This window comes from Lynx rufus, unplaced genomic scaffold (genome assembly GCF_022079265.1).
Source record: "Lynx rufus isolate CCGP_SWC_20201006 ecotype Redwood Valley unplaced genomic scaffold, mLynRuf1.p SCAF_5, whole genome shotgun sequence".
NCBI lineage: Eukaryota > Metazoa > Chordata > Mammalia > Carnivora > Felidae > Lynx > Lynx rufus.
The window spans coordinates 65,304,216-65,448,394 of NW_025814867.1; the positions used below are offsets into that span (position 1 = coordinate 65,304,216).

At 37.5% G+C, this 144,179-nt stretch overlaps 1 protein-coding gene and 2 pseudogenes across 2 annotated transcripts; 2 read left to right on the forward strand and 1 right to left on the reverse strand.

Annotated features, from left to right (window-relative positions):
• The first annotated feature begins 24,316 nt into the window (after positions 1-24,316).
• Positions 24,317-88,385, forward strand: ECT2 (epithelial cell transforming 2). Of its 2 annotated transcripts, XM_047099296.1 has the most exons (25): positions 24,317-24,354; positions 28,037-28,188; positions 29,543-29,622; positions 29,727-29,819; positions 31,848-32,030; positions 34,195-34,284; positions 35,133-35,240; positions 36,181-36,254; positions 38,460-38,590; positions 38,739-38,854; positions 39,997-40,059; positions 41,417-41,639; positions 46,248-46,384; positions 50,465-50,584; positions 55,002-55,070; positions 56,891-57,001; positions 57,913-58,009; positions 59,601-59,682; positions 65,442-65,520; positions 65,685-65,804; positions 69,173-69,311; positions 70,609-70,763; positions 82,597-82,704; positions 83,687-83,833; positions 87,086-88,385. In XM_047099296.1, exons 2-25 carry the CDS (start codon positions 28,059-28,061, stop codon positions 87,173-87,175), a joined length of 2,745 nt encoding a protein of 914 aa, XP_046955252.1. In that variant the 5' UTR covers positions 24,317-24,354; positions 28,037-28,058; the 3' UTR covers positions 87,176-88,385. The 2 variants fall into 2 exon arrangements, with proteins under 2 accessions (XP_046955252.1, XP_046955251.1); XM_047099295.1 differs by lacking the exon at positions 29,727-29,819.
• Positions 75,353-77,463, reverse strand: LOC124526493 (phosphatidylinositol N-acetylglucosaminyltransferase subunit P-like; annotated as a pseudogene).
• A 50,665-nt stretch (positions 88,386-139,050) lies between the features above and the next one.
• LOC124526002 (spermine synthase-like) lies at positions 139,051-140,388 on the forward strand (annotated as a pseudogene).
• The last annotated feature ends 3,791 nt before the right edge of the window (positions 140,389-144,179 follow it).

Here is a 144,179-nt window from a genome sequence, read left to right on the forward strand (position 1 = left end):
CCAGAAGGATCCCAAACTGAAACCGGGAATAGTTTCAATGGGATGAGTCTCTGTGTGGGTGCAAAGTACGTGGGCCATTCTGACTCAAAATGGAGAGACTGAGAAAGGGAATAAAAATCCACTGTCTTCCCGAGCCAGACTTGCAATGGATACGTGGTGAAAAAGGATAATAAATTCCCGTAGCTCAATGACAAGCCAGTAGTATATCTAGCATCCAAGTCTTGATTTCCAAATCTCATTCTCCAGTGAAAAGAACCACGACTCTGCTGGCTCTTTGGAGAAAAGGGTGATTCCAAGGCTGGGGCAGGTAAAATAGAAGATGAATCTGTTGTGCTGGAAGATAAGGAAGTGCTCAAAAATTATGGAATTGGTCAAAAGGACACAAGGGACAGCCTGAAGGATCTCCCAATAGCTGGGTAATTTTAGCATCAAAATAAATAATTAATGGATTGTAAATAAATGAATAAAATCCAGGAGTCTATACTAATATAAATGAATAAGTGGGGAAATGCCACCTGAAAAAATTCTTCCAGTGGGTCAATAGTAACAGAAAAAGCATTTGAATCCCGATTTCCAGTGTGGGAGAGGGTGGATATAGAATGGGGCAAAGAACTTCACCAGCAGAATTCAACTGGAAATCCAGAAGGAAACCTTTGGGAAGAACTGTTTAAGGAGCTGGTAAGAGCACAACTTTATCCAATCTTATTGAAACTTAAACATCCTTAAAACATCTGGTACATACAATTTTACATCTTAATATAGTCTTTTAAATTTAATCTGATCCAAAGAAGTGAAATAGTCATAAATTTGGGACTGATAATGAGATTATTAGGAGAAAATTGGTTTCTTGTTCAAAGTTGGAAGAAAACATTTATATAAGGGGAACACTTCAGTAGTGTTTCAAGCATTCGAGTTTGAGATAAAGGTTTTGTATCTTTTTTTTTTTTTTTCTGTAGTTACTGGTTAAGCAAATAGCTCTAAGCAGAAAGAGACATATATGTTTGTGGGTGAATGTATGTGTATAAGGTTAGAAACCAAATCTTTATGGGTGATTAGAAATAATCCCAGAGATATGGACCGAACTGACTACTGAATTACTATAATTTACTTTCAGGTAATCTGCAAAATAATTCAAAGTTTTACCTCTCAGACTTTAATGTTTTCTTCCTGGATTTTGATTGTGTTCATAAAATCATAGTTCTTAGAGCCGATGACAAACCACAACAACCCTCCCTCCCCGCACATCTGACTCATCCTTCCATTTTCAGCAGTAGTAACAAGCTCAGTTTTATAGATGAAACTCTCCAGGCCTGGAGCAGCTTGCTCATAGTCCTCTGGTTTGTAAGTGATGGAACCGACGTTTCTTTCTCCTGCCTCCTAGTGCAGTACAGCTTTCCTGAAGCAATACACTAAGACATAGAAACCAAGAAGGAACAAAGAAACCACTATAAGTCTCAGTGCTTCGTCTGTAAATCTCAGGGTTTTAAAAAATGAGACCACTTTGGGATAAACTTAAACATCTTCATTACTTGTATCCATTACTTCGTACATTTCAACAAATATACCTGGCCTACCCTGGGAAGTAAAGAAGTGGGGCAGGGCAGTAAGTTCTCTGCTCTTTTTGATTTTACACACTCAGTGGTGACAGTGGTGGTCTGGGGAATGTAAGTTAGGTACAGAGATATGCTCTGCAATAAGATACAAGTTGGGGTCTTGGACCAGAGGTAGTTATTGCTTAAAATCAGGCACATTCTGTTTTCTAAAAACTCTTGTGCTCCCCAGTAACTGAATGTTATTTTGGTGTCCTTGGTGGATCTACCTACCAGAAAAGGTGTGGCCTATGCAGGTGACTGGGCACAGTTGTTGGTCCTGGGGTGAATTTGATGGAAAGTTGTGAACTGGTGGTAATCAGGGTACCAGGCTGTGAATTTGAATATCATCTTCAAATAAATTCCAAACTCCTTTCCAGACCTATCAACCTGGGCTGGTCTGCCTCCGCCTACCTCTGTAACTCACCTCTAGGCCTCCCTACCTGTCTTCTATGCTGCAGCAGCTGGGGCTCTTTCCTATCAGATATACGAGGCTTTCTGCCTTGGGGTCTTTATGCATGTCATTACATGCTGTTTCCTCTGCCTGGCATTCTGCCTCCTACTTTCTCCTAGTTGGCTCACTCTTATTATTGGGATATGTACTTAATGGCACTTCCTCAGAGTGACAGTATTTTATAAAATTTAGCATGTAATTGGGCCCCGAAGCTTGTAAGTACCTTCTGTAACTGCTAATTAGAGTCTTATCTTTCTCACAAAGCTAATTTAAATGACCTTCCTCTGAGTAAAGATGGAAATGAGTTATGTTGTTGAGTATTTGCATCCTGAAGGAACCTGTTTTAAAGTAATTTTCAATATATCTGAAAATACTAAAATGATTTTCTTTTTTTTTCTTTTTTTTAATCTTTATTTATTTTGAGAGAGAGAGACAGAGTGTGAACAGAGGAGGGGCAGAGAGAGAGGGAGACCCAGAATCTGAGGCAGGCTCCAGGCCCTGAGCTGTCAGCACAGAGCCCGACACGGGACTCGAACTCACAAACCGTGAGATCATGACCTGAGCCGAGGTTGGATGCTTAACCAACTGAGCCACCCAGGTGCCCTTAAAATATTTTCTTATTTCAGAATCTTGTTTCAGAAAGACTATTGAATATTTACCTGCTTACAAGCCAATCTTTTGGGAGAGTTCTGGTTAAGTGTCTTTTCTCCATTTTCCATTTTTTTCAGATTTTCAGATGGAATCAAACAAGTATGGCTACCATATTTAAGGTTTATATTCCTATAATCCCTGAGAAAGTGATTTCGTAATTCTTGGTATAAAATGGCTCCTTCCATTTCATGTGTGCATCCAAGAACCAGATGTCTTGTATGTATGAAACTACGTATCAAGGAATTGATAATATGAAAACTTATATAATATGACAATATGTTATAATTACCTTATCATCTTTGGACATAGATGTCATTTATTTTCTAAAGTCTGCAGATATTTACCAATGACTTACTCAGTATTGAACGTTGTATCATGTTGGGGATGGCACATAATAGGACAGAAAATACATAGTAAACAGGAAAGTTAAAGAAAACTTGCTAAGTGCTATAGTAGAGGTGTAGAAAGAGTAGACTTCAAAGGCTTCAAAGCAGACAGACGTGGGGAGAAAGGCATATGCTAGCATTCTGTGTAATCTTAGGTCTGGAGAATGTTCTAGGTACACTTGAGAAGAATGTGTATTCTGCTGTTGTTGGATGGAATGTTCTGTACACTAACATGTCTGTTAGTGACATTGGTCTAAAGCATGGTTCAAATCCAATGTTTTCTTATTGATTTTCTGTCTCGATGATCTATCCATTGTTGAAAGTGGGGTATTGAAGTCCCCTGCTATTACTGTATTGTCTATTTCTCCCTTCAAATCTGTTGGTATTTGCTTAATACATTTGAGTGCTCTGATGTTGGGTCCATATATATTTAGGATTATTACACCTTCTAAATGAATTGATCCCTTTATCATTAGGTATTAATATTACATTAGCACTGTTTTAGGGTTTTTTCCCCTGAAGTTTGTTACTCAGTTATGAAAATTTGATATACATAGTAAAAAATGATATGGCAGACTTTTGGTGCATTTGTTTAAATAGTTTAAATATGTATTATTTTAACATATATCAATATAAAAATCCATTGATAAAAATAAGTACATTTTAACAATGTTCATGTTCATGAAGCAGAAAATATAGCTACTAAAGAGATACATGGGAAAATGTTTAACCTTACAAAGAGTCAAGCAATGTAAAATAATTTTCAGTGTCCTGTTTTTCCTCCAAAAAATTATGAAGAGAGAGTAGATCATAGATGGAAGAGATGTTATAAAAGGTAGGTAAATACGCAGTATCCAGCATCCTTTTATAAATGATGCCATGATATGAATCCTTATAAAAAAAAAATTCCTTAATAAAGATTACTTTAAAAATTATATGCATAAAAATAAATATTTAAAAATAAGTTTTTCCTACATATCAAAACAAGTAAATACTGTATCTAAATGTAAATAGAACACTTAGCTTTTACAATAATTTAGGGGCACCTAGGTGGCTCAGTCAGTTAAACGTCTGACTTCGGCTCAGGTAATGATCTCACGGTTAGTGAGTTCAAGCCCCACTTAGGGCTCTGTGCTGACAGCTCGGAGCCTGAAGCCTGCTTCGGATTCTGTGTCTCCTTCTCTCTCTCATGCTCTCTCTCTCTTTCTCAAAGAATAAATAAACATTAAAAAATTTTAAAATAATTAAAAAAAAATTTTTTTTTCAACGTTTATTTATTTTTGGGACAGAGAGAGACAGAGCATGAACGGGGGAGGGGCAGAGAGAGAGGGAGACACAGAATCGGAAACAGGCTCCAGGCTCTGAGCCATCAGCCCAGAGCCCGACGCGGGGCTCGAACTCACGGACCGTGAGATCGTGACCTGGCTGAAGTCGGACGCTTAACCGACTGCGCCACCCAGGCGCCCCTAAAATAATTTTAAAAAGCAGGATACTGCCACAAACAACTGCTTAGCTTATAATAAATAAATATGTATTCTGACAATAATTATGTTTTAAAAAATGCAAAAAGCTTAAATACAACAACTGGAGGTAAATACACCCAAACCTCAGATGTATTTTTGTTTATGTAGAACTATGAATAATTCTATTTTCTTTTTATTACTTTGAGTTTTTCAATTTTCTTCATTCATTACTGTATAATAATGTTTTAAAAATAACTTAGAAACAGGAGGTCACAAATGCCTAAGAAAATTGGTACTGGAGGGGCGCCTGGGTGGCGCAGTCGGTTAAGCGTCCGACTTCAGCCAGGTCACGATCTCGCGGTCCGTGAGTTCGAGCCCCGCGTCAGGCTCTGGGCTGATGGCTCAGAGCCTGGAGCCTGTTTCCGATTCTGTGTCTCCCTCTCTCTCTGCCCCTCCCCCGTTCATGCTCTGTCTCTCTCTGTCCCAAAAATAAATAAACGTTGAAAAAAAAATTAAAAAAAAAAAGAAAATTGGTACTGGACCCATCTTATACCAGATAAACCTGAACTTTTATTGAAAATTACATCTATTAACATTTATTTACCTAATTTAAAAATTGTGTTTATGGGGCGCCTGGGTGGCGCAGTCGGTTAAGCGTCCGACTTCAGCCAGGTCACGATCTCGCGGTCTGTGAGTTCGAGCCCCGCGTCAGGCTCTGGGCTGATGGCTCGGAGCCTGGAGCCTGTTTCCGATTCTGTGTCTCCCTCTCTCTCTGCCCCTCACCCGTTCATGCTCTGTCTCTCTCTGTCCCAAAAATAAATAAAAAATGTTGAAAAAAAAAATTGTGTTTATAAAACGTCCTCTATGTTTATCTCAAACTGCCTGTCCTAACAAAGACATTTGAGTGTAGATTCTTGACTCAGCTGACTCAGCTGTATCATAGGCTGCTCATATGACCTTGGGAAAGTTCCCCATCATTCTTGACTCTTAGTTTCTTCATCTGTAGAAGAATGATTTGGATCCAGGATCTCTAAGATTCCTTCTAGTTCCAAGAGCTGCCAGTTATATGAGAATGCAAATAAATACAAGCTAAACATATTACAAAAGGCACTTTAAATAAGGCTCTAAAAATGTACTCTTACGAGAAAAATGCAAAAGCTCCCATGAGAAAGTAATTTGTGTGTGAAAAAAAAGCAAGGAATGCTTAAAATATATTATTAGCTCATTAAGTGATCATGATCAAATCACAGAAATGTGTATTTGGCAAGAAATTCTATTCATGGGAAAAAAAAACCATAGAGCATAATTAAACTCTTCTAGATTCATTGGCCTAAAGTTATTTTTCCTTTGGTAAAATAAATCATTCAGTTTTTGCAATATTCATGACTAACTCATTACAAATTTATAAATGTATATATATATATGTATATATATACACACACATTGATATGTATACATATATACCGTTTATTGTATATGATGGCCTATTTCTATTAAATGAAAATCCATTGATTTTAGAAATTATTTGATATCATCTACTTCATAATAGCTTCATATCACTAGTTTTTTAAAATTATTATTTGGGGTGCCTGGGTGACTCAGTCGGTTAAATGCCTAAACCTTGATTTCAGCTTAGGTCATGATCTCACAGTTCATGGAAATCAAGCCTCACATCAGGTTCTGCACTGACAGTGGGGAGTCTGCTTGCAATCTCTCTGCCTCTCTCTGCTTAAGCCCCTACCCTGCTTATGCCACCCATGTGTGCACACATGTGCGCGTGCTATCTCTCTCTTTCAAAATAAATAAACTTAAAAAATATCTTTTATGCTTTTCTAGTTTTGTTGTTATAATATTTTATCCTTTTCAGCCTTTCCAAGTCCATGTGTCTTGTTCTTCTCAAGGCCTGAAATAGGTTGATAGGAGCTGAGGCATTTCTCCAATTAAATTTTGTTGTGAGGGCTCTTGGCATTCTGAAAGAAGACCCATTTCCTACACATTATTTGCTGAGTACAACACCTTCTGATTTTGTAGGCTAAGCTTTCATTTTAGTCAGGTTATAGATTGTCATAACTGCTAGAATTTGTGGCAAAGTGAAGAAACTTGTAGCAAAGTAAAGAAACTCAACACTAAAGCTATCTGAAGGCCAAACTCCCTGCCATACTACAGAATTAATTACTGCTTGGGGTTTAGTACTTTTCTGTCCAGGTCACTCAGTGATAAAATGAAGACAGCAATGTCCCTTATTTCACCTTGTTCAGTCACTAGGACTACTGTTGTACTACTGTCTACATTCTGGAAATTGTAGAATTTTCATTGATAGAAGCTCTTTCATTTGTGTGGATTTTTCACTTAATTCATACAACTCTATGAAAGTGGTGGAATGAACATTATTTTTTATGCAACCTTATAGATGTGAAAACTAAGGCTCAAATAAGGTAAGTGATTTGCTTAACATCACAGAGTAAGCAGCATCAGGACTTAAGTCCAATGTTCTAGTAATGAATCCTATTTTCTAAAAACATCATCATCCCCTATATCGCTTCTTGAAGTGATGTTGAGGAAGAAGGGAGGAAATTATTAATCTGAATGGTAAAGTAATTGTTTCATTTTTATTTTTCCAATCAATAAGCATATGCTGTCTTTTTTTTTTTTTTTCTGTAAGTGTCCTCTCCTTAGGATAGAGTGAGTAATTCCTCTATTCTTTCACCAATCAAAAATAATGTTTTCAAAGTATTTAAAATTTTCTTAGGTTTTCAACCCTTCAAACCAGAAACACAGTTATGATGTTTAGTAGATGGATATTTAGACATTGTGCATCGTGTGCAAGACAGGAATGAGGATAGGGAAATATTCTGGTTATCTCAAGAATTATATCTACCCCAACTAAAATTAAAGTCAGACTCTTTATTGGAAGTATCTATCTTAGAAATGCTAAGGTTGCAGATTGTAACAACCTTAGGAAATAATGATAATTTTGTTCTAATGTTTATTTATTTTTGAGAGAGAGAGAGAGAGAGAGAGAGAGAGAGAGAGAGACAGAGCCCAAGCAGGGAAGGAGCAGAGAGAGAGGGAGACACAGAATCCAATGCAGGTTCCAGGCTCTGAGCTGTTAGCACAGAGCCCGACGCGGGGCTCGAACCCACGAACTGTGAGATCATGACCTGAGCCAAAGTCGTACGCTTAACCGACTGAGCCACCCAGGCACCCCAGGAAATAATGATATAATGTATTCTATTTTTTTAGAGCTCAGTTTCTCTGTATAAAATATGAAACATAATTTTCTAGTGTGGTTGGTTATTATATTATTGTCATTCTCAGGTATGACTTTTGTTTGGTTTCATATATTTTTTCATTTATTTATTTAAGCAGTATTTACTAACTTTGTATTACTATGCTAGATTCTGGAATATAAAGGCAAAAATAAAAAGAACTTACAGTGTGGTTTGGGAGGTATGGTCTAGTGATTAAAAAAACATCATTCCTCCCTTGATATTAAAATTCATAATACATAAGCTTAGTTCTCCCATGTCTTTGTTTCAGTTTTTAGATAAAGGATTTTGGGGTCTTTGTTGATGCCTTACCAGCCACTACATTCAAAGGATATTTACTCATTAAATCAAAAGTATGCCAAATATGGATATATATTATACATACATTCATTTACAAGCTGGTGACTAAAGAGATTTTGTAAACACTTAAAATATCCCATTGCTATTAACCAGTTTTCATTAGCACAATGCTTTTTACAAATGTTTTAAGGATTGGAAATATTTAACTTTGGAAAAGTACTAAATTTAGCTTGTTCTCTATGTTCAAAAGTCCTACTTACATATAGTGTATGACTGTAAAGCAGTAATATTGATTTCACAAGCCACCTTCATGTATTCAGCAATAACAAATAAAAACCTCATAAACTTCAAGGTGTAATGTATTAATAACACTAACCTGCAATTTGGTCAAGTCCAACAAAAATATACTGAATGGATACCATATTGCATACATTATGCTAGAGGGCAGTGGAGGGGGATGGCAGGTAGGGATGGTAAGATTACAAAGATGTGACTTTCCTGCCTTTTAGAGAGGGCCTCTCAAAATAATACACTATGAGCAGCAAAACACAAAAATAATACTGTACACGCACCACTGCACAGCGTGATTTGAGTCAAGTACTGCAGGAACACAGAGGTGGGACCACTTCGTCAGAGGTTAGGTGGAAGAAGGCTCACAGGAGCAGTAATATTTGTTTGCTTTGAACCTTAAGAAGCAAAAAGGATTTGGAGCACTTGGCTGGCTCATTCGGTAGAGCATGCCTCTCTTGATCTCAGGGTGGTGAGTTCAAGCCCCACATCGGATGTAGAGCTTACTTTAAAAAATAAATAAATAAAAATAAAAGGAGAATTATCTGACTTTGCATATGCCTTATAGTGAATATGTTTGGGGCGTATGAACAGAACATCATTCCAAAGAAAACCTGCATGAGCATTACCGTGAACACTTGGTATATTATGAACTCCCAGAACCTTTTAAACACTTGATAAATGCTGGTAATTTCCCACATTGTGAGTTCTGCATCTGCAAGCCGGAGGCTATGTATGTCACTATCCTAGTCCCTCTCGTATCTCAGACACCCAGGATGTGCCATAGATTCCGCCATTAGCAGCCCTCGTGGAATGCCTTGGACTCAAAAGAGCATCGTGAGGAAGGAAGTGTGGTGTAGAGTCTGGCCGTGAGGCGCGGAGCTCGCAGTGGCATCAGGGGTGAAGGTTGCTGGTATATCCGTACCTGTTCCCAGAGCACTGGAGACAGCCTGGTGGACGTTCTGGGTATTGCTGCAAGCAGCTTTAGCCTCTGAGAATGATTGGCCTTTTTTTGTTAAAACTAGCTGGAGTGAGCTGGTTCTGTTGTTTGTAACTGAAAGTCCTAATATAATCGTTTATAGAGTCAATTCACAATTATGGTGATTTTTAATATTTTGTAAACCCACCTCATTAATATATATGAATTCCTGTAGCCAGCGAAGGCAGAGGCTAGCCAGTGGTGGCACATCTATTGGATACACCGGAATTATAACTCAGATTTATTCTCCCCCTCTTCACCCCTTACCCTGTTCTGCCTATCCACAGGTCCATACCACTGCATTTCCAGATTTAATGAATGCACAAAATAAAAATATATACTGAACCCAATATGTATTATTTGCCCATGTTTTCCAGGGAGACAAAATAAATACAATATTGAGGCATCTTTAAGAACTTGTGGAATTGCAGAATGGAATGGTAAAAGGCAGCTAGGGGTATGAGAAAGAGCATTTACATCTGGTCCTAGTTCAGTTGTAGACCGACCATGTGATCTTTGGCCTTTTTGGCCTAGTTTTCTCCTCTGTAAATGGTAGGATTGTGCCAGTAATAACAGCTATTATTTATTGAGCACATGCTTTGATAGTCACTGATTCAAGAGAGATAAATTACTACCTCAGGCTAAGAGAGAAGATTGAGAGGTTAAATAACTTACCAAAAGTCACACAGTTAGGCAATGACAGAGCTGGACTGACGCAGACATACTGTTACTGAAGCTTTACGTCTTAACCTTCATTAGGTGATTTCTTGTGTTTCTTTCAGCTATAACTCTCTAAATCAACTTGTATTCTCTTGTAATCTACATAAACCTGCAAGGAAGGTGGGAGCTGACTTTCACAAACAACACTACACATTTTAATTATTAAGCAGCCTAAGGCAGTGCTACGTTTCTTGGTAGACTTAATATCGTGCTAACTCCCATTCAGGCTGGTGCAGAAAGAGAAAGAGCCATGAGGTTTGGCTGCTGTGGGAGGAAATCCATGATTATTGATAAACGTGTGTTTGGAATGGCACAATGACAAGGCAGAGCCCCTGGGGTGGGGCCTACCCCAGCAGCGAGGGACCAGTAAGCACAGTGGTTGCAAACTGCAGCAGCTTGGGAACAGAATGGAAATCCTTGATGGTTATAGAAGAGCAAAAACAGAGCTGGCAACTGTAGCATTGTCACTGACATCATGGCCATCATCATCATCATCACTGGGAACACCTATTGAGTGTTTCTATGTAGCAGGCAGTGTTCTAAGTATTTAAAATATATTATTTCATTTAATCTTTTTTCGGTTAATATATTTCCACTTTTACCAAGGGTAAATGTATATATTTATTATAGCAGTCTCATACAATATAAAGTTTTATCACCGCTTTTATAAGTTCATATAGGGTAAATACCTTCTCTTCTCTTTGAAAACAGCTTCTCAAACTGTCTGTGAAAGACCAGGAGTTTTTTCAATCCTTCCCAATGACCATTTTTGCTAAATTATTCTGAGCATGCACTTGATGTCACAGCACTGTTCAATTGCTGTTAAACTTTGTATATGTTTATAAACTGGTTCTAATCTACAGATCACACTTTGAGTAGCACTGTTTTAAAACACCTCAAATGATTGCACCGCATGAAGAAAAACCAATTGGATAGCCAATCCTGTTGGGGATATAAGATAGCACTGTTCAACGCCAGTCACTCCATTCAGGGGCTCTACCAATTTTACTGCCTTGAGAAATAAGGCAAGCTCTACTGTAAATGTACTAAACCTTGTAGAAAATCAACTCCCTGTAGCATGTTACCTGTTATAAAAATTTGCGCTTCGAACTTTATATTATCTTCCTACATCTAATCAGTCACCAGCAAGCCTTCAAGTTTTGTTTACCTTGCCTGTCACATTAGTCTTCTTTTTTATTGCCAGCATCCTTCATCATGACTGTAAAATCATGATTCCTAGATTATTAGAAAGGAATCATAGTCCCCTTGCCACCGTTATCTGATTTCTTTTCTTTTTCTCATTTAGAAAAATGAAGTGAGCAGAGACTGATTTTCAGGTGTCTGTTAGCTCTAATATTCCATGATTTATCCCCTACTGTTCTTACTGATTTTGACTCTTCTTTGCCCAAAATACCTTATCCTAGATTTCACATTAGAGTCTTTCCACAGAAAGTAAATATGAAAAGGAAGTATAGCCTGGAGATCAGTAACTAAGATTTGAAGGGTAGAGCTAGGCTCAATGTGCTGACAATCCAGAATCTGTAACCTAGGCAAGCTTGCATGGATGGTTTTGGTTGTTTTATTTGGTACTATACCCCTCAAGGTAATTAATATTTCTGTAACCTTAGGAAAGCAACCCCTAAGAGGAATGAGGAATGATAATAAGACTAGTATAGAAATAATGAAAAGCATAAATTTAAATTCAGAGTATTAATACTTTTCTAACTACTTGAAGTATAAAAGTAGTAAGTTTTGTAATCAATATAATTTATATTTAGTTTGATAAATGTGTATGTAATATTTAAGAAGATCTGATGTATTAGACTTGTGATTTTTAATTATGACATTTCTATTATATGTTTCAGTGTTTCATTAAGTAAATAATCAATGTTTAATTTAATTTGCTTTGTTTTAGTATCTCATGACCCAGGTTTTACAAAGTTGGTTTTACTAAAGAATCCCTTCCTTTTGATAATCTTGTGATAATCAAACACAATTGATTTTTCTTTAGGGACCTAAGATAGTAAGATAGTAAATATATTCATTACAATTCTAACAGATAATGAAATAGACTAATAGACTAGAAACTCAAGCTCTTTTTTTATTTTTGTTTTTGAGATTTGCACTATTGTAAAATTTATGGATAGCTGATTTATTTAATTTCTCATTTAAAAATTTCAGATAAATATATGAATTGTGTTTCCTACCTTAAGGTACTCTAAGAGATTCCAGGAAATGGGTCTTTTAATTTATGTTTCTTATTTTCATAGCATGGAAACATATTTGTTCTATCTGGTATGGGGGAGAGTTGGTAAAAGACCTTGAGTGTTCATGGGAAAGTGCTTGGATGTATGCTATTGATAACTAATAGAGAGTCAAGGATTTGATAAGGAGAATGGCATAATTAGGGCTATTTTGTTTCCCCAACTTTTAAATTATAAAAGTAAACCATGTTCACAGTTTTAAAAATCAAGCAATATAGAAGTGCTGTCTGGAGATATCTGCTGTATGTTAACATAACGACTTTTAATTTCATATTGGTGTTCCCAAGAGCAGTGATTTAATGCATATACATTCCTTGGTCAGTCACATTAATGCAAAAAGAAAAGAAAACAAATGAACAATATTTTAATTAGGAAAATAAAACAAGGTAATTTTAAAATATTGATAAACATCTCAACTCGTTATTATACTCTACATACCAGCTCCATTTAATTTTCAAAAAGAGAAGCAGGCAAAATGTTAATGAAAAATTAAAGCAAATTATGCTTAATGAAGGAGAAAATAGTCTAATATTTTAATAGCCTCTATAAAATAAATTCAACTGTGTGTGAAAGAGAAGGTAAAAATAATGAGAGATAAAGCATTGGGCTTTTTTATCACATCTGTGACAATATCAAGCATCACAACTTTCATGTTAGTGTACATTAGGGAAACATTTTTCTACTTTATACACATTACCATGAAATTACCTATCTACCATGGATGGTTAGGATGTCGTATGGCCTTGTGAACTCCAGTTGTATGAAGAGGAAAGTAGTGGGCTGGAATGCGGATTGTTGAGATAGACCTCACTGAACTCTGAGCTCTATGAGGGCAAAGACTGCATCAGCTTGTTCATAGTTTTATCCCCAGGGTCCAGCACAGTGCCTGGTGTATAATAAGTACTCATAAATATTTGTCAGATAAATAATAATAGTAATAGCTAGCATTTAGCGAATGCTTTCAATGCACTGTTCTCCACACTAATACTATTTTATGCAATCCTCACAAATGCTCGCAAATGACATCTATTAAGTGCAGGAATTGACAACTTATGGGACATGAGCTCAAAGGCACTGGAATCTAAGAGAAGTTTCTAGTTCACTTACTATAGGGCAAAGGTTAAGAACTTTAGGAATCATACAATTCCCTGAATTTTAAGTTTCCTCTGATTTACCTTTGTTGTCCAAAATAGAGAATTTCTTTGCCTGTCTGTGCTCTCTGGTCCTTAGCATCTCACACAGTTTACTTGGTCTCATATGCTTGCTGCAACTTCAGTAGCCTAGTCATCACGGATTTAAGACTTATCTTTGGTTTTCAGCAATTTGACTATGATATGTAAGACTTACTTTGTATTTATCCTAAGTTGGGTTTGCGGATCTTCTGGAAGTAGAAACTTTTCTTGTGGCAAAAGCTATCCATGTCTTTTGACAAATTTGAGAAATTTGGGGCCATTGTTTCTTAACAATGGGACTCCAATTACATGTGATATTTTCCCACAGGTTCTTGAAGCTCTCATTTTTTTTTTTTTTTTTTTAGCCAACCTTTTTCTCTCTTGGTGTTACTATTGCATAATTTCTATTAATCTATTTTCAAGTTAATGGACTCTTTCCTCTATCACCTATATTCTACTGTTAAGTCCATCCAGTTAATTTTGGATTTTAACTATTGTATTTCCCATTCTGGAAAAATTTTGAAAACAGATTCCATTTTGTTCTTTTTAAAAGTATGTTTATTGAGGTATTGTGCAGTAAAATTCATGAGTTTTGACAAAGGTATACATTTGTGTAGCTATTACCACACTCAAGACGTGAATACTTTACCATCCCCAAAAGGTTTTTTGTGGCTCTGTAGTAAACCTATCTCCTTACCCTCAGCCTCTCAATCACTAATCTGTTTTTGGCCTTATCTTTATCTTTTTCAGAATCCATATAAATGGAATCATAACAACATTTAGCTTTTTGTTTCTGGTTTATTTCACTTAACGTAATTCTTCTAGGAATCATCCTTTTGGTTGCACGGAAATTGCTGAGTACATCCCAAACGTGGGATGTGATGTATCGCTCTCTGTTGATGCATTCACTAATGATATACGTTTGAGTTTTTTCCACTTTTTAGCAATTGTGAATAAAATTTCCTCGAGCATTCTTATATATGGGAATGGGATTACTGGATCTTAAGCAATTGTGTGTTTAATTGCAAGAAACACCCACACTAGCGGGGCGCCTGGGTGGCGCAGTCGGTTAAGCGTCAGACTTCAGCCAGGTCACGATCTCGCGGTCCGTGAGTTCGAGCCCCGCGTCAGGCTCTGGGCTGATGGCTCAGAGCCTGGAGCCTGTTTCCGATTCTGTGTCTCCCTCTCTCTCTGCCCCTCCCCCGTTCATGCTCTGTCTCTCTCTGTCCCAAAAAAAATAAAACGTTGAAAAAAAAAAATTAAAAAAAAAAAAGAAACACCCACACTAGCAATGTATGAGAGGTCCTATTTTCTACATCTTCACCAGACTTGATACTATCTCTGTTTAAACACTTTTTAAAAATTTTGTTTATTTTATTTTTATTTTTTGAGAGGGAAAGAGAGAGAGAGAGAGAGAGAGAGAGCGTGCACACACGCAAGTGAGAGAAGGGTAGAGGGGCGGGCAGCGGTGGGGGAGAGAATCTCAAGCAGGCTCCACGCTTAGCACAGAGACCTATCTGGGGCTCAATCTCACCACCGTGAGATCTTGACCTGAGCCAAAATCAAGAGTCAGATGCTTAACTGACTGAGCCACCCAGGCGCCCCAAGAGTTTTCATATTCTAATAGCCATAAAGTTGTGAAACTTATCCCATGTCAGCCCAAGCTTTTACTCCTCTACAGAATCTTTTGATCACTGCTTTTTTCCACTGTTCAGAACATTTTTTTGCACTTTCCTCAATATGTATAGTTGTTATTTGCAAAAGAATTGGTTATTTAACAGTTTATTCAGATATAGGAGAAGCAGAAATCCTATTCTCATGTTTTTTTTTAAAGTTGGAATCATGATCCAAATTAAATCCGTATATTATGCTTGGTTATATGTCTCTTAAGTCAGATCTATTGATTACCCCTTTGTTGCTCATTTTCTTCTTGCTGTTTATTTGTTGGAGAAACCAGGTTTTGTTGCAGAGTGTCTGCAAGTCCAGATCTTGCTGATTGTATCCTTATGGTGTAATTGATCATTTCTCTGGTTCCTGTATTTACTTAAAAAATCAGATTTGGAGATTAATTAGATTCAGATTAAAAAACAATTACCTTTTTTACAAGATAACTTCAAAAATGGGTGTGAATTTCTATTAGGAGTAAATCTCAACTTCTTGTTCTATAAGTTAAGGGTCTGATCCTTCAAATTCAGTGGTCAGTGGTTTTCAGATTTTGTGTTCTAGAAAAAACTTAAATTTCTGCAGAGTCTTTATGAAGTCAAGTCAGGATCTCTCTTCCCCTATTTCAATTCAGCTTGGCTCTTATCTGTTTTATATATGGGAGTTCATTGTGATGTTTCATTTGAAGAAATATTCAAAAAGTTTGAAAACCTGGGGGGCTCAATTGGTTAAGCTTTCTGACTCTTGATTTTGGCTCAGGTCATAATCTCATGGTCGTGGGATTAAGCCCTGCATTGGGCTCCGCACTGATCATGGACCTTGTTTGGGATTCTCTTTCTGCCTCTCTCTCTCTCTCTCTCTCTCTCTGCTCCTCCCCCACTCACATTCATTCTCAAATAAATAAAGATTTTTTTAAAAACTTGAAAACTTAACTATAGAGAACAAACTGATGATTACCAGACAGGAGGTGGGGGGGGGAGGGTGGGAAAATGGGTGATGGGGATTAAGGAGGGAACTTGTTTTGATGAGCACTGGGGGTTATATGGAAGTGTTGAACCACTCATTGTACAACTGAAACTAATATTACACTGTATGTTAACTAACTGGAATTTAAATAAAAACTTTTTTAAAAGAAACTTTAAAACAATTGATAAATGACTAAATTTTCATTATAACATGTAGTATTTAAAATTTCTTAGATCTTTCCCTTCTTCCTCCTTTTCATTTTTCATTCCCCATTTCTTCTTTTGCTTATTCTTTCTTTGAAAAAAATGTGAGTACCTATAATGTGGCAGGTAGTGACCTGGTCACTGGAAATATGTCAGGGAACAAAACAGACAAAATGCTCTGCCTTCATGGAGCTCACATTCTAGTATGGAGAGACAGAGGATAAACAATGACTGAACTGCAGGTAATAATGGTATTGATGTGGAAATGTTTGGGTTTAGAGCCAACAGCCAAGAAAGAATTCTTGAGATGACTTCAGTGCAAAAAGGTGGTTCTATTAAAGCACAGGGATGGGACCCCTAGGCAGAAAGAGCTACACTGGGGTTCTGATAGGTGACTGATTATATACTTTCAAGTTAGGAGGAGGTTAGGGACAGAGCAAGTCTCCAAAATATTTTGGAGGTAAGGTTTCCAGGATCTGAGGGGGCTAGCTATGATTAGGAAAAGTCATTTATTACTGTTTAGTAAAAACTCAGTCATGAGATCTTTCAGATGTATATCAGTGGGCCAAATGCTTGGAGGATGATTGCTAATGTATATCTTGAGGGGTAGAGATAAAGGAAGTTTCCAAAGGAATTCTTATGTGTTAAGGTAGACTTACAGGATCCCGGAGGTCAGGATAATGTTAAGCTAAGATTGCTTTTTGCCCTTAGCAAAGTGTCATCGTTGAGGCAGTTGAGTTCCTAGAGGAGTGTCATTCTGCCTGTCTCAAGGACTTGCCAATGAGCTGTAAGTTGTAAGGAAATTCAATTTTTTCTTTTGCCTTTGTTTCCCAGATCAGGTATGAAATGAAAAAAAAAAAAAAAGTGAGGCAAAGGGGGACCTGGGGTGGCTGTGAAGGGGAGAGGAGTAGGTGATGAGTGGGAAGCTATTAAAGTTTTTTGAGCACAGTGACAAGAGCTGACTTCTGTTTTCACAGGAATGCATTAGTTGCTTTACTGAGAATAGACAGCGAATGTTTAAGGGTGAAAATGGGGAGGTGAGTTGGGGGGGCTACTGCAATAGTTCAGGTAAGGGAAGATGTTAGCCTAGAAAAGGGTAATGGGGGAGGGGAGAACAGGTCTGTTCTCGATATGTTTTGAAGGTAGAGCTGACAAGATTTGGATTTGTAAAAGTAACACATCTTGTCATTCTTGGTCACAAGCAATAGAAACTAACTATCTTAAAGGATAAAAAGATTTATTTTTTTGCACAATTAATGTGAGGATCAACCTTGGGAAACGGGCAGGAGCTAGTGAAGAGTAGTAGGTGGTAGAAATACTAGCAAAGATTATTGCATCCACAGACTCTGGTTTGCACATTGCTGTTGGCTACTGGAATGCGTATGATCTTCACTTCTTTCCATATCTTTAGCACATGCTAAAAAACAAAGTCCTATAAAGATAGCATCTGATTGGCAGAGATTTACTCAAGGGAAGACTGCAACCCCATTCTTATCTGTGGTAACAGAGAAGCATTACCTCTCATTAAACCATATTCCATGAGGGATTCCTCAAAAGGGATATTGGAGTATTATTAGGAATGAAGGGTTAAATGTTCAACAGCCAGGAAAACAACAATTGTCCACTAAAACACACTCAGGATAAAATATTTGAGAAGTACCAAAAAAAAAAAAAATGGAGGGGTGCTTGGGTGGCTCAGTAAGTTAAGCGTCCGACTTCGACTCAGATCATGATCTCGTGGTTTATGATTTCGAGCCCCGCGTCGGGCTCTGTGCTGACAGCTCAGAGCCTGGAGCCTGCTTCAGATTCTGTGTTTCCCTTTCTCTCTGCACCTCCACCATTTGCACTGTCTCTCTCTCAAAAAGTAAATAAAACATAAAAAAAAAATGGAAAGGAGAGGGAGAAATAATCTCAAATGCTACTGGCCAGATACAGACACTAAAAACATTTATTGCATTTCTTCATAATTCTTTTCTACATATAGGATTTATATATAGTTGCATTATGCACTTAAATATCACTTGCAACCCTATTTCAGGTTTTAAAAAATGTTCCCAATGCACTATTATTATTTCTTACACGTAATTTTTCTCTCATTATTAAACCCACAGTTAATCTGCTTATTGCAAATGGGCATATAATTGAGGTCAAGTCTTCACTATTTTTTTGATGACCTGTGTTCTATTTTCATTTCACCTTAACAATCCCATTTTTTTCCATTCATTTGAACAGCAGCAACAAAAATATTGCTAAGTACGATCAAGGTATTCATATTGTTGTCATAGGAAATACTAGTCTACAAGATAAAGCTGCTGTCAAAACTTAACTGGCAGACAGTATTACTTTAGGATACCTCAGATATTTACAAGTTAGTTGATAGTGTGGAAGAGGTAATTTATGAGTGTCAGTGCATAATAAATGAAAGTGCAGGTTGTAGGAAAACTGAATTTTTGATATGGATAATTGCCTATGTGCATAAACTGTCAAATCTTAACTAAATCAATTCAGTACCATTAACTCTCTCCCACTCATAGCTGGGACCAGCTGTGGTGCAAAAATCATTCAATTCTTGGGTAATTTACTCGAATGTCAAAGATGTAAATTATTTTATCCTTGATGTAAATGTATTAATTTTGGAAACATGCCACTTAGTTTTTCCTGAAAAACTGTCATTAAAAATAGGTTAGATGAAAGTAAAAGTAATACAAACTTTCTTTAGTGTCTTTGGAAAAAACATAACTGATATTATAATACAATGAGCTCATCCATTAATTCATTTACTTGTTATTTCAACAAATATTTAATTGAATGCCTTCCAGGTGTTAGGCACTGTGGTTAATATGGTTCTGATAGTGTGGCTAGTTAGGAAAGACCTTCCAAGGAGTGGTAAAGTGAGCAAATGCTAAAGGATCAGTCAAAGTTGCCTTCTCTAGGTGAAAGGAATACAGATCAGAGGGATTGGTAGAGAGAAGAGCAGGTGCAAAAACTCTTGAGAAGGAAGGCAGGTATAGAACTCAAAGAAAGTGCACATGGTGTAAGATGAAGCTGGAAATGTAAGTAGAGGTCAGTGCTTGCAGGCCTAGTAGGATAGAAGTGTTTTAAGGAGGTGCTCTGATGAGTCTGGATTCAGATAATGTCACCCTGAATGCAGGCAGGAGAATGGATTAAAAGAAGGCAATATGTATTCTTAGAGATCAATTACACCTTTTTCCTGCAACAACTTTAGAGAAGGTACTATATGCCAGGAACTGTTGCTAGGTGCTGAAGATACATAGGTGAAGAAGACCAACAAGGCTCTTATGGAACTGAAAGTATCTTAGGGATAGTGGTACTTTTATAAGTATGATATAAAATATAGATATTAATATTTTAATAAAAAGACAGAGTAGATTAATGAAAATAAAACTTTTGATCTTGATTTTGCCACTAACTAGTTATCTGACCTTGGTAAAGGAATAAAACCTCCAAGATGCTGGCATTGGTAAAAGTCATCTGTAAAATGAAGAATGAGACTAACAAGCTGAAATTTTTTTCTACATCTAGAATTTCACTAATCAAATTACATAATTTGAAATAATGGCCTCATCATATTTGGAAACCTCTTGCTCCATCAAGCAAAGCTAAGTCTCTTTGTCCAAGTGAAACTTTATGTGCTAAATTTGTATAGTCTTGCAAATCTATGTTAAGTGATTTATAATCTAATGATTCATATGAATAAAGCTACAATTCAAATCCTAATTGCTGGCTATTGAGGTATGTAAAATAGCTTCTTCTGGCTCCCAGTGATTATAATTTCTAAAGCTTCTTTTATTGGCAGAGATGATGGGTTAAGAGATGCTGCATTATAACAAACTTGGAAATATGACATTTCCATTGGAAAATGTTATTAATTCCAGGGAAGGACAGAATTCCAAGGCTATTCATTAAAATTTTTGAAATCAAATCTTAAGAGATAAGTACTTAGAGAGACTGAATCTTTGTATCTCCTGTGGCATTAAATATACTATGTACTTCAAAAACACTTTGAGGAAGGGCACCTGGGTGGGTCAGTTGGTTAAGTGTCCAACTCTTGATTTTGGCCCAGGTCATGATCTCATGATTTGTGAGATGGAGTCCCGTGTAGGGCTTTGTATGACAGCACAGAGCCTGCTTGGGATTCTCTCTCTCGTGCACTCTCTCTCTCTCTCTCTTTCTCTCTCTCCCTCTGCCTCTCTCCTGCTTGTGTGTACACACTTGCACTTGTGTTCTCTCTCTTAAAAATGCTTTGGGGAGGTAAGGATGGTGATAGAAGGAGAAAACAATTTCATGAAATCTATGTGACATCCTAATGTTAATAGTTACAGTAAAATATTTAATCCTATGATGAAATGTTTAAATTTACTATAAAATAGTATTACTGATTGATGATGTAACATCTCACATTTTATTTATTTTTTATTTGAGAGAGAGAGCAGGGGAGAGGGGCAGTGGGAGAGAAACTTAAGCAGGCTCTATGCTCAGCACAGAGCCCAACGCAGGGCTCGATCCCATGACCTTGGGTTTATGACCTGAGCTGAAATCAAGAGTTGGAGCTCAACTAACTGAGTCACCCAGGCGCCCCAACATTTCACACTTTAAAATAAAATCTAGAAGTTGTAATATATTTCATTACAACTTTAGGTAATAAAATCAAAGTCCAGTACAACAAACATTGCCCATTTGTTGCAACAGATTTAATAATTTTCCAGATATACTAGCTCTTATTAGGGAGGGTATGGGGTGGAGAAAGATATCCCATAGCTCAAAAGTAACTTTCCTAACTCCCCATTCTCTCTGCTCTGAAGAAGCTGAAAGATGGAGATGGAGGGGAAGGGGATGGAGGAAAGAGGAAATATGAAGAAGAGGGAATTAACTAGAAGGAGGAACAAGTGTGAGATGGGAGTCAAGAGAGTCCAGAGTGTCACCCAGCTTGGAGATGGAGGTGGGAAAGCTGATCTTCCAAAGGAGAACTCTCAGTAGTTCTATCTTTCACATTTCATTTTCTCCATCTCCATAATTTTTACCCCCCCCACTCTAGAAACTATTTTATTGCTTGAGGGAAAATGTCAACACACTTCAATATATTAAGTACTTAAATTCAGTTAAATTCCTTCAGTATTTTGTATCTTAAAACCTGTTCATTCAGTATCTTGGGAGTTGTGGATGACACATAAGAATTAATGGTTTATTCTTTCAAGCTACTCCTCATTTTCATTTATCTATCTACCCCATACAAACAGAGGTTGATATATAATTATAATAACTATTTCCAGTGAAGGGGCCTAGAGAGAGAGGCAAACATTTAACACAAAGAATCTTACCTAGGACCTGCCTTGGAAGGGGACAAAGTCCTGGCCAAGGGCAATAGCAAGAGAGCCATGTCTTCCAGACAAGAGGAGACAGCTTGAGCACAGCAGGACAGCAGGGTTTCTTTAAAGGAGAAAAGGAAGACTAGATTTGGTGTAGAAGAAAGATTGTCCTCCTTCTGCTAGAAAAGAAAGCACTGGAGGTCTTGGCTGCTTCAAGCTTGGAGCTTCGTTGGGGAGGGGTTAGTTTGTGGCTAGGGTAGCGTGGGGCAAAGGGAAGCATAGGTGCCATTGCTGTGGTGGTCAGGGGTGAGAAGGCAGTGTAATGAACATCAGTCCCATCAGGCAATTACAGGGCTTAGCTGACACAAGAGCAGTGGTAAAAGTCATAGTAATATTAACAGCTAACATGTATTAGATGTTTACCATATACCAGCATGTTTTTAAAAATTTTTTTATTAAATTTTTTTTTTTTTACTGTTTGTTTTTGAGAGACAGAGACAGCATGAGCAGGAGAAGGGTAGAGAAAGGGAGACATAGAATCTGAAGCAGGCTCCAGGCTCTAAGCTGTCAGCACAGAGCCTGACGCAGGGCTCAAACTCACAGACTGTGAGATTATGACCTGAGCCAAAGTTGGACGCCCAACCGACTAAGCCACCCAGGCACCCCCAGAATATGTTTTAATTACATATATTAATATATATTAAACATACAGAATATGTTTCAATATATATTAACTCTCACAACAGTACTATGAAGTACTATTAAACCCTTTTATAGAAGGTAAAACTGAGGCACAGAGAAGTTAAATAACTTGCTTGAGGCTATACGGATAGGAAATGTAAAAGGAGGTCACATGGTTATGAAATGGAAGAAGACTATTGCCTGTTCGTTAGTCAAACTGCCATATATCCTAAAAGCAATCAAGTATAGCTTTTGCTAGGCTAGCATACATTTCATGTGCTGATACCACATAGTTAGTCATTAGATTTGTGTGTAAAACTAGTTTAACATAGACCAGTGCACAGAGGAAATAGGCTGCTTCCTTCGCTGGCTTAATATATTTCAGTGATGAGAATTTTTGGAATGCTGGGCACACCCCGGTTTCAGTATGCAAAAGCACATTCCAAAGTGAAATTTCAATTACTATTTTTTTTTTCCGTTTGCCTTGACAGTTATCACAGCATTGTAATGAAGGGCAGACTGCAAATATTCTTCATTTATAAAGGAGGAAATCAATGATTACCAGATTGTGTCACTTTTTAGATTACATTATGAAATTTTCAGGTGTTCTAAGTTGGCCTGACAAAATCAGGAAAACTTGTAAATTCTCACCTGTGTGTGAGGTTCGGAAGTATTCCATTCCAAAATACAAGTTTTCCTTCTCTTACTGGAATTTAAGATTTGGGCAAAGGATTCCCCTCCTTTCCTTAAATCAGAGATTAGGTGGGAACCCTGGGTGGGGGATAATTTTTTTTAAAGAGATAATATTATAGGGTATTATATTTAGAAGTTGAAGAAAATAAAAGATTGTTTTTACAATAGCAGGACAAATGATAAAATCTTGGCTAGACTTCACAGGAAAGAAAAGATCTCACCGTGAGGGGAGGAGGCAGCAGGAAGCTGCTCACTCTGGCTCCAGGGAATCTCCCTAAGTATTTTTACATTTGTTCAAATACAAGCTTATGTTTAAAAAAAAAAAAAAAAGTCCGAGAAACACTAAGAATTTATTCCAGTCACCCGTTAAATTTGCCAGACCAGAGAAGTGCCTACATACATCAGAATTTATTTATTTATTTATGCTTAAAAAAAAACCTTTAATGTTTATTTATTATTTTGAGAGACACAGACTGTGAGCAGGGTAGGGGCAGAGAGAGGGAGGGAGACACGAAATCCAAAACGGGCTCAAGCCAGTTGTGGGGCTTGAACTCACGGAGCACCAGAGCCAAACTCTGATGCTTAACTGACTGAGCCACCCAGGCGCCCATACATCAGAATTTAAATAACTGGCTGCTGATTTGAAGTCTACCTGGAGAGTCCCCGAATTCCTAAGTCCTGGCTCTGTCACTCCAACAGAACTACCAAAGTGAAAACACTTTTCGCCAACTTTAAATAACATTCCTAAAGCAGAAAGCATACAGGCAGGAAAATCAGCTCCAGGCAACCCGTAGGGGCACAGATTTAAAGGATTTAGTGACACTTAGTAATAAAGTTGGCAGGGGAGAAGAATCCACTCAAACTTGACTCAGGAAATGGGATGTTTACTGAGTAAACAAGCGGTGGCCACAGACACACCTGCCACTCCCAGAGAAGCCCAAGAGCTACCACTTGCACCTTCCGGCCACATCCGGGCACTTCTCTTACAACCCGCCCCCCCCCCCCCCCCGTTCGGACGTCTGAGCCGTTGGGTTTATTTGAAACACACGCAGAACCAATCAATCGGCGTCTGAGGCTAGGTGGGCGGGGAGCAGCGGCCAATCACCGCCCCTCTGGAGACCCCAGCCTATGGGATGGAGGTTGACATCACGCGCCAATCGGCATGGCTTTTAGAGAAAGCGGCTCACTTTTTGAATTGTTTGTTGCTGACACCGGCGAGGAATGGCGGTAACAGTGAGGGGAATCGGTGCTTGAAAAGGTGGACTTTCAAGGCGATTTTTGAGAGTGGTGAGGACCTTGTGGGTGTGGGTAGGGGAAGTGGGAGTGGGCCAACCTTCCCGGAGCAGTGGACCCCTTCTCTAGTCCGACTGCCCCGCCCCGATGACCGCGAATTCCGGAGCATCCCTGCCCAGGCTTCCTGGCTCTGGAAACCCCCCCACCGCACTCCCGACAGCTGGGCCGTGACGCGCAGTGGGATCCCGAAGTCCCCCAGGTTGCTGGGCATCTTCACCTGCTCACCTGGTTAGATATTTCTTCCGGAAGAATGTCTGGGTGAAGGGAGGGAGTTGGGAAGAGTGCTCTCGACTAGCCGCATTGTCCTCTGCGGCTCTGGCGGCCGGCAGCTGCAGTCTTTGTGGGCTTATCTCAGAGTGTTTAGTGGTTTCACTCTAAGATTCTTCTTGGTGTCTTCTCTGTAGGAAGCTTAGTTTTTAGTTTTTAAAACGCCAGCTTATTCCGGCCTCTCCCCAACCCCTCCGCGTGCGCCTTCCTCCCCGGTACAGATTTGTTTGGCTTGGTGGTTAAAAGTGCAGCCTCTGGAATCAGCCGGGGTTTGAATCCCTGTTTTAATGACTTGGGTGGTTACTTAACCTCTCTTTTCTAGGCTTCTTTATGAGATGGAGACAATAATAGTACCTGCCTCTTAGGATTGTTTCAAAGATTAGATAAATACAAGTAAAAGACTTAGAACAATATCTGCCACATATTAAACATTAAATCGATATTAACCAAAATTTTTATGTTAACACTAATGTTATTATTGTCAGTAATAACAACCATCATACCCACTATTGTATTTAGCTCCTCTGAAAGATGATTGCTTTAAAAAAAAAAAAAGTTAAAGGAAACCTAAAGTGAGTATTTAAGTGACAGGTTTTCTGTTTGGGATGAAAAGAGGCATGTTTTGCTGTTATTTAGTCAAAAACTGCTTGAGTATGTTCTTGGAATGAGAAATAAGCTTAGTATAGTTTATGAACACTGATCCTCTTGTCTTTATTTAAAAAGTTTACAGGGTGCCCTGGGTGGCTCAATCCATTAAGTGTCTGACCTCAGTTCAGGTTATGATCTTGTAGTTTGTGAGTTCGAGTCCCCAGCCCTGTGTTGGGCTCTGTGCTGACAGTTAAGAGCCTGGAGCCTGCTTAGGATTCCGTGTCTCCCTCTTTCTCTCCCTCTCCCGTTCGTACTCTAATCTCTCTCTCTCAAAAATAAATAAACATTAAAAAAATTTTTTTTAAAAAGCTTGCAGAATACATGAATATGAAAATGTAATTAGTGCATTTCCATTTGTAATCAGAGTGTTGGATATTGTCATCAACTTTCCATGCAGCTCTTTTTTTCCCTAAAATTTGAAGCTATTTCAGCAATAAATTGATCACATATAGTATTATCAGAGACAATTTTAATTTTTAATTACCTATTTTGATGATATTTAAACAGGCAAAGGAGAGGAGTGCCTGGGTGGCTTAGTTGGTTGAGCCTCCCACTCTTTTTTTTTAAGTTTATTTACTTATGGGTGAGAGAGAGGGAGAGAGAGCACAAGCTGGGGAGGGGCAGAGATTGAGAGGGAGACACAGAATCTAAAGCAGGCTCTGAGTTGTCAGTGCAGAGCCTCACCGAGGGGCTTGAGCTCACCAACACTGAGATCATGACCTGAACCAAAGTCAGACACTTAGGTGTCCCAAGCCTCCCATTCTTGATGTTGGCTCAGATCATGATCCCAGGGTCATGGGATCGAGCCCTGTGTCCAGCTCCATGGTGAGTGTGGAGCCTGCTTGACTATTAAGAATCTCCCTCCTCCATTCTTTAAAGTATATTAGTTCATCTCTCAACTTTTAAGTTTCTTTTAAGAGAACTTTGAATGAAAGCCTTTTCTTTTTCACTGGTAACAATTACATGTAAGAGACTTAACCAACAAAAAAAAATAAGGGCTGGATAGAATATGTTGTTGATTCTAAATAAAGACTCTTATTAGCAACTATTGGAACATTCCTTTGGAGATCCTTAGAATAATGATTGATACAGATGTATGGGAAGACAATAAAAAATGTCTACATTGTGAATATTAGGAAGGTTAGCAATTGTTGCTCATTTTAAGATGTCATCTATTAAGTTTTCATGACAACTAAATTTGATTTTCTTTCACCGATTTGAAAACTGAGTGCAGAGTTAGATGGGAACCTGAGTCGCCTGGCTTTGAAGTGCTCACCTAACAATGATGCTGAGGTCTGTGGTTATCGTTAGTGTGCATATCTTCACTTCCGGATGTATCACCATCCAGAAATGATGCTAATGATACCGTACTGTTTCTCCACAGCATATAGTTTACTTAAACTATTACTTTGATAAAAACCAGGTGGATGATATTTGTATATTTTATTAATCTAAAAAAAGTAGGGAAGTATAAAATAGATCAGACATGTACCTCCAGATAAAGATAGGACCTTCTCTCTATATTTGTCCAATATTCTGGAAATTAACTTAAATATAATAATAAACTTACATAACAACCTTTGATTTGAATTGATGAAAATTCACTTAACTTTTCTTTATTCCCTGCTTGCCTAACTTTTCAACTCTTAAGTCCTGGAAGTCTAAAAAAAAAAGATTTTCTTTCATTGTCTACAGTCATAGTGACACTAATCCCTGCATAATTATCTTGTTAAATCTTTTAAAGGAGAGATAACTGTAAAGTAATAAGAAAATACAGTTAAGCGGGCAATCCACTTATACATGAGATATACAGAGAAATCCACAGAGAATGAGTCAAGAGCAGTGGGTTGGGGGTTGAAAGATGTGCTAGGTGGAGAATTGAGCACTATTAAATGTAAGTGGGTGTGGAGTAAATTGTGACCTGTGTTTAAAAAATGTTGAGAAATACACTGTGGCTGGAGCATACAGTATATGTGGAATGTGGGAATTGAACAGGAGATGAGGTTGAATAGGTAGGCTAGGACCAATTTTAAACCTGATGGTGAATTTGGACTTGGCCTTCTCAGGAGGAGTGCCCATGGAAGTTCTTAAGCAGGGAGGTGATATGGTCACTTTTGTTTTTAGGACTATACCCCAGGAAACCATGTGGAGAGTGACCTGAAGAAACCAATGATAAAGTTGTTTGGGGCTGTTGTATTTGACCATTGTGGCATTGAGCACAGAGAAGAGGGACCGGGTCTCAGCTCTTTTTTTCCTACAATTTGATGCTGCTCTGGCAATAAAATGATAATAAGAGATACTTCCTATGAGGTTCCAGAGTACTTGAGATGGGATTGATAGGGATTTGGGGGAGGACAAAGAACGTAGAGGAAAGAGTAAGGATAGATCTAGTTTTTGACTGGGATTATTTGAGAGATGGTAATAATATAATGAACATAGGAAGAGGAATAGGTTGGTTGAGGGCAAAGGTGTGGGGGAGGGAGACAGAATATTTATGAGTACCTTCTGAATTTTCATTATATGTTTTGAGTACTTTTCATACATTGTTATTTTTACTATATTCCTATGAGTCATGCATTAGTATCTTTATTTTACAGAAGAGGAAACTGAGGCTCAGAGAACTTCAATGACTTTTCTTTGGTTCAGTATTAAGAAAAATGAGTAATGCTACTTTTTATAGATTCTAGATATAAAAGTAGAGCCTCTAATGCTTGTTTTTACCCAATGATCATGTATTTTTATTCAAACTCTATTTTTTCAGTCATCGTAGAAGAGTACAAACAATGGCTGACAGTAGTGTATTAACATCCACTATTGAAAGGACAAGCTTGGCAGACTCCTCTATTTTTGATTCTAAAGTTACTGAAATTTCCAAGGAAAATGTACTTATTGGATCTGCTTCATATGTTGAAGGTAAACCTGTTAATCAGCTTTAAAACACCAAATCACTATTTTAATCCTAAGCTTACTAACTAGGGACTTAGGATTTAAATGTAATACTAACTGTTAAGGTAAAGTACAGGTATTCAGTAAATATTTGTTGACAGAATCTCTTTATACTGTGTAGATTTTTTTGTTTTTATTTTAATTCCATGTTAGTTAACATACAGTGTTAATATTATTTTAAGGTATACAATATAGTAATTCAGCACTTCCATACATTACCCTCTGCTCATAACCTATTTAACCCATCCCTCCCACCCCCTCCCCTTGGGTAACCATCAGTTTATTCTCTATAATTAAGAGTGTCTTGCTTTGTCTATTGTCTCTCTCTTATTTTTTCCTTCTGCTTGTTTGTTTTGTTTCTTAAATTCCACATGTGAGTGAAATCATATGGTATTTGTCTTTCTCTGACTTATTTCTCTAAGCATAATACTCTAGCTCCATCCATATTATTGCAAATGGGAAGACTTCATTCTTTTTTTTATGGCTGAATAATATTCTATTGTATTTATATATACCATATCTTTATTCATTCATCAATTGGTGGATACTTGGCTTCCATAATTTGGCTATTGTAGATAATCCTGCTATACATATAGGGGTGCATGTATCACTTTGAATTAGTGTTCTTGCATTCTTTGGGTAAATACCTAGTAGTGTGATTGCTGTATCACGAGGTAGGTCTATTTTTAACTTTTGAGGAACCTCCATACTGTTTTTCAGAGTGGCTGCGCCAGTTTGCATTCCCACCAGCAGTGCACAGGGTTTCTTTTTCTCCACATCCTCACCAACACTGTTGTTTCTTGTTTTGTCGACTTTAGCCATTTATATATACGGTGTAGATTTTTGGTTATTGTTTGGATTAATGCTTCCCAGCTTTGAAGGAGAAAGCATCTTATTGTTCAATATTGCTTTTTTCTGTATGGGAGGGCAATGTAGCTGCAATACTGTTAGCTAGAATTTATTCAGTTATGACCGGTCAGGTGAAGAGCCACTTCTTCACTTAACCGCTTTATAAATGGGTCTGTCCTGAAGCAGCATCCACTGTTGAAGAGGACGGCTGTGCAAGATAGTGAATGCTTTTTTTTGATTAGGAGGGGTGCTGATGTTTGTATCTACTACAGTGTGTTTTCTCTTTCTCTAAAGTGATAGATGGCCAAATTTGTAAAAATAAACTAGGAATTAAGTCATTTTGATTTGAGAGAATATTATGATCTCCTCAAAGATGGAAAACATGCCAGATATAGCCAAAAAGAGATTAAGGAACTGCTAATTTTGATGTTGTTACCTGATAAACATATTTAAACATTTTTGATTTTAATAGAAGAAATGCCTCAAATTGAAACGAGAATGATATTGGTTCAAGAAGCTGGAAAACAAGAAGAACTTATACAAGCTTTAAAGGTATGGAGTTTTAGCTTTTTTTAAAAAAAGGTAATTTTTCTTCCATCAGCGTTTAAATAATTTTATAGTTTTCTTAATCTTATACTTAAGTCTCTTTTCCACAGACTATTAAAATAATGGAAGTCCCTGTTATAAAGATAAGAGAAAGTTGTCCTGGAAAATCGGATGAAAAATTAATAAAAAGTGTTGTTAATATGGTAGGTCAAGCATTTCATTGCATGTGGCATGCTGCACTACTCTTGATTGTGTTCTTATATTCCACTTAATGGTGATTGGACCTAAATTAGGCACAAGGTATATTTTGTGCACTTCAAAGCTAGAGGAATAGAAACTTTTACATTTATTTTTAAAATTTGGATATTTCTGAAACCCCAAACTATAGTATGTTTCATAAGTAGCAAAATCCTTACTACTTTGTTCTTGTTAAATTTAAAAGTCACATCATATGTATCTACAAAGATCTGATGTTTTTCTTTCTTTAAACCCTTTGGCTTTTTTTTTTTTTCCATTAATTTTATGTTTACTCAAAATTCTTGCTTTATTTCCAAATTATAAATCATAATAAATGACAGTCATCAGGGAATTTGTCCCAGCATATGAAATATATCTAATTCTGTATTAGCAGTTATATTAGTTTGTGAGGGCTGTGGTAACAAAATACTGAGACTGGGTGGTTTAAGCCACAGAAATGAAATGTATTTTCTCAAAGTTCTGGAGGCTAGAAGTCTAAGATCAAGATGTTGGCATCTTGATCTCTCTTGAGATCTCTTTCCTTGGCTTGCAGATGGCTGCTGCTTTTTTACTGTGTCTTTCTTTACATGGCCTTTCTGTGCATGCACATCCCTGATACCTCCTGTGTGTCCAAGTTTCCTCTTCTTAAAGTACACCAATTAGACTGGATTAGAGCCCACCTACGTGATCTCATTTAATCTTAATTACCTCTTAAAAGGCCCTATCCAAATATAGTCTCATTTTGAGGTATGGGGTTTAGGGCGTCAGTGGTTTAGGACGTCTTGAGGATACACAATTCAGTTCATCACATCAGCCTAGCAATAAAACCCAAACAATTTACTGATCTTTCAGAATTTTCTTTTAAATGGTTCTGTTCTTTTGGGGCGCCTGGGTGGCTCAGTCAGTTAAGCGTCATGATCTCACAGTTCGTGAGTTCGAGCCCTGTGTCGGGCTCTGTGCTAACAGCTTGGAGCCTGGAGCCTGCTTCGGATTCTGTGTCGCCCTCTCTCTCTGCTCCTCCCCCACTCGTGCTCTGTCTGTCTCTCTCTCTCCTTCAAAAATAAATAAAAACATTAAAAAAGAATTTATAAAAAAATAAATGGTTCTGTTCTTTTTGCACAGGAGCCATGCAGGTACTTAAATACCTTCATTCTTTTTTGTAAATGCACATTATAAAATTTTATGCTAAATGGTAACTTGCCTTTTTATATCCTACATTTGCTGTGTTGCAACTGCCAACATATTTCATATCTTTCTATTTCTCTCATATATACTGAAATGATTAAGTTAATCTGCACCCTTTTTGTAGATTAAAAAAAATTTTTTTTAATGTTTGTTTATTTTTGAGAGACAGTGTGAGCAGGGGAGGGGCAGAGAGAGAGAGAGAGAAAGACACAGAATCAGAAGAGGCTTCAGGCTCTGAGCTCTCAGCACAGAGCCTGATGTGGGGCTCGAACTCACAAGCCATGAGATCATGACCTGAGCCGAAGTTGGATGCTTAATTGACTGAGCCACCCAGGTGCCCCCCCTTTTTGTAGATATTAAGTGCCATAGTATCCTATTTTTGTGAAGATAATTTATGTAGGAAGAACTATAAGTGTGGCATCATTTTCTGGGTGAGAATAAAAAGTAATAGTGGATGTATTTCTAATGCATCTTGTGTCAAAATGTATATACTTAAAAATCGTTTTAATTTTATGTGCATTGTAGGTGATTTATAATGACTACTAAGTCACATTAAAAGTTATGCCTTTATGATATTAATATTCAAAATTTAATGCCAATATGGATGGAGATATGTATATGTAAAAATACAAATAAGTAATGAAATAAGGCTGTTTACTATTAAGTATAATGATCACTGTGTGATTTTACAGTTTACTACAAATATAAAAATAAAAATGTTGAACTGGTTTTTAGATTAGTTATTTGAATTAATTTTATAATCTATAAATAATTTTTTTTTCTAATAACCACCTGGAAAAAAAATCAAGGAAATTAAAGTACCCTTTGTAAAGATGGAATCAGTGGAAGAACTTGAAAGTTTGGATTCTCCAGAATTTGAAAATGTATTCATAGTCATGGATTTCCAGGATTCTGTTTTTAATGAGTTATACAAGACTGATCATAGAATTATTGGGCCACCAGTTATCTTAAACTGTGCCCAAAAAGGAGAGGTAAGAAAATACACATTTATCATGACTTTTCAAGGTTAAATTTTTATTAATGAATTTTCTGAAAATTCATGAGCAGAAAAATCCTGTTAATTGTTGGGAGTATGTAATATTTAGAATAGGGATAGTAGTGGCTACTTTATTATAGTCCTTTAAATCTTTCTATTATAACTTGCAGGAGTGAAAATCTAAGACTTTTGAAAGTTAATAATAACAACTAGATATTTGTGTGTATATATACCAGCAATGTCTTGGGAAGAAATAATTTCTTTTTTTTTTTTTTTTTTTTTTAATTTTTTTTTTTTCAACGTTTATTTATTTTTGGGACAGAGAGAGACAGAGCATGAACGGGGGAGGGGCAGAGAGAGAGGGAGACACAGAATCGGAAACAGGCTCCAGGCTCTGAGCCATCAGCCCAGAGCCCGACGCGGGGCTCGAACTCACAGACCGCGAGATCGTGACCTGGCTGAAGTCGGACGCTTAACCGACTGCGCCACCCAGGCGCCCCAGAAATAATTTCTTAAACTTGGCTTCCAGAAACGTATACACGTACATAAACTTATTTTCTTTCATAGAACAGATACACATTTCCATTTTTATTAGTTACCGCATGGTTTAAAATTATTTTAGCTTTTTGTTTGTTTGTTTTATATTGGGTTGTAACTTTATTTATTTCAAGTAATCTCTATACCCAGCATGGGGCTTGAACTTCCTGCCCCAAGATCAAGTATCACATGCTCTTCCAACTGAGCCAGTCAGGCACCCAGATTTTGTTTTTGTTTTAAAGTTTACTTTTGGTGGGGGAGGGACAGAAAGAGGGAGAGAGAATCCCAAGCAGGGTCTGCGCTGTCAGAGCAGAGCCCTACATGGGGCTCGATTGTGCCACAACCATCAGATCATGACCTGCAAAATCAAGAGTCAGGTGGCTTAGTGGACTGAGCCACGCAGGTGCCCCACCCTCCTCCAGCCTTCACCACCGACTTTTTGTTTATAAATAACATTTCAGGCTAGAGTTGTAATAAAGTTAGTCCCTATTCTAACGGTACCGGGGGGCTCAGTTGGTTACTGACTCTTGATTTAGGCTCAGGTCTTGATCTCATGGTTCGTGAGATTGAGTCCCATGTTGGGCTCTGTGCTGACAGTGGGAAGTACTTAGGATTCTCTCTCTCCCTCTTTCTTTGCCCCTCGCCTGCTCACTCTAGATCTCTTGTGCGCTCTCTGTCTCTCTCTCTTTCAAAATAAATAAGCTTAAAAAAAAAAAAGTGGTGCTTTCAAAAATCAAATAAACTTTTTAAAGACCAAAATTATGAAATAATCTTGTATAATGGTGGGAATTATATATTTATACATTTTTTTTAAATAATTTTTTTAACGTTTATTTAATTTTGAGAGAGAGAGACAGAGCACAAGTTGGGGGGGGGAGAGACACACACACACACACACACACACACACACACACACACACACACACACACTGAATCTGAAGCAGGCTCCCAGGCTCCGAACTGTCAGCACACAGCCCGACGTGGGGCTTGAACCCACAAACCATGAGATCATGACCTGAGCCGAGGTCAGACGCTCAAACTACTGAGCCACCCAGGTGCCCGATAACATATTTTTTTAAACCATTCTCTTTCTATTATACACACACACACACACACACACACACACACACACATATATCTCCATTGGTTAAATTATTTACTATTTTCATTTTTTTAGCTCAAAAATTGGAACATTTGATTCAAATATATGTCATTTGCCTAGTGTTCATTATAAAATATCTTTGAACTATTTTAACTCTAATTGGAAATTTTTACAATAGTGGATGGAGTCTGAAATTTTTGCTAGTAGATAAGACTTTGAATATGTCAAGGTATATTTTAAAACTGGAGGTTTGCACGTAAATATATTTTAATTTGCCATTAGTAAAGTATTTAGATTATGTGTGTCAAATATGATTTTGGAATCCTGGGAAATGTTTTTATTGTAAAACTTGTAATTTTTTTTTTGTTTTGTATCAAAAAATGCAAGAAATCTTTGGATTGACAAAGTTGATTTGGATTGACAAAGTGGAGGGGGAAATATATTTAGCTGGGGAAACATATGTTTTGTTTTGTTCTCTACTATAAAGAAAGCTGACAGATTTAAAACTTGTATCCTTCAGCCTTTGCCATTCTCATGTCGTCCACTCTACTGTACAAGCATGGTGAACCTAGTCCTGTGCTTTACTGGATTTAGGAAGAAAGAAGAACTAGTAAGTATTTTAAAACATTCTATTCAAGGAATATTTCTTCTAGCCTAATAAGTTTAAACTGACATTTTTTGTGGGTGGTTATATCATGGTTTTATTTAAAACATATTGAAGGACAAGTTTTAAATTTTGTGAAGAAACATTCTGAAGACCCTTGTAAAGAAACCTTTTGAATTTTTTTTTTTTTTAACGTTGATTTATTTTTGAGAGAGACAGACAGAGCTTGAGTGGGGGAGGAACAGAGGGAGAGGGAGACACAGAATCTGAAGGAGGCTGCATGCTCTAGGCTCTGAGCTGTCAGCACAGAGCCCGACGCGGGGCTTGAACCCACGGACCATGAGATCATGAACTGGGCCGAAGTCGGATGCCCAACCGACTGGGCCACCCAGGCGCCCCAAGAAACATTTTGTTTAGGATGGCAGGCATATGAATGAACAGAAATACTTCATAACTATCATCTGTTCAAATTGTCATTTTGTTAAGTATTATATCAGCCACATTATTTGAAGTTTTTGTTTACAAATTGTAATTTATTTTTTTAATAACATTTACATTTTTTAAAAAAATGTTTATTTTTGAGAGAGAGAGAGAGAGACAGAGCATGAGCAGGGGAGGGAAAGAGAGAGAGGGAGACACAGAATTCGAAGCAGGCTCCAGGCTCTGAGCTGTCAGCAAAGAGCCGACACAGGGCTCAAACCCAGGAGCTGTGAAATCATGACCTGAGCTGAAGTCAGATGCTTAATTGACTGAGCCACTCAGGTGCCCCTGCACATTGCAATTTCATGTTAAACATAATTTAAAATTTTTTCAAGTTAATCATAAAGTTAATGTTGCTTAATTTTTCTTTTGAGGTCAGATTGGTGACATTGGTTCATCACATGGGTGGAGTTATTCGAAAAGACTTTAATTCAAAAGTTACACATTTGGTGGCAAATTGTACACAAGGAGAAAAATTCAGGGTATGTAAACTTGGGTGTATTTCAATATAGCATTTTGGGGGGATGGATTTAAGCCTATCTGTTTCTCCCATTATTTATTGAGGATCAGAAATTCAATTTTTGCTACATATGCATTTAGTAAAAATTTTAAATTGTAGGAGTGTGGTCCTTTCGATTTTAAGGAAGCAATGGAACCTGAGTTAGGTCTTAAAATAAGTAGGATTTGTGAATGAGTAGGATTGTGGAGGTTGGTAGATGGGTAACATTTCAGGGAAAGGTTGGTTGGTGAATGAGCATTGGTGAATGAGAGTTGGGAAGTGTTGAGCAGATATTTCACTCTTGTCTAAATGGTCTTAATAAGAACAGAGCTATATTCTTATAAAATAGTTCTAAGATTTAACTAGTGAAAACTATAAAAGAATGGGAGAAGTTACTTCTATTAGAATTAAAATCTTTAAGTTTACACTTGAATATCTTAGGGAGAGTTTATCACGTTCCCACCCTCCATCAGTGTATTTATGTAACAAATGGTAATTTTGGGGTAATAACGAATTCTTGGGAGGTATACTTTTCAATTCATATCTTAGTTTTTAGTGACTTAATTAGATATTTTCCTCTGTTGTGTTGTCTTGGGGGTCAGTACTTCCAAAAGGAGGAAACCCAGAGAAAGGAAACACAGAGAAAGGAGAAATAGAAATGTAGCAAAATAAACTTAACTTCAGAGTTGTATTTATTTAAAATAAGGAAATGGTTTAGACATCATGGAACTTGTTCTAAATTATTTTAACCTAAGTTGTACAATTGAAAGACAAGTTTTTGTTGATTTTTATTTATATTTTGTCATAAAGTAGATGAATAATCTAAAACTCTAAAAAAAAGTATGTATAAAATTGCTTAGAACTTCCATCAATGCAGTTATTTAGGGTGAAAATTTATCGTAATTAATGCTCTATATTTTTAGATTGCTGTGAGTCTGGGCACTCCAATTATGAAGCCAGAATGGATTTATAAAGCTTGGGAAAGGCGGAATGAACAGTAAGTATTTAGAAATTCAGTAGTTTATTGTTAGAATTAAATATATTATTAAGGTAAACCTATGTGCCCCAAACCCTAAATTCATAGCTAGTATAGACAAAATGAATTCAGTCTTTGGGTGGCCTAAGGAATAAAGTCTAGGAGGAACATAGTTATAAAAAAATTATAAAAAATTGAAAGACATCTGTGGTACCTTTTGACTTTACCTTGTGAAATAATTGTGATTATCATTAGCATTCTTTTTTTTTCAATTTTTTTTTTAATGTTTTTTTATTTATTTTTGAGACAGAGAGATAGAGCATGAGCAGGGGGGGCAGAGAGAGAGGGAGACACAGAATCTGAAGCAGGCTCCAGGCTCTGAGCTGTCAGCACAGAGCCTGACACGGGGCTCGAACTCACGGACTGTGAGATCATGACCTGAAGTGGATTAACTGACTGAGCCACCCAGGCACCCTGATTATCATTAGCATTCTTTTTCCCCCCAAGATGTTATTTAAATTCAAGTTAGTTAACGTATAGTGTATTATTGGTTTTAGGAGTAGAATTTAGTTATTCATCACTTAGGAGTATATAAAACCCAGTGCTCATCACGACAAGTGCCCTACTTAATGCCCAATATCGATTTAGTCCATCCCTGTACCCATCGCCCCTCCAGTAACCCTTTCTGTAGATAAGAGTCTCTTATGGTTTGCCTCTGTTTTTATCTTATTTTATTTTTCCTTCCCTTCCCCTATGTTCATCTGTTATGTTTCTTAAATTCCACATATGAGTGAAATCATATGGGATTTGTCTTTCTGTGACTGACTTATTTCACTTAGCATAATACACTCTAGTTCCATCCACGTTGTTGCAAATGGCAAGATTTCATTCCTTTTGATGGGTAATATTCCATTTGACACTACATCTTTATCCATTCATCAGTTGATGGACATATGGGCTCTTTCCATAATTTGTCTATTGTTGATAGTGTTGCTATATGTTTACATTGGGGTGAATGTGCCCCTTCAAATCAGTTTTTTTGTATCCTTTGGATAAATACCTAGTAGTGCAATTCCTGGGTTGTAGTGTAGTTCTATCTTTAACTTTCTGAGGAAACTCCACACCCATTTTCCACAGTGGCTACACCAGTTTGGATTCCCGTCAACAGCTTACTAAGAAAGTTCGTCTTTCTCTGCATTTTTGCCAACATCTGTTGTTTCCTGAGTTGTTAATTTTAGCCATTCTGACAGGTGTGAGGTGGTATCTCATTGTGGTTTTGATTTGTATTTCCTTGGTGATGAGTGTGTCTGTTAGCCATGTCTTTGGAGAAGTGTCTATTCATGTCTTTTGCCCATTTCTTAACTGGAGTATTTATTTTTTGTGTGTTGAGTTTGATCAATTTTTTAAAATTTTTTAGTGTTTATTTTGAAGAGAGAGAGTGCGAGTGGGGGAAGGGGAGAGAGAGAGAGAGAGAGAGAGAGAGAGAGAGAATGAATATGAAGCAGGCTCCAGGCTCTGAAACTGTCAGCATAGAGCTGGACATGGGGCTCGAACCCCTGAACTGTGAGATCATGACTTGAGCTGAAGTTGGACGCTTAACCGACTAAGCCACCAGGCACCCTGATAAATTCTTTTTAGAGTTTGGATTCTAGCCCTTTATCAGATCTGTCATTTGTAAATATCTTCTCCCATTCTATAGATGGCCTTTTAGTTTTGTTGATTGTTCCCTTTGCTGTGCAGCTTTCTATGTTGATAAAGTCCTAATAATTCATTTTTGCTTTTGTTTCTCTTGATAATAGTTTCATGCATCTGGGTATTTAGATCATGTTATGTTTTTTATGTTTATCTGGTAACATTCTAAGTGGTGATTGCACTTCATAGCCATGTTAAGCTCTCTGACCTCGTAATTCCTTGCTATTCTACTTCATCATTATTTAACATTTCATGAAACCATAGTAAACCCCTGGAACACAGAAAATTTCATGTCCAAAGCAGTGAGTTGAATCTTGTAAAGACTACTCGTGATCAAATTTTGTCAGAAGTTACTCTGAGATGACTGAGAACACATCAATTTTTTTTTTTTAACTGATGTTTTTATGAACATTTCAGGACCACATGTAAAATATTTTTGACATATGGATTACACTAAAACTTTAAGAATTAGTATAGATTTATAAATTCACATTTAAGTTAAGCTGGTTTTAGAACAGTATATTTTGTTTTTAGGGATTTCTGTGCATCAGTTGATGACTTCAGAAATGAATTTAAAGTTCCTCCATTTCAAGATTGCATTTTAAGTTTCCTGGGATTTTCAGATGAAGAAAAAACCAATATGGAAGAAATGACTGAGATGCAAGGTAGAATTTAGTATAATTTAAAAGTTATATTTTTGTATTTTCTTCCCCACTCTTGCTTAATTCCCTCCTGGTGAATATGCCTCTCTACAAATTCAGGTTTGGAGATAAATAGTTAAGCTTATTTATGCTTGTATGCATTTCTTTTTAGGAGGTAACTGTTTACCTGTTGGAGATGAAAGATGCACTCACCTTATAGTTGAAGAGAATATAGTAAAAGAACTTCCATTTGAACCTTCGAAGAAACTTTATGTTGTCAAGCAGGAGGCAAGTAATTGTAGAATAATTATAATAAATATAATAATAATAAAACTCTATAGTTTTATTTTTTAATAGACTTTTATTTTAATTTTGTTATTTTAAGTAGGCTTCACATCATTGTGGGGTTTGAACTCAGGACCCTGAGATTAAGAGTTGCATGCTCAACAACTGAGCCAGCTAGGTGCCCTAAGATGGGTTTTTGAAAGATACTACTAATAGTTTCTCTTTTCTTTTCCTTTTTTGTTTTTTAACGTTTATTTAGTTTTGAGAGATAGGCAGAGTGCAAGAGGGGGAGAGGTTGACAGAGGGAAGCACACAATCTGAAGGAGCCTCCATGCTTGGAGCTGCCAGCATAGAGCCTGATGCAGGTCTGAAACCCACGACCTGTGAGATCATGACCTGAGCAGAAGTCAGTCGCTTAATCCACTGAGCCACCCAGGAGCCCCTTCTTCTTCTTCTTCGTCGTCGTCTTCTCTGTCTCTGTCTCTGTCTCCTCCTCCTCCGTCTCCTCCTCCGTCGTCTTCGTTGTCGTCTTTGCCTTCTTCACCTTCTTCGTCTCCTCCTCCTCCTCCTCCTCCTCCCCCTCCTCCCCCTCCTCCTCCCCCTCCCCCCTTCTCCTCCCCCTTCCCCCTTCTCCTCCATTTTATTTATTTTTGAGAGAGAGACAGACAGACTGAGTACTAGCAGGGGAGGGGCAGAGAGAGGGAGATACAGAATCCAAAGCAGGCTCCAGGCTCCAAGCTTGTCAGCACAGAGCATGATTGAGGGCTCAAATTCATGCACTGCAAGATTGTGACCTGAGTTGAAGTCAGATGCTTAACTGACTGAGCCATCCAGGCTCCCCTCTTTTTTTTTTTTTTTTTTTTTAATGTTTATATATTCATTTGTTTTGAGAGAGTGAGAGAGCTCAAGCACGGGGAAAGAGAGAGAGAGAGAGAGAGAGAGAGAGAGAGAATTGCAAGCAGTCTCTGCACTGTTGGTGTGGAATCTGGCGTGGGGCTCAATTTCACAAACTGTGAGATTATGACCTGAGCCGAAATCAAGAGCTGGATGCTTAACCCACTCAGCCACTCAGGTGCCTCACTTAATAGCTTTTCTGAGAAGGTAAAATCTTAATTAAAAAAATTTTTTTTTTGTCTCTCACCTAGTGGTTCTGGGGAAGCATTCAAATGGATGCCCGAGCTGGAGAAACTATGTATTTATATGAAAAGGTATGCTTTTTTTGTCCCTTAGTCATTTGCTCTGTGAATTTGGTGATATAAAGATAACGCTTCTGTCTGAAAAGAGCATATAATTGGCATACCAGTCATCTTTTACGTCATGTTTAGGAGTTTCAGAATAATTGGATAATTGGATATTGAGTAATAGGCTGTGTAGCTTTAAGTAAAACTTCAATGCAGTAGATATTTTAATCTAATCTATGTCATTCTGTGCTACTTCTTAGTGATACCATTATGAACAATAACAATCCTATCTTTAGAAACTTAGAATCTTAAGGAAAAGATGGATATACAAACAGTTACAGTGTAGAATATGTGCTATAGTTGAGTAATTATTTTAACTAACCTCACTCTGAGAGACTCAGGAGGGACTGAAAAGAGCAAGTAAGTGTTTAGTCAACTTACTAAGTTAACCTTGTACAGACATTCAGGTTAGATAGCAGGTGGGAGATGGTGTTAAGCTTGAAAAAGCAAGTAGTTTAGTTTACTATGGCTTTAGAAAACTGTGGGAAGGGCCAACAAATATAGCTTATGATGTAGGCAGAATCAAGGAGTTTATAATATGTTAAAGAATTTGGGAAGTATTGGGAGCCATTGAATAATATTAAGGATTGGGAACTGGTGAAGAATATACTAGGTAAGGAGTATTGGGAGCCATTGAAGAATATTAAGGGGAGAGATGTCATTAAAAAAATGACTCTAATAGCAGATTGTAAGCCAGGAAGATGCAGCCTTCGTCCTAGATTGGTGAAAAGTGGTATCATTCACCAAAACATGAAGGGAAGATTTTCTTTATTTGGAGATTTAATTTGAATGGAATATTGAAGACAAGGTACAGATTTATTATGTTTCTATAAAATCTAAATAGGTACTATATTGTCTTCTGACTCTTTTGTTCTCAAGGTTTTTAACGTAAAGTTTAAAATCTGTGGTTAAAATATCAAGAGAGAGCTTTTAAAGTCAAGTGTTATTTGGCAAATATTGGAGAGCAATATGTCCAGGTGCTGTGCTAAATGCTAAGGATACAGTGAACAAAATATGAATGGTCCCTGCCCTCCAGAGTTTATGGCCTAACAGGGGACTAGACAGTAAACAAGCTTACAGATGAATACGTAATGGTGATAGAGCTATGAAGAAACAGAATGAGGTGCTTGGGGTTAGGCAATTACAGTGGTCCCTTGACTATTATGTTTTATGAATCTTCTGAATTACCTTGGCAGAGTGTATAGTTGTAAAATCATTGTGCAAAATCCAGGTTTTGTCAAACTTGTAAATACATTTTTCTTCTGTTCCTGTCTCAGTATAGAACCAAGGAAGTAAAATAGAGCTTTTGTGCTTTTGATTGCAGGCTAATACTCCTGAGCTCAAGAAATCAGTGTCACTGCTTTCTCTAAATACCCCAAACAGCAATCGCAAAAGACGTCGTTTAAAAGAGACACTTGCTCAGCTTTCGAGAGAGACAGACATGTCACCTTTTCCTCCCCGTAAGCGCCCGTCAGCTGAACATTCGCTTTCTATAGGGTCACTCCTAGATATCTCCAACACACCAGAGTCTAGCATTAACTATGGAGGTAATTCACATTTTAAAAAATTAATGATTACAGTTTAGCAGAATGGAATAATTATTAGAGTATAGGTAAATCACTACTACAGTGAACATGAAAGGTTCTACCTTTTATTACTGTTGTTCTTGCTGAGGAGAAAAGGCACATAAAAATGCTTCCATGTAATGATTGCTTACTATATGCTAAGTGCTTTCTATATTTTATTTGTATATTACTGTAGAAAATGATAGAGCTGTTCAAAGAGCAAATTCTTAACTAGCAAAAAAAAGATCACAGAAGGTGTCACATGAATTATGGAGAAAATAGGTACAACTAAATCACTGTAGGGTAAGTTCAGTTTGTCTCAAATGATAGAAGAAAGCCAGCCCTATAATTAACTCTTCTCTCTTGGTCATCAGTTTTTCTCTCTATTTTTGGTTTTCAATCTGCACATAAATATGTTGTGTTTTTTACACTTAAGAAGCAATCAAAGCCTTCCCTTAACCCCATGACTCTATTTACTATCTCATTTCTCTCTTTCCTTTTATAGGAGTACTCTTCAAAGATTTACCTTGATCTATTGTGTCACTTCCTTGCCTTTCATTGTCTTTTTAACCCATTCCAATTGAACTTAAGTCCCTACTGCATGAAATTGCTCTTACTGAGGAGACTGACCTTTTTTATGCAGTCAGCAACATTGAACACGTGAACAGCTATTTCTTCCCGGAGATAGTTTTCTCTTAGATTTTGTACGTCATTTCTTGTTCTCTTTTGCCTAACTTCTCCACCTCTAACTATTGAATGTTATTTCTGAGTCATTTCTTCTCTATTGTATTCTTCCTAAATGGTCTCATTTTTAATTCCATGGCTTTAGAAACATTCATATGCTCTTGACTCCCTAATTTGTCATCTTCTCTGTCCAACTGCCTTCTTTTTTTTTTTTTAATTTTTTTTTTTTTAACGTTTATTTATTTTTGAGACAGAGAGAGACAGAGCATGAACAGGGGAGGGGCAGAGAGAGAGGGAGACACAAAATTGGAAGCAGGCTCCAGGCTCTGAGCCATCAGCCCAGAGCCCGACGCGGGGCTTGAACTCACGGACCGCGAGATTGTGACCTGAGCTGAAGTCGGGCGCCCAACCGACTGAGCCACCCAGGCGCCCCCCAACTGCCTTCTTAATACCTATTCCTATTTGTCCATGCCTAATACACTTCTTAAACTTAATCAAATTAGAACTCTTGGTTTTGATTTTCTCTACCACTCTCAACTCTATTCCTTTGCCACCCTTCCTTTATCGGCCTTTTCTATAAAATGGATCTCTCTTAGACAATTATTTTTGTCTCCTAAATGGTCTCTCTCTATTCATTTTTTCCTTTTTATTTATTATTCATTATTATTATTATTTTGTTAATGTTTATTTTTGAGGGGGGGGAGGAAGGGAGGGACAAAGCATGAGTGGGGGAGGGGCAGAGAGAGAGAGGGCAATACAGAATCTGAAGCAGGCTCCAGTCTCTGAGCTGTCAGCACAGAGCCTGACACGGGGCTCGAACTCATGAACCAAGAGATTGTGACCTGAGCCAAAGTCGGACATTTAACCAACTGGGCCACCCAGGTGCCCCCTTTCCTTTTCTTCCTTCCTTCCTTCCTTCCTTCCTTCCTTCCTTCCTTCCTTCCTTCCTAATTTTAAGTTTATTTATTTATTTATTTTGAGAGAGAGTCAGCACAGGTAGGGGAGGGACAGAGAGGGAGACAGAGAATCCCAAGCAGGCTCCACACCATCAGTATGGAGCCCGACATGGGGCTCGAATCCACAAAACTATGAGATCGTGACCTGAGCCACAATCAAAAGTTGGACACTTGACCAACTGAGCCACCTGGGTGCCCCTTCTTTTTTTTAAAGTTAGTTTATTTATCTAAGTAATCTCTACACCTATCCTGGCCTCTAAACACACAACCCTGAGGTCAAGAGTTGTATGCTTTTCCGACTGAACCAGCCAGGCACCCCCAATTTTGCCTTTCTGCATGCAGCACTTAGGTTTCTAAAATACATATGCCACTTCTCTGCTAGAAGTCATACAGTGGCTTTTCATTACCGTAGCTTCCAAGTTCCTATGTGATCCTTCCTCACTTACCTCCAACCTCATAGGATACCATGCTCTCCTGTAATATTTTAAGTTTCCGTCACACTATCTTTGTTATTCTTCAGATATTCCCACTGCATTCATACCTCAGGAACTTTATACTTGCCCTCTTTGCTTTAAAGAAATCTTGTTGGGTTTTCTACAAAGTTACATCCCTGTTTGAGTACTTCTCACCAACCCATTATGTGGTTGTTGTCTTTAGTAGTAGTTTTTACTGTTAGAAACTATATTTTTTGTTTATTTTATTTGCCTCACCAGAATGTAAGCTTTAAGAAAACAAGAACAGTGCCTCACTAAATATTCATGGAAGGAATTGAGTGTCAATTTAGAGTAGGCCCAGAAAACCAAGGTGGAGTTGAGAAGTAAGATGAGTAAGAATACAGATAACAGTATACAAATTCGTTTTTTAGGAATAGTGAAGAGATTAGTTGACTTGTAGTATGGAGGAGTAATAGTTAAATTAGAAAGGTTAGTTGGGGCCTAATATTAGAGGACTTTAAAATCAGACTGGCATGTCTGAACTGCATATTGTCATTAACGAGGAACTTAAGCTATTGAGCAGTAGAGTAATTGGTTGAGTAGGTAATTTGTAGTGAATTATTCTGAAAAATGATTCAAAGGAAGACAGTTTAGAGATCGCCAGACCATGAAGTAATCTATAGTGGCTTGGGCCATAAGGTGATAAGGTCCTGAGTCAGGGTTACTGATGGTTGGAAAGAAAAGTGGAGATATTGATGGAATGGAGTGACAGGAAGGGAATAAGGATGATGGCAAAGTATTAAAAAAGGAGAAATGTTACCTTAGCAAAAACAGGAAGTCTATATTTTGGAGGAAGATAGTGCAGTTTTAGAGAATATCCAGGTAAAATTGAGGTACAAATGTCCAGTGGGTATTTGGAAAAATTGAACTTGGTGCTTGGGTAGAGGATTATGATTAGATACATATGTCTGAGAATTTACTGGTTCCATAATCATGATGGACATACTGGGCATGGGATGGTAAGAGCTGATCATAAAGGACTGAAGCCTGAATATGCAGTTGAAGGAACAGGAGAAGAAAATGAACCACTAAAAAAACCCAGACATGACAATTGTACTAATATATTAGGTACTCTGTATAGGAGAATGCCCAGTTTGTAGATCACTGCCTACACACAATAATTAAATTAGATCAATGTATGTCAGTTTCTTCCTCCTGAAATATGTAACGGCAGAAGCTCTTGGATCTGTCGAGTGCAGCCTGAAATAACATATGGCAAGTGGGAGAATCTTTGAAGTCTACTAGCTTTAAAAAACATTCAGAGTTCCATAGTACACACCATTGTATTAATAATATTTAAAATTATCATTGAGTAAAGTTAATATACTGGGACTATATTGTTTTTTTCCATGTCATTCTATTGTATGTTATACATTAGTTTTCTTATTGAAAAACTTGCTATTAGGAGATTCTGTACATAATGTTAAAGTATTTTAATCATAACTGATAGTAAGAAAGTGTATATAAAGCTTTTATGAAATATGTTTTTTGAAATATGTATAAAAAATACTAATGTGTCCTCCCGTTTTGTGTTGGACTAGGTGTTTTCATATTATGTTAAGAACTAATGAAGAATTTGCAGTGATGTTGGTTTTTTTGAGGAAGGCTTCCTGCATATATATGTGATAAGTTTTCTGTTACTGTGTAATCATAACAACCTCTTTATCTTTTAACTTAAATATTTTTATGGAGTTTTAAATTTTATTTTTTTTGAGCTTTTTATTTTGAAATATTTTAGATTGCAAAAAGCTACAAAAATAGTACAAAGATTCTAGTACTCTACTCAGATTTCTTTCCCAAATGGAAATATTCTGCCATGATTGTGTTAGCATTCATTCATTCATTCTCTGTCTCTTTCTATATACACACATATTTTTTATGTCTGCACCGTTTGAGATTAAGTTGCAGATACGATGACCCTTTATTTCTAAATACTTAAATGTGTATTTCCTAAAATAGAGAGACATTTCTTGTACCACTATAATACACGTATTGTAATTAGGAAATTGACGTTAATACTATGTATGACCTACTCTTAATTTTTATTAGTTGTTCCACTCATATCCTTTTTAGGAAAAGAAAAAAGTTCCTTTTTTTTTTTCCTGGTCTAAGACTCAGTCCAGGATCATAGAGAAAGTTGTTATCTCTCTCTAGTCTCTTCTAATCTGGAATAGTTCCTAACTTTCTCTGTTTTTAATGACTTCAACGTTTTTGAAGAGTACAGGCCATTATTTAGTATAATGACAGGCCAAATCTGTCAATTTGGAGTCATTGATACTTTGGACCATTATTTTTTCCTGGCTTTATCCTGTAAAGAAATTTTACTTTAATGAAAAACTAAATGGGTATATTTCTAAGAGTGGATATCTTTCCCCCTTTTTTTGTTGTTAAATCTGCACAGTATCTGGTACTTGTATCTGGTTTTCATTAAATCTTTCCTCCTTTTTACCTTTTAGAAACACCAAAATCTTGTACTAAGTCTTCTAAAAATTCCACTCCGGTTCCTTCAAAGCAGTCAGCCAGGTGGCAAGTTGCAAAAGAGCTTTATCAGACTGAAAGTAATTATGTAAATATATTGGCCACAATTATTCAGGTAAGAGTTTGGTGCAAAATGATCCCTGTTCCAGTGTTCATAACTAAAAAATCTGAGAAGTGTTATTTCTTACAAGCAAATTATATAAGCATAGAATTTGAACATAGATACTAAAAATGAAAATGTATGATGAAAATCTGCTATTAGGGAAATACCATAACTGTAATAGTAGCTTTTATTCATATAGAAATAGCACCATTTTTTATAGTGACTTTAAAAAGAGAAGGATCCTCAGTAGATAATCTTGGAGAGAACTAACTTTTATTCAATGCAGAACTTTGCATGTTCGCTGTCAGGATACTGCATTTATATTCATACGCGGATGTGGTAGATAACTTTTAATGAAAGTGTGCATTCTAGGAGTCATACTGTATATATGTGAAAAGCAATAGCAATGAAGCATAACAATATGAATGTAATTTTTGTTTTCAGTAATCCTTTCATGTGTCAAGTTTATTTTTTTTCTTTTTTTCTTTTTTTTTTTTAATTTTTTTAATGTTTAGTTATTTTTGAGAGACAGAGCACAAGCAGGGGGTCGGGAGGCAGAGAGTGAGGGAGACACAGAAACCAAAGCAGGCTTCAGGCTCTGAGCTGTCAGCACAGAGCCTGACGCAGGGCTCGAACTACTGAGCCGTGAGATCATGCCCTGAGCTGAAGTCAAACACTTAATGGGCTGAGCCACCCAGGCCCCCCTCATGTGTCAAGTTTCTTAAAGTATGTAGTGGTTAGTCATAAATATTAATTCCTTGCTTATCATTAAAATGTACTATGAAGTTATTGCTGAAGAAGAACAATTCTAATGGATCCTTCTAGGATGAGACTGAAGATGATATTAAAGAAAAAACTGAAATTCAAGGTTCTGAAATACAATAATAGGATATTATTTTGGCATCTGCAGAAAGAGGTAATAGATTTGTTTTAGGTAATGAAGGAGATTGTCAGAAAAATAAAGTTGATACCATCATGCTTGTCTCTGAATAGAAAAATAATAGGAAGCTTCTGATTGGGGTTAATTTTTAACTGACCTCTATTTGAATTCTTAATATAACTCATTAGGGTTCAATATAATAGCCTTTAGTTGCTTGTACTACTGATAAAATGCATGGATAAGAAATGGAAAGACTTCTTTCTTGCTATTCATGGAGAGGTTATTCTTCACAGTTAATTTGTTTAGCAGCAGTCAAGGGTTTATGAGGCCCTTTGCTGTATTAAACTTTACTTGTTTTAAGTCAGCTTTGCTCTTCTTCCTCAAGGGAAATCATTCTGGATGAGTTTCTTGTTGAAGTTTTTATAGTCAGCCAAAATGTAGTCGAGTAGCAGAAAATCCCGTTGGCATATACTGTTCATGTACTTTGGTAGCATTTATTACCCAGAAATGTAAATCCTTTCAGACCATGGTAAATGCACTGGAGTTTCAGAATTCTAATTTGCATATCAATTAACTTTGCTAAAATGCCTTAAAAAGGCCCTTAGAATTATTAGACTTACATCATTTCATACCACTATGCTTACTATAAACTCACCTAAGATTTTATTTAAAAGATTGTGATCTAAATTCATAATAATGTTCTCTTCAGTCTTTATTTTAGGACTGATGTTTTCCTTCCTTTTTTTTGAAATTGGATTTGGAATAATTTAATTTAGCCCCAGAAGTTTCTTTATGTATTTCATATAATACTTGGGTGCCTATTAATATAAATTAGTTTCCCAAGTGTCAAAGAAGATTGCTGTTTTAAAGGAGCTTAGATTGGAAGAGGAGATAAAACATACATACCTAATTATAATACTGAGTAAAAGGGTATGAACATCATGAGGGAGGTTTAGTTAAGGTATTTGGAGATTTGTGAGGTGGGAGTTTTACTTTTATGAGCTTAGGGAAGGTGTTGGGTTGGAAGTTTGGTGGGTTGAACATTGGAAAAAGTATCATAAAGTAGATAAAAATTGAAGTGAATTTTGAAGTAGGAGTATGATTAGTACATGTAAAAAATATGGGTAGGGAGTGTATTTGAGATTGTGCAAATAATATAGACAATTGAAGATGTATACAACATTCAAGGTATAATGACTAGTCTAGGGGATTAGTGTTTAGGGTGATTTAAGGGAACTAAGGTGCAAGGGGTAGGGTGTGGATACAGTGAGAGTTGAGGTCAGGCTGTCTATGCCAGACTAGAGAAGGCCTTTGTATAGTGTTATATGTAATATAGAGAAGAATTTTTGATGGGAAGGGAAAGATGGTATCTGACTTGCATTTTTGGAAGATAACTTGTTTCACTTAGAAAGAGGTACTGAAGAGGGGAAATTATGGAGACAGGACTAATTTGGAGGTTATTTCAGCAGTCTTGGTTAGAGATTTTGAGGACTTGAACTTCTTTCAGTGAAAATGAAAATAGGACAAATTTGAGAAATGTTGGAAAGGTAGAATCAGAAGTGTTTGGCTATCTAATTTTTTATGGAGGCTTAAAGCAAGTACGGAGAACCGTTTTGTATAGTTTAACATGTCTTAAGACTACTGGGAGGTTTTAAAGTAAAAAGTAAAATTTTAAAAAGTCAAATAACTATTTAAAGTAAAAGTAGTAATGTATTGTTGGGTTCTTAACATACATGGAAATAAAATGAATGACAATAACACAAAGGCCGGGAGGAGCAGAAGTAAAATAATAATAATAATAATAAATAAAATAAAAGATAGTAGTAAAGAACTACATGAAAATTATGGGGGCATCTGCCTGACTCAGTCGGTAGAGCATGTGACTTCTGGTCTCAGGGTTGTGAGTTCGACCCCCATGTTGGATGTAGAGGTTACTTAAAAATAAAATCTTTAAAAAAAAAACCAAAACACTTCAAACGAAGATTATGAATTGTTACTGGTTTTAAGAATTACATTTCTATAAGTTTAGTCACCCAAAATACTTATATACATAAAAACATATTAAATAAATACATTTTTCCAGGCCTTCCATTTCTGCAATTATGAACCCTACCCACTAGAAACAATAAAAATACTGAAATCAGAAAAAAAAAAAAAAAGAAATCAAAAAAGAAAAGCCTTTATTCTAAATACATCAGTAAGCTGATAATAAAGTGAGGTATATTCATGGGGCACCTGGGTGGCTCAGTTGGTTGGGCAGTGGACTTCAGCTCAGGTCTTGATCTCGTGGTTGTGATTTTGAGCCCTGTGTAGGGCTCTGTGCTGACGGCTCAGAGCCTGGAGCCTGCTTTGGATTCTGTTTCTCCTCTCTCCCTCTGCCCTTCCCCCACTTGTGCTCTGTTTCTCTCTGTCTCTCAAAAATAAATATTAAAAAAAAAATTTTTTTTAAATGAAGTGAGGTATATTCAGAGGCCAAAATCTAAGTAGGGAGTTGTGTACTAAAACCAGCTTTTACCCCAAAGACCGCAAGGCCTCAGTGGACACAGAAAACCAACACAAAAACTAGTTTCCAACCTACCGTCAAACTTCCAGTAAAGTTAAAAATGTGTATAGCCGGTGACCCAGAAATTCTAAATGTCAAAACATTTAGTATTTCTATTAAGCGTATGTCTGGAAATCACTGATTGCTTATTGCTTTCTTCCTTAGTAATTTGAAAGAAAAGTGCAAATTACTCTTGTATTATACTAGCAATTTCATGTTATTAGATTCTAACATAACATTTTATGATAATATATATACACACAGATGTATAAATAAATAGGATAAAATAGAAAATGTTATGAGAAAAAAGGTCTCAAATTTAGGGAGAGATTTCTTTTTTTAATTTTTTCTTTTCCATCAACCTCTCTCTTATCACTGTCAATATGTTTTTTTCTAAGTGTTTTTTTAATGTTTATATTTGAGAGAGAGAGAGAGAGGAAGGGAGTGTATGAGAGAGAGGGGGAGGGGCAGAGAGAGAGGGAGACACAGAATCTGAAGTAGGCTCCAGGCTCTGAGGTGTGGGGCTCTAATTCATGGACCTCAAGATAATGACCTGAGCCGAAGTCAGACACTTAACCAATTGAGCCATCTAGGCGCCCCTCACTGTCAATATGTTTGCTTTTTTCCCTATAACCTATCTAAACTAGTGGTTTTTTTTTTAACCTTTTAGTTATTTCAAGTACCATTGGAAGAGGAAGGACAACGCGGTGGGCCTATCCTTGCACCAGAAGAGATTAAGACTATTTTTGGTAGTATCCCTGATATCTTTGATGTGCACACTAAGATAAAGGTAAATTTGTGTATGTTAGGTTGGTAGTAATTCTTTTTGGATTGTGTTTATATAATTTTTTTTTTAAGGTACTATTGATTGTCTAAATGAGTTTTATACCTAAAACTTCTTATTCTCTCATTTATTCCTTTGAATCATTTATGTCCCTTTGCTCCAGTGCCTTATTAATATTTGTTGTTGGTCTGTTTTTTAATTTTGATTAATCCTGAAATAAGGAATTAAACCTTTTGAAGTTTTTTCTATAGAAATATGTGGTTGCTGGTGGTATTTTTCTTACTTTCCTACTGTTCCTCTCAGGTTGTATGTTTTGCTTTGAGTTGTTTGAAAAACTGAAGCTGCAAGAAACTTATAGAACATTTTGTTCATTTCTCTGTTTATAGTCAGGTAAATAAAAAAAAAACCAACACATAAGACAATGCTGTCCTCTTAATGATTTTTACTTTGATGAAGGGTCCATGATTTATAGGTACCAGTCTGTCATAGTAAAGTAATTTGGGGGCAGATTTAGCTGAACTTTTAAAAGTAAACTTTATTTTCTACTTGGTACTTGAGCAAAATTGATCAGTTTTCTCTTCAGAACAACCTATATGAATGGTTATTTCATATTCCAATAAAAAGATCAATCTATATTATAGAATGTTTTCAAACAAGTACATTATATTACTTTTGATTTTACTGTACATTATAAACAAAAGTATAAACGATCTGTAAGTTAATAAAAATGCAATTTTAAATGCTTGCATTTGTACTTTATCAAAATCCATGATCATATTTCACTTATTTCTAGATCTAAAGGGACTCTGAAGGAGTCTTTACTTTCATAAAAAGCTATTGAGTTTCAGCCTAGGTTAATCTTATTCTAGTTTGGTTTCTGGATATTCAAAAAGTGTTTTTGTTATATTTTTTCTTTTATAAGAAACACTGACAGGCATAAAGGTAGAATGGGAAGGCAAGTAGGTTTTCATCTTGGTGTCCTAACACTAATTTGTGGATCAATTTGAATTTGTGTCACTCATTTAGTTCGTCTGGGTGTTAAAGTGCTCTTCTAATATAAAATGTTACACTTGTTATGTGTATACGATCATAATCTCAATAGAGAAAATCATGTTCTCTGATTCACTGGAGCTTTGAAAATGATTGTTACTCTTTAGTTTTCTCATGTGTAACATTCTTCAAGCTTCTTCTATAAAGTTGGATTGCTAATATTTAAACTATTAGTTGTTTTTTAGCTGATTTCAAGTTTGTCACACATTTAAAACTTTCAAAGCCTGTGTTCTTTTCTACCACAAAACCAATAATACATGTTGTCAAACATTTGTAAGATCAGGAGTAAAGGAGAGAGGAGTATAAAATACCCACAATCCTTTCACCCCAAATTTTAAATTCTATTGTATTTTCTTGTCTTTTTTTATACATAGCAGTTTTTTCCTTCTTTTAAATGTAGCCGGCCATCAAGTACTGGCACATGTAGCGAGCAGTATCAAGAAGTTGGTATTATTGTCTACATTTTACAGATGTGAAACTGCTACACACAGAAATTAAATAATTTTCCCCAAGTCAGTCATCTAATAAATGTTGGATCTAGGATTTAAATACTTGTTTGTCTGACTTCAGAGTCTGTTCTGTTAAATCCTAATACTATCTTGCTTTTTTTTGTTTTTGTTTTTGTTTTTGGAAATTGAGATCTAATTGACATATCATTGTATTAGTTTTATTATACAAATAATAGTTTGATATGCATATATATTATGAAGAGATCACCATGATAAATTTAGTTAACATCTATCACCACACATAATTACAAATTCTTTTTTCTTTTAAAGTTTATTTATTTTTTGAGAGAGACAGAGACAGTGTCAGCAGGGAAGGGACAGAGAGAGAGGGAGAGAGAGAATCCCAAGCAGGCTCTGCACCATCAGCATAGAGTCCCATGTGGGGCTTGAACCCATGAAGTTGTGAGATCATGACCTGAGCCAAAACCAATAGCCAGATGCTTAACTGACTGAGCTTACCCAGACACCCCACAAATTCTTTTTCCTTTGTGATGAGAATTTTTAAGATCTGCTCTGTTAGCAGCTTTCAAATATGCAATACAGTATTGTTAACTATAGTCACCATGCTTAATATTACATTCCCCAGGACTGTGAGGGATGTCTCACAAACTGTGAGACCATAGCTGAGCCGAAATCAAGAGTCAGGCACTTAATCGATTGAGCCAGCCAAACACCCCGATTACATTGCTTTCTGATAGCAATGTTCTTATATAAATATACAGCCATCTTACAGTTTTTTTACACTTTTTTTTTAAGTAGGCATTATACCCACTATGGGGTTTAAACTCATAACCCTGAGATCAAGAGTCTCATACTCTATAGACTGAGCCAGCCAGGCGCCCCCAGTTTTTTATACTTAAAAGAGGACTACTAGATTATATTGGCAGAGCTTTAAGTTTTTTCTCTTTTGTATCACAGTTTTCCAAATATCCTGTGTACTTTATATTAAATACATAGGTAAATAAAGTTTATAGTTGCTTACTCAGTATTACAGTCTGTTAAGGATTCTTTTTTTTTTTGAGATCTTATTTATTTTTAATTTCTTTTAGAGAGAGTGCATGTTTGGGAGAGGGATAGAGGGACATGGGGGGGTGATAGAGAATCCCAAGCAGGTTCCATGCTTAGCGTGGAGCCCAACATGGGGCTTGATCCCACAACCCGGGGATCATGACCTGAGTTGAAATCAAGAGGTGGGACATTCCACCAACTGAGCCACCCAGGCGCCCCTAAAGATTTTATTTTTAAGTAATTTCTATACCCAACATGGGACTCAAACTTACAACCTGGGATCAAGAGTCGCATGCTCCCCTGACTCTGAGCCAGCCAGGTTCTCATAAGGATTCTTGTAAGTGCTATACAAGTATTAGCTAATTTAATCCTTTGAAGTAAGAATTATTACTATCCTCATTTTGCAGAATAGGAAATTAAGGCACTTCGAGGTTAAGTAACATGTCCAAGGGCACAGAACAAACCCTAGAGCCAGTATTTTTTTTTTTATTTAAATTCTAGTTAGTTAATACGTAATGCAATATTGGTTTCAGGAATAGAATTCAGTGATTCATCACTTACATACCACACTCAGTGCTCATCACAAGTGCCCTCCTTAGTACCCATCTTCCATCTAGCCCATCCCACCACTTCCCTATGCCAACCCTCAGTTTGTTCCATGTCTCAAAGTTAGGGCCAGTATTTAAAACTAGCAAGTCAGTGTCAGAATCTACTATATTATATTGCCCAAAGGTTAGTTTTATTTATGAATTTTTTCTTTTCTTTTGTTGTAAATAATAACCTTTATGGAAAATAGCTTATTTCCAAAGCTGAAATAGTAAGAGGAGTGATGCTGTTTTACATTTTTTCTGTCTTGCTTAAGAGAAGACTGTTTTCTTATATCTGCTTCTGAATTCAGTCTGTTGTCATATCACACATCATGTAACCTCTAGAAAAGTCTCTAGTATGCTTGTGACAGAATTAGAGTGGAAAAGTCATATGGAGCTTTAGTGTTGTAATGAAAATAGTTTTAATCTCATGAATTCCACTACAGAGATTTCCTGGGGAGCCTGTGGATGACACTTGGAGAACTTTTGGTTATAAGGGCTTATTGATTAATTTCTACTTTAAAGTCACTTTTAGAATTTCGATTAGGGAATGTCGTTTCTTGGCATCTCATTTTACCATCTGATTTGTATTTTATTATCTTAGAATACTTTTAAATGTCTTCAAAATTTTTACAAATATTTAATATTTTAGGATTTTATAGGTCAGGAATTAGCAAACTATGGTTGATGGACCAAATCTAGTCAGATTAGGATTTTGGTAAAGTTTTACTTGTTTTGCTAAAGAAAGTTTTATTGAAACACAGCCACATTCACTTGTTTATGAATTGTCTGTGGCTGCTTCCACACTACATGGACAGAGTTGAGTACTTGTAACAGAAACCATATGGCCTGCAAGGCTTGAAATATTTACCTTCTGGCCCTTTAAGTAAAATTTGCTGACCTGTTAGAGATTACAGTTTCAGATGGGTGCTTTAGCAGCAAGATCAAAAGTAGTTTTCTACAATTAATAATGGCAATCAATTTTATAGTTAATAAGAAAAGATGTTGAACTGGCCTATCATTTTGGAAAGTTAGGCTGTCTTATTGACTTGACACTGTTTGTGTTTTCTTAATTATTTTTCAAAGGGTATTTTCCTCATAGTCAAAAAGTTAATTCCTTATTGAGGAGAAAGAGTGTGTTATTGTTTTGCACATCAAATTAATATACTTTGTAAGGTACTTCTTTCAAATGAATATTTCAAAAATATTGGAAAATGTTTAAGGGACTGTCAAATTCAAGCTTAAATGTTGCATTTTGTGCTCTTTCAGGATGATCTGGAAGACCTTATTGTTAATTGGGATGAGAGCAAAAGCATTGGTGACATCTTTCTTAAATATGTGAGTATTTAATTTCTTTTTTAGGTTTGCAGGTTAAAGCATCATCTCATTAAGTACTCTCAGGGAATGACAGTTACTTGTTTAAATGTGTGAGCTTTCAAAACTTTGACATAGTTGTGTTTACAAAATATATCGGAACTGTTCTTGTCTTCTGAAACATATTAGCTATATATAATTTAACACTTCTTGATACCCCAAGGTCATCGTTAGGAACACTAATTGTCCTACTGTGCCATAAAATTTTACTATATATGAAGTTATTTGTCCTTCATAAATAGTCACAGATTAATGATTTTGTGAAATTTTCTGTAATTGAGCTTTTAATTTTTTCTTTTTAGTTGATATCATTTTTTACTGTCTTTGTGTCTGCTCTGCATAAAAGCTTATAAGGAACTACTTTTCTTTGCTAGGGCAAAACCACATGGCTTAAGTTTATCAAATAAAGTAAACTCATTTTGAATGAGGTGCTGTGAATGGGATTTCTAAGTGTCTTTCAGTCTGTTTGAATACATTTTATGGGTTTCAGTGCCTTGGGTTCTGGCACACATACTTTTCTTTTCTGAGGCGTCCTCCTAACTTCCATTCTTACCATATAGTCTTACCTGTTTTTTTCTGGTTGGTTGAGAATTCCAAATATGCAAATTATTGTCACATATCTTTTTTTTCGGTCACATATCTTTTTGATACCTGTTAGTCTCCTCAATTAGCTGAGACATTTTTCCTTTTTTGTTGCAATTTTGGGTACTATAATTGATATTTTTAATGTTTATTTTGAGAGAGGGAGCATGTGTGCCAGTGGGAGAGGGGCAGAGAGAGAGAGAGGGAGAGAGAGAGAATTCCAAGCAGGCTCCATGCTTAGCACTCAGCACAGAGCCTGATGAGGGGTTCCATCTCCCAACCATCAGAGCATGACCTGAGCTGAAATCAAGAGTTGGACGTTTAATCAACCGAGCCACCCAGGTGGCCCTATAATTAATCTTTTAAGTAGTGGTTTGGGGGCACCCAGGTGGCCCAGTTGGTTAAGCATCTGACTCTTGGTTTTGGCTTAGCTCATGATCTCACAGTTCATGAGTTTGAGCCCCACATTGGGCTCCATGCTGGTGGAACCTGCTTGGGATTCTCTCTCTCCCTCTCTCCCTGCCCCTCCCCAACTCATGTACTCTTACTCACTCTTTCTCTCTCAAAAATAAATAAATAAACTTTATTTATTCTTTTAATTTTTAAAAAACATTTGTTTATTTTTGAGAGAGAGACAGAGTGCAAGCAGGGGAGAGTCAGAGAGAGAGGGAAACACAGAATCTGAGTCAGGTTCCAGGCTCTGAGCTGTCACCACAGAGCCTGATGACCTGGAGCTCAAACTCCCAGACTGTGAGATCATGACCTGAGCCAAAGTTGGATGCTTAACCAACTGAGCCACTCAGGAATCCCTAAATAAATAAACTTTAAATGATGGTTTGGGTTTGTCAATAAATAATAGCATGTCATGTCCTGGGGTGCTTAGTACTATATTCTGAACTTATAGAAGTTTTAAAACTTTGTCATGTTTATGTCAATACAATATGTATGAGTATACTTTGTTTCTTTCTGAGTCTTTGTTTGCAGTTTTAGGCTTTGTGTACCAGTTGATGCATTTTGTTTAGCAATTAACTTGCTAATGAGAAATGTGTAAAATTTCTGTATTTAACTTGACAAGCTTATTATAAATTTTTCTTTTGTATGCAGATGTCAGATTATGACTATTGATTATTTGGTTTTAAATTTCATTATCTAAGGATAATATCCATAACAAATTAATATTTTTTTCTTCTTCTTCCCCCTAGTCAAAAGATTTGGTAAAAACCTATCCTCCCTTTGTAAACTTCTTTGAAATGAGCAAGGAAACAATTATTAAATGTGAAAAACAGAAACCAAGATTTCATGCTTTTCTCAAGGTAATGTGCATTTCTTTCCAATAAAAATCTGAGAATAATTTCTAAAGGAGTTCATTTAAATTATACATTTAGTAAAAATATATCCATGTAAGAACCTCTTAGTGTGTAACCTATTAACTTTAGCCATATCTGAGAGTGGCAGTGATAGTAAAGCTTCAGAAAAATTTTATCTGTTTATTTATTTAATGTTTATTTATTTTTGAGAGTGAGAGAGCATGCATGCAAGCAGGGGAGGGGCAGAGAGAGAGAGAGAGAGAGACACAGAATCTGAATCAGGCGCCAGGCTTTGAGCTGTCAGCACAGAGCCGGATGTGGGGCTCGAACTCACAGACCATGAGATCATGACCTGAGCCGAAGTGGGCAAGTGGGATACTTAACCGACTGAGCCACCCAGGATCCACAAAGCTTCAGAAGATTTAGATAGCAGGGGCCACGAGGGAACTGAGTGAATGAGAATGTTGTCTGTAGTTATTCATGTTTTTTAAAGTTATGCATGTTTTAGTTCTAAAACACCTAAAAATTTTTCAGTGTGATTTGATTTTGCCTTTAAGAATTTTTTTTTTTTTTCTTTACCAGGGCTTTATTTTGTTTATTCAATGATATCAGCATAATTAATACTTCATAACTATTTTTTTCTTGTGAATTGTGTAGACTCAAGAGAAACTTAAGATACAATAGATAGGAGTGTGCAGAGAAACTCATTTTGTGTTTAAGATGTCAATCCTTGAGTGGCCAGGAGGTCATTAAGGTCCTTGGAAGATTATTCAGTCATAGTAATCTTTAATAGCTGCCATCCCATCTCTTCTAATTCTTTTCAGGGCATTAGTGATAAGGTGTAATCTAGTAAATGTAGGGCATTTAATCTTTGCAAAAAACCTTTTTTTTAAAATTGTTTAATTGATTCCTTTCAGATAAACCAAGCTAAACCAGAATGTGGACGGCAAAGCCTTGTTGAACTTCTCATTCGACCAGTACAGAGGTTACCCAGTGTTGCGTTACTTTTAAATGGTACTTGTCTGATCTATTTTCAGACTATTTTGGATGTTTTTTATGGAATTGTTTTATTCTAAAAATTTTGAAAGTCTTCTCATTTTCATAGTTTTCTTAGATTTCAGCACTAAAGTTTATATCTTATATAGAAAATACCTTTATGGATGGTTTTAATAATCACTGGTGCTACAATAATTCAGTCTCCTAAAATGCTTTATTTGTTATAGTATTAATTGACTATTATTTTGTTTTTTGTTTCTCTACTGAAAGTATTACATTTCACGGTGTGTCACTAATTCAGTTAATTTACATCCAGTTGAACAAAATTCAGCCACAGAATCACAAAACGAGAGATGATTCATATGTCTCCAGTTACATAATCCTTTTCTGACTCTTCATAAAGTTCTGTATACTTGCTCTAATGCTTACTTTTTTTCTTAGATTGTGCAGAACACTCTTGAAGCATGCATCCATTTATTCTAGAGCTTAAACTATACATATCAATGGAAGGGAGTTTTACAAGAGTTAATTTTCATGAATAAATTTTGCCTGTAGCAAAAGAAAAGCATATGTATATGACTTTACATTTAGTTAAGGTAGTGAATATTTTTAGGAAATATTTTTTAAGTTACGTATGAAAACTAAATTATGAACAGGAGTAAGTCTGTAATAAAGTATTTTGAGCCCTAAATCTTTAGTAGTACGGGTAACAGATAAGGAGGCTAATTTTGTGACTGTTTAATCTAGTTTTCTCTTTAAAATATTTTGGGAACTGTATGAATTATAGTTGTAATTTAAAAAGTAAATCATTTTTGTTTTTTTCCTAAGGCTATCTAATGTAGTTTAGAATTGTTAGTTTATAAGATGATTTCCCTAGTCTTTAAAAGCAATCCTGTTTTTTAGATTATAAGGAGAATACATGAACAAATAGTGTGACTTAACTTTACAAAGTAGTGTGATTTTTTTTTTTTTGGATTATTTACTTACCTTCATTATTTTTTCATTAGGTACTTGTAGAAATCCATCAAATAGTTTCTAAGCCTTACTTGTATCATTCCAACTTCAAAGATTGGATAGGAAAAAAAAAAAAAGATCGGGTGGGTATGGTATTATGGAACCATCAGATGGAATATGGCATAGGGAACTTAACCTGGGTAAGAAGAGTCCAAGTATAAGCATCTCATGAACCTCTAAGATAAAACCTGTGCTCTCAAGGTTACTGAATATTCTCTGTGATAGAGCCATGGGCCCCAACATGAAATATACCACATATGATAACTTCTCAGCTAATTGAGGATCATGCGTTTTCATTCAAGCACTATGGAGAGAGCTTGAGGAACCTAGGTGTGAGCAGTGTAAGAAAATCTGTAATATTCTAAACATTTAGTCAATACAATACAATTCTAAACATTTAGTTAGTGGAAACCTTAACAAACGTATAAGAGAGCTCTTAAGGGAACATTGTGTAAGACTTTTTTTAAAAGTAAAGTTTAGATATTAGCTTTAAAAATGAACCTGCATATATCAAAATGGACAGTATTCTAAAGTCTTTGATAAAAAACCACTGTATTTTTCTAATCACAGAAAAAAAACCATTTTATCGTAACAGATCTTAAGAAGCATACAGCCGAAGAAAATCCTGACAAAAGCACTCTAGAAAAAGCTATTGGATCACTAAAGGAAGTAATGACGTAAGTGCATTATTTCAATTTCTTATTGTTGCCTAGATTAAAATGGAATTTTAAAAAAAATTTTTTTTTTTTTTCAACGTTTATTTATTTTTGGGACACAGAGAGACAGAGCATGAACGGGGGAGGGGCAGAGAGAGAGAGAGACACAGAATCGGAAACAGGCTCCAGGCTCTGAGCCATCAGCCCAGAGCCTGACGCGGGGCTCGAACTCACGGACCGCGAGATCGTGACCTGGCTGAAGTCGGACGCTTAACCGACTGCGCCACCCAGGCGCCCCTAGATTAAAATGGAATTATAGAGCAATTAGAGTCATAAATGGAGAGAAGAATGTCAAAGCAAATTTTTATGTAGTGATATCTAAATTATTTTTCTAATAGTGTAGTTACACATTAAAACGATGAGAGAGAAGTATTTTAAGAATACAGTCATTAATCAAAAACATTTAACAATGTTTTAGAAAGTAACAACAATTTAGAAATTTGGTAATGTTATAAATGCACTTCTAGACATTTTCTTCATATACCTCCAGTCATAGCTTGTTCTTGTCTTCATTTAAACTATCCAAATGTAACTCAGGAAGATGACTATGGTGAAATAAAAAGTAAACATTTATAATACTTCTTTTACTTTTGACTTTTTATTTCTTATTTTGAATTTAATAGAATATAAATTGATGGTGTTTCTTGGAGATGTATTAAAAGTGTAAAACTCCATGGAATTAATTGACTTGGGTACTTGATTGTTAAACTTAGGGTAATTATTCTAGGTCTAACTTGGAGACTTAGCTCTAATCAGAAATGATCTTTCTTGATTATTATCAGAAAGGAATACTCTTGCTATTAATTGTTCTGTGTCATGGAGGGCAAGGGCACTTCAACTCTTTGGACTTTACGTTATCAACATGTTTAATAGATTTAGTTAAATGACTTCTGAGAGTCCCTGAGGTGCTTCTATATGTAACAGAGTTTCTTAAAATACTTGCTAAGGAGCTCTTACAGACTTTGCTAGTTCTAGAGAGAGGGCCCAGCAGTAGAATAATGCTCAAATTGGCGAATACCAGGTCTGTTGCTGCCAAAAGGGTTGTGCAATTTTTAAAATTATGTTTATATTTTACATGTTGATCAGCCAGTCTTCATGCTTCATGCTTTTGTTATTTTGATGTCAGGATAATAGTTTTTTCCCCACACTTCATGGTTTAACATACTCTGCACATAATTTACCTTGATCCTTTCAACAAATTCTATGAAGTGGGCAGTCAACACCTTCTGTTTTCACAAAAGAGAAAGCTGAAGGGGTTGGTATCTTATAGTATTTGTTATTTATGTATAATATGTTTTGTAAACAAAGATTGTAAAGTAACCTAAATAGGGAATAGTCTTTTGACCTGTTGTGTCCCTTGGAATAGTATCAGTTGGCTGCTATAGGGATAATGAGCATACTGATAAGACAGGTGATTAAAGATTTACTTCTTTTTCAATATTACTTAAGTTTCTGAAACTTTAAGAATCATGTCTAATATATCCTTATCCTAATTTTTTTTTTTTTTTTTAAATTTTTTTTTTCAACATTTATTTATTTTTGGGACAGACAGAGACAGAGCATGAATGGGGGAGGGGCAGAGAGAGAGGGAGACACAGAATCAGAAACAGGCTCCAGGCTCTGAGCCATCAGCCCAGAGCCCGACGCGGGGCTCGAACTCACGGACCGCGAGATCGTGACCTGGCTGAAGTCGGACGCTTAACCGACTGCGCCACCCAGGCGCCCCCTAATTTTTTTTTTAATGTTTGTTTATTTTTGAGAGAGACAGAGACAGAAAGCGAGTGGGTTAGGAGCAGAGAGAGAGGGAGACACAGAATCCGAAGCAGGCTCCAGACTCTGAGCTGTCAGCACAGAGCCTGGGGCTCCAACTCACCAGCTGTGAGATCATGACCTGAGCTGAAGTCGGACGCTCAACCGACTGAGCCACCCAGGCACCCCTAATATATCCTTATCCTAAATGCCATGCTCTTAATAGGTTTTCAATAAATGTTGAATTATAGGAGCTGTTATTTTAAGGATGAATTGTGATGCTGACTTACAAACCTAATAGAGTTTGACCACATCTCCATCTCATTTCTTGAGATTTTTGAATATTTAGCCTAGGGATTAAACGTGTATTGTGGTTGACTGAAACAACCATAATTTTTCAGGTAAAGGAAATAAAAAGATAGTGCCATTTAACTAGCCTTTGCCATTTAGGCAAACCAAAAAACCCTAAAATTAGATTCTTACAATATTAGTTACATATACTTAGCTTATATAGATTAATTTGTTATAGATATATGCTCTAGTAGCTTCAGTATGTGTATGTTTTGTTTTTAGAAACTATGTATGTTTCAGATGTAGTTTGGTTAATTTTGGTATATATGCACTCCCACAGAACCATCACTACCATCAGGATAAGGAACACTATCACCTCCAAAAGTGTACTCATGCCTTTTGGTAATAATCCCTTTTCCTGCCTCTCCCAGTACTTCCTATCCCAGGGCAACAACTATTCTTTTTATTTGTATAATTTTCATTTCCTAGGATTTTATCTAAATAGAATCAGACAGTATGTTGTGTTTTGTGAGTCTTTTTTCACTCAGCTGATTATTTTGAGATTCATCTTTACTGTTGCTTTTATCAGTAGTGCATCCCCTATTCTTGTTTGCTATTGTATGGTTGTACCACAACTGATTGATCCATTCATGTGTCGGACATTTTGCTTGTTTTCCCAGCTCTGGCTCTTACCATTAAAGCTGCTATGAACATTTGTGAACTAGTCTTTGTATGAATATATGTTTTCCTTTCTCTTGGATAAATACCTAGTAGTAGGAATGGCTAGGTTGTATAGTAGGTAATATGTGTAACTTTTAAAAAAATTGTCAAACTGTTTCCAAAGTAGTTGTAATGTTTCACATTCCTACCAACAGTAAATGGTGAGTTTCAGTGTTGCCATGTCCTTACCAACTCTCGGATGATTAGTTATTTTAATTTGTGAAATTTTAATAGTTGTGTAGTGAAATCTAATTGTAGTTTTTTTTTTTTTTAATTTTTTTTTTTCAACGTTTATTTATTTTTGGGACAGAGAGAGACAGAGCATGAACGGGCGAGGGGCAGAGAGAGAGGGAGACACAGAATCGGAAACAGGCTCCAGGCTCTGAGCCATCAGCCCAGAGCCTGACGCGGGGCTCGAACTCCCGGACTGCGAGATCGTGACCTGGCTGAAGTCGGACGCTTAACCGACTGCGCCACCCAGGCGCCCCTCTAATTGTAGTTTTGACTTGTGTTTTCCCTAATGATAAATGATGAGCATTTTCTTATGTGCTTATTTGCCATCCATATCATCTTCTTTGGTGATATGCATGTCCAAATCCTTTGTCTGTTTTGTTTTGTTTTTGTTTTTGTTTTTTTTTTTTAATTTGGATTGTTGTCTTATTGAGCTGTGAGAGTTCTTTGTTCTGGTTAAAAGTTTTTTGTCAGATATGTGATATGCAAATATTTTCTTGGAGTCTGTGGCTTGTTTTTTCTCTTTAACAATTTCTTTCAAAAAACAGGAGTTCTACATTTTTATGAAGTCCAACTTATCAATTATTTTTTATGGGTGGTACTTTTATCTAAAAAAATTTGATCTAACCCAAGGTCACAAAGATTTTTTTCTGTTTTCCTCAAGAAATTTTTTGTTTTTGGTTATTAGGTAAAAATTATCTAGGTCTATGATCCATTTTGGGTTAATTTTTGTATGAGGGTTAAATTTTGTATAAGGATCAATGTTTATTTCTGTATATGGAACTCTCTTCTAGTACTATTTGTTGAAAAGACCATCCTTTCTCCACTGAATTTCTTTTGCATCTTTACTGAAAATCAGCTGACCATAAATGTGAGGGCTTATTTCTGTCCTACTCTTAATTCTTATTTCATTGATCCTAAATGACTATGATTATTCTAATACTACACAGTCCTGATTACTGTGCTTTGTGTATTAAGTTTTAAAATGGGGAAATGTGAGTCTGTCAACTTTATTCTTCCTTTTCAAGATTGTTTTGACCATTCTGGGTCCCTTGAATTTGCACTTAAACTTGTATTCCTGGGGTAAAAAATCTTTCTTTATTATGGTGCATAATCTTTTTTAAATGTTGCTGGAGTTGGTTTGTTAGTATTTTGTTAAGGATTTTGGTGTCTGTATTCGTAAGGGATATTGGTCTACAATTTTCTAGTGATGTCTCCTGCTTTGGTATCAGGCTAATATTGGTTTTAAAAAATACATTGGAAAATGTATTCTTCTGGTTTTTTTGGGAGAACTTGGGAAGAACTTGTATTAAGTCTTTAGGTGTTTGGTAGAATTCATCAATGAAGTTACTTGGGCTTTAGAATCACTGCTAGAATTTATTGTTATAGACCTAATCAGACTTTTTATTTCTTCTTGAGTCAGTTTCTATAGTTTGTTTCTTTGTAGGAATTTGTCCATTACATCTAAGCTATCTACTTAGATAGCAATTGTCCATTGTATTCTCATAATCCTTTTTATTTCTATAAGGTTTGTAATGATGTTCCATCTTATGGTCGTAATTTTAGTAATTTGAGTCTTCTTTGTTTTCTTGGCCAGCCTAGCTAAAGGATTGTCAATATTGTCAGTCTTTTCAAAGAACCAGCTCATTCTGTTGATTTTGTTATTTTTTTTATTCTCTATTTCAGTAATTTCTACTGTATGATTTCTTTCTTTCTCTTGCTTTAGATTTACTTATTTTCCCTAGAGTCTTAAGTCAGTAACCTAAACATGTTATTGATTTGAGATCTTTTTATTACATGCACTTATAGCTATAAATTTGTAGGTACTGCATTAGTTGTATCTCATCAGTTTTTTGGTTTTTTTTTTTTTTCCCCAAAGAATTTATAATTTCCCTATGATTTCTTCTTGACCCATTGGTTATTTAGGGGTATGCTGTTTATTAATTCCCACATATTTGTGAATTTCCAAAGTTTTCTTTTGTTATTTCTAGTTTTACTCCTTGTTGTGGGAGAAGATTCTTTGTATTGTTTCAATCCTCTCAGAATTTTTGAGGCCTATTTTATGGCCTACCCTGGAAAATGGTTTATACACACTTGAGAAGAATGTGTATTTTGCTGTTGTTGGGTAGAGTATTTATTTCTGCCATTTTACTTTCGGCCTATTTATGTCTTTGAATCTAAAGAATGTCTCTTATAGACAGCATATAGTTAGTTGGGCTTGCCTTATTTGTCTCTTGTCTCATAGGAATTGACTTCCTAGTATCTTAACAACATTTGATTCTTTATATTTTGATGGTTTTTAGTTGTTTCAGGAAGAAGGTGTATCCTTTCCTTCTTAATTTCATCTTACATGGAAGTAGTAGTCTTAGTTTTTGTTTTACTGAAATGATTAACATATGACTTGGGAATGAGCTACATAAAACCTTAACTAATAGAACTTCTGTTAACTTGAAGTTGTACAGGTTTAATGTATTTTAGGAAATACATAGTATAGTAAAAAAGGAATATAGAAAGAATTTAGTAAAACATAATTTTCTGAAGGATTCTTTAAAATTTTTTTAATATGGTAGGATACTTTTAGGAGGTGTTTTAACTGATTCAGTTGTCAAAATTAAGATAGACTTGCATGGAAGATCTTTTTTTGTGACAAGAGATATCTTTGAATGCAGTTTTCATATTTTAATTTTTTTTAATGTTGAAGTTCTAAACTAAATTTATTAATTTTTCAGCCATATTAATGAGGATAAGAGAAAAACAGAAGCTCAAAAGCAAATATTTGATGTTGTTTATGAAGTAGATGGATGCCCAGTAAGTATTCATTTTTGATGATTGTTAGTTTATTTTCTTTTTTTGTTACTGAGAGTTTATAGTTTTAATATAAACAGAATATCGGTATCATTTTCTTTTAAATTATAACTTTAAAAAGATTACTACCAAGTGATCTCTTTTACTAATATTTTCAATCTATACAGGCAAATCTTTTGTCTTCTCACCGAAGCTTAGTCCAACGAGTTGAAACAATTTCTCTAGGTGAACACCCCTGTGACAGAGGAGAGCAAGTAACTCTCTTTCTCTTCAATGACTGCCTGGAGGTAAATTTGTACTTAATATAGTATAACACTGCTGATCTGTGTGACTTGCCTGAATGTTTAAAGCCAAGCTTTGATTGAAGTATAATGTAGAAGTTAAAGTTAACAAAACACATTTTTTTTTTTTAATTGAGCCCAATTGTTGGTTCAGTAGTATTAATAGAATACTTTTAGGAGAAGGCCTAATACTAAGAAGTATGATGAATTTACATGACTTAAAATCCAAGTCAAAATGAAAATTTAATTTATTTCCATGCTAATAAATGTTTAGATCAAGGATTTAGGAACTTACTGGCTCTATTAAGTATGTTTATTCAAGATCTACAAAATAATTTGAAATTGAAGTAGATTTTTCAATCAAAGAAGGAGCCAATATTTTGTTGAAGAGTAGAATAACTTGATTATTGAATATTAAGAATCATGATCCCCTGATGATCCCTTAAGACAACAGATTTTAGGGTAAATGAGTGGTTAGCATATCAGATGGGCTACACTGATTATAATTCTAAAATTCTCATCTATTAAAGCTTTTATTTAAAGTCTGTACCTCTTCCTTTTATCCTTTTCTACTATACTTCTCTTGAAGTGCTGCCCTCTTATATACATTATTATTTAGTATAAAATACAGGGAATCTTAGAGAGCCAACCATGTACAGTTATAGGCCTAATAAAATCTCATCAAAAATTGACTTGTGTTAAATGCAGTGTTTTGTTGTAGTGAGGTTAATGAAAAACTATTTTTATTTGATCAGTAATGTCACAAAATACAAAAGACAGTGAAAATACTATACATAATTGACCATACCCTAACTGAAAAAGTCATGAGGCAGATAATTCTGAACTACTTGTTTCCTCCATAATGAGAACTTCAGCCTGCTTTGTTTTGGAGAACAGGGGTAGGGGAAGTCAGTTTCCAATGGGGTTTTACTTTACATAGTTGCTCAGTACTTCTATTTGTTTGCTTTTGCTTCTCTTCCTATTAAAGTGCCCAGGTCAGCTGGCACCTTTCATCTAATAGGTTAGGTTGCTAATCCATTCTGGGTTTTATCCCCTGAATCCTGAGAGAGTTGTGGCTTTAAATTTTTGATCATACATCTTCTTCAGATTCCATGAAGTTTTTTATAACTGGCTCATTGACTTACCTGCCACTTTAATTCCTGTCATTGCTTACTCCCCATAGCTTTTGAGTACATTATGTGATACCCTGGTTCCTCATTTCCTTTACCTTCTTAAATCCACTGACTTTTGTTCTAGTTTCTCTTAAGCCTCCCTAACTCAGAATCATATTAACTGAAACAGCTTTATGTCTATTATTAAATTTGGACTTCAAGACTTATAATCCTAAACTTTTATTCTTTAGCTTATTAAAAAAAAAATCTTAGCAAATCTGGAGTAAAGAAAATGATAAAACTTAGAAACATTTAAAATGGATAAAATCTATACTGACTTCTCTTAAATAGGACAGAGGATATTTTACTGAATCTAAATTGAGGATTTATATATTTTCCTTTTTATATTTTATCTCTGTTTGAGTTTTTACCTTGATGTGCTAACATTTGTGTCATCGATATTGGCACTTGTCATTGTTTCTCCTTTTTAAAAATGAACTTTAAAATTATTTGCTTAGTTGGGAATGCAAGCTGGTGCAGCCACACTGGAAAACAGTATGGAGATTCCTCAAAAAAGTAAAAATAGAACCACCCTACGACCCAGCAATTTCACTACTAGGCATTTATCCACGGGATACAGGTGTGCTGTTTCGAAGGGACACATGCACCCCTATGTTTATAGCAGCACTATCAACAATAGCCAAAGTATGGAAAGAGCCCAAATGTCCATCGATGGATGAATGGATAAAGAAGATGTGGTATATATATACAATGGAGTATTATTCGGCAATCAAAAAGAATGAAATCTTGCCATTTGCAACTACGTGGATAGAACTGGAGGGTATTATGCTAAGTGAAGTTAGAGAAAGACAAAAATCATATGACTTCACTCATGAGGACTTTAAGAGACAAAAGTCTCTTAAGGGAAGGGAAACAAAAATAATATAAAAACAGGGAGGGGACAAAACAGAAGAGACTCATAAATATGGAGAACAAACTGAGGGTTACTGGAGGGGTTGTGGGAGGGGCGATGGGCTAAATGGGTAAGGGGCATTATTAAGGAATCTACTCCTGAAATCATTGTTTCATTATATGCTAACTAATTTAGTTGTAAATTTTAAAAAATAAAAAATAAAATTAAAAATTATTTGCTTAGCTTAGCCAAATTGATTTAAAACTATATTCAAATTTATAGTAGAAATTATTTCATCTTTATTGCCTATTTTTACTATATTAATGTAAATTAAAATTTAGTATTTGATATGTAACATATATTTGAGTTGTATTTCTGCTTCATTGTGAATATGATATTGACTGCCTTTTGATCTTTTCCAATAGCCAACCCAGGGTAGTGCATTTTTAGCCATATTGAATTCATGATGGTGATCAATCTCAATTCATCAAGTAACTTAACCTAAATCATTTTGTGTTAATGTCTTTCAGTTGATGATTATAACCTCAAAAGAGACTTTCTTTTAAAAAGGCAAAATAATACATTAGGCTTTCATGGAAATGAAAATAATAAATTTAAAGACCTTATAAAATTCACAGGATTCAGTACATCATGAATTACAAGGCCCTTTCTGATTTTGCTCCTGTCTTCTCTAGTTACTTTACCTATCTCCTTTTGTAGGAGTTCCCAGCTTAGGTAAAGTTATATCTTAACACTGTACCTTGAGTTTATAATTTGTATCATTTGTTTAGTGTATTATTTAGTTAGTTACTTCTTTACCCTGCCTCTTTCTCAATGATACCTAACTATCATGAGCGCCAGAGCCATCTCTATATTATTTACTCTTTTGTCCTCAGTGCCTTGTACAGGGATTTGAGATAATTGTGAATTCTCCTCTTCAACTAAAATCAATTACCTTTTGAACCCACGACTGAGATCCCAGAGCAGCTATTCCCTTTCCTGAACTCAGGGCCTTCTATTGAAGATTCCTGTATCCTATAATGTTATTCCTTCTCAAAATGCTTCTAAGTTCTTTCACACCTCACGGACCTTTTGCTTAGATCCTGTCCCTTGGTCTGTTTTCCTGACTTTTTAAGCTCTTCTTATATATGCATGAACATTTCTGCTATACAATTACATGTATGAATTTGTTACATGGTAACTCTGCTTCTTATTGCATAGTAATTCTGGGATGATTAATAGTCAAGTGAATTGCATGTAGATTTATGTCATTAGTGTCATTTTTAAGTATTTAGTCTTTAATAGTTTTCATTCATATTATTATTATTTTTTTTTTTTTCTGTAATCAGATAGCAAGAAAACGGCATAAGGTTATTGGCACTTTTAGGAGTCCTCATGGCCATACCCGACCCCCAGCTTCTCTTAAGCATATTCATCTCATGCCTCTTTCTCAAATTAAGAAAGTGCTGGACATAAGAGAAACAGAAGGTATGCTCATTGGATAAATGTTGGTTAACTGAAAATAGTTCATAATCATTGTAGGTTTGATTCACTCCCTTAGGTTTTTTTTTTTTTTTTCTTTCTTAAAACTGGTAAATTATCTTTAAATACAGTTGGTTAGTATTGGTAAAGTAATTTTTCTTATACTTCTATCCAAAGTCTTCTCTAGAACCTACTTGATGTTTTATTTTTCTCAAGTGAAAATGCTATCTCATCCTGTGGGGTGTCTTCATCCCTTAAGGGACAAAGAGCTTTTAAATGGTTTCATGTCAAGATAGTGTCCTAACCTAGCTTTTTCCCACATGAAAACTTATTTCGTTCCTTTAGAATCCAGAGGAAATCACCAGTCTATTACCTGTGCTCTGCATCCTATTGCTTTCTTGTTGGCAATGGCTGCATTGCTAGAAATATGTTTAGAATATGACCAGGAGAGATGTGCGTGAATAAATGTACCCAAAGTAACTATGGTAGACTCAACATGGTTCAAACGTGTGTTAAGGAGAGCTTTTACTCAACTGTGGTAGTGTTAGGGAGGGTTCTCTGAAGGCCAGAAATTATCAAAAACAGTATCATCTGTTTGTTTAATTGGCATTTAGTAATGTGTGTGCATGGCCATATTTTAGATGTTAGGACCTATTTTTTTTTTTACAAGTAAGCTGTTTCCATTACTGATCTCATCCTCTAATGATGGAAGGATTTGAGTTTATGAGAAACAATCACAGAAAACATGAATAACAACTTATTTTGTGTCTGGTTGTCAGATTCTGGATGTATTAAGTGTTACAATAGTGCATTTATTTAAATCCTCTCCATGTTTTTGGATTTGAATTATGGATTATTATTTAAAATAGGTTCTGTTTTAGTATTTTGGTCCAAAACCATTTTGTAAAAGTTTTAATATTTGGACATTTGATTTCTTTGAACTTGATTTAAGTTATCAAATTAGTCTTATAATGCCATTTTAATTTAAAACTTAAATTCTAGAATTCTAAGAAATGATCTAATTCAAAAAAACTGTCTCAGAAAATATTAAATTTCATAGAAAATACTGCTTAATGTCAATAAATCATCATTGTTGGTCTCTCACATGGTACTTACTGTTATAATTCTTGCCAGTTTCAGTGTAATATCATGTTCCTTGTGTACTTAAAAATATAGAGGATGGAAAGGGTGGGGAAGAGATCATTTCATTGGAGTTTTGTTGCTCTGAGGGAACTAAACTTGCATAAATCTTTCATTTTGCAAGGAGTAACACTTAATGTCTATGATTATTCTGGAACCCTAGATTGCCATAATGCTTTTGCCTTGCTTGTGAGGCCACCAACAGAGCGGGCAAACGTGCTGCTCAGTTTCCAGATGACATCAGAGGAACTTCCAAAAGAGAACTGGCTAAAGATGCTATGTCGACATGTAGCCAATACCATTTGTAAAGCAGATGCTGTAAGTTCTTAAACCACTATTATAATGAAAGTTTTAACTTCATTACAATGCATTCAGACTAACCCTACATTTCTAATGACTTGGTAATTATGAAATTATGAATGTAGGAAAGTTCTAACTTTATGTGTGTTGAGGAAAACCGGCTTAATAAGTTGTTTTGGAAAGATTTTTAAAAGTATAGGCACATGAGGGGCACCTGGGTGACTCATTTGGTTAAGCATTTGATTTTGGCTCAGGTCACGATCTTGTGGTTCGTGAGCTCGAGCCCCGCATCAGGCTCTGTGCTGACAGCTCAGAGCCTGGAGCCTGCTTCAGATTCTGTGTCCCCCTCTGTCTCTGCCCACCCCCCCCCAACTCGTGCTCTCTCTCTCTCCCTCTCTCTCTGTCTCTCTCAAAAATAAATAAATATTAAAAAAATTTTTTTTAAGTATAGACACATGAGACCATTTTGAATGCCTAGTTTACTGAAAGGCTAATAGCTCCTGTGCCTCTGATTTAGTGGGGCTTTGGGGACTTGTTCTGATGTACCCTGTGATTTTCATTAGTGTTCTTTGACCTGGCTATTTGTAAAATAGAGGGTATTTTGTTCCATTGTTCTTTTACCTTTGTTGAAAGCAGTAGGTAAGTTGTAACAAGTTGTTTTTCTGTTAGGCAAGTTGCCAATCCAGTTTTCTCAGTCCATCCTCTGAAAATCAAATACTCTTATGAATATATAACTATCTTATACAGATTAAATGCAGCTACATGAGAAAATCAAATTATTGAAGTTAAATGACTCACAGAAATCAGGTAGTCTATAGTATATCTTGGATGAAATCTAGGTCCCTTTACAAATAACTTGATTTCTTCATTATATATGGGAGAGACATGTGATAGACAGGTATAGACCTTTTCATCTTTGGACAAATGACATAGATAGAGAAGAATGTAATGATAAGCAATCCTTTACATTACCCTAGTACTATAACAGATTGCCTTGAACATTTCCTGTTGGAAATAAATGTTTATTTTATCATAGCTAAGTCTGACGTTGAAGGCTGTTGAGGTATAATTATAGTGATTTATAGAATAGGTAGTGTTTGATTAAAACCTCTTGCCTAGGTGTTGAACAATTAACAGACATTTTGAATTATTATTTTTTTTTAATTTTTTAATTTAATTTAATTTTATTTTATTTTTTTTTTATTTTTTTTCCACGTTTTTATTTTTATTTTTGGGACAGAGAGAGACAAAGCATGAACGGGGGAGGGGCAGAGAGAGAGGGAGACACAGAATCGGAAACAGGCTCCAGGCTCCGAGCCATCAGCCCAGAGCCCGACGCGGGGCTCGAACTCACGGACCGCGAGATCGTGACCTGGCTGAAGTCGGACGCTTAACCGACTGCGCCACCCAGGCTCCCCGAATTATTATTTTTTTAAGCAGAAGATTTCAATTTCTCTTTTTCAACAAGTGACATGACAGGGAAAACCAAGGAATAAAACCCTGAAATTGACAAATTTATCCTAATTATTATAGAATGCTTCAATCCAGCATGATTTTTTTTTTTAATTTCTATGTGCTAACAATATGTTGTTATAAAGGATTGTTCCACAAAAAGTTTCACGGAAGGAAATACAGCTAGTGCCTACAACAATGCTGACTAGAAAAATAATGGAGACGGCTTTTGTTATAAAGCTTACAAAAGTGCTCATTGTTAAGAGGGATTTTTTTTTCATAGTTCTAGGTATCCATATAAAAAATGGATCCTTGCAGTATAGTGACTGCTTATTGTAGAAATTAATCCTACATTTATCACAATGTCAGACTAGATTGCTTATGAAGTCCTTTCCAAATGTATAACCATAATACTTAAATGTAAATAGTTAACGGAAAAATTTCCTTAAAATACAATCTATTGAATTACTAGCCACAAGATGGCTAATAATTCTAGAACTGATGTATAAAACAGCTAATGAAAAAAATTTCATATAAGCTAGCCACAAGATGGCAGCAAACGTTTAGCAATGTCCTGATTAAACAGTAATGGTGAGAGTGGGCATACCTGTCTTGTTCCTGAACATAGAGGAAAAGCTCTCCAATTTTCTCTGTTGAGGATGGTATTAGTTGTGGGTCTTTCATATATGGCCTTTATAATATGGAGGTATGTTGCATCTATCCCTGCTTTGTTAAGGGTTTTTATCAAGAATGGATGCTGTATTTTGTCAAATGCTTTTTCTGCATCTATTGAAAGGATAATATGGTTCTTATCCTTTCTTTTATTGATGTGGTATATCACGTTGATTGATTTGAGAATACTGAACCAGTCCTGAAGCTCAAGAGTAAATCCCACTTAATTGTGGTGAATAACTCTTTTAACATACTGTTGAATTTGATTTGCTAGTATCTTGTTGAGAATTTTTGTATCCATGTTCACAGGGATATTGGCCTGTAATTCTCCTTTTTGGTTTTGGAATCAAGGTAATGCTGGCCTTGTATAAAGAGTTCGGAAGTTTTCCTTCCATTTCTATTTTTTGGAATAGTTTGAGAAGCCTAGGTATTAACTCTTCTTTAAATGTCTGGGTAGAATTCCCCTGGGAAGCCATCTGGCCCTGGACTTTGGTTTGTTGGGAGATTTTTGATTACTGACTCAATTTCTTTGATGGTTATGGGTCTGTTCAAATTTTCTATCTCTTCCTCTTTCAGTTTTAGTAGTTTGTGGGTTTCTAGGAATTTGTCCATTTCTTCCAGATTGCCCAGTTTGTTGGCATATAATTTTCCACAGTATTCTCTTATAATTGTATTCCTGTGGTGTTAGTTGTGATCACTCCTCTTTCATTCATGATTTTATTTAGTTTGGTCCTTTCTCTTTCCTTTGTGTTAAGTCTGGCTAGTAGTTTATCAGTTTTATTAATTCTTTCAAAGAATCAACCCTTAGTTTCATTGATCTCTACTAGGTTGTTTCTATATCATTTATTTCTGCTCTAATCTTTATTATTTCCTTTCTCTGCTGGCTTTAGGCCTTCTTTGCTGTTGCTTTTCTAGCTCTGTTAGGTGTAAGGTTAGGTTGTGTATTTGAGACTTTTCTTGTTTCTTGAGGTAGGCCTGTATTGTATATACTTCCCTCATAGGACTGCCTTTGCTGCATCCCAAAGGTTTTGGACTGTCGTGTTTTCATTTTTATTTGCTTCCATGTGCTTTTTTATTTCTTCTTTAATTTCCTGGTTAACCCATTCATTCTTTAGTAGGATGTTCTTTAACCCCTGTATTTGAGGGCTTTCCAAATTTTTCTTGTGGTTGACTTCAAGTTTCATAGCACTGTGATCTGAAAATATGCATAGTATGATCTCAGTCTTTTTGTACTTGTTGAGGGCTGATTTGTGACCCTGTATGTGATCTATTCTAGAGAATGTCCCATGTGTACTCAAAAAGAATATGTATTCCATTGCTTTAGGATGAAATAGCCTAAATGTATCTGTTAAGTCCATTTTGTCCAGTGTGTCATTCCAAGCCAGTGTTTCCTTGTTGATTTTCTGCTTAGATGTTCTGTCCATTGTTGTAACTGGGGTTTTAAAGTCCCATACTATTATTGTATTATTTCCAAAGAATTTCTTTGTTATTAATTGATTTATATATTTAGGTGCTTCCAAGTGGGGGCATAAATATTTACAATCGTTAGGTCTTCTTGATAGATAGACCCCTTAATTATGATGTAATGCCTTTCCTCATCTCTTGTTACAGTCTTTGGTTTAAATTTTAGTTTGATATAAGTATGGCTACTCTGGCTTTCTTTTGACCTCCATTACTATGATACATGGTTCTCCATCCCTTCACTTTGAATCTGCATGTGTCTTTGGGTCTAAAATGAGTCTCTTGTAGGCAGCATATAGATTTTTTTTTTAATCCATTCTGATACCATATGTCTTTTAATTGGAGCATTTAGTCCATTAACATTAGGAGTGATTATTGACAGATATGAATTTAGTGCCTTTGTGTTACCATAAAATTGGTGTTTTTTGTGATGTTCTCTGTTCCTTTCTAGTCTTTGTTGCTTTTAGTTCTTTTTTCCCCAAAGAATCCCCTTTGATATTTCCTGCAGGGCTGGTTTAGTGGTCACAAACTCCTTTATTTTTTTTTTGGGGGGGGGGGCTCTTTATCTCTTTATTCTGAATAATAGCCTTGCTGTCTGAAGTATTCTTGGCTGCATATTTTTCCCATTTAGGACATTGAATATATCTTGCCACTCCCTCTGGCCTGCCCAGTTTCTGTGACAGATATGCTGCAAACCTGATCTGTCTTCCCTTGTAGGTTAAGGATGTTTTTTCCATGTATAAACTAAAAAAAAAAATAAATTAAAAAAAAATTGCCTTTTCCATATCCCAAGGCCCAGGGTGGGGGGGAAGGTGCAGAAAATAAACAAGAAAAAAAACAAAGGAGGCTATATCCTTTTTCCCCTAGAGCTGAAGCTTTGTAGCACTCTATGATCTGCGGACTTGGTGTGTGGGAGGGGCTTGTGCCAGTCTTCTGGGGGTGGGGCCTGCTGTGCTGACTCTCAGGTGGCTTGCCCTAGTGGTGTAAACGGCCCTGGCCTCCACTTGGTGGCACTGATTTGCTCACTGAAGTCTGTCAGTCCTGATAGGTGGGGTGAAAATGGAGTTGCCCTGCTCTCTCATCCCCAGAGCAGGGAGCTCAAGCCTGCCACTCTTCATGAAGCCCTCACAGAACAATCTCCTATCTCGTGTCCCGGTTTCCACCAGATCCCCGCCTTCACCCTGCCTGCCTTTGAGCTGTCCACCTGCCAGGCAGCACAGCATGTCTGTATTTTATCTCAGGTACATAGGTAGGTTTCAGAGCTCCAAATTTTGGAGACCCATGCTGATCCTTTGGGGGAGGGTTTCACTGCGCTGTGGCTAGGTCCAGCTTGTTCCAGAAATCAGTTGCACCACTGCGCAGCAGTTTGGAGTTTATGATAAAGCACAGCTGAAAGCTGGTACCAAGGCTTGCTGCCCTCAGTTAGCATTCTTGTTCCAGTGTTAGTGAACAGGTCAGCTCAGTGGCACCTCCTGGGTCTTTTGTTCCCAGAGAGGCCATGCCACCTTTCCCAAATGTACTCCAGGCAGGGGAACTGCTTCTCCCTGTGCTACTCGGAATCCTCAGAGCACGTTGCCCACTCCCAGGTCTCTGACCTCATTTCCTACTGGAACGTGGCTAAATTTGCCAGGTGCAACACTGGCGATGGTGCAGACATCCAAAACTTCAGGCTCTATGTTCTACTGTTTATGAAAACTAGGGGTATTCAACCCCTCTCCTTTTCCCAGTCATTGGTTTTGGGGAAGAGTGTTTCTTGTGAAATTCCCTATGTGCACTTTCACTCTTCTTTCTCTTTCTTTTTCTCTTGCTCTTCTCTCTGTGATCAGGCCTCCTCCCCATTGCAGTTCCCGCAACTCTTCTCTCTCCACCCAGTTCAACTCTCTACAGCTCTTACCTTTCTTAATGTGGCGTTTTTTTTCTCTTCCAGTTGTACATTTTTGCTCTTTGCCCTCAGATTGATTTCTTGGGTGTTCGCAATGATCTGATGTTTATTTAGCTGTTTTTGAGGGACGAGACAAGACTAGTGTCTCCCTAATTCTTGCCATCTTAATCGAAAGCCTCCATTACTACTTTCTAATCTTGAACTTCGCGGATTTGTTTTCAGAACTAGTTTTAGGTACATGTGGATTTGGGGCTCATTATTATGTTGAGTAAATCATGAAATGTTTTTAGAATTATGTTAGTATGTTATTAAAAATTAGTTTTTGTTACGGTATAATTTTATTTTGGAGACTTAGAAGAATAAGGTTTTTTTGGGGAGGGGTTTCTTACTTTTACTGATAATTATTTTTTTTAAAAATCTGGTATATGGTGATGCAATATTTCACTTATTCTGTTAATAACTAATACTTGAGAACATTTATAATATTAATGGAAATTAATCTAAGAGAAGTTCAACTTGTTTCTTACATTTCAACATTGGGTATTAATAGAATCAAAATAATTATGGTCAAAATTAATACATCAAAAACATAATACCTGCTTGGTGTTGGTCTACGTACAATTAACTTTTTTGGCATAAAGTTCTTTGGCTGCAAGAAAGAACATTTGGTTTACTTTACTAATAAGAATATCTTTCTTTTTTTTTTTTATGTTTATTTTGAGAGTGAGAGAGAGAGTAAGCAGGGGATGAGCAGAGAGAGAGGGAGACAGAGAATCGTAAGTAGGCTCCACACTCTGTCAGCATAGAGCCAATTACAGGGCTTGAACTCACAAACCATGAGATGATGACCTGAGCCAAAACCAAGAGTTGGAAGCTTAACCGACTGAGCCACCTAGGTGCCCCATGGAATATATCTTAATGCTGGGATAGCCTTTTCTTGGTATTTCTTCTGCCCTTGGTTTTTAGCATAGTTATCTGTGATTGTATGAATGGAGTTGAGCGGAAAGGTACTTCTCATGTTTATTCCAAGTAAGTGTACATAACCAATTACTATAGGAATAAAGAGGTAGATGGGCAGTGCAACTGCAGAATATTTTTGAGGCCAGTAGGTTAGTAAGTCTAAGGAGTTTAGCCAAGATTTGGGAATAAAATCCCATATAATATATAGTATGAAGCCAAATTGGGAGCTTAAAAAAGAACAAAGCCACAGATCGCTTTTTCTGGCAATAGCGATGGTGAATTTTCCACCATTTTCCCTGTGGCTTTAACGACTCTCAGTGCCCAGTCCCTTGTGCAAGCACTGGTCTGCAAGGCTCAGGGGGGCAAGAAAGGAAAAACTGAGGGAAAGGCCAGGTTGCAACAGCACCCCTAGAGTAAAAATTTTTAATATTTGGAAGAGAGAATGGGAACTATTAATAAGAAAAGGAGAGTAATAGGAAAAAAAACTTGGGAATATTGAAAACAAGTTTCCCCTGTTTAGAGTTTTTGTCTGTGATTTGCCCTATTTACCTTCCTCTATGGAGAGAGAACTAAAAGAAGTACTTCATCTTTACATCTTAGTAAACAGCTATATTGTCTTCTCAGCCACCAGAACTACATAGATGTTTACCCTTTCAGCCATTCTGAACCCAGAGCCTTCTAGAAATGTGAAAGACCTCATATCTACCCTCATCAAATCAGAAGTAATTGAATATGAAATATGAAGCCATCTGCTCTCTTCAGTTCATATGGGGTTATTATATACTTAATAACAGTTCAGATAGCAACAGGAAAGACCGAGAGTCTCTTTTCTTTGTTAGCAACTGCTTAGGGATTTAAATTTCAGGGGCTTTTATTATTAAAAAAGCATTTCATCAAAATTAAACACACTTGGAGTTGAGTTTCTTTATATATACATTATACATTATGCATCTAAAAATTTTATTCAATGAGTAAATTAAAGTTTACCAGTATTTAGTTTTATATTCATATTATAAGTTTTACTAACTTAAATTGAACAGTAATATTTGCACATAACGAAACATTAAATAGAGGAAAGTGTGCTGCAGTAAAACATATGCACCTGTCCCACTATTTTCAGCAGTGCCACTTTTGATACTTTCATCCCTCTTTCCAGAAAGACAAGTGTAGACACATGCATTTCTTGTTAAATGTATTCCTAGGTAATTTTCTCTTTGTAATTCTATTCATAAATGAGATATTTTAGCTAAGTTGTTTTCTAGTTTTATATGCAGGTTAATCTTTGATATGTATGTTAGTTTTGTAACCACTTTTATTAAATTAATTCTCTTACTGTTTCTAATTGTGTCCCACCTAATTCCATTGTATTTTTCAGCATTTAATTTTTAAAAAAATGTCATAGGCTGACCAATTTAGCATGAGCATTGATGAATTACTTTGTGTTTTGAAATCAAAACATCATGAAGGAAAATATATTTGTGTCAAAACATCCTTTTTCTGAATTTGTCTCTGTATCTAGGACATAAAAGGCTTCTATCAAATAGCTTTTAATATACATTTGTTGATTGAATGAAAACCAATTTGAAATGAAACTAAAATTGAAAACGAAATGAGAACAAAATCAAGTTTATAAAACTAAAGTGACAGCTGTGCTTAGTTTATGGTGTAATATGTACAGCAGTGTAGGAAATGTGATCCCTCTACTATAAGATGTAGGAAATCTTAATAATGCAGAGCCTTGCAGGTGTATGTGAATGAGGATGGGGGAGACTTGGGGATAGGCAGAGCTTGAATCACAGTCCCGACTGCTTTGTTTCCCATGGGTTGTCAAGATATTCTACTATTCAGAGTTATTTTGCAAATGATTATCTAGATAATTAACAGGAACCAATTGAAAAGTATTAGAACTTGTAACAGTTTAGTTTAAGTAACCAAATAAAAAATAAATACATATCAATAGTTTTCTCTATGCTGGCAGTAACCTACTAGAAAGTGTGGGAAATGGAGACCCCACTTCCCAGTAAAGCTTGGTGTGTAGATTTAGGAAATTTTAGTATAAATCTAGGAATAGCCTTAAAAGAAATGAATGAAACCTATGTTAAGAAAACGATATACTTTACAGAGAAATCCATTATGTTCTTGAAAGAATGCTGGCTGGCATAAAGATGTCAATTCATTATAGTTTTTATAAAATCCTACAGGAAATTTCTGGATTTTGACAGAATGATTCCAAAGATAATTTTTAAAGAAAAAGCAACAACAAGAAAAGTAGAGAACAGGGGTGCCTGGGTGGCTCAGTTGGTTAAGCATCTAACTTCTGCTCAGGTCAAGATCTCACTGTTTGTGAGTTTGAGTCCTGAATTGGTGAGCTCAAGCCCTGCTTTGGGTGAGACCGGCCCCTCCCTCCCTCCCTCCCTCCCTCCCCCTCGCCCTCTCCCTCTCTTCTCTCTCTCTCCCTCTCCTTCTCCCTCCCTCTCTCTCTCTCTCTCTCTCTCTCTCTCTCTCCTCCCCTCCCCCCACCCAGGCCCTTGCTCACTTGCGCCTCTCTCTCTCTCTCAAAAAAAAAAAAAAAAAAAAACAGTGCTTCTCTGATGAGATATTACATTATATTTTTTAAGTTACAATGATGTGAACACAACTGCACTATTAAAGGTGGATCAATGGAAAGGATACATGTCCCTGAAATAAGAGTTTATTGTATGATAAATGTAGTACTTTAACAATTTAATAAGATTGTTAACCTATGATGATAAGATAGTTGGTTAAATACTTAGGGAAAATTAGATGTATATCCTAACCTTATATCTACATAAGTTTATAGGTAGATTCAAGAGTTGAAAGTGAAACCATCTCAAAAACCTGTAAGAAAATGGAGATGTAGGTGGTGAATGTAGAATCTGGTTATTTGTTTTTTTGATGTTGAGTTTTGGGCATTTGCTATATATTTTGGATACTAATCCCTTCTCAGATATATCAGATATATGATTTACATTTTCTCCCATTTTGTGGGTTGCTGTCTCCTATATTGAATGGTGTCTTCTGCATATTTACCAGTTTTTATGAAATCCAATTTTCTGGCTTTTGTTGTTGTTGTTACCTCTGCCTGTGGTGTTGTGTTCAAGATATTGCTGCTAAATCCAGTGCCTTGAAAATTTTGACCTCTGTGTTCCTTGTCTTCAAAGGTTTTGTAGTTTTAGTTCTTATATTTAGATCTTTGATCCATTACAAGTTAATTTTTGTATATGGAGTAAGATAAGGATCCAGCTTCATTCTTTGGCTTGTGGATATTTAGTTTTCCCAGCACCATTTATTGAAAAGACTGTCCTTCTCCTGTTGAATAGTCTTGATGCCCTTGTCAAATCATTTGACCATATTATATGAGGGTTCATTTCTGGGCTCTCTAGTCTGTTTCATTCCATTCTATTCTGTTTCTTAGGACAGTACCATATTATTTTGATTACAGTAGTAGGTTTTTAAACCAAGAAATTTAAGACTTCAAACTTTGTACTTTTTCCCCCCAATATTGTTTTGGCTATTTGGGGTCCCTTGTGATTCTGTATGAATTTTGGAATGAACTTTTTTTTTTTGCAAAAATATTGGGATTTTTGTAGGAATTTCATTGAAGCTGTAGATTGCTTTAGGTAGTATTGACATCTTAATATTAAATCTTCCAGTTCATGAACACAGGGTGTTTTTCCACTTATTCATGTCTTTAATTTTTTTCAGCAGCATTTTACAGTTTACAGTATATGTCTTTCATCTCTTTGACTAAGTTTCTTCCTAAGTATTGTATTTTTTTGATGTTGTTATAATATTTATTTCTTAACAAGAAGAAAGTAAAGACACTTTTTGTTCAAAAATAATGAAATAAAATTAATTCTCATCTAATCAGAAGAGACTTTTATCATTTGTTCATTAATAGTAATTTCTTTGAGTATCCAATGATATGGAAAAAAACCAATAACATACAGCGAATTGGAAAATACAAGATATAAAACTGAATAGAATGACTCCAGTTTTGTTAAAATAAAACATTTCGTGCATATAGAAAAATATATGTAAGGAGTATGTTTAAATGTTAATAGCAAACAGTCACTACATTTGTGGAAATTTTTATTTTTAAAATTTTCTTCCAAATTTTTTATAATAGATGTGATTTTTTTTTTTAACTTAGAAAAAAAATTGTGCGTTTAAAAAAAGGCACGGTTACCTGAATGGGGTTAGATAAGCTGTGGACTCATTAGCAAATGGATGAAGTGGAATGAGAGGGTCTAGAGCTGGCAGGGTGGATTTGCTTGTTTTAAGAAAGTTTGGCAAAACCCAGCCTGTCTATGTGGGTGTCAGTGGTGAAGAGCCAAAAAGCAAGCATTTATAATTGTAGAATATAATATTTAAGGCTGTTTGTAAAGGAGCTTAACATTTTATTTCAAAGGACTACTATGCATTATCTTGTTTTATGATTCCTGTGGGTTAATTATACTAGATATTTTCTACATTTTGTAGATGAGAACATTTCCTGAAAAACCAATATTCACAGGGTTGTATAAAAGTCTCTCTAGCCACAGAATGACAGTGCTGGAGGATAGTCTTAATAGTGCTAGATTAGCGGGGAACTTGCCGATGGCCTAGATTTATAAATTTAAAGGGCAAATTGGTATAGAAATATGCAAAACCTTTTTGTCTAACCTGCTTTTTTTGAAAAGCCCAAATGTAATTTGAGCAAGTGATATTTTGGGTTACTTGCAGATTAGTTGTCTCATTTAAGGTTAATTTTGACCAATAGTTCTTACATGAAATCTTTGACTCCTTTTAGAATGTAACATGAGCTATGAGCCCACTCCTCAGAAAAATGTCCTTTGCATTTATGCACACACAGAGATTTGCACATGATTTCAGGGAGGTTGCATACCTCCTGATTTCTATCCATTGCCACTTCTAGGAGCTCTTGATCACAGGTTTAGAACCTCCAATTTAGAATCTACCTAGATGTTAATTGAGGAAGAAAGGAAAACGTAGGAGAAAGTCTATGTTTTAATTTTAGATAGATTATCTCAAGAAAATTGTTTTTAATATTGGTTTTACAGCAGGCTTTATGCTTAGACATTTGTCCACTAAGTTTCTAGCTTGTTGGTTTTAGTGTTGTTAAAAAGATTTTATACTGAGTTCTTTTTCCAGTTGCTTTGGTGTCCATGGTCCTTGCAATGAATTTTTCATTTAGTGAATGCTAATTTTTTACTATCCTTAAATTAGTACATTTCAGAGTAGAAATTATGTGAAGCATATAAAAAATCTTGAGTAACTTCATTTATATATACTTCCATGTGTATATATATGGAAGGTTTGATTTTAGAAACAGTCATGTATTTTTATTTTCTATTTTACTTACTTATTTTAAAATAATAAAAAGTGTTATATTTTCAACAGGAGAATCTTATTTACAGTGCTGATCCAGAATCCTTTGAAGTAAATACTAAAGATATGGACAGTACATTGAGTAGGGCATCTAGAGCAATAAAAAAGACTTCAAAAAAGGTGAGTCATAGTGAGCTTATTATTTAATATGTCTCCAAGATGTATTTTTCAGAGTATATTAAAATTATATTGCCACAGACATCAGTGTAAGGATAGTCTGTATAGCAGAGCTGTTTTCTTGGTTCTAGGAAATGGCCCATAGAGGTAATAAATTTTATTTCAGCACGTTCTATAGCGCTTGTTATCCCTTCCATTGATAGTGATACTTCTGTGACCTGTGCTTCAGTAGAAATGTACTGATGGTGGCTTAGATGCAGATATGTGTGCACTCATCTTAAATATTGTCTCAGATATTTTTCAGCAAAGGGCACATGACAGAGTCAGGAGACCTCGGATCTATTCCTGACCTTACGTATGTTTCAGTCTTCTAATGATGAAGATCACTTCCCTTCTTATCAGAGTTGAGGACTATGTAAGAATGTTGGTAATGGGCTTTTAAAAAGTAGAACTAGCATTTTAATATTTTAAGCAAAATTTGCTGCCATCATCTGCTAAAGTTACAATTTTCTGTTGTTTGCTTTTGAGGGGAGGCTTTCTCCTTTATTTAACTATCTTTGTATCTCCAAGCATTTAATGTGTATGATATATAGTAGATAAACATGCTGAATAATGATTCAGTGAGCTCCTTCACTTTTTAATAAATAAATCGAGGTTCATGTGGCCTTGGGTTAGAGATTTCATGAGTAAATTTTAGCAAAATCAGATAAAAACCCAGATTTCTCCTCTTTGCAGACCCTGTTTTCCCTCCTACCTTTTTTCTCCCATCGACTATGGTCCTTTATGAATGCAGAATGGAATAGTAGTCTACAGTGTACTACCACAACTTTTCACTGTTTTGTCCAAAGAGATTCTAATTCTGCCGTATAATCTTTGTAGAAAATCTTCATGTGTATTTGGCTTTGTTTATGTTCTTACCAGTTATATTAGATTTATTAGGCTTAATTTATTAGGCTTAATTAATTGTAACTTGTTTTAACTGTAGGTTACAAGAGCGTTCTCTTTCTCCAAAACTCCAAAAAGAGCTCTGCGAAGAGCCCTCATGACATCCCAAAGCTCAGTGGAGGGAAGAAGTCCTTCCAGCAATGACAAGCATGTAATGAGTCGTCTGTCTAGCACATCATCATTAGCAGTAAGTGACTTTGATCTAATGGGCTAAATGACTTACTCACATTTATGGAGTTGGTATGGAGTTTGTTAACTTTTTGAAGATGGAAATGTTAATACCTCCATTTTTTTTTAATCTCTAAACTTCTAACTTGTTTATTGGGTAAAGGTAACTGAGAAAAACTTCACTTAATGAACTAGAGATATAGAGTGTAATTTGATATGAAATTTTATTGGGATTGAGATACATTAAAAAATCTCTCAGAAAAGAAACCTATTTTAATGAGTCCCATCACTTTAACTCATGTAAATAATGATGGTTCTGTTTATGTAGATTGGCTCCAATAAGATAGCAGAGATTGAGGGGTTTTTTTAAACCTAGAGGTTTTTTTAAAAACCTAGTTCTGTGACGAGTAGAATATAAACTCTGAAGCTGAAGGATGATATGGATTCTAAATTCATGTGTATATTTTTAAATGTTTCCTGAATAATTCAAATTTCTAGTGGTGTTAGATGTATTTGATATTTAATATTGGGGACATTTCTAACATTCTAAGTATGTGAGTGATGTATTTGTTCTTTGTAAAATTATTATTGATCTAACCTACTAAGGTTAGCAAAAGCAAGTAACACTTCTTTTTTTTTTAAGGTTTTTTTTTTTTTTTTATGTTTATTTTATTTTTGAGAGACAGAGAGTGAGTACCCGAGCGTAAGCAGGGGAAGGGTAGAGACAGAGAGCGAGACATAGAATCTGAAGCAGGCTCCAGGCTCTGAGCTGTCAGCACAGAGCCCGACCCGGGGCTCAAACTCACAAACCTGTGAGATCGTGACCTGAGCTGAGGTTGGCGCTCAACCAACTGAGCCACCCAGGTGCCCCAAATGACTGTCACTTCTTAGTTGTGTGTCCTTCAGCGAGTTTCTTGTTCTCTTATCTTCCTTTTTGCAGCTGAGAAAAAAAGAGGTTAATAGTACTTAACCATATAGTGCTATTATAAGGATTAAATACACACACATACACACACATATATGTATGATGTGATTTTATATGAGAGGCAATTTGAATAGTGGTTAAGAGCATGAACTCTGGAACTCACATGTTCAAATCCTGGTTCAGCTATTTGCTAGCTGTAGGACTTTTGGCAAGTTATTTAAGGTCTCTCTGTTTCAATTTCACTATTAGTAAGATGAATTTAAAGTAGTAGCTGCAAGGATTATATAAGTTAATATATGAGAAGTGCTTTGAACAGTACCTGGCACATCATGAATGGTCTAGAGTTTTATGAGTGGTCACCTCTTATATAAAATTTATAGATAAGGTACATAATATTCAATAATTCTTATTTTTTTTAAAGCCAATTAAGTCTTGGTTAATACATCAAAGACTTACAGTTGAATCTATGAGTATGTTTATAAAAATTTTGGATGAAGGTTAGCCTTCCAATGGGAGCGAAGTTGTGCCTGATAATATAAATTTGTGCAAAGAAATTTGATAAATGAAAATGAATTAAAATGGACAAAATACAGTTAGGCCAAAGTACTATCCCTTGTTTACTTCCTGCATCTATAGTAACTATTATAAACATTTCTCTTAAAATGAATATAATTGGACTTTACGGAAAATTTTTAGAAAATTATTTATAGTTTTGTCACTCCTATGTAGATAATATAAGAAGTACCTAAAATATCTTTAAGACATTCATGTCCTCTTCTCAATTGCTTATTTCTGTTCTAACAGATTGCCCATTTTGTTTCCACAAGCAATACAGTTGGATTTACTAAGTATGCTTATGTACAGTGCTCAAACTCTACTGGTGGGCGCTCTCAAAACTCCTGGTTTTGATCTATACGTCATTCTACCTCACAAGCTAGCTTTTCAGAGATACTAGACGGAACTGTTGATTTTTCAAATTTGCAAAAAAGTCCTATCCAAGTCATCTTTGACATTTGTGAAGAATTAGGAGATATGCCAGCCAGTAATGGAAACAAGCCTCGTGAAGTTTAATGTGAGCTTATTAGCTATTTGAAATGTGTATTTGTGAAAAAAGAAAGTATTCTTTCTTCATTGAATCTTTATTAGGTGGGTGGGGACTTTTGAATTCACAACTTTATACCTTCTTTGAATTCACAACAGTTTAGGCTTAGTAGAGTTTGTGCTATGTGTTATGTGTATTGACACATAAAGATATTTTTTGCTAGGTAATTTACTCTTAAGTCCAGAAAAAAGTCAATCCCATTAGAAATTTTCCTGTTTATGAAAATGATCATTTTAAAGAGTAGTAATAATTGTGATCTAAAATGGATTTTTATTCCAAATCTGATTCTTAATCTTAGATTTATGGCACTTACATAAAATTTTGCTTTTTAATATGGCAGATCATAAATGTTTCACCTAAAAATAAAGTAAGCTTTTATACTATCTACTTAAATCATCTTTGTTATCACTTGAATGGCAGTACTTTACCAACCCAGCTCTTTAAGCACTACATTTTACTACCTTGTTGATGAGAACTTACAGCCAGCTACCTGCGGACTCTTAGTATGGTTAGCCATTCATGTATGTTAAAATAAAGTAGTAGCTTTCTTTAGAACTCATTTTGATTTATACCCACTCTTAGATTTTGGCTGTTCTTGTGCATGTTTTTTTGTTATTGTTGAAAATTCTGAGGATATTTAACTTTGACCTCTGAAACCATAAGTTTAGATAGCTTAGTAACTTAATCTCTATTATAAGAAGTGCTGCTATTTTGCTTTTTATATGGAGCAAACTTACACACACACACACACACACACACACACACACACACACACACCTATGTATGGGTTGCGCACATGATACAGACTCTCTAGGAGTGTATGACCTTTAATCATAGAGAATTATTTCTCATGAAGTAATTTCACTCCTCTGAATTTTGCTTTATGATTAAGAAGAAACTACTAGGGTTTTTTTTTTTACCTCAAAAACTTACTAATTTATAAACTTTTAAAATAACCTGAAGTTATTTTAGTACCTTCCTAGCAGTAAGCCAGTATCTATTCCATTTGAGTTAATATGTAGTTAACTAGTCCATTTTTTTTTCAGAATGCTAAAATAGTTTTATGTTTTCTCCCTATCCCCCTCCCCTAATTTAAATTCTTTTATTTATTTGAAGAGTTTAGAATTTTCAGATGTTTTTTAATTAATTGTATTAATTTTAAAATGATATGCATGATCCTAAACTGTGTTATACTTTTTTAAAAGAAAACTTCTAAGTATAAAATATTTGTCTTGTTTTTACAGGGTATCCCATCACCCTCCCTTGTCAGCCTGCCTTCCTTCTTTGAAAGGAGAAGTCATACTTTAAGTCGATCTACAACTCATTTGATATGAAGCTTAAAAAATCTTAATTTAGAGCAACTTATAAACACTTCATACTTAAAAACTGACTTAAATGGTACTTGTCATTAGCACTTGGGGAAAGCTGGAAAGAATGTAGGTAACACTAAACTATGCCATTTGATTTTCTTCTTTAAAGTGTAAGGTTAACCTCTTACATTTTTTTAGGTAATTCATGTAAAAAATTATATTGATTTTGATGTAATTTTTCTCTTCCCTTGAGTCCTTCATTCAAAGACCAATAATTTAAGTTATTCACGATATTAGTAGCTTTGCAACTTGATAACAGTAAATAAATTTTATTGGTGGATGCGAAATACCGCTGTGAATCTCTTTGTATATAGTGTCAATGAATGAATTTTTGGAAATACCTATTTGTGTATCTCAATTTGTGAAGAAATTAAGTGATATCACAGAACTTACTAGATAAAAAACCACAGATTCCTGATTAATAGTGGGGACTTGTTTCACATGTGCTATTTGAAGTAGTTGTTTAACTGCTTCTGTTGCAGTTTATTTTATTCTCAAGTGTTTTCGAGATCTAGAGTGGATTTTTAAAGATTTGCCCTTATTAATAAGAATAATGGTTAAAGGAGATTGTTTCAAAATACTTTTGCAAATTGAGATAAGGACAGAAAGATTAAAGAATAATGTATATTTTGTCAAACATGATATTAGGGTATACTTATAACTTTTTCAGAGACCATATATGTTTGGTGATTTTAGCCACTAGCAAATCTTCACTTAGTTTGATAGTGTGTGAAATTTTATTGTGAAGGATAAGACCATGGGAGAAGTTGTGGGATAGAGTGTTTATACTTTTTATGAAATAATTCTAAAGTTGGCACCAGTTTTACTAATTTGCTGTAAAATACATAGGTATGTGTATGGTCTACCTTTTATTTTGGTCCTATAATTAAATGTAAAATCAAAATACATTTATTTGCTGTTGTAAAATATTTTTCAAACCCTGATGTTAATTTTCACAATAGTTTTTGTTTTATAGTCAGTGATAACAAAATAATCAAGTTCCTATGAATAAATGCACTTTTAGTTCCTATCTGTAGGGAGTACTGCAAACATTTAATTGTCATTTAACAATTTCAATCATCTCCTTTATTAGTATAACTGACTATATAGATTTTTTTCTGTGCCACATATTTGCCATTTTTAAATAGTAAATGACTATTGATATATTTTAAAAGCAGTGTATTAGTAAGAACTTTGTAAATAAATACTTAAAACTCAAGTATATCTTGTTTCATGTTTTAAACAATTCCTTTACACAGATTTTCATAGCTTGGTATGAATGCTTGCATCTACCTCTGCTCTCATATATTTGCTTGCATATTTATTTGCCTATTCCTTTCTCCATTAATATTTTTGACCATTACATCTACTGAGCTTTATGTAGGATGACAGCTTTTAATCTAGAATCTATTTTGCAGAATGGGTGTAGTGAATCCTATGATAGTTTATATAAAATTTTGTGTTTATGTGCATGTATGAATTTTTCTGGCGGAAATTACACAGCTTTTATCATTTTATTAGAAATGGAGCTGTGATTCCCTCCAAAAGTATGGTGTTTCCAGTGAGAGAAAATAACCTGAGATAAGGCATGAAGTTGGAAACATATTGGATGAACACTGGCAAAATATTAGCAGGTAGTTAATTTTAACTTTAAAAGGAATGCCTCTAGTTTTTCTCATGATACCTGCTCTACAACTAGTATTTTTGTTATATCCCCGTTATCAATTAAAGACTGTTTGTATGGGGGTGCATGGGTGGTGCAGTCAGTTAGGTATCCACTTTCGACTCAGGTCATTATCTTATGATTCGTGAGTTCAAGCCCCACATCGGGCTGTCAGCACAGAGCCCACTTCACATCTGCTTCTCTTTCTGCTCGAAATTCTTCTCTCTCTCAAAAATAAATAAACATGAAAAAAAAAAAAAAGACTGTATACTTAATCTGTTAAGATGCTTTATCATGTATGGACATTAAATATAATTAAGCTTTCCTTCTCTGTTGAGAACATGTTTTATTTATTGATCTTTAATCAGTTGCATTACAGTAATACATTTTGTAATGTTAATCTATTCTTGTATTTGCAGGCTACACCATATAATTTTCCACATGAGGTATTAAACATAGAACCATAACAATAAAGAATCACATTTATGAAAGAGATGTAAGAAAATGTTAACTCTATAACAAATTTGAAAATCTGGAGGACCTAGACAAAGTATAGCCAAAGTTGACTCAAGAGGAAGTAGAGAATTCTAATGGCCCAATAAATAGCACAAGTTAAATATGCACTGCTAAAACAAGATGCAAATTCCAAATGATTTTAAAGCTGAGTGCCAGCATTTAAAGACTACTTAATGTATAGTAATAGTCATACTTTGCAGAATTAAAAAAGATTGTCAGCTATCCCGTTCATTTTGTGAAGTTAACATAAACTTTATATTAACGTTTTAAAAGGATAATGTAAGAAAGAGAAGTACTGATTAATTTCAATTATGAATATAGAAGCATAAATTAAATAAATTATTAACAATTAAGTCTAGAAGTATAATTAAAATAACAGTCCAGCCAAATATATGACCATTGGACTGATTAATAAACATGGTAAGTCTAGATCGACATAATGATCATGGTAAATGGAACATACTTCTCTTGACTGAAGGAAGAAGGATCAGTCGTGTGACATACAACATGATTACAGGATAATGGTGCATTACATTGATTTGAAATCTGAATATATCCTCATCTATTGCTTTAGCCTTCTTAGACTAAAACAGTTTGATTCAAGTTTATATCTCAACTCAGTACCATTAGGGAGCCAAAATGGGAATCAGTTTCCTAGATGGCTGCAATATTAATGCTAAAGAGCCTTTTGAATTGTTTTAGGGATTTTACTGCATCAAATAGTGTTCTTTCAAGAATACAAATGTGGTTCAACATTTGGAAGTTTACCAGTATGACTTATGGACAGTTTATAGGAGAAAAAAAAAAAAAGACATCAATATTTTCTATAAGGTCATTTAGTAAAACTCAGCCACTATTCTTCATAAAATTCCAACTAAGGACTTTTGGGCAATATGACTAAATACATTCAGAGTGGGTGTCCTTCTAATAGAAAAATTAAACGTTTATGAAATATTTATTTACTTAGAAAGCACGTGCAAGCAGGGGAGGGGCAGAGAAAGAGAGAGAGAGGGAGACAGGATCCTGAAGCAGTCTCTGCGCTATTAGCACTGAGCCCTAGCAGGGCTTGAACGCACAAGATCGTGATCTGAGCCGAAGTCGGTTGCTTAAACAACTGAGCCAGCCAGGCTGAAATGTAATTTAAAAATAATTTTAGTGTATAACTGAGGTTAAAAGAAAAATATGGAAATCTCCAGGTGTGGGAAATTGATAGAAATCTAAGCCAATCAATCAAAATACAGGTTTGTGTTGGTGGTGTGTAAATGACAAGTTGTGTCTACAATGTATGTGCATATACAAAGGGTTAAGAATGACCAATCAGTTGAAGGAGTGAGAGAACTTACTCTATCAGAAACAAGGTTTATTATAAAACTAATAATCAGGGGCTCCTGGATAGCTGAGTCAGTTAAGCGTCCAACTCTTGGTTTTGGCTCAGGTCATGATTTCACAGTTTGTGAGATCAAGCCCCTGCGTTGGGCTCTGTGCTGATAGATGGAAACTGCTTGGGATTTTGTGTCTCTGTCTCTCTCTCTCTCTCTGCAACCCCCCTTCAAAATAATAAACATTTCACAAAAATAACTAGTAGTCAAGACAGCGAGATATTGGAAGGCTCAGTGCACTGAGCACAAATAAATTAATGGATCATAATTGAAAACCAATAAACTAACAAAAGTGGCACTTTAAAACAGTGAACACAGTGAACACATTATTCAATAAATGGTGCTGAGGAAAATAGGTATCTTTTGTCTTTAAAGAGAAAAATCTAATATCTTCACACTCTATACAAAATGAATTCCAAGGGAATTAGAGATGTAAATATGAAAAGTGAAACTATAAAAATTTTACTAGATAATATAGGAGAGTATCTTAATCTGTCTGGGGCTGGAAAATGTTGCTCAAATGTGTCACTATGTTTAAGATAATTATAGTAAGAAAGACTGATAAATCTGCATTAAAATTAGGAACTTCTTGTCCTGAAAAGACATCATTAAGAGCAAAAGTCACAGAGGAGATGTTCACAATACACATAGCTGATAAAGGACTCATCTAGAAGTGGATTATAAAGAACTAAAAAGCCAAAAATATTAGACATCCCTGTAGAAAAACAAGCATTTCATAATTGAAAAAATGAAGTGGTTAATATTGCTGGATCGTATGGTAGTTCTATTTTTAATTTTTGAGGTACTTCCATACTGCTTTCCATCGTGGCTGCACCAATTTACATTTCCATCAATAATTCACAAGAGTTGGCTTTTCCCCACATTTTTACCATCTCTTGTTATCTTTTACCTTTCTGATAATAGCCAATTCTAACTGGTATGAGAGGATATCTCATTGCATTTAAATTTGCATTTTCTTGATAATTAGTGATGTTGAGCACATTTTTATACCTGTTAGCCACCTGTATGTATTTGGAAAATGTCTATTCAGGTCCTCTACTCAGTTTTAATTGGATTGTTTTCTTTCTTTGCTATTGAGTTGTATGATTATATATTTTGGATATTACCTCCTTATCAGCTACATGATTTGCAGATATTTTCTTGTATTCATTAGATTGCCTTTTCATTTTGTTGATAGTTTCCTCTCCTGTGCAGAAGCTTTTTCATTTGATGTAGTCAAAGCTTGTGTATTTTTGCTTTTACTGGTTGTCTTTGCTTTCAGTATCAAATCCAAGCCTTACCAAGACCAGTGTCAGGGAGCTTACCACCTATGTTTTCTTCTAGGAGTTTTATGGTTTCAGGTCTTCCATTCAAGTCTTTAATCCATTTTGAGTTAATTTTTTGTGTATGTTGAAGATAGAGGTCTAGTTTGAGTCTTTTACATGTGGCTCTCCAGTTTTCCCAACACTGTTTATTGAAAAACCTGTCCTTTCCTCACTGTATAGTCTTAGCTCCTTTGTTGTAAGTTAATTGACCACATATGCATGAGTTTATTTGTGGGCTCTTCATTTCTTCCATTGAGCAATGTATGTTTTTATGCCAATGCCATACTGTTTGTGTTACTGTAGCTTTGTAATATAGTTTGAAATTGGAGGCCGGGGGTGATGGCTCCAGCTCCATTCTTTTTCAAGATTCCTTTGGCTATTTGGGTCTTCTGTGGTTCCATATAAATTTTAGGATTGTTTCTTCTTTTTTTGTAAAAAAAATGCCATTGTAATTTTGATACAGACTGCATTATGTCATGATTGCTTTGGATAGAGTGGACATTTTAACAGTATTAATTCTTTCAGTCCATGAGCATGGAATATCTTTCCATTTATTTGAATCTTCTTTAGCTGCTTTTATTAATGTCTTGTAGTTTCAGTGTACAGATCTTTTACCTCTTTGGTTAAATTTATTCCTAGATACTTTATTCTTTTTAATGCATCATTCCCTCCTTTTATAAAAAGCCTTTCCTCCTTTGGCTTTTGTGTCACTACTTTTTTCCCTGCTACCTGTTGAGCTACATCTCAACAGATCTCTTTAAGTGCATAAAATAATCTTTTCCCATCCTTTATATGTAGGTGCTCCCCAAATAATCCATCTTTGGTTCTTATTTCTTTGTTTCTTACATACACTATACTATTTTATGTATGTATGTATGTACGTATGTATCTCTATCTCTACATCTATGTCCATGTATCTATAAAACTGTATCTATTTATAGTACATCCCCTGATTTAAAACTATCTCACACTTTGTAGTTTTAAATCTGAGGTCTCTTCTCCTTCCTTCACCCCTGTAATACTGTTTTTTTTCTCTATAGCTTTCTGTGAATGGCATTACCATCCACACTATCACCTGAGCCAGACACCTGAGAATCATCCTATGTTTTGGCTTGTCTCTCTTATTCTTCACAGTCAGCCAGCTGATCCCACATCCTTAGGGTCTTATAAATGAATCCATGCCCTCATCTCTATTCCAACTGTTATGCTTTACTTCAGGCATACATGACTTTCTCCTGGATTTATGTGGTAATCTAATCCACTCTTAGCTTCAGATCCGCAAAAGCACAATGTGGAACAAGACTTGTATTCAAGGTGGTGGTGGTGGGGGCGGAGGGGGGGGGAGGTTTGTTGTTTCTGAGGTGGTTTGTCTTGAGGAGTAGCAATGAAGAAACAAAGGGAAAGCCAACACAGTTTGCTTTATCAAGTTGGCCACTTGATAAAGTGAAAAAATTTTATTTGTTGTGTGAAAGGGGGAAGCATTGATTTCTCTGCTTCCATCCCCAGTTTTTTTAGGTTAGGTTTCCAGCAGTTCCAGGCAGCGTGTGCATGAATGTCAAGCAATTTTGACACCACAAAGCCTCAGAAATGGCCTGGGGCAGAAGTGAGGTAGGTAGCACATACTCCAGGAATGGCTTCAGTAAGACAGAGGGGTTTTGAGGTAGATTAGGAAGTGTCTGATTTCCCTTCTCACTGATATTTTTCTTCTCCTTCTGTGGTCCATCCTTTAGAGCCAGAGTAATCTTCCCAAGCCTGTTTAAAACGTTGTGATGTCTCTGCTAGAGACTTCCAGAAAAATGTAGGCTTCTTAGCATATTACAATGGTCCTCCCTTTATGATCTGCCCCCATTCTACCTCCTTAGGGCCCTCACTCACCACTTCCTCTAGGAAACCTTCTCAGAACATTCCTCACTCTTATTCTGGCTCCTTATGTATACTGTACCCTCTTCCTTGAATGCCCATCCTCTCCTTTTTTGCTGAAATATCCGCTCCTTTAAGAAGCCTTCCTTGTCACTCTATATCTCAGGCTAGGTTAGTTCCCCTTCTGCATGTTCTAGCAGCATTCTGTGTTTGTTTGCCTTCACCACAGTACTTATATTTTGTTACTTTTCGGGGGTCGAATTTATCTGTTAAACTAGATTGTCAATTCCTAGCACAGAACCTGACAGGTAACAGATGCTCACTAACTTGAAATTGTTCCAGTATATCGGGGAAAGTGCACCAGCTATATCACTGATGTGAAGAATAACCACATTCAGTGTATGTCTAAATACCTTTGGGGTTTTAGTTCCTCTCAGCAGGTATAAATTGAACATGTTCCTGTTAGATGTGCCATAGGAAGATGCAGATTGTAAACATCGTATGGAAGAGTGTTAGGTAAAGCGAAGAGAAAGGGAGCAGCTCTGACATGCTGCAGTGGTCCAGAGAGCAGTCTTGTTGTTCCTGATGGAAACTGCTTGGCTGATCGCCTGCCTGGAAGAAGTGCGAAAGCTGATAACCTCTGTAGCAATCCATCGGAGGGAGTGTTTCAGCCATCCACATACACTGCCTCCACATGCTGAAGCTAGAAGAGCAGCCACAGGAGCCTGGATGAAATCGGGCTGCGGGCCAGGATCATTTTTGTAGAGTTTGAAAATGTGACATAAGGCACTAATATCGTACCTCCCCAGGATTTGAGCCTCGCTGCCAAGAGGAGTGGCGTTGCTGGAAATAACCCTGGGAAAGTGTGGCAGAGACCTGGGAAAATATTGTAGGCTGCGAGATTATTTTTCACTTCCAAATAAATCTGCCAGGCTGAATTCATTTGCAAAAGAATAGATTAAGCTTGATTTGTTTGGCTTTTGTGGTTTCAACTTCCCTAGAATTAATTCATGCCAAATTCATTATAACTTTATTTTTTTTAAGCAAAGAACTGTATAATTTTCTACTTGATTAAAAAAATAATAAATGCTTATACTATTTCTGGTTTTAGTGTTTCTAATGGTTACTTCCCTAACTTTAAATAATAGAAAACACTGCTGTTTCTTCAACTGTCAGCTTTAGGCATTATTTATCAGCTGAACTTCTGACAGGCTGAAAAATACTTCATCTACGTAAGCCCCCAGCTTCCACCTCCACTTTAAAACAGTTGTTATTTTTGTTTTATTTCTTTATTCTACCAGGTGGAACAGCATCTCCTAATTCCCAATGATTGTAGATAATATTAAACTTATGGGGTGCTTACTGTATGCTGGGACCCATTCTAAATACTTCATTAACTCATTTATCCTCACACTGGACCTAAGAAATCAAGATGATTTCCCCCATTTTCACACATGGAAACTGAGGCACAGAGCAGTTATGTAACTTGCACAAGGTTACAAGTTAATAAGTGGTAGTGCTGGGATGGCCTTAATATCTGTGCTATTAATTATTAAGCTCTTCCCACAGAGGAAGCTCTTAGAATGCCTGCCTGCCTTCCACCCGGTCATATCTACTGCCCCCCGCCCCAGGCGTTACCGCTCTTTTTCCTTTTCATTCCCCACACGTCCTGTTCACCTATAGCGAAACATTAAATTCTTTTTACTCGGTAGCTCTTCTCCCCTCAGAGGAAGCCCTCGTACCCTCGTGCCCCTGAGTTCTGGACGTGAAAATGCAGCTCCCCCAAGTCCTGGGCATTGGAGGTGAGAAGGTAGTGCAGATGGTGGGCGTGCTTCTGCGTCTGAGGCTCCGTCGTGGCAGGTGCCCTGGGACAGAGGCCTTCATGGAGGACGCTGGGGGCTGGTGATGCAGGTGGAGAGCATTAAACAGGCCGCGCCGAAATTAACTAGATGGTGTCAAGATGGTAGCAGTTACATTCTGTCACATTCTGTTAACATTTTTAAGTTTTGCAGATGTGCTTTATAGGTGAATTCAAAGTTTGAACGTTAATGCACAGCGTTTACGTTGTTAGGACGGAGTGAATACTCTCCATTGTAGAGGCAAATAATGTTAGGATTATAAATCTGTGTTTTAACCAATCAAAGAATGATCCTCGTATCCAGTTCAAATGGGTTTCCATTTCTTCAGCAAGGCCTCTTCCAACTGCTGAAAATCATGCCATATTTTAGTTTACATGCTTTGGGGGACATGCCTTTCTTGTAAGGCTCTTTCCCCATGTGTTCCTCTCACCTGTCCCCACACCCACAACCTCCTCACCCCCATCTCCCAGAGTGTTGTTCAGTAGAAGAATTTTAACTAATCAGTCTTCAGCACCCGATCTTCCCATCTTCCTTACCATAATATTTAATAATTTAAGGCAATACAAGACCCCAAAACACCTTTATAACTATGAGAACAAAGTCAAATTATGTTCAAGATTAAGTTTAATACAAATTATTTTAAGCTAGGACTATAGACCTTTGTGATAAATATATTTATTGCCCTACCACATTACATACACAACACACAAAAAGATAAAAGATAACAATGGCAAAAAGTAGAAATGGTAAGATGAATCTAGGATTGAGGCGGTGACTCAAAGTGCCTGCAAAGCGTCTGGAACATTTGTTAGAAGGGCACCACACATTTTGTTCTGAACATCTTAATAGCTGAGCAATAGCCAATTCCCCACTGAAGGACCATTTCCTTCAGTGAATGCAATATGAAAACGAACAATTCGCTGTGGAGAAGACCTAATTCTGGAACAAATACTGGGGCAAGTTACAACTTCCTGTGGGCTCTGGTAAGGAAGGCATGTTTCATGTTGGAGTATGAGGTACTCCCTAACTTATTTAAGTAATGATAGCAATGTGATGCATATGGGAGTTGTAGAAACAGGAACAAACAGAACTTGATAGGGTTCAATTAGAAGCAACTTCATTCTCCTGCTCCCCGTACCGCAATCACTATCCATTTAATACCTGTTGATTTTCCCCATGCCTTTTTTTGAAGTTTAGGACATGGTTCGTTGGGTTTTCTCATCATCCTCAGAACATGAAATGTTTCCATTCACTTTTGGTCACTAGAATGACTAACCCTTTTTGTCTGGTATGATCTGTCCACTAAATAATTGGGAGGGAACTCACAAACTTGGAATTCTCCCTGAGGAGGAAAGAGTTTGAACCCCATGTTAGACACGTTAACTTTTAAGACCCACACCCAAGAGACAACTTCCTTTGAAATTGAACTTCCCCTTCCTCCTTCCAAGTTGGGCTGGACATCAGTAGTGGTAAAGGAGGAACAACGTCTTGTATCTTGCTTGTTTCCAGGTCCTGAAATTTTCTTTCTCTCCTTTACTATACTCTGCCCCCCTACCCCTGGGACTAAGTTTGGGATTGTTCTGATCTGGGGAAGGGAGAAGAAGCTGGGTCAGGAAGCATCTTACTTACCTGGCAGGGCTGTGACCATGCTGTTGGTGCAAGTGTGGGTATTGTCCCCTGCTGTGTGGGCTTTCCATGGGCTCTTCTACCTCCGGTGGCTGATCCTTCAGGGTGTGTTGGGCACCCGTCCTCTGTGCCCTCCACATTCCAGGAAACACATGTCAAGCTCTCTAAACGTTATCCTCAAATCTCTTTTTTCTCCAAGCTTGAGGTAAAGGACAAACATCCTTCTTCACGCCAAAGGAGGGGAAGAGAAAATGTCACAGCACTGGTAGGTTTTCTTTATTCACCTCTTTTACAAAATCTTTTTTTTTTTTCCTTTTTAAAAAATGTTTACATATTTTTGAGAGAGAGACAGAGTGTGATCGGGGGAGGGACAGAGAAAAAGGGAGACACAGAATCCAAAGCAGGATCTAGGCTTTGAGTGGTCAGCACAGAGCAGGGCTTGAACTCATGAATGGTGAGATCATGATACCATGACCTGAGCCAAAGTCGATGGACTGACTGAGCCACCCAGGCACCCCTACGAAACTCTTTTATACCTTTGATGTGGTATTCATCTCAAGGTAGAAAAATCAGCTTTTTGGTGGCCTCTGTTGAACCAGATTCAAAAAAGAGTCCCATTTTAATACTTTGTTATATTTTAAATAAAGTTCTGCAGTATAAGTGGATGAGAAATATAGTTAAAGTTCCTTTTTACTTTGAGGACCAAAACAATGTGGTTCATGTGTAAGGTACTCTGCTGGCCGGGGTAGATGGCATTTTATTCTATTGATTTATCTCGTTTTCCCATTTAAACTACAAAAATGGATACATACTCATTTTTGAGAGGTTAGAAGCATTAATGAACAAAAAAAATTTTAAAACGACTGTCCCATCTCTCAGAGATAGTTACTATTAACCTTGGCTTATATGCTTTCATATTCTTCTCACACTATAGTGGATATGTCTTGCCTTCTGAATCTCGCTATCCAAATCTTTGTTTAAATGATATAACCTTTTTCCCCCCAAAATCCACTATCTGAAAAGAGAACTTGTTACAGCAAATCCACATTGTCACAGCAGAAAAACTGCTTGATTTGTGCATAAAATCAGAGGAGAAAACAGAGCACATGGCAGTGGTTCTCGGCTCTTGCATTGATCATCCTGAATCCTGTGCTCGCATGGTTAAACCATGTTGTGTGTTCTCTCATCAGATTCCCCACATTATTACATGAAAATGTCTCTAAGAATGCTAAAAAGCCTGTGAAGGGGGGCGCCTGGGTGGCGCAGTCGGTTAAGCGTCCGACGTCAGCCAGGTCACGATCTCGCGCTCCGCGAGTTCGAGCCCCGCGTCAGGCTCTGGGCTGATGGCTCAGAGCCTGGAGCCTGCTTCCGATTCTGTGTCTCCCTTGCTTCCGATTCTGTGTCTCCCTCTCTCTCTGCCCCTCCCCCGTTCATGCTCTGTCTCTCTCTGTCCCAAAAATAAATAAACGTTGAAAAAAAAAAAAAAAAGCCTGTGAAGGAAGTAGATGGGCCCATGAATTGCAGAAAACTATTGACAGAGGTGATTGAACCACAAAGCCAGTTCTTAATGTTGACGAAACCAGGCTGTTCTTGAAGCGAATGCTATCTTGTATGTTCATTTCAGGAAAGGAGCCAAGAATGCCAGAATAAACCATCCAAAATAGGCTAATGTTGCTTTAAAGTGAATATGATGTTAAGCTAAAACCTCGGCTGCTGAATCCCTTCAAAAACCCCACTGCCTTTTAGGGACTATTGAAGAGTGACTTGTCTGTTATGTGATACTCCACTCCTAAAGATTAGGTGACCAAGTCTGTATTCGGTGATTACTCGAGGGGCTAACTGCCTCTATTCATCAGAGGGTACACTGGGATGGAAAACTTGCAAACAAGGCTCTTTTGATAATAGACAATGCTCCCAGATGTCCTTCAATGTTGACAATTATGGAGATAATATCACAGCGGTCTTTTTCCTCCCAGCATTATGTCATTATGGTAGCCTCCGGGCCTAAGGGTTGCTGCCGCCTTCAAGGCATATTGTTTACAGATGGTGATGCAGTCTGTGGCGCTTAGATGCTGATAAATGGTCTGATGATGCAGGCAACACTGCTTCGATTAAGGATTTATGGAAGGGTTTGACATTCAGAAGGTCTTCAAATTTATCAACTGGGTTTGGCATGTATCATAACAAACAATGAATACAGTATGGGAGAAAGTAGTCCCGCAATTGTTGCTGACTTTCAAGGTTTGGAGCAAGTGATTAACGCAAAACAAAAATCCTAAATCTTGTGAAGAAGGCTAGATTTAGTGAAGTGGCTGGTACAAAGAACTTACGACCAAGCCACTTGTTTAACTTGATGTTCATTCTAGGTCAAAGGAAGAGAAAAAAGCAGAGCCGGAAATACTTGTTGCTGTTCTTTAGAGAACTTGAAATTATGCAGAGAAATGATTGCTTTTGCAAGTTTTGTTCTGTTGCTCCACGGCCATCTACCATTTTAGATAATGGTTCACAGTCATCCACTTCTAGAGATTCAAGTGCCAAAAAGAGACAACTGGCTGTGAGAAGCTTGGGCTTGAGCACAGGTGGACCGCAGGTGTTTGCTCCTTCACTTGCGGTTCCAACTCACTCCTGCTCACTGTCATCATCCAATCTGAGCAGCATCTGTGTCTACCTAACTGCAGCCTCTGCCTTCCTCTCCCTAAACTACTCCTGATTTCATAAGTAATCACTTAAAGACAATTTCCATGCTTGCTTAACTGTTATTTGTATTCACAATGTAACTTTAAAATATATAGTAGCTTTAAATTTACATTATAGTGTGTGCTTGTTGCAGTACAGAAGGAAAACTAATTTCTACTGCATTGTTGCATATTACATGAAGATATATACATTAAAAAGCCCATTAAGAAGTAAATAATTATGTAGTTGACATTTTATATATTTACGCACAAGTCCTTGGCAATATTATTATATGTAGGTGTTCAAGAATATTTAGTTACATTTTGGAAAATTTGTTGGGGTTTTTGGATGGGCTTAAAACAGATTATCATTTTTCCCATTCCCAAGAGTGGAATACATATAGCTCACTCTCCCACTACTTCCACATTTGATATCCAACATATCAAACCAGAGAAGGATTAGATTCAAAGAATAAGCAATACCTATATACAAATGTATCTATATTTTACAAAAATTGAGTTACTAATCTTATTGATTTGAACCTACTTTTCTTTTTTCTTTTTCCTTTAAGTAATCTCTACACCCAACATGGAGCTTGAATTTATAACCCCAAGATCAAGAGTTGCAAGCTCTACTGACTGAGCTAGCCAGGCGCCCCTTACATCTTTTTTTTTTTTTTTTTTTTTTTTTTAATGTTTACTTATTTTCGAGAGAGAGAGAAACAGAGTGTGAGTGTGGGAGGGACAGAGAGAGAGGGAGGCACAGAATCCGAAGCAGGCTCCAGGCTCTTAACTGTCAGCACAGAGCCCGACATGGGGCTTGAATTCACACGCTGTGAGATCATGACTCGAGCCAAAGTTGGCGGCTTAACCGACTGAGACACTGAGGCACCTCTGAATCTGCTCTTTTTGCAACGTATTGTGACCATATCTCTATGTGAATAATAGATATCGATTATAAAATGTATGCATTTGCCCTGTTTGTAATGGATATGCGTATGTGTAATGGACAAGCCATGCCTCACAATGTCTGGCATACCCACAGCTTCCTGCTGATGATCTCTTGTCCATGGCCCTCTGTTGAAGGAGCAGGAACATATTGTTTCTTACAAATGGGGAACTGTTTCTTATCACCTGACTCCACCACTCTGGTCAGAAATGATTGGAGCATAGGAGGGCAATTAACCAGGGTTTGCAAACTCAAAAGCCACTAGCGGGCCAGGCAGGTAAGCAGACAGATAGATGCATGAGACAATAGGGAGTTCACTGGAGACTGCAGAGAACTGAGCAGAGCATGTCCTGTTTTAAGGGGGAGGATAATACTCAGTTTTTGCCAACTATTCTTATCCAGGAAATAAAGACTAAGTATTGCCCAAATCTTTGGATTTTCAAGAAGAGCCCAAAGTTTCCACTTTTGAAATGAAATTCCCTGATCTCTCCACGGTGTGGCCAACACAGTTCAAGCCAAACAGATCATATCTATAGATGAGATTTAGTCCACATGTGGGTTGTTTGCACCCTCTAGTCCTTCTAAGAGCAATCAATGTGTGCATATTCCAAAGGCCTAGGTCCGAAGAAATGGCCTGTCACCAAACTTGCTTAATCAGGGATGATGGCAAATGACACAATCAATCATATCCTTTAGAGAATTTGTACAATATATACAAGGATTGGGTCAGCAACAGAGCAGAAGGTAGATATCCTCATGGGAGAGGTTTGCAGGAGAAAAATAAATGCCAAAAGCAGATGCCAAGAGTAAGAGAAAATTATTATTATTAGAAGTTAATAATACAGAGGGCGAGGTATTTGGTTAGCAGAAGAAGTTAGTAGCTGAGTCATGATACAGTCAGGACTAACACTCACAATGACTAGTGGACAAATACTCTGGATTTCTTAGGTTGCTGCCTGAAGAATGACTCCTTAGTTCTTTTAATTACACTCTCATCTTTGGCAGATCATTTTTTTAAGATTTAATTTTATTTATTGAGAGAGAGAGAGAGAGAGAGAGAGAGAGAGAGCCGGGGAGGGGCAGAGAGAAGGGGAGAGAGAATCCCAAGTAGGCTCAGTGCCATCGGCATGGAGCCCGACATGGTGCTTGAACTCATGAACCATGAGATCATGACCTGAGCTGAAATCAAGTGTCAGATGTTTAACCTACTGAGCCACCCAGGTGCCCCTCATCTTTGGAAGGTCTTAATAGACGGTTGGGCTAATGCTTCCTCTGAGAATATTTTTGACTTCCCCTGAAGCATGAAAATGTGAATAAGATTCTCAACTTCATTTTGTGCCATTTACAATTTCAATAAATATTCACTTACTTGAGACAAATTGAACATGTGTCTCTTTTATAAGCAAAAAATCCTAGTAGTATTAATGTACCATAATTTATTTAATCAATTCCTCATTGTTGAACATTAAGATTATTTCCAACTTTATACACAATTTTGTCATGAAAACCCTTATACATTCATTATAATGTACTTGATATCCCTTAGGATAAATTCTCAGAAGCAGAATTTCTTAAAGTATATATGGGCATTCTAAGGATTTTTTTTTTAAAGTTTATTTCTTTATTTTGAGAGGGACAGAGACAGCATGAGTTGGGGACAGGCAGAGAGAGAGGGAGACAGAGAATCCCAAGCAGGCTCTGCACTGTCAGCGAGGAGCCTGATGTGGGGCTCAAACCCACAATCCGTGAGATCATGACCTGAGCTGAAACCAAGAGTCAGACACTTAACTGTGCCACCCAGGCACCCTCATTCTAAGGGATTTGATATGCATTGTCAAAGTGCCATCTAAAAAGATTTTACACACCAACAAACTATTGACACACTATGGGTAAATCTCAAAAACATGCTGAGTGAGAGAAGACAGACACCAAATAAAACACACTGTATGATTCTATACATATGGATGAAATGCTAAAAACAGGAAATCAGCTGGGGAACAGAGGGAATTGAGTGCAAGGGAACATGAGGGAACTTTCTGGAGGGATGGAAATGTCCTCTATCTTGACTGTGGTGGTGGTTACACTGATGTATACATTTGTCAAAATTCACTGAACTATACACTTCAAATGGGTGCATTTTATTGTATATATGTGTATCTGTGTAATAAATAATTTTATTTTATTAAAAAAATTTTTAACATTTATTTTTCAGAGACAGAGAGAGACAGAGCACAAGCAGGGGAGGGGCAGAGAAAGAGGGAGACACAGAATCTGAAGCAGGCTCAAGTCACTGAGCTGTCAGCACAGAGCCCGATGTGGGGCTCAAACCCATGAACCGTGAGATCATGACCGAGTTGAAGTCTGAGGCTTAACCAACTGAGCCACCCAGGCGCCCTTGGTAGTAAAACAATTTAACTTCACCTCCCAAAAATAAATAAATAAGAAGATTTTACAGATTTATACTCCCCATCAGCAAACTATGAGAGTCCTCATCCCTTCCCATATAATATTTGGTATTATTTTTCATTTTAATTTTTACTAATATTTTGGGTGAAAAATGTTGATTTGCTAGACTTTTCTTTAGCTTGTTAACAATAATAGCTATTATTAATTTAGAGCTATGTGTCATACATTGTGCTAAGAACTTTAAAATTTTTGGGGCACCTGGATGGCTCAGTCGGTTGGGCCGCCGACTTTGGCTCAGGTCACAGTCTCGGGGTCTGTGAGTTCGAGCCCTGCGACGGGCTCTGTGCTGACAGCTCAGAGCCTGGAGCCTGCTTTGGATTCTGTGTCTCCCTCTCTCTCTCTGCCCCTCCCACATTCGTGCTCTGTCTCTCCCTGCCTTTCAAAAATGAATAAATGCTAAAAACTTAAATGAATAAATGAATAAATGAATAAATGAATAAATAAATAAATAAATAAAAGTTTATTTAATCCTACAACAACCTAACGTGGTAGCTATTATTAGAGAATGGAAACTGAGTCAAGAGAAGTTTAATGTGATCAAACATGAATACATAATGATCTGGATTACCTAATCCAGATTGTGAAGTTGGTTAACTGTTTGTTTGTTGGGGTCGCAGATGCTGTATTTTCCCCCCAGTTTCCATCTAATTTTATTTATAGTGCTGTTATGATTGATGCTAGAAGTTAAAATATTGTATATTAGTATATTTTTATATATGCTATATTTTATATATAACATATAAAATATTTTATATATGCTATATTTTATATATAACATATAAAATATTTCATATATCAATATATTTTTTCTTATGGATTCTGTTTTCATTGTCATGCTTTAGAAAGACTTCCCCATCTCAAAGTTAAAAGAAAAACCTTTCACATTTTCTCCTAAATACAAATTTTATTATATGCAGGAGATGGAAAGGACTGTATACGTTAGGGATTACACTTCTATATCCTGATTTTTATCCTCAATGAGAATTTTCTCATTTTAAAAAAAATTTTTTTTTCAACGTTTTTTAATTTATTTTTGGGACAGAGAGAGACAGAGCATGAACAGGGGAGGGGCAGAGAGAGAGAGAGACACAGAATCGGAAACAGGCTCCAGGCTCTGAGCCATCAGCCCAGAGCCTGACGCGGGGCTCGAACTCCCGGACCGCGAGATCGTGACCTGGCTGACGTCGGACGCTTAACTGACTGCGCCACCCAGGCGCCCCGAGAATTTTCTCATATTTTTATGTATTCATCAAAAGCTTGATTTTAAATGTCTGCACAGTATTTCTTATGGCTGTCCCATTAATTATCTTCCTGTTATTGCACTGGTAGATATTTAGTTGGACTCTAACTTTTCACAACTACTCTTTTAAACATCCTTAATGTAACTTTTTGATTGTATCTTGAGTATTTCTTCAAGGTCTATTCTTAGTAGTAAGATTGTTGAACCAAAAGGTCAGGACATTTTTGCCTTTTAAGAATTTTCTTTATAGACTTCATATTTTTTAGAGTAGTTTTAGGTTCACCTCAAAATTGAGCTAAAATTATAGTTCTGCTATATACACCACCTGCCCCTCGACATGCACCACCTCCCCTATTATCAGCATCCTGCACCAGACTGGTACACTCATTGCAATGAACCTGCACTGGTATTTCATCACCCAAAGTCTATAGTTTACATTAAGGTTCACTGTTTGTGTTTTACATTCTATGGGATTTGACAACTTTGTAATGTCATGTATCCACCATTTATAGTATCATACAGAATAGTTTCACTGCCCTAAAAATTCTCTGAAAATATGCATGGTATGATCTCGATCTTTTTGTACTTACTTAGGCTGATTTGTGTCCCAGTTATATGGTCTATTCTGGAGAACATTCCATGTGCACTGGAGAAGAATGTATACTCTGCTGCTTTAGGATGAAATGCTCTGAATATATCTGTTAAGTCCATCTGGTCCAGTGTGTCATTCAAAGCCATTGTTCCTTGTTGATTTTTTGATTAGATGATCTGTCCATTGCTGTGAGTGGGGTGTTGAAGTCTCCTACTATTATGGTATTAGTATCGATGAGTTTCTTTATGTTTGTGATTAATTGATTTATATATATGGGTGCTTCTACATTTGGCGCATAAATATTTACAATTGTTAGGTCTTCTTGGTGGATAGACCCCTTGATTATGATATAATGCCCTCTGCATCTCTTGATACAGTCTTTATTTTCAAGTCTAGATTGTCTGATATAAGTATGGCTACTCCGGCTTTCTTTTGTTGACCATTAGCATGATAGATGGTTCTCCATCCCCTTGTTTTCAATCTGTAGGTGTCTTTAGGTCTAAAGTGGGTCTCTTGTAAGCAGCATATAGATGGATCTTGTTTTCTTATCCATTCTGTTACCCTATGTCTTTTGATTGGAGCATTGAGTCCATTGACGTTTAGAGTGAGTACTGAAAGATATGACTTTATTGCCATTATGATGCTTGTAGAGTTGGAGTTTCTGGTGGTGTTCTCTGGTCCTTTCTAATCTTTGTTGCTATTTTCTTCCCTCAGAGAGTCCCCCTTAAAATTTCTTGCAGGGCTTGTTTAGTGGTCACGAACTCCTTTAATTTTTGTTTGTCTGGAAAACTTTTTATCTCTCCTTCTATTTTGTTTTTTTTTTTTTTTAATTTTTTTTTTCAACGTTTATTTATTTTTGGGACAGAGAGAGACAGAGCATGAACGGGGGAGGGGCAGAGAGAGAGGGAGACACAGAATCGAGGGGCAGAGAGAGAGGGAGACACAGAATCGGAAACAGGCTCCAGGCTCTGAGCCATCAGCCCAGAGCCCGACGCGGGGCTCGAACTCACGGACCGCGAGATCGTGACCTGGCTGAAGTCGGACGCTTAACCGACTGCGCCACCCAGGCGCCCCTCTCTCCTTCTATTTTGAATGACAGTCTTGCAGGATAAAGAATTCTTGGCTGCATATTTTTCTGATTCAGCATATTGAATATATCCTGCCACTCCTTTCTGGCCTGCCAAGTTTCCATGGATCAGTCTGTTGCAAACCTGATCTGTTTTCCCTTGTAGGTTAAGGACTTTTTTTCCCTTGCTGCTTTCATGATTCTCTCCTTGCCTGAGTATTTTGTGAACTTGACTATGATATGTTTGTTGATGGTTGGTTTTTGTTGAATCTAATGGGAGTCCCCTGTGCTTCCTGGATTTTGATGTCTGTGTCTTTCCCCACATTAGGAAAGTTTTCCGCTATGATTTGCTCACATAACCCTTTTACCCCTATTTCTCTCTCTTCCTCTTCTGGAACCCCTATGATTTTGATGTTGTTCTTTTTTAATGAGTCACTGATTTCTCTAATTCTGAAATCGTGCTCTTTTGCCTTCATCTCCCTCTTTTTTCCTGCTTCATTATTCTCTATAAGTTTGTCCTCTATATCACTGATTCTCTGTTCTGCCTCATCCATTCTTGCTGCCATGGCATCCATCTGTGATTGCAGCTCAGTTATAGCATTTTTAATTTCATTCTGACTAGTTTTTACCTGTCTTATCTCTGCAGAAAGGGATTCTAACCTATTTTTGACTCCAGCTAGTATTCTTATTATCGTGATTCTAAATTCTGGTTCAGACATCTTGCTTGTATCTGTGTTGGTTAAATTCCTGGTTGTCATTTCTTTGTGCTCCTTCTTTTGGGGTGAATTCCTTCATTTTGTCATTTTGAAGGGAGAAAAGGAATTAATGAGGTAGAAAAATTAAAATTTTAAAAAATTAAAATTTAAAAAATATTAAAATTAAAATATTAAACACACACACACAAATCGAATAAATGATGCTAGATCCTAGGTGTGTTTTGGTCTGGGTGTTGAAAGTGGTTTGACAGATTAGAGAAAAAAAGGGGGGGGGAAGGAAATCTTTTGAGAATTTGAAAAAATGAATACACTGAAGTAGACTAAAATGAGATGATGGGAGTAAAATAGAATTTGAAAAAATTTACACAAAAGTAAAGAATATAGCAGAAAAAAATTAAAAATATTTTTAATAGAAATTGAAAGTAAAAATGAAGTTTTTCTCTTTCTGCATTCAAGAAAAAGAAAAGAAACAAAAAAGAAAAAGGAAAAGGAAATCATCTGAAAATTTGAAAAAGTGAATACACTGAAGTAGACGAAAATAAAATGATGGAAGTAAAATAGAATTTGAAAAAATTTACACAAAAGTAAAAAATATAGCAATAAAAATTAAAGAAAAATCTTTTTAATAAAATTAAAAATGAAAATGAATTTTTTCTCCTTCTGTATTCAAGAAAAATAAAAGTGAGAAAGAAAGAAAAAAAAATTGAATAGATGGACCTGCTAACAGATTGAAATAGGACTAGAATTACTTCGTTTTCCCATAGAAGTCAGACTATGGAGCGCTTTACAGCGCTCTAAGCCGGTGGTGAGACTTGTGTTCTTGAAGAGCAAGGTTGGCCCAGTTGGGCGGGACTCCATGTAATGGCTCTGCTCTCCACTAGATGGCGCTGCTACCCTACTGGGATGGAGTGTTTGGTGTTCATAGGTGAGTATGCGCATGCGCGGGAGTGGTGCCAACCCAGCTACCCAATCTGTTCTCCCAGATCAGCAATCGAGCACCCCTCCTCTGTCTTCAGCTCTCGTCCACTCCCGGCTTTTTCACTGTCTGTGACCAGGCCCCAGGCAGTACCTCTCTCCCGAGTTTTGTCCAGATGCGGCTGTTTTCCCCAGCCCCTTACTTCTGAAGGACTGAGGCTTTGACCCGTTCCGCCCCTCTGTGGGAGGGTCTCACCGAGAAATGGCCGAATAAGCAATGGCTGAATGTCGGCTGCACCCAGGAACGCTCGCTGGACCCTGCTGCTGCTGGTGCCCCAAGACTGTGGCCAGGTGCCACTCCGCCCCAGAAAAAGTTCGCAAGATAGTGTAGCAGCATCATTTTGGGGATAATGGAAAAATCACAACACACATCTGGCACCAGCCTTCACCCTTAATGACCTTGTTCCAGCTCCAGCGAATGTGGCTGTTCTCTGGGGTGTGCTCGGACCTGGTGGCCTCAACAGTCTCTACCAAATGTCCTTCCAGCAGCGGAACCGCTTTTCCCCATGTGGCCCGAGAACCTCCCGGACCCCACTCTGCTCCTGGGGATTCGCCCTTCCCACCAGAGTACCGCCAGGTATGGAGCTGCAGAGTTGCAGCCTCTGCGCTCCCCTTGTTTACAGTCTTAACGGAATTTAAAACCTCTCCTTTCTCCTTTCTCCCTTTTTAGTTTAGTCCCTGCGGCTGTTTGCTATTTTCCACTTTCTCTCTGGCTGCTTTTGGGGAGGGGTTCTTTCCCTGTATTCTCCCCCCCCCCCCCCCGCCATGGTCTCCGTCGTCTCTCTGCCTGCAAAAGCACCTCCCTTCCTGCAGCTTCTCGCTCCCCAAGTTCACCTCTCCGTGCTGCGTACCTGCTGAATTCTGTGGTTCAGGTTGTGCAGATTGTTGTGTTAATCCTCCAGTCAGTTTTCTAGGTGTGTAGGATGGTTTAGTGTTGGTCTGGCTGTATTTCATGGACGCGAGACACACAAAAAACTTCCATGCTGTTCTGCCATCTTGGGTCCTCCGGCTCACTGCCCTAAAAATTCTCTATTTCACCTATTCATGCCTTCCTTCTCCCCAACCCCTAGCAACCACTGACATTTTTCAGTGTCTCCATAGTTCTGTCTTTCCTGAGTGTCATATAGTTAGAATTATACAGTATGTAGCTTTCACTTTTACTTTTTTGAATCATGTTGCCACAGTGCTTTCCAGCAAGTTTGTACCAATACACAAGCCACCAGCAGCAACGTATGAGTTACCCTGTCTTACCTTCATTAGCATTGGTTTAATTTTACAAAATCACAATTCTGAGAAGTGAAAAGTCATTTTATTTATTTTTTTTTATTTTAACAAATTCTTTTTTGAAATGTTTGTTTATTTATTTTGAGAGAGAGAGACAGAAAGAAAGAAAGCATGAGTGGAGGAGGAGCAGAGAGAGGGAGAGAGAGAATCCCAAGCTAGCTCCACACTGTCAGTACTGAGCCCCATGCGGAGCTTGAACTCCTGAACTTCGAGATCGTGACCTGAGCCGAAATCAAGGGTCAGATGCTCAACTGACTGAACCACCCAGGTTCAGTCACTCCAGGTGCCCTAGAGAAGTGAAAAGTCATTTTAATTTGTATCTTTTAAAAATTTCTAGTTAGGTTAAATGTTTTGTAAGTAAATCAACTGAGTTGTTAATAATTATGGAGTAGCAAAGAGATTGAGGTTTTAATCTTAACAGGACTTGTTTGGAGCCATTCTGTCCTTCTAATGCAATGTGGAGACATGTATTTTCATAGTCCCTGAGCAGGATCGGTGCCTGTGGTTGTGGAGAGTGTGCTCCAGTTGGCCCAGAGAGGAGAGTTGGGACTGAAGTATTGTCTGTGCTTATCAAGTTATGTACCCTGGGATGGGGCTGCATCAGGCCGTTACAATTACAGGAATCTAATTTTTTCAGGTTCTTATTTCTAATAATTTGTGTGAGAGCATGGCTGCTCTAATGAGGACTGGATTTATTTAGTGGTAAGAGTATGGCTCTTCCCACCTCCCCCAACTCCTACAGATAAATTATCTGAAGACGGGACCTCTTCCAAATTTCTCTAGGGACTTTAGGGACCCCCCCCCCCCCCCCAGAATTCAGATAGATTTCCCACTTGGCTGTGAATGGGTGTAACAGAGAACCACACCACCATCACTGATATCAGTGTCTTGCGTACCACAGGGATGTTGGCACAAAATAAAAGTTGAAAACTAATGTCATATTGTATGGCAGTAATAATTTTAGCCTTGAACATTGTTATCTTGCCGGATATGTAAAAGATACCCACAACACCTCCTTTCGCAGACATAGCAGGTTATGGAACAATCATGGAACATTCTTCAGAAAAGCTCTATGAGCTGCAAAGTCCCCAGGGATGCCTGTCTCAGAACGTGACACCATTTATCCCTCTTCTACTTGTGAAGGTTGAATTTGCTTCCATCTTACCCAGAACCCCAGTATTTCCCAAGCAACAGACATAGATGCATGTCCATTTTGCGAAATACACAATTTAAGATATTTGCAATAATTCAAATGGAGATGAAATATGTCACTGCTGAAAAATGTTCCTTGTATTGAAAAGAAGGTGTATTTAAGGATCAAAAGACCTGAATTCAAATCTCAGCTCTACCACATACTGGCTATGATATCCTGGGTTTAAGTTTCTTTTGTAATTTTATCGGTATCTTCATTTTATTTGTAAAATGAGGGTAATAATGTTTCATTGTTTTGGTTGAGTTAGAAATAATTACAATTATGCATGCAAAGATAGTATCCCCCAAATGTTAATTAATTCCATTCTCTCATAAGTGTGATAAACTTTTCAATACCTTCAAATGGTGGCCAACCTATAAAAACCTCATTGGTTGGGATCATCAGAAATCAATATTAGAAGCCACAAAACTGTGGTAGGTACTTTCATGATATATTTTCATTTTTATTAAAATTCTCACTGAGGTCATTGTGGCATAAAGTCCTCTGGGGCCTTCAACCTGCAATAATGTGCAGACTACCAATATGTAATTATTTTGTTTTTATTTATTTATTTATTTATTTTTAATTTTTTTTTCAACGTTTATTTATTTTTGGGACAGAGAGAGAGACAGAGCATGAACGGGGGAGGGCCAGAGAGAGAGGGAGACACAGAATGGGAAACAGGCTCCAGGCTCTGAGCCATCAGCCCAGAGCCTGACGCGGGGCTCGAACTCACGGACCGCGAGATCGTGACCTGGCTGAAGTCGGACGCTTAACCGACTGCGCCACCCAGGCGCCCCATAATTATTTTGTTTTTAAAGAGTAAGGAATGGGGGCGCCTGGGTGGAACAGTTGGTTAAGTGTCTGACTCTTGACTTTGGCTCAGGTCATGATCTCACGGTTCATGGATTTGAGCCCTCCATTGGGCTCTGCGTTGACAGTGCAGAGCCTCCTTGGGATTCTCTCTCTCCTTCTCTCTCTGCCCCTCACCCCAGGTGTGTGCACTCTCTCTCTCTCTCTCTCTCTCTCTCTCTCCCCCTCTCTCAATAAACAAAGAAACAAACGTTAAAAAAAAAATCTTTCATTTGTACCAAGTACCTAGAGCAAAAAGGCATGGGCAAGGCCAGAGGACTCATTTTATAGATGAGGAAATTCAGTGATTTATCTGTATCTAAGGCAGATCGTAAGTCTCCATAGCATGCACAGGAGGATATGGCCTTCAGCGGCTTGGCTAGAAGAGAATCTCGTAAGTTTGGGTTTTATGTCGAAATTTTGATCAACATTGGTACTATAAAGTTCTTTTTACATTAAATTACAAATTAACACGAATGATACTCATTGGACAGAGTTCACATTTTATTCTCAATATCACTTGTAGGGATTAAAAATGAAATCTACATGATTACTCCACATACTTCTTAGGGCAGCATTTTTTTCTCCCACAGATTTGAATTACTACATTATTTGTTCTTTCTGAGCCTCACGGGAATAAAAGAGCTAGCATAACCCACTTTTACCCATTTTCTTTTCTCCAAGGGAATAGGTAGATGATTAATGAGATAATGAATGTGAGGAGAACTCCCTGGAGGAAACACATTTCACAAACACGAAGAGAAGACTTTAGCTGACTCACTCATGCTCAGAGACATGGATAAATCTTTTGGTATGAACTCTAGCTACTTAGTCTGTCCATCGCACGCACACCTTAAAACTGGATTCTGGAGAGTTTCCTAAATATCAAACTGATCTTACTTATAACAAAATTCATCACCCGGTTTGTAATTAACACCAAGTGTGATTGAAATTCAATGCTTCTGCAGGGTGGGAAGCAGAGCAGTGATCAAGACTAACATGGAATTGAATTGCCTATGTAATGTAGCTTGGCTTTCCATGGTCTTTCAGAATAAAATGTGTTATCCCACATCCACTCCCTTAAAAAAAAATGATATTTTCATTATCTGAAGAATAGACATGAATTGGTAAAATTTTAAAAAGCCAAGAGCAAAAGCTAAAAACTCACAGCTGGAAAAATTAAATGAATACTATATCCAGCTGTTTCCCAAGGACCTAAAGTATGTCGAGAATATTAAGATGTTACTGTAGATGTGGCTGGAAGCTCCCCATTATGCCTCTGGCTCTCTGGGTTGAAATGAAAACAATTTCTTGAACAGCAAAGAAATGGTTTTCCAACCCAACTTTTGTGTTAAATGAGACCCATAACATTTTGTTAGATTAGAAAATCAGTCAAGAGACACACTACAATAACACACATTTAAAGTTGTTATGTATTGATGATTTTTTTTTTATCATTAGAAAATGTCCCTCCTCTGTATGTATTGTAGGCATGGCATGTGTAGCTCAGCTTCCTTTGCAGTGCTCTTCTATCTGCTTTTTGTAATAAATTTTTTTTTTTTTGAAATTTCTTGCCTGTTGAGGGTTCTCATAGTTTCTTCACTGGCGTGGATTTAGAAGTTAGTTTGTTAGGTAGCATCTCTGATCATTGGGGGAGAGCTGGACTTTTTAATAAATGGTGCTGGACAAGTGGGTAGCCATTTGGCAGAAGATAAAATGAGAGCCGTATCTCAACTATACACAAAAATAAACTCCAAAAGTTTTAGGGATATGTATGTAAACAATAAAAGCACACAATATATGATGAAAACATGAGCGAATTCCCCTTTAACCTTATTAAACATGTAGGGAAGAGCTCTCTAGCCATGGCTCAAAATCGAAGAGGAATAAAAGCAAAAAACTGAAACATCTGACTACATTAAAAGATTACTTACAAGAAAACCCACATACAATAAACAACTCAAAGGAGGACTGACACACTAGGGCAAAATACCTCTATACTTTGTATACCCTAGACAAAGAAATATAGATAGATATATATACACAGAACTTGCAGAAATGGAGAGACAAAGGACCAAGACCTGTTAGAAAAATGGGAAAAAACCATGAGCAGACACAAAAATATGTAAATAGCCCTCAAATATATGAAAAAATGTTCAGATTCACTTATAGAGAAATGCACATTAAAAAATACTGAAGCATAATTTCTCACTATCAGAGTGGCAAAAATCATGAAGTATGTCAACACATGTTGTTAGTGAGGCTGTGAGGACACAGACACTCCCTCATAAACTGTTGGTGAGAATGTGTGCCACTACAACTTCTGGAGAGTAACAAATCTACATATGCACTTGCTTTTTGACCCAGAAATCCCACTTCTAGGAATCTACCTTGAAGATGTGCTTCCAATAAATACGAAAACATATATGCCAGTGTTACTTACGATGGCATTGTTTGCAGTTGCAAAACACCGAAACAACCTAAATCCCGGGACCCAGGGGAGTGGCTGAATAAATGATAGCACGCCTACACAGTGGATACTCTGCTAAGAGAAAAAGACATGAGGAAGATCTCTATGAACTGTTATGGAGGGATTTCTGGGACATATTCACAAAAAAGTGGAAAGGAAAATTACAAACAAGTGTATATGGGATGCGACGTTTCATGTGTGAAAGAGGGGAAATAAGAAAATACATATGGCTCTGCATATATGTGCAAAAGAAACACAGGAAAGACAAATGAGAAACTAAAGAGACTGGTTCCCTGCAAAGGTTGGAGGGAAAAATGCAGAAAGAAGACATGGTGGGAACAGGTTAGTAGGGATGAAGAGGGAGAGACACTCCTCTGAGTGTGTGTGTATATACATATATGCACACACACAAATATACACACAGAAACATTATACTACATATGTTTTAATATTATAGGTGTGACCTCCAGAACCATAGCAGAGTGACACGTACATGCCTTCTCCTCAATAAATAAAGTTAGAGAGGAAGTGAAGGAAATCCAAAATCGAATGTAACCAGTAGCAAATGAACCAAACTGTATTAAAAATTAAAGACATAACTGCATTGAAATGAATGGATAAAAAAGAGCTCAACTAGCTTTGAAACAATGTTTTGACTGGATACTGTGAGGCTAAACATGAAATGAATGATATAAAAATGCTGTTATCTAGTTAGTAAGTGTTTGTCCTCAGGATATAGATGAGCAATAGTGTAACTACGTTAGGGGTAAACTAGCAGTGAACAAATAAGTGATGTATTATAGATAATGAGATCTGGGTCTCTCTGGGGACAGAAGTTATAGAAATATAAAGAGAAAGGGCTCGAATGAACCTCATCGTGTTGGATTCAAATCATAAGTATCGATATGAACTCATGGTTTTTTTTAAAAAATGTAGATAGATGTAGAAATAAATATAGATGTGTACATGTGTGCGTTAGTATTCGTATATATATTTCCCATCTTTGTCCACCAAGAGGGCACAGAAGTAATGATACTCCAGAAGCCATAAACACTCCCGGGGGCAAAATCTTGGCTTATAAATACGATTTTTAAATGAAAGAAATCGGAACTCCTTGAAAAGTGATTGATTTCAGGGTTAGGGAAGAGAAAATAGAAGATGAGCGTGAAATATCTCGTGATGTCAGGAAAAAAGGAAGTGCTCGAATGAAGGTGAATGGCATGTCGTCAGGACACAAGAACTAACCCGGAGGAGCTCTCAATGGCCAAAGATGGAGCAATTTGAACAATAAAATACGTAACGGTAACATTGCATTATAATCAATAAAATAAGCATCCTTGAGTCAATACTTGATATTTGATTAAATAAATAATCAAATAAATACACGAAGAGAAGGAATAGCACTTTCCTGCAGAAAAAAATCCAAGTAAAAAGTATAGAAGGAAATACAAAATCATTTCTGAGCAAATCCAGAAGTAACATCCACTAAGATAGACGCTAAAATGATGGGGCAAAAGTTTGAGGAAAATCAGGATATTAGCACAATCTCAAACTATCTGTTAATTAATTACAAAGGGAATCACAGTAGCTTTAGAACGGAAAAACTTTGCAGACACTACTTAAGCCAACGATCAAGGCTAACATCACAACTAATAAGGCATGACCTTCTAATACACACTGAGAAGGCCAAACGGCACTTAATGCTGTGTTCTTGCCCCAAAGATTTAGGTCAGTACAATCATAAGAAAACATGAGAAAAAACGAATTAAGCTCCATTCTACAAAATTACTGGCCAGTATTCTGTCAAGAACACACACACACACACACACACACACACACACACACACAGAAAAAATGAGGAATTGCCACAGATTATAAAACTAAGGAGGCAATCTGGGAGCAGATAAAGGACTTTAGGGGGGAAAACTGATGGAATTTGAATATGTTTTCTAGTTTAGTTAATAGTATTGTTACAATGTTAATGTCCAGTTTTGTTCATTAAACTATGTAAATAAATTACATAAGTTACTAACATTAGAAGAAGAGTAAAGGGTGTACATGAACTTTGAACTGTTTTTTTTTTCAGATTTTTTTATGTCTAAAATTATTTTAAAATAAAAATTTAAACAAGTTATTAGCATTTAAATCTAGTCTCAGAAAGGATATTATGATATACTTTTTTGCTATTTTGAAGTGAAAAATGTATACATTTACTTTTTTGTTAAAATTTTTTTTTATTGTGGTAAAGGCAATACGATAAAATTTATCACCTTGACCTTTTTTTCTTTTTTACCCATTAAAAAAAATTTTTTTTTAATGTTTATTTATTTTTGAGATGGAGAGAGACAGAGCATGAACGGGGGAGGGGCAGAGAGAGAGGGAGACACAGAATCGGAAGCAGGCTCCAGGCTCTGAGCCATCAGCCCAGAGCCTGACGCGGGGCTCGAACTCGCTGACCGCGAGATTGTGACCTGAGCTGAAGTCAGACGCTTAACCGACTGAGCCACCCAGGCGCCCCTTTTTTGCCCATTTTTAAGGTTAAATTTTGTAGTGTTAAAACTATTTACACTGTTGTGAAACAGATCTCCAGAACTTTTTCATCTTCCAGAACTGAAAGTCTGCACCTGTTGAACAACTCTTCTCCGCTCCCTTCTCCCTGTGCCAGGTAAACCATCATTCTATTCTTGGTGTCCATGTTTTTGACTACTCCATGTACCTCATCTAAGTGGAATCATATAGTATTTGTGCTTGTGTGACTTATTTCACTTAGCATAATATCCTCAAGGTTCATCCAAGTTGTAGCATGGGACAAGGTTTCAGTTTGTTGTTGTTGTTTTGTTTGTTGGTTTTTGAGAGAGAGAGAGAGAGGGTGCAAATGAGGGAGGGAAAGAGAGACAGAATCCCATGAGGGGCAGAGAGAGAGAGAGAGAGAGAGAAGAGCGGGGCTCACCCAAAGTGGGGCTCATGTTGTTTTTACCCAATGCAGGGCTCGTGCTCGCCCGATGTGGGGCTCAAGCTTACCCAGTGTGGGGTTCGAACTCACGAACAATGAGCTGATGTCAGATGCGTAATGACTGAGCCCCCCAGATGCTCCAAGATTTCCTTTATAAGGCTGAATAATATTCTGTTGTGTGTACATAACATATTTTGCTTATCCATTCGTCAGTGGACACTTGGGTTGCTTCTGCCTCTTAGCTATTGTGAATAGTGCTGCTATGAACATGGGTGTACAAATATCTCTTTGAGACCCTGCTTTCAATTCCTTTGGATATATACCTAGAAATAGAATCACTGGGTTGTATTTTTTTAGTGTGAAATGTAGCAAATGCACTAAGAGTACATTATACATATATACACACAATCACATGAACTAAAGATAAAATTTAAGTAACCTAACAGTCATTTCTTACCCTCAAGCTTAAATAGTACTGACACCTCAGAAGTTCCTATGATCCTTTCTTTGATTTTATCGTCCATACTCTCCTATCAAAGGTTACCACAGCTCTCAATACTGTGTTGGTCATGTCCCTGGTTTTTTTTTTTTTTAATTGTTTCACTACATATGTGTTTTTTCCCTAAATAATGTATTGTTTAATCCATTAAATAGTGAATTCCTATAGTATATAAACTAGATCAAACTCTGCAAAGCTCTGCAAAGCGACTCTCAAGGTGTTTGGAGCTTGAGCTATCTCAAGGCTCAGCTCAGGGGGAATTTGCCAGTAACCTCACTCACATGGCTCGGGTACGCCCAGGCTGCTGTCTGGTGACGTCAGTTCTTTGTCATGTGAGGCTTTCTATAGGGCAGTGCACACCATGGTAGCCGGCTTTCCTCCGAGCCAGCGAGAGAGAGGAAGAGAGCAAGCAAGAAGAAAGTCACCGTCTTTTTCAGCAACCAAATCTTGGAGGTACTTGTTGCCACATTCCATTTGTTAGAAGCAGATCACTAGGTCTAACACACGGTCACGGTCAATGGGAGGGCATGAACAGGCATGAACAGGAAGTGGGAGTCTTTGGGGACTTATCGCAGAGGGTTCCTGCCACAAACAGCAAACAGCAGTCAGAGAGGGCCAGAGGGAGAGCCGGGCTGGATGCTGGAAGGATAACCAGTTCTACTTGCAACATGAGAGTGTAAAGCGCTGGGGAATTTTTCAGCGGGGATGTCCATCTGGACGTTCGGCGTGCAGCCTGAGGCGCAGGTAGCGGATGAGAACAAGAGGTGGAGATGTAGGCATCTTTGGCCTGCCAGTGGAACTTAAAACAATACGGTTAGAAACAAATAGCATTCAAAGGAAACGTGCAGCTGAGGTGGGGAGCACCAATATTTAAGACACGTGCAGATGAAGAGAAGCTCATAGAAGAGAGCACAAGCGGAGTGGCCGATACAAACTTATTTTAGCAAAAATAATAAAAATGGATGGTAAGATTTATAATACAAGTAGAAATTTATGCCAGCAATAACATAAAGGACAGCCGAGAAGAAATGGAAATATAACATAATATTGTTACACATCTGAAATGATTAACAGTTCAAGGTAAATTGTGACAATGTAAGGATGCTTATTGTCACTGGAACAACTAAGAAAAAATTATACAGAGGTATAGCTAAAACACCAATAAAGGAGATAAAATGGAAAAAAAAAAGTGCGGTATCCCAGAAACCAAAGGCGAGAGCCTTGCAAGAAGGGAGGAGTTATCAGTGGTGACCACCGCTGGAAAGTCTGTTATAGGACGAGTACTGGGAAGTATTCACGGAGTTGGAAATTAAGAGGTCCCCGGGGCCTAGGCAGCGCTAGTTTGGATGGACTGGTGGTAAAATAACGCCGGTGCTTTCGCTGCAGACCGAATATGAGCCGAGGAAGTGGAGAAGCTGAGTAAGTTTAGAGTCCCCTCTTGAGAAGCCTGGAAGGAATTTATATGCCACCCCTTGTAAGGGCGTAGTTACACCCACGTGGCTATTTGAGGGTGATGAGAAATTCCCATTCTGCCACCCACCAGCCAACAAAAGGCTGAGTTTTAAAACATTTCCTGTTAACTCCCCATATATAAAGGATGAGTCTATATTTCTTAAACATGTACTTGTTCCTATGCTCTTTAAAAATGGCAGACTATTTCCACAATTGCTGACCATGTGAAGTGCTTTTCCCATCATCAATCTCATAAATATTCAGCTATTGTACCTCTCCCCAAACAGCCAGAGATTTATTCACTATATTGAATTGCAATCTCACCCTTCCTTTCTGCTCCTTTGTAAAGAGAAAGATAATATTTCGGCATTTTTTTGTAACGCCTCAGCCTTGAGGGAATGTAAATATAAGCATAATTGATTTTCTGAACTTGCTCCCCCCCTTCCTTATGTTCCGGTGCTTTATGCATTACAGGTGGAATGACTGACAAATCAGCCCTGATTGCTAATTAGAAAACAGAATATATTAGAAGCATAGCACATATATCCAATTTGCTCTCAGTGCAAACCCTGGAAATGTAACGCTCCTCAATGCTCTAGTGCTTGCTGTCTAATTACCTGCTCTTTCGCTTTGAGTTAACCATTCAGGAATTACACTATCTGTGTCTGGCAGGTCAGGGGTGATTGCTTATTAAACGGTGGAATTCACCTGCCTCACCCTGACTCATCCCTCCTTCCCCTCACCCCTCTGAAGTGACACTCTTCCACAGAAAGCATTTCTTCCCTTCACGTGTTGGCTGGATAATGAAAGCTGGTGCTCTTATCCCTGTTTGAAGCCCAAATTCTCAAGGTGATTTTACTTCAAGGATTGGTGAAATAGGAATTCCGTCCTCCCCTCTCTCTCACTGCTGGTATAAAGAGGTCTTTTTGTGTCAGAGTCCTTAATGGCAAGGCAAGACCCCCGGGGTTCCTATTCTTCCATGCATCACCTCAGCAATCAGCTAGTGGCCCTGAAAAGAGAGGCCACCTTTGCCTTTGTGTTTGAAATGAGAGTTCACTATTCACACCAGGAATCTGTGGGCACCTGAAGGCTGAAAAACAAGAATTGATTTCTTTTCACCCTCCCACTAATCTGAATGTCACCTCGGAAGCGCCCAGGATTTAATTGATCTGTGACAACTTCAAGGCAGCCCCAGCCCCCATTGAATGATTAAGAATATTAAGGAGGTTGGAAGCACTAGCCAGATGTAGGGATCTGCTTCTCCTCCTGGGACTTAGGCATTAGGCATTCGAACAGAACTTGATTCTTACAAGTGTTTTAAACTAGTTCCTCTTCATTTATTTGAAGGTGGTGTGGAATCCTCATAGAAGACTGAACCATAGAAAATTGCCAATATTTATGTGTTTTTCGCTTTTAAAGATGACATTTGCATATGGTTTAACTTAGTATTAGCTACTATCAGAGCAATAGAAGGTTGAAACCTAGATAGATAAAATGACTTCTGAGACCGTATCCAGAATCTTTGCCCTCAGAACTCATGAATTAGGAAAGTCACCCATTTATTCATTAACAAAACATTTGTTGTATATTCATTTTTGTATTGCTCATTGAGGCAAGGATGCTAAGGGTTGGGTATATATATTGGCCCCACTTAATTACCCACCAGGTAAATTATGCATGTGTGTAAGGTCCCACAAAATACAGCATTATATTTTTTTCACTTTAGTTTAGTTTTTATTTTTATTTTTTGAGAGACAGAGTGAGCGAGCAGGAGAGGGTCAGAGACAGAGGGAGAGAGAGTCCCAAGCAGGCTCTGTGCTGACAGAGCTCTCTGCTGATGCAGAGCTCGGTTTCACAAACCCTGAGATCATGACCTGAGCCAAAATGAAGAGTTGGACACTGAACCAACTGAGCCACCCATTTACCCTCAGTGCCCCATTCACGAAATGTGCCTGTTGCAGTGCTTATAAGGACAGGGAAAGGGCAAATTCAGGTACCTTTAATGCTGGGTATATAACTGCACATGATTGGGTTCGCTTTCAGAGAAAACATTCTGACAGCAATGTAGAGAATGCATGGAGGTATTCAGAGTGAAGAGTTAGACCAGTTAGAAGGGCCATGGTGGTTACATAACAATGAAGGCCTGAACTCAGGTAGTGGTAGCATGAGTGGATGGAGGAGAAAGGGTAGATTTGAAAGATTTGGAAGAGAAAAATATGTGGATTTCATAATTGGATATGGGGAGAGGGTATGTGGATGAAGAATGTGTCTTAAAGACAACCACCAGGGTATCTGATTTGCATGGTGCCATTTATTAAAGAAGAGAACCAAAGATAAGGAAGAGGTAGAGGCCAGTTGAAAATACCCACTTTTGGGTAAGATAAATGTGAGATGCCTGTAGTCCAATAGGCAGACATATAATATGTATAGACACATGTACACATGTACATACTGATTGTCTGGGGCTCAGGAGGGGGGCCTGGGCTGGAGATAGATATATGCTGCATTCGATAGCTAATTGTTACCAGTAACAATTTTTATGCTCCAGGCCAAGATTGGGGTGATTTTTGCCCTTAATATGATTCTAGTATTTGGCAGACACAGAACAATGGGCACATTATAAGAATGTCTTAAGAATAAGGTCACCTACGGAGAACGCAGTTAAAAGTGCAAGAGCAGGATCTTGTGAATGATTACCATTCAATATGCAGGAGGAAAAAGAATAATGAATGATATCAAGTGAATGAAAATGGGAAGGAGGATCAGTCAAATAGGAGGAAAACAAGAAAAGAATGATACTGAGGAACTCAAAGGATAGGAAAGTTTCAAGGAGGGAATAGTGAATGGTCCCAAGCACTGCAGAGGCCAAATAAATAAGGAATGGAACATCCATTCAACATCACTTCTTGGAGGTGCATGAGTGATTCCATTTTCCCTTAGTCAGTGAAACTGTGGGTTGAAGGCTGAATATGGAAGAGAGAATGAGAAGCGATAGAATGGACATGAATCTTTATAAAGCTTGTCCATGGGGGGATACTAGAAATTATTGGGCAGGGAGTTTTGGAGAGGTAGAGTTGGCTAGAGGTCTGCTTCCTGCTCTATATGATGTAGGGGCAGAACTCATAAAAGTCACTGACACAGAAATGAAGTAGGGGTAAAATCATCCAAACAATGAAATGCTAAAGTAGTAAAGGAGACAAAGTCAGTTATTCATTTCAAACTTTGTTCTTTTTAAATAAAACACATGTCCTGGTAGCTACATGTTTTAGAATGCAGCCAGGGAAGTGGTGGCTAAGAGCAGACATGTCATGTGAGCGGCAAGCAGACAGGTGTCCCGTGAACAACTTTGCTGAAGTGAGCAGGAAGAGGTGCCATGGTCAGAGAGGCCCTTTCATGCCTGCTCCAGCTCGGACAGGACACTGTGTGTAGGACACAGTTCCAGGAATGACGCTCCATTACAAATGAGTCAGCATTTCTGGGACTGTCACAGTTTTACTGGAAGTAAGTACCACCTTATCTTCCTGGGCAATTACTTTCAAGAAATATGATGAGAAAAAATTTCAAAGCCCTGACCTCTCCAGATTTACTCTTCATTTTTTCAAATTCTCTGTAGAATTGTTCATAGCTAAGAATTGTTTTCATCAGAAAGTACATATGGAGCCCATCGGCAATTAAGAGCAGCCAAATCTAGCCCCAGGTCCAAAGGTGAGACACTACGTGGGAGTCTGGAGCCAAAAACTTGGCTTTGAGGTCAGGTGTACTTGGGCATAAGTCCCAACTCTGTAATTTATTAGCAGTGAGACCTAGGGCAAGTCACTTAGCCTCTCTGAAACTTAGTTTCCTCAGCTGTATAATCAAGGATAATAAAAACAACTTTACAGGAATTTTGCAAAATAATATACATGAAGTGTCTTGGAAGAAATAGTTTGCTCAATAGGCTCTGTGTGCATGTGTATATATGTATATGTATGTTAATGTATATGTATATTTATATTTGGCATATGAATCTGCTTGACTGGTTCAATTTGAGCAACATTTGTTCAACATCTATAAGTGATGTACTCTGTCCACATATACTGCAGAAAGGTAAGGAATAGCCAGTATAAAAAGATGGTCAATGACTCTGTTTTTACTTACACCAATAGGTCAAGAGAGAATGGAGGGATATTGATGCTGGGGGAATTTAAAGTGCAGCAGAATACAGTTCCAAACTAAGTGAAATGCCATCATGCCATTATAAAGAGAATCAATAAGAAACCTTTGGTAGAGATTTAAAAAAAAAAGGGGGAAAAAAAGGGTAGTAACTGTTACTTTGAGATGAGTTAAGTGCTAGAAAACAATGATGTCACTTCCATGGTTTAATGCTATCTTTATTATTTTATACTCTCAGGGATGTCTGGGTCACTTCCATATTTTGAGACACCTGGTACATTCACAAATGGAGAGATGCTAAAATAGGGTTAAAAGCTGTGGAACATTAAAAAAAAAGTATATGTGTCCATAGGTATATCTATGAACAATCAATTCTTTTAACACAAAAATACAGTGCACTGTAAGTAGGTTTTTCACAAGACAGTCACAAGATTTATAAAAATGTATGTCAAAGTCCACTATAGGCACTATGAAGAACTTCTTTCAGTCTTGCCAGTGTATTGTTGGGAAGATATCACAGCCTACACTTAACTGAACTATGTACATTGGCCTTTGTGCATGTGAGGTCTAGACCATGGCCTTTGGCCCTAAACTCTTGGTGATGGATTCTGACCAGTACATCTGACAGCTCATAACATAGATGCCCAAGACAGGTTTGTTCAAATTACGAGTGAGTTCTTATACACGGCTTACCACCTAGAAAGCTGGCTGGAGATCTGAAAAACTGGTGTGCTGCTAGATGGGGTAATAGGTTGAGAGTCCACTCATTTTCCAAGAGGAAAAAATACATTACCTACATTTGCTGGGCTTCTGCACGCTTTTTATGGGTGACCGCCTTTTAATCAGAAAGTGCTTGTTGCAAAGCAGAAGAGGGGAAGGGGAAGATGATGAGGGATGTGGACAAAGGAGCTTCTTCAGTTTGCTTGGGTTTTTACAGTTCAGAGCACTTAAAGATTTTGGATTTTTACAGAGCAATAAAGCACAAATGACCCAGCATCAACCTTGTAGTATGCTAATAGGAGAAGTCAATTCTATCAGTAGCAGCATCAAGGCATTCCTAATTTCCCTAGAAATGAAGAGAAACCCATCTGTTTTTAAATGCAAGGCTTCTTTCTAGTCTCAAATCTCTGTTCTTTATAATTCAAAGTTGTGCTAACTCCAGAGACAGTTGCTATCTTTAGACTTCAAGTATCTAGAATAGGCTATGCCAGCTGACCTCATGCGAGATGCTTGCTCTTGTTGCTAGACTTCCTTCGCATCTCAATGTGATTCACTTCTGACACAGGGAAAACAGGCGAAAGCATTTAAATCGTCCTTGGATTGATGCAGTTTAGCAGGCTCATCTTGGAAGACCTCTGAGTCCCAAGGGTCTGGTTTTCCCATTCTAGATGGGATAATGCTGCTTCTGCTCATTCCCCCCAGAGTAGGGAATTACTTCTTGCTGGTGCACTGGAGAGAAGGTGAAGACAGGCTCCTTTAGTTTTTGTTTTTGTTTTTGTTTTTGTTTTGATGTTTATTTTCGAGATAGAGACAGGCATGAGAGGGGAGGAGCAGAGAGAGGGGGAGACACAGGATCCCAAACAGGCTTCAGGCTCTGAGCCATCACCATAGAGCCCCACGCGGGGCTCAAACTCATGAACCACGAGATCGTGACCTGACCCAAAGTTGGCGTCCAACCGACTAAGCCATCCAGGTGCCCCGAGGCTCCTTTCCTTTGGAGTTTTTAAGACTCCAGTCTCCTTTATCCATGGGAATCGTTGAGTATTCCTGGGTGTAAGACACAGGAAGAGCAGTCATACTACTATTGGTGCTAGTACTAAACCCATTATAATTTTGGACTTAGAAGTTACTCAGGCACAAAAATCTGTGGATTTTAAAAAATATGGCTAATCTACACATCACCCTCCCTAAAAGTGAAAGAAAACCAATGCCTTTCATTGAGGAAATTCAATTTAGCCAACATTGATTGAATGTTCAGTACATGTGTGATTCTGTATTAGCTTGAAGGAATACGAAGATGATTCTAGATTATGATCTTTGTTCTTAAACTCAAAATCTAAAAGAAGAAACAAACTCATGCCTACATAATGGAGCCTAGCAGGTCTCTGCAAAATACCTGTGCCTTGTCATCTTGCTGTCCCCTACCCTCCCTCCCTTTTCTCCTTCCCTCCCTCTGTTCCTTCAGCCACCATTGCCTGAACGACTATTTTGTGCTAGGCCCTAGGCCAGGTGCTGGAGTTTGCAATCTCAAGAGTTGCACAGGTGAAATCAGAAACTGCCTTCTGAACCCCGCTCACTGTACACAAAGGGCAGGCAGACACCAAAGAAAGAGGCAGACCACCTCAGATTGGTAGGTGGCAGTTTTAATAAGCAAGGGTACTTAGTTGCATATGAAACTTGCCTTGGGCTGCTGTAAGTGGAGCATATCTCTGCACCTGCTCGTTGGAATCTTAAAATAGGAGGAAGTGTGGGACCTCAGAAACCAGTTCCATGAGGAAGTTTCCATCAAAGGACTGTCAATATAACATGAGTAGTAAGTTCTAATGCTGGAAGTGACTACTTAATGTGCACTGCATTTGAAATACCAGTGGGCTCCCTTTAATATATCTAATAAATGGAAGATTTTCAAAGACCTAAGGATAAAGTGGAAGAAGACATATTGTTGTCTCAAATCTAGCAATAATGTCTTCTTGATATCTTTGTGTGAAGTAGAAAAAGGTACCCCTTCCTCGAGACACCCTACTGACATTTGTCTGGAAATTTTTATAATGAATGGATGTATCTATGATAAGATATGAGTATTGCCCCCTAGAGTAGTGCAATGCACAATCTACACAACCACGTGTTGTGGTTCCCCAAGAATTTTCCAAAGTGTCTAAAAGATATGATGACAAAGAAGTGATCAGGGAGGAATGCACATTTAGTCAAATTAAAAAAAGGATTCTTGGGGCACCTGGGTGGCTCAGTCCATTAAGCATCCGACTCTTGATTTCTGCTGAGGTCATGATCTCATAGAGTGAGTTTGAACCCCGTGTTGGGCTCTGCATTGATAGCACAGAGACTGTTTGGGATTTTGTCTCCCTCTCTCTCTGTCCCTCCCCTGCTTGCTCTCTATATCTCTTAAATAAAAATAAACTTAAAAAAAAAGAATTCTTATCCAGAATCTGTAATAATCTCCTTTATATTCTGAATGGCATGAAAAAGTTAAAATTAAACTTTAATGTACTAATCTGAAGGTTATTATATCAATTTTAAATGAATCAAAATGAAGCAGAGAGGGCAAATGCCTGGCCCAAGGCTATTGAGTGAGTGACACAGGTAAGATTTAAATGGAAAGTTCTTTAGTTTTTTGTTGGAAAGGCTTATTTTTTCTTGTTTTTTTCCCCCTAGCCATCCAGATGAGACTTCAAGATTTGCTTTAAGATACAAGTGGAAAGTGGCAAAGGCTGAACATATAAATAGATTTGAAGAGGGTTTAGATAATTCATAGATGACAGACCCATAGTGGTAACCAAGGGAGATAAGAATGCCTGAGGAGCATCCCTAACTATTGCACATAGTAGCAACACCGATGATGGCTCTCCAGGGGACTGCTGACAGTCCTAGTTGGGAAACTAGGTCAGGGGCTAGGGTGTTTGTTTCCTATTACTATGGACCACCCTAAAGTTTTAATGAATGGTCTTCTTCCCTCTCTCCTTCCCTCCTTTCTTCCTTCTTTTCATTATCGATTTTAAAGTCCTACAGACACAGGCTATTGTTGCAAAAGAACAGAAACGGGGCTGTGTTTCCAACTGCCTCACAACCACAGAATATTCCATGGAAAGCTCTCTTCCTGTCTATTTCTTGGAACTTCTATGATGACCCTTGTTCTTACAGTTGGGGTCTGTTATCGGGGGGTAAAAGTAGAAAAAGTGGGCCTACTGAAATCCCACTTTTAGTTTCAGCTTCCAAATTTTTTCTTACTTCATTGATTGATTGTCCTATTGATTGAGTCATTTATCCACCAGGAGTAGCAAATAGTTTTGTGTGTAAAATATTTCACTAGGGTCTATACAGACAAATAAGCCATGGTTCTCAGGCTGAAAGAGTTATATACTGATAATGATGGTGATGACAGGCTAATAGAAACAACAACAACATTTGGTGAGGACTTATTATGTGTCAGGCACTGAACTAATTCCATTATAGGCTATGATTCTGTGACATAGTTATTATTGTCTGCTTTTTATGGATCCAGAAACTAGATTCATTGCATTCATTACAAAGCTAGTGAGGAAGGGGATGAGACATAACAACTAAAAAACAAGGAAGAAAGTAAGGGGAGCCCCAAGAGAGGAGTGAGCACACTCTGAGCCAGAAGTTCATGACATGAGAGATGAGCTCAGGCTTTAAAATGCTGTCTGACTTGGGTCTTGGGGATGAGCAGGGAATGGTAGGTAGAAAATGAGTATCCTAGATGAAGATAACGTGGTGCAGATATTTGTTGCTTTTGACCACCCAACCTCCATTATTTGTTATTTTGGTACTAACACTCTGACTCACTTTGGGGGGATTCTTTTCTCCATTGGATAAAGCTTGCAAAATTGTCTATCATGGTGGTCTGATGTTCTCTAGCCAAAGCTAGGTCTATTGAATACTCTCTGGAGCTGGAATCTAAGCAAAAGCAGAGTGGCAAACAAAACAATTCAAAAGGTTGGGGTGCATGGATTTACTTTGGCTGGGCCCTGAAGAGATGGTCCAACAGTGCCCATAAGTGGGCAGCTCTCTCCCCTGAGTAACTGGTTCCTGTCCTTTCTGTGCCTTGTTCTTCAGATTCTGTGAACTTCCATACATCTTTTCAGCACATCCGTTTGTTCCCAAGATTGGCCACATTGGTTTTTGTGGCTTGCAACAAAGAACTAAAAAATGGCAAGAGCAGAAGCATGTGTGGGGTATGCTGCTGGTACTAAACCATCCAGACTGTCTGCGGTGTGGAATGCATGGACGTGAATAGTGAGAGATACATCTAGAAACGTAACTCAGAGCCAGGTTATCTGAAGTGAAGTGCCAGGTTAAGGAGATTGAATTTCACTGGATGAGAAGTGGAGAATTTTTGAAGCATCTACGCCAGGATGATATGAGTGTATCTGTCCTTTGGACATTAATCTGGCAGCGGTGTGGTTGGTTATACAAATTGGAGAACGTGGATACCAGAGATAGAGTTCCCAGCTAGGAAGCTATTGCAGTGGTCCAGGTAGGGGGTCACGAAGGCTTGGACCTCATGGTGTAGAGGTGGCAATGAAAGGTGTCCATGGAGGAAAGAGCTTCTTGCTTTTCTGGATGGGAGCCAAGGCTAGAGAATGCTGATTTGTAGCAGGGCCAGTGGGGAGCACATCCCATAGGCATAAAGAGCTGATGAATTCTGCTGCCTTGCACCTTAGGCACCCCAGAGGCTAAGGTTGGGCTCATAAAGAGGAATGCAGAAACTCAGTCTGGGGAGATAGTCAGTTGGATTTCGACCAAATTAATATCATGTTGTTGATGCTGAAGCTTCGACCACTCCCTTGGCGAATAATTTTTGATTGAGGCAGCAGGCAAGACGAGTTCCCATTTGGAAGATTTGGTATTTCTGTGGTTTCTTTTTCAGAAAAAATTAAGATACTAGCCCCATTTTTTTTAGTGGTTCATAAAAAGTTGCAAAAGGGAAAACATTATTGAGCAATAAAAGGTGTGTTTATGTGTATTCATAAGAAGTGGGCTAGAGGCCAACTCCCATAAATGTGTTTGACTTATACCTCGGTACTGAACAATTACAAGAACACTGGAGGCTCCTATTTCACTCAGTGGATGTAATAGAGGCAGCCTCTGCAGCCTTCCCAGGCTAATCACCTTGATAAAGACTGAATTGGAGAGCCTGACCCTTTAAGTGTTTGACAGTAAGCAAAATTGTGCTATTAGTGAAGATGGCCTTTGGAACCTAATTATCTCTATTTTCCTCCCTGGCTTGGCAAACTACCTGTGTCTCCATGCATCACCTCGTGTTTCCAGCCAGTATTGTTGGTTCCAAGCCTATCTCAATTGGCAGCATCCTCTGCTTATCAAGTTTGGGGACACCACTTTCAAATGACATTTTGTTGTCCAGGCACCATAGCAAGTGGTTTTCCATTGTGAAAACTGGACCCTTGAGAGTCACAGTTAGAAGATTTCCTTATAGATCAGGGATGGCACCCTATTTAACTGGATGAGCTATTACTTTTCCAGTTCTCAAGGCCCAGTGGGAAGTGAGAGGGACATTTTTGGGGGAAGTAAATTAGAGGACCTCATCCTTTTCCATGAAATTACACCACCTTCCTTATTAAACTTCCTTAATATTTCCTTATGAAACTTTCTTTCCTTTTCCATAAATCTTGGATAGTTGAGTCTATTAGTTTCTTACTGCTTCTGTAACAAACTTGTCTCAATTTGGTGGCTTAAAACAATACAAACTTATTATCTTATTCTGGAAGTCAGAACTGAGCTAAAAGCAAGGAATCAGAAGGGCTGCCTTCTTTTCTGGAAGCTCTGGGGAATATCCTTTTTCTTGCCTTTTCCAGGTTCCAGAGGCTGCCCACGTTGCATGGCTTGTGTCCTCTTCCATCTTCAAAGTTGGCAATGGCTAGTAGAGTTTTCCTCACATGGGGTTGCTCTGACACTAGCTCTTCTACTTCTTGTTTTCACTCTCAAGGACCTTTGTGATTATATTGGGTCCACCCGGATAATCCAGGAAATCCTTCCTATTTTATGGTCAGCTGATTAGCAACCTTAATTCCATCTGCATCTTTAGTCCCTCCTTGCCATGTCATGTAACATATTCACAGGTTCTGGGGATTAGGACTTAGACATCTTTGGGGACTAGATGGTCATTCCATCTATTGCAGTAAGGAAGGATTAAAAAATCCGATCCCATCTCTTCTGTGTTCAGGTAACTCATCAAACTTTTAAAAATTCTTAAAATGTATTCAAACTAGCACACAAGTTCGAAAGTAGCATGCCAAAAAAAAATTTTCAGATGACTTCAGGGTGCAAGGTCCTATGCTAGGAGCTATTGGAAGTACAGGGGAGAGCATGTGGGATTATACTGCCTTTAAGGAACTTTTACACACTCTTTAAGTAGATGAGCTAGACATGCACAGACAATAGAACAGAGCAGGATTTGATAAATGCCACAGACTTGTTCAGCCAATTGGTGCCACAAGAGTTCGGAAGTGGAAGCAGCGCTCTGAATCCCATTGACTGAACGTTTCCCCTACCGACCTTTGGTCACTCCTTCCAGTGGAGCATTTCAATAAGGTTTCATGGGAGCAAAGTTTTCTCCATTATTTTTTATTACAGCAGGTATCCTCAGGCACAGGGGAATGGGGGAGGAGGTGGGGGAGGGGAACAAATGCCAGGTATCTGCGCAACTTGACCCCAGGCAGCTATAATTTACACAATACTTCCTTGATATGATGTGATACTGGAGAGATTTTATCCTTTCCTTCTAAAGCAGCCAATTCCTTCAGACTGATAACAAGAGTCGGCAGGCATCTGAAAGCCAGAGCGCAGCTCATTGGTGCAGCTGCTGTATCAACAAGGAGACAACTACTGTGTAAAGGGATGGGAGGGAAAGAAGCAGGATTTGCTAGAAACCTGGGACCATTTTCAAATGTGGCCCCAGAAGAAGTAAACAGCAGCTATAAATAATTTCTACCACAAATGTTTTGGGGTCTTTTCAGCTGCCTTCATCCTTGAGCATCTCCTGGGACTTGATATATTTGGTGAGCAATTTGAAGGGGGTTAAATGAATGTTAGTGTCTTTGGGGAAAGCTCATGTAAGTTGAAAATACAGTCATTGGGGCTAGCTTCCGTTCCTCAGTTATTTGTAGAGCAATATATCTAGTGATGCCAAAAAACTTGTTGAGGTGATCGCCAAGCATTACGGATGTGGTGGTGAAAGCAAGGACCCTCCTTGCCCCCAACCTGCCGTCGTTGGCCAGTTTCCTGCACAAGACTTTCTGTAGCAGGCTATGGGCAATGCCTTCTGTCTTCCTGATGCGTGGCTCCCTCCTTAATCTACCCAAAGGGACAGGCTATGGAAAAGAAAGTATGGAAGCATGCAGACTTTTCAACCCTGCTAATAAACAACAAACAGTTGCACACACATGGTTTTAGTTCAACATTAACATGTCCCAGAGTGTCATTTTCATATGTGAAGATGGAATGATTTTTGAAAGGGAATTCTTTTTCATCCAGAGTGCTCGAGTTTCAGAATTTGTCATTCCTAGTAAATAAACCTGCCACAAGATGAAAAAGCAGCCTTGGAGGCCTGACCTCTGGGCACTGTGGAGGGGAGTCGATAAGAATAAAACCAAGCAGGAGAGGGAATCTCATAGGTGACTCCTCTTCCACCGTGACCACCCAGCCTCATAAAGAACAGTGAAGGCTGAAGGGCTGCCTGCTGATTAATACCTGTGGTCCAGGGGGAGAGTCTGGTTTTAGGTCTGCTGGGAAATACAGAGTTAGCAGCAGGTCAGGTTACTGTCCCTTTGGCTTCCTTTGAATCTTTCATGACAGCTTCCTATGATAGGGCCCTGGTGATGCTTGAAGGCAAAAATTTATTTCTTTCATTATTCAGAGCACCAGTAAACTGTATTTAGGGAGTCAGGTGCATTATCTAAACCATGGCTAGGCCATGATTTCCTTTCTACAACTAGCAATGCTGCCCATTATAGTGCTGTCAGTCAAAGACAAATTAGAGAGTATAACTTGTTTTTGTCATAGAAAAGTAGGCTTGTAATCATAGACCTGCCCAAAGGGGAGGAAATTTAAAGGTTACCATTCTCCCATTTTAAAGAACATATTTCTTCCACATCCTGGACAGAGCCAGTCTCTACTGGAATACTTTCTATAATGGGAATCTCACAACCTCATTAGTAGACCAGAGGTCAGCAAATTTTTTCTGTACAGGGGCAGATGGTAAACATTTTAGGCTTTGCAAGCCGTAAGGTTTTTGTTGTAACTACTCAATTCTGCCATCGTGTGTGAAAGCAGCTAAGGATAATATGTAAATAAATCGGTGTGGTTGAGTACAATAAAACTTTATTTACAAAAATAGTGAGTGGCCTGGATTCAGCTTACTGGCATAATTGGCCTATGTAGAGATAGACCTTTCTTTTGTGGGATGGCCCTGGTTGTTAGAATTTTCTACTTTGAGCCCAAATCTGCCTCTCCTTAAATTAGGTGTAAACTTTTATATCCTTAACCATGTATTATTTTCCTTAAAAAAATTTTTGATTGGTCCCAACTCTGCCTTTTGTATGTAAATTATTCATAACAGATAAATTCTTCAACCCAAATCATTTTCTTCTAAAAACAATATGATTAACTGATTGCTTTATTCATTTATTCGTTCATCATCACTCAGCACTTGAGTAGGTACTGGGGATATAGAAATTAAAAAAAAAAAAATCTTTTCCCACTAAGAGTTAACAGTCTTGTGGGAGAAGATAACATGGAAGCACTTGGAAGAAAAGGCTGTGGTGGAGATATTCACTGGGGTGTGTGAGAGCACATTACCCAGCAGGGTGGATAGTGGGAGGATGGGGTGGATTCCCCAAGGAGGTTCCACTGGAGCTCAGTTTTAAGGCAGGTAGAAATGAGCAGTGCCTTCTGGAAATTTTATGTGCAAAGGTGTGCAACTGAGACAGACTGCCGGTCTGTATTTCAGGAACTGAAGGTAATTTTCCGTGACTAGAGTGCAGTGTACTTGCACGTGTGAGTGTCCGGGTGGCGATGGAGGTGTAGTCAAGGGACGGACCTTGCCTGCCAGCTGAAAGTCAAGGGAAGTCAACCAGGGTAAGTGTAATTCTGCTACTATTGCCGAAAATCTTTTAACGAAAGTTATCTGAATTGGTACAGAATGCTCTACTTTATACGCAAGGCATCCTGGCCTTAAAAAGTCCCGGGCCTTTGGTTTGAAAATACTGTAAGTTTGGGGCACCTGGGTGGCTCGGTTGGTGAAGCGTCCAGCTTCAGCTCAGGTCATGATCTTGTGGCTTGGGAGTTCGAGCCCCACATCGGGCTCTGTGCTGACAGCTCAGAGCCTGGAGTCTGCTTCAGATTCTGTGTCTCCCTCTCTCTCTGCCCCTCCCCTGTGCATTCTCTCTCTCTCTCTCTCTCTCTCAAAAATAAATAAACATTAAAAAAAAGAGAAAATACTGTAAGTTTAAGTAACTATGACAACACCTTATGTTCATACCCAGAATATACGTTTGCAGCATAATTTGTTGGGTTTTTAGTTTGGTTCTGGACTGTTAGGAACAGACATCTACTGTCCTTATCTAAAAACAAGTTGCAGGGATTTTGCTGGAAATTATCAAAAGACTCTAAACTACATATTGCAAGCTTGCAGGTTCTCTGGTTCCATGCCATGCCAATAGTGGCTGGGTGTATGCAGCACAGACACACAAATTTTCCTAACATATTCTCTGATAGTCCCGGAACATCCTTACTACAAATTTTACTCCCCATGCCCCACTGCTAAAGCATTTTATTTTATTTTATTTTGGTTTATTTTATTTATTGAAGTATAATTGACACACAATGGTACATTAGCTTCAGGTGTACAACATAGTAATTCAACTCCTCTATACTTTATGCTCTGCTCACCACAGGAGTTACCATTTGTTACTATACAATGCTATTGCAATACCACTGACTATGTTCCCTATGCTGTAGCTTTTATCCCTGTGACCTACTCATTTCATAAATGGAAACCTCCACCTCCCACTCCCTGTCACCCATTTTGCTCACCCCCCTCTTCACCTTCCTCCCCTATGGTAACCATCAGTTTGTTCTCTGTATTTATGGATCTGTTTCTGCTTTTTTAATTTGTTTGCTCCTTTTTTTTTTTTTTTTTTAGATTCCACATATAAGTGAAATCATATGATATTTTCTTTCTCTGTCTGACTTATCTCTCTTGGCATAATACCCTCTAGGTCCATCCAAGTTGTTGTGAATGGCAAGATCTTATTCTTCTTTCTGGCTGAGGAAAATTCCATTGTATATATACACCACATCTTCTTTATCCCTTCATCTATTGATGGACATTTAGGTTGTTTCCACATGTCGGTTATTGTAAATAGTGCTTTACTTTTACTTTTGACTTTCATAGAATAGTGCTTTAGGTCTTTGCACAGATCCCTTTTTCTTTCAGGATATGTTTTCCTTTCCACTTGACAACTGTCCAACTAAACTTTCAGTAGCCCTGCAGTGCTCTGAATGATCTTGCAGCTCCCCTCTTTAACTTGTTCATTCCTGACTCTCCTCTGAGCTCCCAAGACTTCCTGTGCACACACTATCAGAGATTTAAGGCATTGCATCATTATTGTTTTACTTGTTTCTCCTCAACGAGACTCTGAAAGCAGAGATGGAGTCTCATTTCATCTTGTGTTTCCACACAAAGCACATAAGACATATAATAATAGTTGCGGACCCAGTGTTTGGTAAGTGAAGAAATGAATGAATGATTGAATGAATGAAAGAACCAAGGATATTTACCATGTGTCCCTAGCTAGAGTCTTGACTAACCCTGGCTAGTCCTTTGATTATTTGGGGATTCCTACCAATGCAGAGTGGTGCAGGGAAGGGAGGACCACAGATAGTTTCTTGGGTTTAGACTTGTGTCGTCCAAGACCACAGCCACCAGACACCCGTGGCCACTGGGCACTAGCCAATTGAGATGTGCTGTCAGTGGAAAATACATACTGGACGCCAAAGACTTAGTACAAAAAAAAAGTAAAATATCTTGCTACGGCTTTAAAAATATTGTTTATATTTTGGATAGATTAGAATCAGTAAAATATATTAATTTTTTTTTTTTTACATTTTTAATGTGGCTATAAATTTTTTTAAATTACATATGTGGTTCACATTTGTAATTCACATCATGTTCGTACCGGGCAGCACTGGTATGGAGAGGAGGTCCTGCTCCAAGAAGTGGCTGCTGCACCTTTCCATCCTGGCAGTTCTTTAAGAGAATCTTGCCTTCAGATCCCAGGTCCTGTTACCAGACCACGTGTTTTCATTGTCTTTAGCAAATCCAGTCCCCTTACCACTTCATTGCTGAGGCAGTAACTAGCTCCTTGAGACTTGGTTCTGTCCTGCAACTGCATTTGATAGTTTCCTACGACCTGGGAGATCAAGGGAGATAGTGATGTGAAAGAGCAGGGCCCCTTTGTGGCTGTTGTAACAAAATCTTGTCTTTGTGTATAAGAGTGGAGAGGAACAGGAGCAAAGTTCCAAATGATCTGTCCTGGAGTTTGCCCGCGTCATGTGTTTTCGGGAAGGGGGAGGGAAAGCAGGGGAAAGTGGATTTCCTTTAGTGAGTTCGATTTTGCTTAGGCCAGGACTCAAAGTGAATTCTCTTGACACACTTCTTCTCCTGGCCTTTGCTCTTCCCCCTGTCAGGGATGTCCTCTGAGGTGTCTCCCTTTGGAAAGGTCCTTCTCATTCCTCAAATCTAACTCAAATAGCATCTCTGCGAAACCCGCCCGCTTGGGTTTCGTGACACAGAATTTTAACTGTACATGAATTATGCCACGTAACAAACAAATAGTACTTCTCTCTCCACTAGGGCAGACGCTTCTTACCATTTTTGTGTGCCTCGTGCCTGTTACCCTCTCACACAGCCCAGTGCATGAGATGTAGGCAGGAGTTAATCTATTGTCTGAGAAGGATACTGATTGGTAAAAGAAGTGGGTGACAAGACTGTTTTTTTTCCCTTCAAATACCACTTGCCAAATCTACATGCAAATGAAGAGCAGAGTGTAGTTTCATTTACATTTGTGTAATGACCACAATTAGAATAACAAACAACAAGAGGCTCTTTATATATCCAACTGGAATTCCTGAGGCTGCCAAATCTATCATAAAGCACTGAGTAGAAATGTTTTAATGAGCTCCTAGATATGCCACACATGATATAATTTCCCCTAAGCTTTGCAGCCTCCAATGGGAAATTCCCCATAGGTCCCAAATGCCACCTGTGTATAAAGCCACCCAGGGGCAGTTAGAATATAAGATAAGTGATGAGGATAGGAGTGTAGTTCTGTAAAGTCAGGTCAGCTGTGGACATGCTACTAATTTCTTATGCTCCATATATTTTTTATGCTATAAAAGCCTGGGCCATCTAGCTGGGCTGAGGGTGAAAACAACACAGAGAAGAAAAAGTTAATATTTCCTTTTTAATTTAGAAATTACTGGATTTTTATGTCCTCCTTGTATTTACCCAACTGTAGGGTTTGAATAACACCTGAAAAATGTAACATAGTCCGTGTCTTCCTTTTTCATTTTTCTGGCGTTGGTGCAGCTATAGTTTTCCAGATGGCTACATATATAGCCCAATAATACAGGTAAGTGCACACTACTATAGCTCTTCTACAGGCCATAATAGTTAATAGCCAGGCTAGAGCCCAGAGGCACCAACCAGTTCTAAGGCTTTTGCATTCCTTTCTTTGCATATTAATTTTGATATCTTCGCACTGCTTTTGTGAATGGTGAATTCCTAGAATAACAGAAAATTTGCGTTGTTATAGAGGTTCTTATCAATTTTATAGAAGTTCCTTTAATACAAAGAAAAACAGATTGAGCTGAAAAAAGTGCCTACTAAGAAATAAAGCACATTCTCCTGCAGCAGGGTGTTGTAGGGAAGGGAGACATAGAAATTTCCCCAAGGTTTATTGACACATAAACTGCATACGGCCAGGAAACATTAGGAGAAGAATGTCATTTTAAAACAATTCAGGGGGAAGAGCCTTGCTTTGTGCCATTTCTTGTGATTACAGGCTGGGAACCTGGAACAAGATATCAGGATTTAATACTCGAGCTACTTTATGAAAAGCACTAAGCAGCAGGCTTTTTGCTTTAACCTTTTTAATATTCTGGAAGGTAATTGTCCAGACCGTCTCACCTTTCCAGGTTAATGAGGTAGCTAACAGTCTACAATAGAAAATGGCTGCCCAATCAAAAAAAAAAAAAAAGGAAAAAAAAAAAACAAATGGGAAGGTCTGAAGTTACATGGGTTTTTATTGTCTTTCAAAGAAAGTACAGCAGCATTACCATTCTGTTGTCTTCTTGTGATGGATTGCAAAAAGAATCAGAAAAGGCACAACATGAATCTGCTCTCAGGACAATGATTGTAATCAAAATAGGAAATGGTACAAATGTAAGCCATTCTCCTTGCAGTTTAAAGATTATAAATCCCTTATTCATCTGTTATGATCCAGGGCCTACTTGTGATTTTTATAGTTCTTTACATGCTCAGAATTTTAAAACTGTAATGCAAAGGGGCTACAGCTGTTCTCCTTCCGATTTGGGTGTTTAATCCCGACTTGGAGCGTCCCACCCTGGTCTCCCCTCCCTCTGCCCATCTGCAGACTGAGCCTGAGGCCAGCGCCTTGCACAGGAGAAATCCAGCTCACCGTGGTCTTTTTGCCCCCAGGAGGTTAAAACACAGCACGTCCTCTTCCAAGAAGCTCTGGGAAAATGTAGGAGCCCTTGCCAAAGATTTTGCTCTTTTTTTTTTTTTTTTTTTTGAGAACTGAAACTTCTTATGATCATTATACAATTTAAAAGGGAAGTGACATATACAGTAGATTTGGACCCAGAAGACCTGGAGCTTTGCCTTCCACATGCCTCTTTCTAGGAATATGACCTTCTTTCTCTGAGCCTTTGCTTTCGCCTCCACAACATCAAAGCAACTAATGTGTGAAGTTGCTTTGGAACTAGGGCCAGCTTTTCACATGTTAAAATGGTGTTCTGAGACCAATTCTGGTGTGTGCGGTGTGTGTATTTGTGGGATTCCCCACAACAAACGATGCTCCAGACATTGGCTGAATGTCCTGTAATTTAACTCAATTCTGACACTACCCAGAGATAACGTCAGATTCTATGGATTAGGGTTCAGTCCTACAAGACTGCCCTCCCTGTACCTCTCAGAGGCCAGCCACAAAGCTCAGGCTTGTTACCTGCACTTCTAACCAACTGACTATAAATCATTGGTTCCCAAGATTTCCTCTCAGCTTTGATTGATTTGCTAGAGAGTCTAGAACACAGAACTCAGAGAAATATTTTACTTACTAAAATACTGGTTCATTTTAAAAAGACCAGTCAGGTGGAAGAGATACATAGGGCAAAGTATGGTAAAAGGGTACGAAGCTTCCATGCCTTCTGTAGGCACACTGCTTTCCCCAAATCTCCACATGTTTATCAACCTGGAAGCTCTCTGAGTCCCCACCTTTTGGATTTTTAGGAGGCTTCATTACATAAGCATGGTTGATTAAATCAATGGCCATTGGCAATTACATTTCTAGCCCTTTTCTCCTCCCCATAGGTCAGGGGGTGGGACTGTAAGTTCCAACCCTCAGATCACTTGGTTGGCTCCATTCACCATGAACCTCATCCTTAGAAGCTTTGCAAAAGTCACCTCATTACCATAACAAGTGACACCTTCATGTCTCTTCACACTTAGGAAGTTCCAAGGGTTTGGGGAGCTGTGAGCTATGAACTGTGGAAGAAGGCTAAATAGATAAGGAAAATATATGTTTGACCAAATGTATATTTCTTATAAATTGCAATATTGCAAATGTAAAATATTGTATATGATATCTAGCAGTGGGATAAAAAAGCTAAACAGGAGATAATAGTCCTAGTGATTTGTGGCCTTATAGATTTCTTAAGTACATTGAATGTTTTGAGCTAGATCTTTCCTGTTTATAAAAGACTGTTAACAGTGAATGAAATCCCATGAGAGATCCAGTTCTTCTAGCATACTGGGGAGACACTGGTGTAAGAAAACTTGTTTCCTGCATTGTATCTAAGGGACAATGGAGGTGATGCACTCTACTCAGCTGATACCCTGGAAGACTCTCGTTTGTTGGGTCTTTTGTCCTCACCTACACTTTTTATCTTTTATTTTTTTCAAATTAAAATTCTTCAGAGAGGCCTGGCATGCCTGCAGCCTCCCCAGTTTCCTGAGCCCGCTTCCACCTCCCCCAGGCATGGCACAGGGCAGCGCCTCACTATGGTAGCAGCATAGCACAGCACACGAGACTTCATGCTTGGCACCAAAGCTGATGGTGAGAACATTCTAAAAGGCCTGCATTCCATCTTCCAGGAGCAAGGGATGATGGGGTCGGGGCACACCTGGCAAGACCACAGTTATTTGGCGACCTACATAAACAAAAATGGTAGCCTTGCCAATCTGAGAATTTACTCACACGATCGGTGTTGTTGGACCTTCAGAGTTATGATGGGGATTCACAAGGCCAAGAAGTTCACAGTGTTTTGGACAAAGTAGAAGAAAGAATAAAAGAACTGAGGGCTGTACTGAGCGGGTGAAGCGATTACCTCCCATAGTTCGAGGAGGGACCATTGACAGATACTGGCCTATAGCTGATGGTTGCCTGGTTGGGGATGAATAGATGAAGTGGTGTATGATGAAGATTCACCTTAAACAAACATTGAGATTCTACGCTTGAAGCAATTTGGAGATTTTAATCCAGTGGAGAGTGATTTGGGCATACCCAGGCCATCATGAACAGTGGAAAAGAAGACAACAGTGGCAAAGACATACTGATTCAAGGGGGCAGAGATGGGGGCATATTATGTGAAATATTTAAACTGAAACCAAATATGGTCACTATGGTAGAGATTGACCAAATGGTGATTGATGGATGTAAGAAATACATGTGGGGGTGCCTAGGTGGCTCAGTTGGTTAAGCATCCGACTTTGGCTCAGGTCATGATCTCCTAGTTCATGGGTTTGAGCCCCGTGTCAGGCTCTGTGCTGGCAGCTCGGAGCCTGGAGCCTGCTTCAGATTCTGGCTCTCCCTCTCTCTCTCTGCCCCTCCCCAGCCTTCACTTTGTCTCTCTCTCTCAAAATGAATGTACATTAAAAAAAATTAAAAAAAAAAAAAGAAATACATGTGAAAAACATGTGGTGAAAAAAGGAAAAGAAAAAGAAAAACATGTGGTCATGCCTTAAATAATCAGAAAGGAGACTGCTCTCAGGTTCTAATAGAAGACTATATTCCAGTACTGAAGAGGTGCCCCAAAGAAGGGAGAGAGACTGATTATGTGATTAATGATTTGACAGCCATTCCAATCTCCACAACTCCAGAAGAAGATTGCACATGGGAGCTTTTCAAACTGATTCTTGGCCTCTCAATAGACATACTGAAACAGGAGGGAAATAGTTTACATAGAGTGATTGTGTCAGTTTGACGGAAGGCCTGCACTCTATGAAGAACAGCTTGGGTGCCTGCATTCTCCTGTGGACTTCTCAAAGGAGATCGTCTGTGTTCCTTCACACTTGGAACTGTGGGTATTTTACACCGTTTGGAAGAAAACTGAACCTTGAAAACTAGTGTCCGCTAATCACATGCGCTGCAAATAGCTTTCCCGATCTTCAGAGACAGTACATGACATCGACATGTGTCAGGCAAATGATTGTGAACTCCTTCAAGTTTTCTTTTTTTATTGTTATTTTTTTTTCAACGTTTTTTATTTATTTTTGGGACAGAGAGAGACAGAGCATGAACGGGGGAGGGGCAGAGAGAGAGGGAGACACAGAATCGGAAACAGGCTCCAGGCTCTGAGCCATCAGCCAAGAGCCTGACGCGGGGCTCGAACTCACGGACCGCGAGATCGTGACCTGGCTGAAGTCGGACGCTTAACCGACTGCGCCACCCAGGCGCCCCTTTTATTGTTATTTTTAATCTTAAAAAAAGCAAATAGAAAATGTATATTTTGATGAGCTAGGGTATAATTTTTTTGTGAAAGTCAGCTGAAGTTTGATTAGACGGCATAGTGAGGCTGCTTCTTGCATTGAACCCCTAGAATGTGATTTTTGTTACTTCTTTTTGTGCGGACTCCTTGTTTTTGTTTTGGTAGACTTCAAATTTGGTTGTTTGGAGGAATGAACATCATTATTTTGTTCTGGAGGGTAGTTCTTGGTGGTGTTTCTTTCCCCCAAATTGGACTTGGATATTACAATTTGATGCCTATAAGAAAGAGTTAAGAAAAAATGAATAGTAATGCTTCGATTAAAATTATAAATGAGAAAAATTAAAATTCTTCAGAGATGAGCAAGATAAATATTCACATCCCCCAAATATTTGCAAGTACAATGTACGAGTGTTTATGCTTATTGTCTCAACACGTCTCAATTTGAAATGTTTTCTATTCAACACCAATAGTCGTATTTTGAAAATGACATCACAGCTTGACTATTGATACAAACTTACCAAATGTGCCCTTTTCCTGTTCCTCGTGGAGCCCATTTTTCTCTGGAGTGACCATCCTTTCAACTTTATTGCATTTTTGCCTACTGTGAGTCTTTCCGATGGCAGATCCCTTGTTGGCAAGTAATTCATGTTTTCCACTGCTCTGTAGTATCACAATCCCTGTCTTCCAGTCATGTGTGGCTTCTTTCCCTGCAGTGTGCCTTTCTGCATAACCCATGTGGTTTCACTACCCGGGCAGAATTTCTTACCTCCCATGGTCACTGCTGAGCAAGAGCCTAATATTCTTAACAATGGCATCTTTGAGTTGGAGGTCCTGACACTTCCACATTTGGGGAGCACATTTATTTTGTGGCTATTTTGGTTTTTTGCATTTTCTAACTTCAGTCATTTTTGGTTTCTTTCATTTCTAATTTCTATGGAGGGAAAAGTAGTTTTAAGCCTGCCTTTTACCAGGTGGTCTTGTGATTTTAAAGAATCTTCACCCATTAAAATTCTATTTTTATGTAATACCATTTTAATAGAAATGCTCATTTTATGGAGGGAAAATGACTGATAAAAATTTGAATGCTTCTTAGGAGCCTCTTATACCCTTTTTATTGCATTTTGATGTGGCTTAATTCATTAATAAAGGGGGGTGAGTTGGAGCTGTGGCATGTTTTATCTTCTATCATTATTCAACAAAAGAGAATATTTTTTCAATAAAAATTTTAGAGCAAATTTCCAATTTTCTGAAAAATACATTTTCAAAAAACAGAATGACCTTGGACTCAATTCAAAAGTGGAATTTTACAGCCACTCTTTCAATTCATTTACTCCCATAACAGTGGCAGGGAGGTAAGATCTATTATTATTATTTCTACTCTGCAGATGGGGTGAGTGACATTCACAGAAACAATGTGTGTTGTCCTTGATCACAGAACGGCAACCTTGTCTCTAGGAACCAGGCTAAAAACCAATTGTGTTAAATTCTAAACTCAATTTCTAAGCACCACCCCCCGCCCCCTTCTCTTTCCTTCTCTTTTCTGGTCCCTGGTTTTCCTCTTTTCTAGAAATATTTTTGGAGGAATTCACTCCATCCTGGACACTTTAAAGGACTACCAACTGGCTGCCCTGATTTTATAAGATGGTATCTTGCCCACACCCACCCTGAAATTAGGAATAAAAAGGGATGTTCTTTCTCTAAGAGTTACATAATGGAGAAAAAGAATGTGTACACAATTCATTCTAATATGATGTGACATGACCAGAGTTGTGCGGGGAGTCTGACAAAAGCGCTCTGTAAATGCTGAGGAAAGCATGATTGGTGTCTGCCTGGGGTTGAAGGAGGAAGTGAATGGATGAGTAAGCGACATTTGGGACTGAGGTTTGAAGGCGGAGTACAGAGAAGGGAGGAGTACAGGGAAGAGGGGGAGCAAGTTAAGGAAGGCAGAGATGGCCAGGGTGTGGCGCCCCCCCATGTCCGCATGTCCACATGTGGGGTGTCCTGGGCAGGGATGCTTGAGACAAAGGGCAGGTGATTGGGTAGGACAAGTCGTGCGGTGGCAGTGCCTTCCATGTGGCCTGGCGTCTCCTGTAGGAATGGGGAGCTGCTGACGGTGTGGAAAGCAGTGCAGATGCTGTGGGATCCTGAGAGGTTGCTCTGGTCACAACATGCAAGAGGGATTGGCATGAGGACAAACTGGAGAGTGGGGCCTATCGGGAATAATAACCAAAAGAGGATAAAAAAGCTGAACTAAGATAGTGACCATGGGAGCCAAGGGAGTGGGATGGACATGTTTGAGATTTTGAAATAAAATGAAAAAAAAAAAAAAATCCCAAACACCTCGTTGTAAAGTATAAAGCGGGAAGCATGTTTCTACTTCACAAAAATCTAGAATTCTGGTAAAACACAAATATAGTTAGCTTAAAATTGTGGTTTTTGGACCATAGCTCATTAAATTCCTCAGTTGGTTTTCCTGTGCTAAGCATTTACAGGAAAAGCAAATGACAAGAAATCAAATGGAAAACAATTTTATTTTCAAGCAGGGAATTCTTTTTGTGGTGGGATCATTTCATATCAGTTCAATTTCTTACATCTTCTGTACTGTGTTCCTGCCCCTTCTCATCCCAAGTTCACACACACACGTGCTGCAGTGGCCCTCCTTCCTTCCTGCCAACGTGGAGGTGCACAGTCACCCTCAGCTACAGCACTGCCATAGGGGTCTGAGGACAAGACTGGTCAGCTCCTCGGACTAGAGCATTAACTCCTTTAGGGCAGGGACTGTTTTCCACTCTCCTAGCTCTCAGAGGGAGGGCACTAAGATTTAAAGTCTTTACTATGTCACACACTGTCTAGGCAATTAAAATACATGATGGACTTAAGGCTTTCAATACCCATTTGAAGACTATTATCATTGTTTCACAGATTAGGAGACTGAGACCTGGATCACATAATGAGAAAGCCAATGCTTTTTATATTATTTCACATTACTGTCCTAATGTCTATTCTATGTTCTGGCATAGAGTTGGATACTCTCAGTAGATGTTTAATTAGCATTTAAACAAAGGTGGATTTTCTCATCAATAGGTAGCCCTCTGTCATACTTGCTAGTGGATAGGGATTCCCCTGTCCCTGGAGTACATAAATCGTATTGTGTTTCAGCTTTATTCTGGGTTAAATGCAGCATTATGTATTAGTACAGAAATTTTGCTTTAATGCCACTTACGTTTTTATGGGATAATGTGACTCAGGGGACCAACACTGGTTACATTTGTAACCAGTATGTCCTTGACTTCTTCTGTGTTAATTACACATGTGTCATATTTGCAGTAAGATCACAAATCTCAGTGTTCTTTGAGTATCTACCTTCCTGTGAGGAGGAAGTTCAGTCTTTTCCTATATCTTTTTCTCCAAGTATTCCCAGCA

Excerpts from the sequence above, each read along its gene's own strand:
- ECT2 (XM_047099296.1), top strand. The coding sequence starts at position 28,059 with ATGGCTGACAGTAGTGTATTAACATCCACTATTGAAAGGACAAGCTTG. Across the intron at positions 28,189-29,542 it reads ATCTGCTTCATATGTTGAAG|AAGAAATGCCTCAAATTGAA; the intron begins GTAAACCTGTTA and ends TGATTTTAATAG. Across the intron at positions 65,521-65,684 it reads ATGAAGTAGATGGATGCCCA|GCAAATCTTTTGTCTTCTCA; the intron begins GTAAGTATTCAT and ends CAATCTATACAG.